Here is a 144,179-nt window from a genome sequence, read left to right on the forward strand (position 1 = left end):
TAGTATTGAATGGCCTTCCTGAAAGTTTCATGTTTATTCCATAGGTTGTGGTGTTCCTGAAACCTGCCATTCTCCTGAGAGGTGGTAAGCATTTCAGTGACTAGAGAAACCTAAGCATTCCTTGGCTATAGCGTGTGTGTGTGCCTGTGTACTTCTCAGATCAAAGTGAAGTAATTTCTGTGTCGAGAGGAAGAGAATTCATGTGATCACCTGGAGTCTCTTGGCAGCCATTATGTGCGTTTGCGTGTTCTGTTCAAGTTAGGAACACCGTAGGGTGGAAAACAGCCTCGGGTCCTCTCTCTGTGATATTTTGGGTCCCCATAAGGGAATCCCCTCCCAGATGATGGGAGATGTAGTTCTGAGAAGGAAGTTGCCTCATCCAAGGTAACGGATGTTTTCCTGGCTGATTTACCTTCAAAGGGCTTGATGGGTTGGTGTACTCACCACGTGAAAGCCTTCTTTTCCTCCAAAGTGTGGATTCCAGATTGGCAGTAGTTTGGAACATGATAGAAATGTGAAGGCAGTTGAAGCTTGAATGATCTGAGGAGGGAACATGGTGGAGAAAAGCATTGCTCAGATCAGGAGATCTTGCCAGGAAACTGTCACACAAGTGGCTGGAGACTGGAGGGAGAGGGATGTAGAGGCAGTGCTTACATGGGCTTACCAATCAGGACAGACTTGGTTGTGGTGTCACAGTGGGATCACAGACCCTGGAACATATAGATTCCTAAGGCAGCTCCTGCCTGGTCTGCTGCTATGGTAGCAGAGCCAGCCAAGCATGAAGAAGCTGGAGGTAGGTGGCCCTGTCTTGTGTGGAAGACTTCTCTTTTAACTGGGTCCTAGGGACACGGGGCACGTGTGGGAGGAGCACAAGGGTGAACTGAGCACATCAGGATCGGGTGATTCCATTCTTCACAGCTAGCGTAAGCTACCGTGCCACACAGCTCTTAGTGTCCACAGGCTTCTGTGTCATTTGCGCAGGGAGCTCACCAAGCAGAACAGGCTGCCTGATGTCGCTGTGGTGCACAGGCAGCCTTAGTTTCTGCTTCTTATCCTGACCACGTGATCTCAAGGTGTGGTTCCAGTGGACTGGCAAGGGAGGGAAAGGTTACATTGTGGCCCAGCACAGGCACTTGTTGATCTGACAAAATTTCTTCTGTGGTCTGCAGGGTTCATTCAACCTCGGGCAGTGAAGGTTTGAAGACATTCACCTCATCACCAGTGTTTGCCAGTATTCCTAAGTATGGGTTCTGCTGAAAGGTACTATTTTAGATGAAAGTCCAGAAATGCACTTACTCCAAAGTAGTTCATAGTCATGGATCCCAGCCACTCTGTGGGTGTTTTTATGTGTGGGGGCCCACGTGTGGATAAACATAATTCCTGGATCAGTGTCCGTTAGATGCTCAGTTCCTAATAATGCCAGTCAGGAATGCTACTTGAAAGGCAGTAATTTCGTTTTTTTCTCCGTGTTACTATTCCCTAGATAAACTGTAATCAATTGTCTGAGGAGAAAAGATTCAGTGTTCCTTGAATATGGCCAGTGTATGGCAGGCTATCATGATGTATGTACATGCATAGTTATCGTGCTAGAACTGTTTTCGATTCAAGTGATGGCTTCAGGCACTGAGTCTGGATTAGGTTTTAGTTGTTCCTTGGCATAATGGTGGTAGTAGGTCTTCCTTCCAAGGACATTGGTGGAACCGATGTCACTTCACGTGTTTTTCTAAGTTTGATCCTTCTCAAGGGCTGAAAGTGTCCATTCAGTGGATAATGCGAGGATTTCATCCATTGGGGATAACATTCAACATGCGTTGAATACAGGCATTGCTCCTGGGTGTCTGTGTGTGTCTGTGTGTGTGTGTGTGTGTGTGTGTGTGTGTGTGTATCTGTCTGTTTATCTTTGTGTGTATGTGTCTGTCTTTGTGTCTGTGTTTAATATTTATAGTATCTTCATGTATTAATTTCTTTGCTGTTTCTCATAAATTGCCCTACCAGCAACTATTTGACACTCGTTGAGTGTATGTGCTGCATAGGCATGCAGAAGTCTCTTGGAATCAAAATCTATCATTAACTCTGTGGAATAGATAGAATGAAGAAGGCTGTGTGATGTTCCATAACTTCTGGTCTTGCTCAAAGCTGTAGTTAACTCCATAGTATGCAAGAAATTCACATACAGTATAAGTATGAGTATATCACTTATTATGTGTGTGTGAATGTGTGTGGGAAATTTGTTGTTCAGTTTGCCATCACTGATTTATGGAAATTAGATTCCTTCTCCAAGTCACTTGAGGAACTGCCTTTTGTGTCTCTGAGTTGGTCTTCGGTTCCCTGAATGGAAGGTGTACTGTGATGTCCCTCGTAGAACCTTTGCAGATTTGAAGGTCCTGCCTGAGAGTTTCGTGCTTCTTCCATAGGTTATGGTGTTTCTGAAACCTGCCATTCTCCCGAGACTTGGTAAAAATTTCACTGACTGGAGAAACCTAGTCTATAGCGTGTGTGTGCCTATGTATTTCTCAGATCAAAGTGAAGTAATTTCTGTGTGGAGAGGAAGTGAATTCATGGGGTCACTTTGAGGCTGTTGGCAGCCAGTGTGTATGTTTGTGTGTTAGGTTCAAGGTAGGAACACAGTAGGCTGGAAAACAGCCCCAGGTTCTCACTCTGTGATATTTTGGGTCCACGTAAGGGAATCCCCTCCTAGATGGTTGGAGATGTAGTTCTGAGAAGTAAGTTGCCTCATCCAAGTCTCAGGTAGTTTTCCCGACTGATTTTCTTTCAAAGGGCTTGAGGTGTTTGTGTACTCACCACGTGAAAGTCTTCCTGTCCTCCAAAGTGTGGGGTCCGGATTAGGAGTAGTTTGGAATATGATAGAAATGTCCTGGCAGTTGACTCTTGAATGATCTGAGGAGGGAACCTGGTGGAGAAAAGCATTCCCCAGATCAGAAGATTTTCCAAGGAAACTGGCACACAAGTGGCTGCAGACTGTTGGGAGAGGGGCCGTAGAGGCAGTGCTTATGTGGTCTGACCAATCAGGACCAGACATGGCTGTGATGTCACAGTGGGAACACAGCCCCTGGAACAGGGAGAATCCTGAGGCAGCTCCTGCCTGGCCTGTTGCTATGGCAGCGCAGCCAGCCAAGCAGGAAGGAGGTGGAGGTAGGTGTCCCTGTATTGTGTGGAAGACTTCACTTTTAACTGGGCCCTAGGGATACGAGGCACGCGAGGCAGGAGCAAACGGGTGACCTGAGCACATCACAATCAGGTGATACCATTCTTCACAGCTAGTGTAAGTTACCGTGCCACACAGCTTTTAGTGTCCACAGGCCTGTGTGTCATTTGTGCAGGGAACTCACCAAGCAGAACAGGACACCTGGACGTTGTTGTGGTGCAGAGGGAGCCATGCTTTCTGCTTCTAATCCTGAATACGTGATCTTGGTGTGGTTCTAGTGGACTGCCAAGGGAGCAAAAGGTTACCTAAAGACACACCACAGGCACTTGTTGATCTAACATAATTTCTTCTCTGGTCTGAAGAGTCCATTAAAGCACGGGCGGTGAAGGTTTGAAGACGTTCACCTCATCACCAGTGTTTTCAGCTATTTGTAAGTATGGGTTCTGCTGAAAGGTACTTTTCTTAGATGAAAGTCCAGAAATTCACCTACTCCAAAATAGTTATAATTCATGGACCACAGGCACTCTGGAAGTGTGTTTATGTGTGAGGGTGTATATGTGGTTAAAAATACTTCCTGGATCAGTGTCCTTTAGATGTTCAGTTCCTAATAATGCCAGTCAAGAATGCTACTTGAAAGGCAGTAATTTCATGTTGTTCTCTACATCAACTGTAATCAATTCTCTGAGGAGGAAAGATTCCGATTTCCTAGAATATGACCATCGTATGGTGTCATGCATCGTTACCCTGCTAGAATTGATTTTGATTCAAGTGATGGCTGCAGGCACTGACTCTGGATTAGGCTTTAGTTGTTCCTTGGCATAATGGTGGTCGGATGTCTTCCTTCCAAGGAAATTGGTGGATCCGACATCATTTCACGTGTTTTTCTGGGTTTGACCCTTTCTCAAGTGCTGAAAGTGTCCACTTAGTAGGATAATGTGAGCATTTCAGCCGTTGCAGATAACATTCGACATGCTTTGAATACAGTCAGGGCTCCTGGGTGTCTGCGTGTTTGTGTGTGTGTGTGTGTGTGTGTGTTTGTCTGTCTGTCTACCTGTCTGTTTATCTTTCCGTGTGTCTGTCTTTGTGTCTCTGTTCAATACTTGTAGTGTCTTCATGTATTAATTTCTTTCCTTTTTCTCATAAATTGTCATACTAGGAAAGATTTCCCACTCGTTGAGTGTACCCGCTCTATAAGCATGCAGAAGTCTCCTTGTAAGTCTGTTGAAATAGTTGGAATGAACAAGGCTGTGCGATGTTCCATGTCTTTTGGTCTTGCTGAATGTTGTAATTAAGTCCGTAGAATGCAAGAAATTCACATACAGGATAAGTATTAGTATATCATTCATTATGTGTGTGTGAGTGTGTTTGGGATATTTGTTGTTCAGTTTGCCATCACTGATTTGTAGAAATGAGGTTCCTTCCCAAAGTCTCTTGAGGAACAGCCTTGTGAGTCTCTGACTTTAGGTCTTCATATCCATGAATGAAAGGGTTACTGTGATGTCCCTCAGAGAACCTTTGTAGTATTGAATGGCCTTCCTGAAAGTTTCATGTTTATTCCATAGGTTGTGGTGTTCCTGAAACCTGCCATTCTCCTGAGAGGTGGTAAGCATTTCAGTGACTAGAGAAACCTAAGCATTCCTTGGCTATAGCGTGTGTGTGTGCCTGTGTACTTCTCAGATCAAAGTGAAGTAATTTCTGTGTCGAGAGGAAGAGAATTCATGTGAACACCTGGAGTCTCTTGGCAGCCATTATGTGCGTTTGCTTGTTCTGTTCAAGTTAGGAACACCGTAGGGTGGAAAACAGCCTCGGGTCCTCTCTCTGTGATATTTTGGGTCCCCATAAGGGAGTCCCCTCCCAGATGATGGGAGATGTAGTTCTGAGAAGGAAGTTGCCTCATCCAAGGTAACGGATGTTTTCCTCGCTGATTTACCTTCAAAGGGCTTGATGGGTTGGTGTACTCACCACGTGAAAGCCTTCTTTTCCTCCAAAGTGTGGATTCCAGATTGGCAGTAGTTTGGAACATGATAGAAATGTGAAGGCAGTTGAAGCTTGAATGATCTGAGGAGGGAACATGGTGGAGAAAAGCATTGCTCAGATCAGGAGATCTTGCCAGGAAACTGTCACACAAGTGGCTGGAGACTGGAGGGAGAGGGATGTAGAGGCAGTGCTTACATGGGCTTACCAATCAGGACAGACTTGGTTGTGGTGTCACAGTGGGATCACAGACCCTGGAACATATAGATTCCTAAGGCAGCTCCTGCCTGGTCTGCTGCTATGGTAGCAGAGCCAGCCAAGCATGAAGAAGCTGGAGGTAGGTGGCCCTGTCTTGTGTGGAAGACTTCTCTTTTAACTGGGTCCTAGGGACACGGGGCACGTGTGGGAGGAGCACAAGGGTGAACTGAGCACATCAGGATCGGGTGATTCCATTCTTCACAGCTAGCGTAAGCTACCGTGCCACACAGCTCTTAGTGTCCACAGGCTTCTGTGTCATTTGCGCAGGGAGCTCACCCAGCAGAACAGGCTGCCTGATGTCGCTGTGGTGCACAGGCAGCCTTAGTTTCTGCTTCTTATCCTGACCACGTGATCTCAAGGTGTGGTTCCAGTGGACTGGCAAGGGAGGGAAAGGTTACATTGTGGCCCAGCACAGGCACTTGTTGATCTGACAAAATTTCTTCTGTGGTCTGCAGGGTTCATTCAACCTCGGGCAGTGAAGGTTTGAAGACATTCACCTCATCACCAGTGTTTGCCAGTATTCCTAAGTATGGGTTCTGCTGAAAGGTACTATTTTAGATGAAAGTCCAGAAATGCACTTACTCCAAAGTAGTTCATAGTCATGGATCCCAGCCACTCTGTGGGTGTGTTTATGTGTGGGGGCGCACGTGTGGATAAACATAATTCCTGGATCAGTGTCCGTTAGATGCTCAGTTCCTAATAATGCCAGTCAGGAATGCTACTTGAAAGGCAGTAATTTCGTTTTTTTCTCCGTGTTACTATTCCCTAGATAAACTGTAATCAATTGTCTGAGGAGAAAAGATTCAGTGTTCCTTGAATATGGCCAGTGTATGGCAGGCTATCATGATGTATGTACATGCATAGTTATCGTGCTAGAACTGATTTCGATTCAAGTGATGGCTTCAGGCACTGAGTCTGGATTAGGTTTTAGTTGTTCCTTGGCATAATGGTGGTAGTAGGTCTTCCTTCCAAGGACATTGGTGGAACCGATGTCACTTCACGTGTTTTTCTAAGTTTGATCCTTCTCAAGGGCTGAAAGTGTCCATTCAGTGGATAATGCGAGGATTTCATCCATTGGGGATAACATTCAACATGCTTTGAATACAGGCATTGCTCCTGGGTGTCTCTGTGTGTGTGTGTGTGTGTGTGTGTGTGTGTGTGTGTGTGTATCTGTCTGTTTATCTTTGTGTGTATGTGTCTGTCTTTGTGTCTGTGTTTAATATTTATAGTATCTTCATGTATTAATTTCTTTGCTGTTTCTCATAAATTGCCCTACCAGCAACTATTTGACACTCGTTGAGTGTATGTGCTGCATAGGCATGCAGAAGTCTCTTGGAATCAAAATCTATCATTAACTCTGTGGAATAGATAGAATGAACAAGGCTGTGTGATGTTCCATAACTTCTGGTCTTGCTCAAAGCTGTAGTTAACTCCATAGTATGCAAGAAATTCACATACAGTATAAGTATGAGTATATCACTTATTATGTGTGTGTGAATGTGTGTGGGAAATTTGTTGTTCAGTTTGCCATCACTGATTTATGGAAATTAGATTCCTTCTCCAAGTCACTTGAGGAACTGCCTTTTGTGTCTCTGAGTTGGTCTTCGGTTCCCTGAATGGAAGGTGTACTGTGATGTCCCTCGTAGAACCTTTGCAGATTTGAAGGTCCTGCCTGAGAGTTTCGTGCTTCTTCCATAGGTTATGGTGTTTCTGAAACCTGCCATTCTCCCGAGACTTGGTAAAAATTTCACTGACTAGAGAAACCTAGTCTATAGCGTGTGTGTGCCTATGTATTTCTCAGATCAAAGTGAAGTAATTTCTGTGTGGAGAGGAAGTGAATTCATGGGGTCACTTTGAGGCTGTTGGCAGCCAGTGTGTATGTTTGTGTGTTAGGTTCAAGGTAGGAACACAGTAGGCTGGAAAACAGCCCCAGGTTCTCACTCTGTGATATTTTGGGTCCACGTAAGGGAATCCCCTCCTAGATGGTTGGAGATGTAGTTCTGAGAAGTAAGTTGCCTCATCCAAGTCTCAGGTAGTTTTCCCGACTGATTTTCTTTCAAAGGGCTTGAGGTGTTTGTGTACTCACCACGTGAAAGTCTTCCTGTCCTCCAAAGTGTGGGGTCCGGATTAGGAGTAGTTTGGAATATGATAGAAATGTCCTGGCAGTTGACTCTTGAATGATCTGAGGAGGGAACCTGGTGGAGAAAAGCATTCCCCAGATCAGAAGATTTTCCAAGGAAACTGGCACACAAGTGGCTGCAGACTGTTGGGAGAGGGGCCGTAGAGGCAGTGCTTATGTGGTCTGACCAATCAGGACCAGACATGGCTGTGATGTCACAGTGGGAACACAGCCCCTGGAACAGGGAGAATCCTGAGGCAGCTCCTGCCTGGCCTGTTGCTATGGCAGCGCAGCCAGCCAAGCAGGAAGGAGGTGGAGGTAGGTGTCCCTGTATTGTGTGGAAGACTTCACTTTTAACTGGGCCCTAGGGATACGAGGCACGCGAGGCAGGAGCAAACGGGTGACCTGAGCACATCACAATCAGGTGATACCATTCTTCACAGCTAGCGTAAGTTACCGTGCCACACAGCTTTTAGTGTCCACAGGCCTGTGTGTCATTTGTGCAGGGAACTCACCAAGCAGAACAGGACACCTGGACGTTGCTGTGGTGCAGAGGGAGCCATGCTTTCTGCTTCTAATCCTGAATACGTGATCTCGGTGTGGTTCTAGTGGACTGCCAAGGGAGCAAAAGGTTACCTAAAGACACACCACAGGCACTTGTTGATCTAACATAATTTCTTCTCTGGTCTGAAGAGTCCATTAAAGCACGGGCGGTGAAGGTTTGAAGACGTTCACCTCATCACCAGTGTTTTCAGCTATTCGTAAGTATGGGTTCTGCTGAAAGGTACTTTTCTTAGATGAAAGTCCAGAAATTCACCTACTCCAAAATAGTTATAATTCATGGACCACAGGCACTCTGGGAGTGTGTTTATGTGTGAGGGTGTATATGTGGTTAAAAATACTTCCTGGATCAGTGTCCTTTAGATGTTCAGTTCCTAATAATGCCAGTCAAGAATGCTACTTGAAAGGCAGTAATTTCATGTTGTTCTCTACATCAACTGTAATCAATTCTCTGAGGAGGAAAGATTCCGATTTCCTAGAATATGACCATCGTATGGTATCATGCATCGTTACCCTGCTAGAATTGATTTCGATTCAAGTGATGGCTGCAGGCACTGACTGTGGATTAGGCTTTAGTTGTTCCTTGGCATAATGGTGGTCGGATGTCTTCCTTCCAAGGAAATTGGTGGATCCGACATCATTTCACGTGTTTTTCTGGGTTTGACCCTTTCTCAAGTGCTGAAAGTGTCCACTTAGTAGGATAATGTGATCATTTCAGCCGTTGCAGATAACATTCGACATGCTTTGAATACAGTCAGGGCTCCTGGGTGTCTGCGTGTTTGTGTGTGTGTGTGTGTGTGTATGTGTGTTTGTCTGTCTGTCTACCTGTCTGTTTATCTTTCTGTGTGTCTGTCTTTGTGTCTCTGTTCAATACTTGTAGTGTCTTCATGTATTAATTTCTTTCCTTTTTCTCATAAATTGTCATACTAGCAATGATTTCCCACTCGTTGAGTGTACCCGCTGTATAAGCATGCAGAAGTCTCCTTGTAAGTCTGTTGAAATAGTTGGAATGAACAAGGCTGTGCGATGTTCCATGTCTTTTGGTCTTGCTGAATGTTGTAATTAAGTCCGTAGAATGCAAGAAATTCACATACAGGATAAGTATTAGTATATCATTCATTATGTGTGTGTGAGTGTGTTTGGGATATTTGTTGTTCAGTTTGCCATCACTGATTTGTAGAAATGAGGTTCCTTCCCAAAGTCTCTTGAGGAACAGCCTTGTGAGGCTCTGACTTTAGGTCTTCGTATCCATGAATGAAAGGGTTACTGTGATGTCCCTCAGAGAACCTTTGTAGTATTGAATGGCCTTCCTGAAAGTTTCATGTTTATTCCATAGGTTGTGGTGTTCCTGAAACCTGCCATTCTCCTGAGAGGTGGTAAGCATTTCAGTGACTAGAGAAACCTAAGCATTCCTTGGCTATAGCGTGTGTGTGTGCCTGTGTACTTCTCAGATCAAAGTGAAGTAATTTCTGTGTCGAGAGGAAGAGAATTCATGTGATCACCTGGAGTCTCTTGGCAGCCATTATGTGCGTTTGCGTGTTCTGTTCAAGTTAGGAACACCGTAGGGTGGAAAACAGCCTCGGGTCCTCTCTCTGTGATATTTTGGGTCCCCATAAGGGAGTCCCCTCCCAGATGATGGGAGATGTAGTTCTGAGAAGGAAGTTGCCTCATCCAAGGTAACGGATGTTTTCCTGGCTGATTTACCTTCAAAGGGCTTGATGGGTTGGTGTCCTCACCACGTGAAAGCCTTCTTTTCCTCCAAAGTGTGGATTCCAGATTGGCAGTAGTTTGGAACATGATAGAAATGTGAAGGCAGTTGAAGCTTGAATGATCTGAGGAGGGAACATGGTGGAGAAAAGCATTGCTAAGATCAGGAGATCTTGCCAGGAAACTGTCACACAAGTGGCTGTAGACTGGAGGGAGAGGGATGTAGAGGCAGTGCTTACATGGGCTTACCAATCAGGACAGACTTGGTTGTGGTGTCACAGTGGGATCACAGACCCTGGAACATATAGATTCCTAAGGCAGCTCCTGCCTGGTCTGCTGCTATGGTAGCAGAGCCAGCCAAGCATGAAGAAACTGGAGGTAGGTGGCCCTGTCTTGTGTGGAAGACTTCTCTTTTAACTGGGTCCTAGGGACACGGGGCACGTGTGGGAGGAGCACAAGGGTGAACTGAGCACATCAGGATCGGGTGATTCCATTCCTCACAGCTAGCGTAAGCTACCGTGCCACACAGCTCTTAGTGTCCACAGGCTTCTGTGTCATTTGCGCAGGGAGCTCACCAAGCAGAACAGGCTGCCTGATGTCGCTGTGGTGCACAGGCAGCCTTAGTTTCTGCTTCTTATCCTGACCACGTGATCTCAAGGTGTGGTTCCAGTGGACTGGCAAGGGAGGGAAAGGTTACATTGTGGCCCAGCACAGGCACTTGTTGATCTGACAAAATTTCTTCTGTGGTCTGCAGGGTTCATTCAACCTCGGGCAGTGAAGGTTTGAAGACATTCACCTCATCACCAGTGTTTGCCAGTATTCCTAAGTATGGGTTCTGCTGAAAGGTACTATTTTAGATGAAAGTCCAGAAATGCACTTACTCCAAAGTAGTTCATAGTCATGGATCCCAGCCACTCTGTGGGTGTGTTTATGTGTGGGGGCGCACGTGTGGATAAACATAATTCCTGGATCAGTGTCCGTTAGATGCTCAGTTCCTAATAATGCCAGTCAGGAATGCTACTTGAAAGGCAGTAATTTCGTTTTTTTCTCCGTGTTACTATTCCCTAGATAAACTGTAATCAATTGTCTGAGGAGAAAAGATTCAGTGTTCCTTGAATATGGCCAGTGTATGGCAGGCTATCATGATGTATGTACATGCATAGTTATCGTGCTAGAACTGATTTCGATTCAAGTGATGGCTTCAGGCACTGAGTCTGGATTAGGTTTTAGTTGTTCCTTGGCATAATGGTGGTAGTAGGTCTTCCTTCCAAGGACATTGGTGGAACCGATGTCACTTCACGTGTTTTTCTAAGTTTGATCCTTCTCAAGGGCTGAAAGTGTCCATTCAGTGGATAATGCGAGGATTTCATCCATTGGGGATAACATTCAACATGCTTTGAATACAGGCATTGCTCCTGGGTGTCTCTGTGTGTGTGTGTGTGTGTGTGTGTGTGTGTGTGTGTATCTGTCTGTTTATCTTTGTGTGTATGTGTCTGTCTTTGTGTCTGTGTTTAATATTTATAGTATCTTCATGTATTAATTTCTTTGCTGTTTCTCATAAATTGCCCTACCAGCAACTATTTGACACTCGTTGAGTGTATGTGCTGCATAGGCATGCAGAAGTCTCTTGGAATCAAAATCTATCATTAACTCTGTGGAATAGATAGAATGAACAAGGCTGTGTGATGTTTCATAACTTCTGGTCTTGCGCAAAGCTGTAGTTAACTCCATAGTATGCAAGAAATTCACATACAGTATAAGTATGAGTATATCACTTATTATGTGTGTGTGAATGTGTGTGGGAAATTTGTTGTTCAGTTTGCCATCACTGATTTATGGAAATTAGATTCCTTCTCCAAGTCACTTGAGGAACTGCCTTTTGTGTCTCTGAGTTGGTCTTCGGTTCCCTGAATGGAAGGTGTACTGTGATGTCCCTCGTAGAACCTTTGCAGATTTGAAGGTCCTGCCTGAGAGTTTCGTGCTTCTTCCATAGGTTATGGTGTTTCTGAAACCTGCCATTCTCCCGAGACTTGGTAAAAATTTCACTGACTAGAGAAACCTAGTCTATAGCGTGTGTGTGCCTATGTATTTCTCAGATCAAAGTGAAGTAATTTCTGTGTGGAGAGGAAGTGAATTCATGGGGTCACTTTGAGGCTGTTGGCAGCCAGTGTGTATGTTTGTGTGTTAGGTTCAAGGTAGGAACACAGTAGGCTGGAAAACAGCCCCAGGTTCTCACTCTGTGATATTTTGGGTCCACGTAAGGGAATCCCCTCCTAGATGGTTGGAGATGTAGTTCTGAGAAGTAAGTTGCCTCATCCAAGTCTCAGGTAGTTTTCCCGACTGATTTTCTTTCAAAGGGCTTGAGGTGTTTGTGTACTCACCACGTGAAAGTCTTCCTGTCCTCCAAAGTGTGGGGTCCGGATTAGGAGTAGTTTGGAATATGATAGAAATGTCCTGGCAGTTGACTCTTGAATGATCTGAGGAGGGAACCTGGTGGAGAAAAGCATTCCCCAGATCAGAAGATTTTCCAAGGAAACTGGCACACAAGTGGCTGCAGACTGTTGGGAGAGGGGCCGTAGAGGCAGTGCTTATGTGGTCTGACCAATCAGGACCAGACATGGCTGTGATGTCACAGTGGGAACACAGCCCCTGGAACAGGGAGAATCCTGAGGCAGCTCCTGCCTGGCCTGTTGCTATGGCAGCGCAGCCAGCCAAGCAGGAAGGAGGTGGAGGTAGGTGTCCCTGTATTGTGTGGAAGACTTCACTTTTAACTGGGCCCTAGGGATACGAGGCACGCGAGGCAGGAGCAAACGGGTGACCTGAGCACATCACAATCAGGTGATACCATTCTTCACAGCTAGCGTAAGTTACCGTGCCACACAGCTTTTAGTGTCCACAGGCCTGTGTGTCATTTGTGCAGGGAACTCACCAAGCAGAACAGGACACCTGGACGTTGTTGTGGTGCAGAGGGAGCCATGCTTTCTGCTTCTAATCCTGAATACGTGATCTCGGTGTGGTTCTAGTGGACTGCCAAGGGAGCAAAAGGTTACCTAAAGACACACCACAGGCACTTGTTGATCTAACATAATTTCTTCTCTGGTCTGAAGAGTCCATTAAAGCACGGGCGGTGAAGGTTTGAAGACGTTCACCTCATCACCAGTGTTTTCAGCTATTTGTAAGTATGGGTTCTGCTGAAAGGTACTTTTCTTAGATGAAAGTCCAGAAATTCACCTACTCCAAAATAGTTATAATTCATGGACCACAGGCACTCTGGGAGTGTGTTTATGTGTGAGGGTGTATATGTGGTTAAAAATACTTCCTGGATCAGTGTCCTTTAGATGTTCAGTTCCTAATAATGCCAGTCAAGAATGCTACTTGAAAGGCAGTAATTTCATGTTGTTCTCTACATCAACTGTAATCAATTCTCTGAGGAGGAAAGATTCCGATTTCCTAGAATATGACCATCGTATGGTATCATGCATCGTTACCCTGCTAGAATTGATTTTGATTCAAGTGATGGCTGCAGGCACTGACTCTGGATTAGGCTTTAGTTGTTCCTTGGCATAATGGTGGTCGGATGTCTTCCTTCCAAGGAAATTGGTGGATCCGACATCATTTCACGTGTTTTTCTGGGTTTGACCCTTTCTCAAGTGGTGAAAGTGTCCACTTAGTAGGATAATGTGAGCATTTCAGCCGTTGCAGATAACATTCGACATGCTTTGAATACAGTCAGGGCTCCTGGGTGTCTGCGTGTTTGTGTGTGTGTGTGTGTGTGTGTGTTTGTCTGTCTGTCTACCTGTCTGTTTATCTTTCTGTGTGTCTGTCTTTGTGTCTCTGTTCTATACTTGTAGTGTCTTCATGTATTAATTTCTTTCCTTTTTCTCATAAATTGTCATACTAGCAATGATTTCCCACTCGTTGAGTGTACCCGCTGTATAAGCATGCAGAAGTCTCCTTGTAAGTCTGTTGAAATAGATGGAATGAACAAGGCTGTGCGATGTTCCATGTCTTTTGGTCTTGCTGAATGTTGTAATTAAGTCCGTAGAATGCAAGAAATTCACATACAGGATAAGTATTAGTATATCATTCATTATGTGTGTGTGAGTGTGTTTGGGATATTTGTTGTTCAGTTTGCCATCACTGATTTGTAGAAATGAGGTTCCTTCCCAAAGTCTCTTGAGGAACAGCCTTGTGAGGCTCTGACTTTAGGTCTTCGTATCCATGAATGAAAGGGTTACTGTGATGTCCCTCAGAGAACCTTTGTAGTATTGAATGGCCTTCCTGAAAGTTTCATGTTTATTCCATAGGTTGTGGTGTTCCTGAAACCTGCCATTCTCCTGAGAGGTGGTAAGCATTTCAGTGACTAGAGAAACCTAAGCATTCCTTGGCTATAGCGTGTGTGTGTGCCTGTGTACTTCTCAGATCAAAGTGAAGTAATTTCTGTGTCGAGAGGAAGAGAATTCATGTGATCACCTGGAGTCTCTTGGCAGCCATTATGTGCGTTTGCGTGTTCTGTTCAAGTTAGGAACACCGTAGGGTGGAAAACAGCCTCGGGTCCTCTCTCTGTGATATTTTGGGTCCCCATAAGGGAGTCCCCTCCCAGATGATGGGAGATGTAGTTCTGAGAAGGAAGTTGCCTCATCCAAGGTAACGGATGTTTTCCTGGCTGATTTACCTTCAAAGGGCTTGATGGGTTGGTGTACTCACCACGTGAAAGCCTTCTTTTCCTCCAAAGTGTGGATTCCAGATTGGCAGTAGTTTGGAACATGATAGAAATGTGAAGGCAGTTGAAGCTTGAATGATCTGAGGAGGGAACATGGTGGAGAAAAGCATTGCTCAGATCAGGAGATCTTGCCAGGAAACTGTCACACAAGTGGCTGGAGACTGGAGGGAGAGGGATGTAGAGGCAGTGCTTACATGGGCTTACCAATCAGGACAGACTTGGTTGTGGTGTCACAGTGGGATCACAGACCCTGGAACATATAGATTCCTAAGGCAGCTCCTGCCTGGTCTGCTGCTATGGTACCAGAGCCAGCCAAGCATGAAGAAGCTGGAGGTAGGTGGCCCTGTCTTGTGTGGAAGACTTCTCTTTTAACTGGGTCCTAGGGACACGGGGCACGTGTGGGAGGAGCACAAGGGTGAACTGAGCACATCAGGATCGGGTGATTCCATTCTTCACAGCTAGCGTAAGCTACCGTGCCACACAGCTCTTAGTGTCCACAGGCTTCTGTGTCATTTGCGCAGGGAGCTCACCAAGCAGAACAGGCTGCCTGATGTCGCTGTGGTGCACAGGCAGCCTTAGTTTCTGCTTCTTATCCTGACCACGTGATCTCAAGGTGTGGTTCCAGTGGACTGGCAAGGGAGGGAAAGGTTACATTGTGGCCCAGCACAGGCACTTGTTGATCTGACAAAATTTCTTCTGTGGTCTGCAGGGTTCATTCAACCTCGGGCAGTGAAGGTTTGAAGACATTCACCTCATCACCAGTGTTTGCCAGTATTCCTAAGTATGGGTTCTGCTGAAAAGTACTATTTTAGATGAAAGTCCAGAAATGCACTTACTCCAAAGTAGTTCATAGTCATGGATCACAGCCACTCTGTGGGTGTGTTTATGTGTGGGGGCGCACGTGTGGATAAACATAATTCCTGGATCAGTGTCCGTTAGATGCTCAGTTCCTAATAATGCCAGTCAGGAATGCTACTTGAAAGGCAGTAATTTCGTTTTTTTCTCCGTGTTACTATTCCCTAGATAAACTGTAATCAATTGTCTGAGGAGAAAAGATTCAGTGTTCCTTGAATATGGCCAGTGTATGGCAGGCTATCATGAAGTATGTACATGCATAGTTACCGTGCTAGAACTGATTTCGATTCAAGTGATGTCTTCGGGCACTGAGTCTGGATTAGGTTTTAGTTGTTCCTTGGCATAATGGTGGTAGTAGGTCTTCCTTCCAAGGACATTGGTGGAACCGATGTCACTTCACGTGTTTTTCTAAGTTTCATCCTTCTCAAGGGCTGAAAGTGTCCATTCAGTGGATAATGCGAGGATTTCATCCATTGGGGATAACATTCAACATGCTTTGAATACAGGCATTGCTCCTGGGTGTCTGTGTGTGTCTGTGTGTGTGTGTGTGTGTGTGTGTGTGTGTGTGTATCTGTCTGTTTATCTTTGTGTGTATGTGTCTGTCTTTGTGTCTGTGTTTAATATTTATAGTATCTTCATGTATTAATTTCTTTGCTGTTTCTCATAAATTGCCCTACCAGCAACTATTTGACACTCGTTGAGTGTATGTGCTGCATAGGCATGCAGAAGTCTCTTGGAATCAAAATCTATCATTAACTCTGTGGAATAGATAGAATGAACAAGGCTGTGTGATGTTCCATAACTTCTGGTCTTGCTCAAAGCTGTAGTTAACTCCATAGGATGCAAGAAATTCACATACAGTATAAGTATGAGTATATCACTTATTATGTGTGTGTGAATGTGTGTGGGAAATTTGTTGTTCAGTTTGCCATCACTGATTTATGGAAATTAGATTCCTTCTCCAAGTCACTTGAGGAACTGCCTTTTGTGTCTCTGAGTTGGTCTTCGGTTCCCTGAATGGAAGGTGTACTGTGATGTCCCTCGTAGAACCTTTGCAGATTTGAAGGTCCTGCCTGAGAGTTTCGTGCTTCTTCCATAGGTTATGGTGTTTCTGAAACCTGCCATTCTCCCGAGACTTGGTAAAAATTTCACTGACTAGAGAAACCTAGTCTATAGCGTGTGTGTGCCTATGTATTTCTCAGATCAAAGTGAAGTAATTTCTGTGTGGAGAGGAAGTGAATTCATGGGGTCACTTTGAGGCTGTTGGCAGCCAGTGTGTATGTTTGTGTGTTAGGTTCAAGGTAGGAACACAGTAGGCTGGAAAACAGCCCCAGGTTCTCACTCTGTGATATTTTGGGTCCACGTAAGGGAATCCCCTCCTAGATGGTTGGAGATGTAGTTCTGAGAAGTAAGTTGCCTCATCCAAGTCTCAGGTAGTTTTCCCGACTGATTTACCTTCAAAGGGCTTGAGGTGTTTGTGTACTCACCACGTGAAAGTCTTCCTGTCCTCCAAAGTGTGGGGTCCGGATTAGGAGTAGTTTGGAATATGATAGAAATGTCCTGGCAGTTGACTCTTGAATGATCTGAGGAGGGAACCTGGTGGAGAAAAGCATTCCCCAGATCAGAAGATTTTCCAAGGAAACTGGCACACAAGTGGCTGCAGACTGTTGGGAGAGGGGCCGTAGAGGCAGTGCTTATGTGGTCTGACCAATCAGGACCAGACATGGCTGTGATGTCACAGTGGGAACACAGCCCCTGGAACAGGGAGAATCCTGAGGCAGCTCCTGCCTGGCCTGTTGCTATGGCAGCGCAGCCAGCCAAGCAGGAAGGAGGTGGAGGTAGGTGTCCCTGTATTGTGTGGAAGACTTCACTTTTAACTGGGCCCTAGGGATACGAGGCACGCGTGGCAGGAGCAAACGGGTGACCTGAGCACATCACAATCAGGTGATACCATTCTTCACAGCTAGCGTAAGTTACCGTGCCACACAGCTTTTAGTGTCCACAGGCCTGTGTGTCATTTGTGCAGGGAACTCACCAAGCAGAACAGGACACCTGGACGTTGCTGTGGTGCAGAGGGAGCCATGCTTTCTGCTTCTAATCCTGAATACGTGATCTTGGTGTGGTTCTAGTGGACTGCCAAGGGAGCAAAAGGTTACCTAAAGACACACCACAGGCACTTGTTGATCTAACATAATTTCTTCTCTGGTCTGAAGAGTCCATTAAAGCACGGGCGGTGAAGGTTTGAAGACGTTCACCTCATCACCAGTGTTTTCAGCTATTCGAAAGTATGGGTTCTGCTGAAAGGTACTTTTCTTAGATGAAAGTCCAGAAATTCACCTACTCCCAAATAGTTATAATTCATGGACCACAGGCACTCTGGGAGTGTGTTTATGTGTGAGGGTGTATATGTGGTTAAAAATACTTCCTGGATCAGTGTCCTTTAGATGTTCAGTTCCTAATAATGCCAGTCAAGAATGCTACTTGAAAGGCAGTAATTTCATGTTGTTCTCTACATCAACTGTAATCAATTCTCTGAGGAGGAAAGATTCCGATTTCCTAGAATATGACCATCGTATGGTATCATGCATCGTTACCCTGCTAGAATTGATTTCGATTCAAGTGATGGCTGCAGGCACTGACTCTGGATTAGGCTTTAGTTGTTCCTTGGCATAATGGTGGTCGGATGTCTTCCTTCCAAGGAAATTGGTGGATCCGACATCATTTCACGTGTTTTTCTGGGTTTGACCCTTTCTCAAGTGCTGAAAGTGTCCACTTAGTAGGATAATGTGATCATTTCAGCTGTTGCAGATAACATTCGACATGCTTTGAATACAGTCAGGGCTCCTGGGTGTCTGCGTGTTTGTGTGTGTGTGTGTGTATGTGTGTTTGTCTGTCTACCTGTCTGTTTATCTTTCTGTGTGTCTGTCTTTGTGTCTCTGTTCAATACTTGTAGTGTCTTCATGTATTAATTTCTTTCCTTTTTCTCATAAATTGTCATACTAGCAATGATTTCCCACTCGTTGAGTGTACCCGCTGTATAAGCATGCAGAAGTCTCCTTGTAAGTCTGTTGAAATAGATGGAATGAACAAGGCTGTGCGATGTTCCATGTCTTTTGGTCTTGCTGAATGTTGTAATTAAGTCCGTAGAATGCAAGAAATTCACATACAGGATAAGTATTAGTATATCATTCATTATGTGTGTGTGAGTGTGTTTGGGATATTTGTTGTTCAGTTTGCCATCACTGATTTGTAGAAATGAGGTTCCTTCCCAAAGTCTCTTGAGGAACAGCCTTGTGAGGCTCTGACTTTAGGTCTTCGTATCCATGAATGAAAGGGTTACTGTGATGTCCCTCAGAGAACCTTTGTAGTATTGAATGGCCTTCCTGAAAGTTTCATGTTTATTCCATAGGTTGTGGTGTTCCTGAAACCTGCCATTCTCCTGAGAGGTGGTAAGCATTTCAGTGACTAGAGAAACCTAAGCATTCCTTGGCTATAGCGTGTGTGTGTGCCTGTGTACTTCTCAGATCAAAGTGAAGTAATTTCTGTGTCGAGAGGAAGAGAATTCATGTGATCACCTGGAGTCTCTTGGCAGCCATTATGTGCGTTTGTGTGTTCTGTTCAAGTTAGGAACACCGTAGGGTGGAAAACAGCCTCGGGTCCTCTCTCTGTGATATTTTGGGTCCCCATAAGGGAGTCCCCTCCCAGATGATGGGAGATGTAGTTCTGAGAAGGAAGTTGCCTCATCCAAGGTAACGGATGTTTTCCTGGCTGATTTACCTTCAAAGGGCTTGATGGGTTGGTGTACTCACCACGTGAAAGCCTTCTTTTCCTCCAAAGTGTGGATTCCAGATTGGCAGTAGTTTGGAACATGATAGAAATGTGAAGGCAGTTGAAGCTTGAATGATCTGAGGAGGGAACATGGTGGAGAAAAGCATTGCTCAGATCAGGAGATCTTGCCAGGAAACTGTCACACAAGTGGCTGGAGACTGGAGGGAGAGGGATGTAGAGGCAGTGCTTACATGGGCTTACCAATCAGGACAGACTTGGTTGTGGTGTCACAGTGGGATCACAGACCCTGGAACATACAGATTCCTAAGGGAGCTCCTGCCTGGTCTGCTGCTATGGTAGCAGAGCCAGCCAAGCATGAAGAAGCTGGAGGTAGGTGGCCCTGTCTTGTGTCGAAGACTTCTCTTTTAACTGGGTCCTAGGGACACGGGGCACGTGTGGGAGGAGCACAAGGGTGAACTGAGCACATCAGGATCGGGTGATTCCATTCTTCACAGCTAGCGTAAGCTACCGTGCCACACAGCTCTTAGTGTCCACAGGCTTCTGTGTCATTTGCGCAGGGAGCTAACCAAGCAGAACAGGCTGCCTGATGTCGCTGTGGTGCACAGGCAGCCTTAGTTTCTGCTTCTTATCCTGACCACGTGATCTCAAGGTGTGGTTCCAGTGGACTGGCAAGGGAGGGAAAGGTTACATTGTGGCCCAGCACAGGCACTTGTTGATCTGACAAAATTTCTTCTGTGGTCTGCAGGGTTCATTCAACCTCGGGCAGTGAAGGTTTGAAGACATTCACCTCATCACCAGTGTTTGCCAGTATTCCTAAGTATGGGTTCTGCTGAAAGGTACTATTTTAGATGAAAGTCCAGAAATGCACTTACTCCAAAGTAGTTCATAGTCATGGATCCCAGCCACTCTGTGGGTGTGTTTATGTGTGGGGGCGCACGTGTGGATAAACATAATTCCTGGATCAGTGTCCGTTAGATGCTCAGTTCCTAATTATGCCAGTCAGGAATGCTACTTGAAAGGCAGTAATTTCGTTTTTTTCTCCGTGTTACTATTCCCTAGATAAACTGTAATCAATTGTCTGAGGAGAAAAGACTCAGTGTTCCTTGAATATGGCCAGTGTATGGCAGGCTATCATGATGTATGTACATGCATAGTTATCATGCTAGAACTGATTTCGATTCAAGTGATGGCTTCAGGCACTGAGTCTGGATTAGGTTTTAGTTGTTCCTTGGCATAATGGTGGTAGTAGGTCTTCCTTCCAAGGACATTGGTGGAACCGATGTCACTTCACGTGTTTTTCTAAGTTTGATCCTTCTCAAGGGCTGAAAGTGTCCATTCAGTGGATAACGCGAGGATTTCATCCATTGGGGATAACATTCAACATGCTTTGAATACAGGCATTGCTCCTGGGTGTCTGTGTGTGTCTGTGTGTGTGTGTGTGTGTGTGTGTGTGTGTGTATCTGTCTGTTTATCTTTGTGTGTATGTGTCTGTCTTTGTGTCTGTGTTTAATATTTATAGTATCTTCATGTATTAATTTCTTTGCTGTTTCTCATAAATTGCCCTACCAGCAACTATTTGACACTCGTTGAGTGTATGTGCTGCATAGGCATGCAGAAGTCTCTTGGAATCAAAATCTATCATTAACTCTGTGGAATAGATAGAATGAACAAGGCTGTGTGATGTTCCATAACTTCTGGTCTTGCTCAAAGCTGTAGTTAACTCCATAGTATGCAAGAAATTCACATACAGTATAAGTATGAGTATATCACTTATTATGTGTGTGTGAATGTGTGTGGGAAATTTGTTGTTCATTTTGCCATCACTGATTTATGGAAATTAGATTCCTTCTCCAAGTCACTTGAGGAACTGCCTTTTGTGTCTCTGAGTTGGTCTTCGGTTCCCTGAATGGAAGGTGTACTGTGATGTCCCTCGTAGAACCTTTGCAGATTTGAAGGTCCTGCCTGAGAGTTTCGTGCTTCTTCCATAGGTTATGGTGTTTCTGAAACCTGCCATTCTCCCGAGACTTGGTAAAAATTTCACTGACTAGAGAAACCTAGTCTATAGCGTGTGTGTGCCTATGTATTTCTCAGATCAAAGTGAAGTAATTTCTGTGTGGAGAGGAAGTGAATTCATGGGGTCACTCTGAGGCTGTTGGCAGCCAGTGTGTATGTTTGTGTGTTAGGTTCAAGGTAGGAACACAGTAGGCTGGAAAACAGCCCCAGGTTCTCACTCTGTGATATTTTGTGTCCTCGTAAGGGAATCCCCTCCTAGATGGTTGGAGATGTAGTTCTGAGAAGTAAGTTGCCTCATCCAAGTCTCAGGTAGTTTTCCCGACTGATTTACTTTCAAAGGGCTTCAGGTGTTTGTGTACTCACCACGTGAAAGTCTTCCTGTCCTCCAAAGTGTGGGGTCCGGATTAGGAGTAGTTTGGAATATGATAGAAATGTCCTGGCAGTTGACTCTTGAATGATCTGAGGAGGGAACCTGGTGGAGAAAAGCATTCCCCAGATCAGAAGATTTTCCAAGGAAACTGGCACACAAGTGGCTGCAGACTGTTGGGAGAGGGGCCGTAGAGGCAGTGCTTATGTGGTCTGACCAATCAGGACCAGACATGGCTGTGATGTCACAGTGGGAACACAGCCCCTGGAACAGGGAGAATCCTGAGGCAGCTCCTGCCTGGCCTGTTGCTATGGCAGCGCAGCCAGCCAAGCAGGAAGGAGGTGGAGGTAGGTGTCCCTGTATTGTGTGGAAGACTTCACTTTTAACTGGGCCCTAGGGATACGAGGCACGCGTGGCAGGAGCAAACGGGTGACCTGAGCACATCACAATCAGGTGATACCATTCTTCACAGCTAGCGTAAGTTACCGTGCCACACAGCTTTTAGTGTCCACAGGCCTGTGTGTCATTTGTGCAGGGAACTCACCAAGCAGAACAGGACACCTGGACGTTGCTGTGGTGCAGAGGGAGCCATGCTTTCTGCTTCTAATCCTGAATACGTGATCTTGGTGTGGTTCTAGTGGACTGCCAAGGGAGCAAAAGGTTACCTAAAGACACACCACAGGCACTTGTTGATCTAACATAATTTCTTCTCTGGTCTGAAGAGTCCATTAAAGCACGGGCGGTGAAGGTTTGAAGACGTTCACCTCATCACCAGTGTTTTCAGCTATTTGTAAGTATGGGTTCTGCTGAAAGGTACTTTTCTTAGATGAAAGTCCAGAAATTCACCTACTCCAAAATAGTTATAATTCATGGACCACAGGCACTCTGGGAGTGTGTTTATGTGTGAGGGTGTATATGTGGTTAAAAATACTTCCTGGATCAGTGTCCTTTAGATGTTCAGTTCCTAATAATGCCAGTCAAGAATGCTACTTGAAAGGCAGTAATTTCATGTTGTTCTCTACATCAACTGTAATCAATTCTCTGAGGAGGAAAGATTCCGATTTCCTAGAATATGACCATCGTATGGTATCATGCATCGTTACCCTGCTAGAATTGATTTTGATTCAAGTGATGGCTGCAGGCACTGACTGTGGATTAGGCTTTAGTTGTTCCTTGGCATAATGGTGGTCGGATGTCTTCCTTCCAAGGAAATTGGTGGATCCGACATCATTTCACGTGTTTTTCTGGGTTTGACCCTTTCTCAAGTGCTGAAAGTGTCCACTTAGTAGGATAATGTGAGCATTTCAGCCGTTGCAGATAACATTCGACATGCTTTGAATACAGTCAGGGCTCCTGGGTGTCTGCGTGTTTGTGTGTGTGTGTGTGTATGTGTGTTTGTCTGTCTGTCTACCTGTCTATCTTTCTGTGTGTCTGTCTTTGTGTCTCTGTTCAATACTTGTAGTGTCTTCATGTATTAATTTCTTTCCTTTTTCTCATAAATTGTCATACTAGCAATGATTTCCCACTCGTTGAGTGTACCCGCTGTATAAGCATGCAGAAGTCTCCTTGTAAGTCTGTTGAAATAGATGGAATGAACAAGGCTGTGCGATGTTCCATGTCTTTTGGTCTTGCTGAATGTTGTAATTAAGTCTGTAGAATGCAAGAAATTCACATACAGGATAAGTATTAGTATATCATTCATTATGTGTGTGTGAGTGTGTTTGGGATATTTGTTGTTCAGTTTGCCATCACTGATTTGTAGAAATGAGGTTCCTTCCCAAAGTCTCTTGAGGAACAGCCTTGTGAGGCTCTGACTTTAGGTCTTCGTATCCATGAATGAAAGGGTTACTGTGATGTCCCTCAGAGAACCTTTGTAGTATTGAATGGCCTTCCTGAAAGTTTCATGTTTATTCCATAGGTTGTGGTGTTCCTGAAACCTGCCATTCTCCTGAGAGGTGGTAAGCATTTCAGTGACTAGAGAAACCTAAGCATTCCTTGGCTATAGCGTGTGTGTGTGCCTGTGTACTTCTCAGATCAAAGTGAAGTAATTTCTGTGTCGAGAGGAAGAGAATTCATGTGATCACCTGGAGTCTCTTGGCAGCCATTATGTGCGTTTGCGTGTTCTGTTCAAGTTAGGAACACCGTAGGGTGGAAAACAGCCTCGGGTCCTCTCTCTGTGATATTTTGGGTCCCCATAAGGGAGTCCCCTCCCAGATGATGGGAGATGTAGTTCTGAGAAGGAAGTTGCCTCATCCAAGGTAACGGATGTTTTCCTGGCTGATTTACCTTCAAAGGGCTTGATGGGTTGGTGTACTCACCACGTGAAAGCCTTCTTTTCCTCCAAAGTGTGGATTCCAGATTGGCAGTAGTTTGGAACATGATAGAAATGTGAAGGCAGTTGAAGCTTGAATGATCTGAGGAGGGAACATGGTGGAGAAAAGCATTGCTCAGATCAGGAGATCTTGCCAGGAAACTGTCACACAAGTGGCTGGAGACTGGAGGGAGAGGGATGTAGAGGCAGTGCTTACATGGGCTTACCAATCAGGACAGACTTGGTTGTGGTGTCACAGTGGGATCACAGACCCTGGAACATATAGATTCCTAAGGCAGCTCCTGCCTGGTCTGCTGCTATGGTAGCAGAGCCAGCCAAGCATGAAGAAGCTGGAGGTAGGTGGCCCTGTCTTGTGTGGAAGACTTCTCTTTTAACTGGGTCCTAGGGACACGGGGCACGTGTGGGAGGAGCACAAGGGTGAACTGAGCACATCAGGATCGGGTGATTCCATTCTTCACAGCTAGCGTAAGCTACCGTGCCACACAGCTCTTAGTGTCCACAGGCTTCTGTGTCATTTGCGCAGGGAGCTCACCAAGCAGAACAGGCTGCCTGATGTCGCTGTGGTGCACAGGCAGCCTTAGTTTCTGCTTCTTATCCTGACCACGTGATCTCAAGGTGTGGTTCCAGTGGACTGGCAAGGGAGGGAAAGGTTACATTGTGGCCCAGCACAGGCACTTGTTGATCTGACAAAATTTCTTCTGTGGTCTGCAGGGTTCATTCAACCTCGGGCAGTGAAGGTTTGAAGACATTCACCTCATCACCAGTGTTTGCCAGTATTCCTAAGTATGGGTTCTGCTGAAAGGTACTATTTTAGATGAAAGTCCAGAAATGCACTTACTCCAAAGTAGTTCATAGTCATGGATCCCAGCCACTCTGTGGGTGTGTTTATGTGTGGGGGCGCACGTGTGGATAAACATAATTCCTGGATCAGTGTCCGTTAGATGCTCAGTTCCTAATAATGCCAGTCAGGAATGCTACTTGAAAGGCAGTAATTTCGTTTTTTTCTCCGTGTTACTATTCCCTAGATAAACTGTAATCAATTGTCTGAGGAGAAAAGATTCAGTGTTCCTTGAATATGGCCAGTGTATGGCAGGCTATCATGATGTATGTACATGCATAGTTACCGTGCTAGAACTGATTTCGATTCAAGTGATGTCTTCGGGCACTGAGTCTGGATTAGGTTTTAGTTCTTCCTTGGCATAATGGTGGTAGTAGGTCTTCCTTCCAAGGACATTGGTGGAACCGATGTCACTTCACGTGTTTTTCTAAGTTTCATCCTTCTCAAGGGCTGAAAGTGTCCATTCAGTGGATAATGCGAGGATTTCATCCATTGGGGTAACATTCAACATGCTTTGAATACAGGCATTGCTCCTGGGTGTCTGTGTGTGTCTGTGTGTGTGTGTGTGTGTGTGTGTGTGTGTGTGTGTGTGTGTGTATCTGTCTGTTTATCTTTCTGTGTATGTGTCTGTCTTTGTGTCTGTGTTTAATATTTATAGTATCTTCATGTATTAATTTCTTTGCTGTTTCTCATAAATTGCCCTACCAGCAACTATTTGACACTCGTTGAGTGTATGTGCTGCATAGGCATGCAGAAGTCTCTTGGAATCAAAATCTATCATTAACTCTGTGGAATAGATAGAATGAACAAGGCTGTGTGATGTTCCATAACTTCTGGTCTTGCTCAAAGCTGTTGTTAACTCCATAGTATGCAAGAAATTCACATACAGTATAAGTATGAGTATATCACTTATTATGTGTGTGTGAATGTGTGTGGGAAATTTGTTGTTCAGTTTGCCATCACTGATTTATGGAAATTAGATTCCTTCTCCAAGTCACTTGAGGAACTGCCTTTTGTGTCTCTGAGTTGGTCTTCGGTTCCCTGAATGGAAGGTGTACTGTGATGTCCCTCGTAGAACCTTTGCAGATTTGAAGGTCCTGCCTGAGAGTTTCGTGCTTCTTCCATAGGTTATGGTGTTTCTGAAACCTGCCATTCTCCCGAGACTTGGTAAAAATTTCACTGACTAGAGAAACCTAGTCTATAGCGTGTGTGTGCCTATGTATTTCTCAGATCAAAGTGAAGTAATTTCTGTGTGGAGAGGAAGTGAATTCATGGGGTCACTTTGAGGCTGTTGGCAGCCAGTGTGTATGTTTGTGTGTTAGGTTCAAGGTAGGAACACAGTAGGCTGGAAAACAGCCCCAGGTTCTCACTCTGTGATATTTTGGGTCCACGTAAGGGAATCCCCTCCTAGATGGTTGGAGATGTAGTTCTGAGAAGTAAGTTGCCTCATCCAAGTCTCAGGTAGTTTTCCCGACTGATTTACCTTCAAAGGGCTTGAGGTGTTTGTGTACTCACCACGTGAAAGTCTTCCTGTCCTCCAAAGTGTGGGGTCCGGATTAGGAGTAGTTTGGAATATGATAGAAATGTCCTGGCAGTTGACTCTTGAATGATCTGAGGAGGGAACCTGGTGGAGAAAAGCATTCCCCAGATCAGAAGATTTTCCAAGGAAACTGGCACACAAGTGGCTGCAGACTGTTGGGAGAGGGGCCGTAGAGGCAGTGCTTATGTGGTCTGACCAATCAGGACCAGACATGGCTGTGATGTCACAGTGGGAACACAGCCCCTGGAACAGGGAGAATCCTGAGGCAGCTCCTGCCTGGCCTGTTGCTATGGCAGCGCAGCCAGCCAAGCAGGAAGGAGGTGGAGGTAGGTGTCCCTGTATTGTGTGGAAGACTTCACTTTTAACTGGGCCCTAGGGATACGAGGCACGCGTGGCAGGAGCAAACGGGTGACCTGAGCACATCACAATCAGGTGATACCATTCTTCACAGCTAGCGTAAGTTACCGTGCCACACAGCTTTTAGTGTCCACAGGCCTGTGTGTCATTTGTGCAGGGAACTCACCAAGCAGAACAGGACACCTGGACGTTGCTGTGGTGCAGAGGGAGCCATGCTTTCTGCTTCTAATCCTGAATACGTGATCTCGGTGTGGTTCTAGTGGACTGCCAAGGGAGCAAAAGGTTACCTAAAGACACACCACAGGCACTTGTTGATCTAACATAATTTCTTCTCTGGTCTGAAGAGTCCATTAAAGCACGGGCGGTGAAGGTTTGAAGACGTTCACCTCATCACCAGTGTTTTCAGCTATTCGTAAGTATGGGTTCTGCTGAAAGGTACTTTTCTTAGATGAAAGTCCAGAAATTCACCTACTCCAAAATAGTTATAATTCATGGACCACAGGCACTCTGGGAGTGTGTTTATGTGTGAGGGTGTATATGTGGTTAAAAATACTTCCTGGATCAGTGTCCTTTAGATGTTCAGTTCCTAATAATGCCAGTCAAGAATGCTACTTGAAAGGCAGTAATTTCATGTTGTTCTCTACATCAACTGTAATCAATTCTCTGAGGAGGAAAGATTCCGATTTCCTAGAATATGACCATCGTATGGTATCATGCATCGTTACCCTGCTAGAATTGATTTCGATTCAAGTGATGGCTGCAGGCACTGACTCTGGATTAGGCTTTAGTTGTTCCTTGGCATAATGGTGGTCGGATGTCTTCCTTCCAAGGAAATTGGTGGATCCGACATCATTTCACGTGTTTTTCTGGGTTTGACCCTTTCTCAAGTGCTGAAAGTGTCCACTTAGTAGGATAATGTGAGCATTTCAGCCGTTGCAGATAACATTCGACATGCTTTGAATACAGTCAGGGATCCTGGGTGTCTGCGTGTTTGTGTGTGTGTGTGTGTATGTGTGTTTGTCTGTCTGTCTACCTGTCTGTTTATCTTTCTGTGTGTCTGTCTTTGTGTCTCTGTTCAATACTTGTAGTGTCTTCATGTATTAATTTCTTTCATTTATCTCATAAATTGTCATACTAGGAAAGATTTCCCACTCGTTGAGTGTACCCGCTGTATAAGCATGCAGAAGTCTCCTTGTAAGTCTGTTGAAATAGATGGAATGAACAAGGCTGTGCGATGTTCCATGTCTTTTGGTCTTGCTGAATGTTGTAATTAAGTCCGTAGAATGCAAGAAATTCACATACAGGATAAGTATTAGTATATCATTAATCATTATGTGTGTGTGAGTGTGTTTGGGATATTTGTTGTTCAGTTTGCCATCACTGATTTGTAGAAATGAGGTTCCTTCCCAAAGTCTCTTGAGGAACAGCCTTGTGAGGCTCTGACTTTAGGTCTTCGTATCCATGAATGAAAGGGTTACTGTGATGTCCCTCAGAGAACCTTTGTAGTATTGAATGGCCTTCCTGAAAGTTTCATGTTTATTCCATAGGTTGTGGTGTTCCTGAAACCTGCCATTCTCCTGAGAGGTGGTAAGCATTTCAGTGACTAGAGAAACCTAAGCATTCCTTGGCTATAGCGTGTGTGTGTGCCTGTGTACTTCTCAGATCAAAGTGAAGTAATTTCTGTGTCGAGAGGAAGAGAATTCATGTGATCACCTGGAGTCTCTTGGCAGCCATTATGTGCGTTTGCGTGTTCTGTTCAAGTTAGGAACACCGTAGGGTGGAAAACAGCCTCGGGTCCTCTCTCTGTGATATTTTGGGTCCCCATAAGGGAGTCCCCTCCCAGATGATGGGAGATGTAGTTCTGAGAAGGAAGTTGCCTCATCCAAGGTAACGGATGTTTTCCTGGCTGATTTACCTTCAAAGGGCTTGATGGGTTGGTGTACTCACCACGTGAAAGCCTTCTTTTCCTCCAAAGTGTGGATTCCAGATTGGCAGTAGTTTGGAACATGATAGAAATGTGAAGGCAGTTGAAGCTTGAATGATCTGAGGAGGGAACATGGTGGAGAAAAGCATTGCTCAGATCAGGAGATCTTGCCAGGAAACTGTCACACAAGTGGCTGGAGACTGGAGGGAGAGGGATGTAGAGGCAGTGCTTACATGGGCTTACCAATCAGGACAGACTTGGTTGTGGTGTCACAGTGGGATCACAGACCCTGGAACATATAGATTCCTAAGGCAGCTCCTGCCTGGTCTGCTGCTATGGTAGCAGAGCCAGCCAAGCATGAAGAAGCTGGAGGTAGGTGGCCCTGTCTTGTGTGGAAGACTTCTCTTTTAACTGGGTCCTAGGGACACGGGGCACGTGTGGGAGGAGCACAAGGGTGAACTGAGCACATCAGGATCGGGTGATTCCATTCTTCACAGCTAGCGTAAGCTACCGTGCCACACAGCTCTTAGTGTCCACAGGCTTCTGTGTCATTTGCGCAGGGAGCTCACCAAGCAGAACAGGCTGCCTGATGTCGCTGTGGTGCACAGGCAGCCTTAGTTTCTGCTTCTTATCCTGACCACGTGATCTCAAGGTGTGGTTCCAGTGGACTGGCAAGGGAGGGAAAGGTTACATTGTGGCCCAGCACAGGCACTTGTTGATCTGACAAAATTTCTTCTGTGGTCTGCAGGGTTCATTCAACCTCGGGCAGTGAAGGTTTGAAGACATTCACCTCATCACCAGTGTTTGCCAGTATTCCTAAGTATGGGTTCTGCTGAAAGGTACTATTTTAGATGAAAGTCCAGAAATGCACTTACTCCAAAGTAGTTCATAGTCATGGATCCCAGCCACTCTGTGGGTGTGTTTATGTGTGGGGGCGCACGTGTGGATAAACATAATTCCTGGATCAGTGTCCGTTAGATGCTCAGTTCCTAATAATGCCAGTCAGGAATGCTACTTGAAAGGCAGTAATTTCGTTTTTTTCTCCGTGTTACTATTCCCTAGATAAACTGTAATCAATTGTCTGAGGAGAAAAGATTCAGTGTTCCTTGAATATGGCCAGTGTATGGCAGGCTATCATGATGTATGTACATGCATAGTTACCGTGCTAGAACTGATTTCGATTCAAGTGATGTCTTCGGGCACTGAGTCTGGATTAGGTTTTAGTTCTTCCTTGGCATAATGGTGGTAGTAGGTCTTCCTTCCAAGGACATTGGTGGAACCGATGTCACTTCACGTGTTTTTCTAAGTTTCATCCTTCTCAAGGGCTGAAAGTGTCCATTCAGTGGATAATGCGAGGATTTCATCCATTGGGGATAACATTCAACATGCTTTGAATACAGGCATTGCTCCTGGGTGTCTGTGTGTGTCTGTGTGTGTGTGTGTGTGTGTGTGTGTGTGTGTGTGTGTGTGTGTATCTGTCTGTTTATCTTTGTGTGTATGTGTCTGTCTTTGTGTCTGTGTTTAATATTTATAGTATCTTCATGTATTAATTTCTTTGCTGTTTCTCATAAATTGCCCTACCAGCAACTATTTGACACTCGTTGAGTGTATGTGCTGCATAGGCATGCAGAAGTCTCTTGGAATCAAAATCTATCATTAACTCTGTGGAATAGATAGAATGAACAAGGCTGTGTGATGTTCCATAACTTCTGGTCTTGCTCAAAGCTGTAGTTAACTCCATAGTATGCAAGAAATTCACATACAGTATAAGTATGAGTATATCACTTATTATGTGTGTGTGAATGTGTGTGGGAAATTTGTTGTTCAGTTTGCCATCACTGATTTATGGAAATTAGATTCCTTCTCCAAGTCACTTGAGGAACTGCCTTTTGTGTCTCTGAGTTGGTCTTCGGTTCCCTGAATGGAAGGTGTACTGTGATGTCCCTCGTAGAACCTTTGCAGATTTGAAGGTCCTGCCTGAGAGTTTCGTGCTTCTTCCATAGGTTATGGTGTTTCTGAAACCTGCCATTCTCCCGAGACTTGGTAAAAATTTCACTGACTAGAGAAACCTAGTCTATAGCGTGTGTGTGCCTATGTATTTCTCAGATCAAAGTGAAGTAATTTCTGTGTGGAGAGGAAGTGAATTCATGGGGTCACTTTGAGGCTGTTGGCAGCCAGTGTGTATGTTTGTGTGTTAGGTTCAAGGTAGGAACACAGTAGGCTGGAAAACAGCCCCAGGTTCTCACTCTGTGATATTTTGGGTCCACGTAAGGGAATCCCCTCCTAGATGGTTGGAGATGTAGTTCTGAGAGTAAGTTGCCTCATCCAAGTCTCAGGTAGTTTTCCCGACTGATTTACCTTCAAAGGGCTTGAGGTGTTTGTGTACTCACCACGTGAAAGTCTTCCTGTCCTCCAAAGTGTGGGGTCCGGATTAGGAGTAGTTTGGAATATGATAGAAATGTCCTGGCAGTTGACTCTTGAATGATCTGAGGAGGGAACCTGGTGGAGAAAAGCATTCCCCAGATCAGAAGATTTTCCAAGGAAACTGGCACACAAGTGGCTGCAGACTGTTGGTAGAGGGGCCGTAGAGGCAGTGCTTATGTGGTCTGACCAATCAGGACCAGACATGGCTGTGATGTCACAGTGGGAACACAGCCCCTGGAACAGGGAGAATCCTGAGGCAGCTCCTGCCTGGCCTGTTGCTATGGCAGCGCAGCCAGCCAAGCAGGAAGGAGGTGGAGGTAGGTGTCCCTGTATTGTGTGGAAGACTTCACTTTTAACTGGGCCCTAGGGATACGAGGCACGCGTGGCAGGAGCAAACGGGTGACCTGAGCACATCACAATCAGGTGATACCATTCTTCACAGCTAGCGTAAGTTACCGTGCCACACAGCTTTTAGTGTCCACAGGCCTGTGTGTCATTTGTGCAGGGAACTCACCAAGCAGAACAGGACACCTGGACGTTGCTGTGGTGCAGAGGGAGCCATGCTTTCTGCTTCTAATCCTGAATACGTGATCTTGGTGTGGTTCTAGTGGACTGCCAAGGGAGCAAAAGGTTACCTAAAGACACACCACAGGCACTTGTTGATCTAACATAATTTCTTCTCTGGTCTGAAGAGTCCATTAAAGCACGGGCGGTGAAGGTTTGAAGACGTTCACCTCATCACCAGTGTTTTCAGCTATTTGTAAGTATGGGTTCTGCTGAAAGGTACTTTTCTTAGATGAAAGTCCAGAAATTCACCTACTCCAAAATAGTTATAATTCATGGACCACAGGCACTCTGGGAGTGTGTTTATGTGTGAGGGTGTATATGTGGTTAAAAATACTTCCTGGATCAGTGTCCTTTAGATGTTCAGTTCCTAATAATGCCAGTCAAGAATGCTACTTGAAAGGCAGTAATTTCATGTTGTTCTCTACATCAACTGTAATCAATTCTCTGAGGAGGAAAGATTCCGATTTCCTAGAATATGACCATCGTATGGTATCATGCATCGTTACCCTGCTAGAATTGATTTCGATTCAAGTGATGGCTGCAGGCACTGACTCTGGATTAGGCTTTAGTTGTTCCTTGGCATAATGGTGGTCGGATGTCTTCCTTCCAAGGAAATTGGTGGATCCGACATCATTTCACGTGTTTTTCTGGGTTTGACCCTTTCTCAAGTGCTGAAAGTGTCCACTTAGTAGGATAATGTGAGCATTTCAGCCGTTGCAGATAACATTCGACATGCTTTGAATACAGTCAGGGCTCCTGGGTGTCTGCGTGTTTGTGTGTGTGTGTGTGTGTGTGTGTGTTTGTCTGTCTGTCTACCTGTCTGTTTATCTTTCTGTGTGTCTGTCTTTGTGTCTCTGTTCAATACTTGTAGTGTCTTCATGTATTAATTTCTTTCCTTTTTCTCATAAATTGTCATACTAGCAATGATTTCCCACTCGTTGAGTGTACCCGCTGTATAAGCATGCAGAAGTCTCCTTGTAAGTCTGTTGAAATAGATGGAATGAACAAGGCTGTGCGATGTTCCATGTCTTTTGGTCTTGCTGAATGTTGTAATTAAGTCTGTAGAATGCAAGAAATTCACATACAGGATAAGTATTAGTATATCATTCATTATGTGTGTGTGAGTGTGTTTGGGATATTTGTTGTTCAGTTTGCCATCACTGATTTGTAGAAATGAGGTTCCTTCCCAAAGTCTCTTGAGGAACAGCCTTGTGAGGCTCTGACTTTAGGTCTTCGTATCCATGAATGAAAGGGTTACTGTGATGTCCCTCAGAGAACCTTTGTAGTATTGAATGGCCTTCCTGAAAGTTTCATGTTTATTCCATAGGTTGTGGTGTTCCTGAAACCTGCCATTCTCCTGAGAGGTGGTAAGCATTTCAGTGACTAGAGAAACCTAAGCATTCCTTGGCTATAGCGTGTGTGTGTGCCTGTGTACTTCTCAGATCAAAGTGAAGTAATTTCTGTGTCGAGAGGAAGAGAATTCATGTGATCACCTGGAGTCTCTTGGCAGCCATTATGTGCGTTTGCGTGTTCTGTTCAAGTTAGGAACACCGTAGGGTGGAAAACAGCCTCGGGTCCTCTCTCTGTGATATTTTGGGTCCCCATAAGGGAGTCCCCTCCCAGATGATGGGAGATGTAGTTCTGAGAAGGAAGTTGCCTCATCCAAGGTAACAGATGTTTTCCTGGCTGATTTACCTTCAAAGGGCTTGATGGGTTAGTGTACTCACCACGTGAAAGCCTTCTTTTCCTCCAAAGTGTGGATTCCAGATTGGCAGTAGTTTGGAACATGATAGAAATGTGAAGGCAGTTGAAGCTTGAATGATCTGAGGAGGGAACATGGTGGAGAAAAGCATTGCTAAGATCAGGAGATCTTGCCAGGAAACTGTCACACAAGTGGCTGGAGACTGGAGGGAGAGGGATGTAGAGGCAGTTCTTACATGGGCTTACCAATCAGGACAGACTTGGTTGTGGTGTCACAGTGGGATCACAGACCCTGGAACATATAGATTCCTAAGGCAGCTCCTGCCTGGTCTGCTGCTATGGTAGCAGAGCCAGCCAAGCATGAAGAAGCTGGAGGTAGGTGGCCCTGTCTTGTGTGGAAGACTTCTCTTTTAACTGGGTCCTAGGGACACGGGGCACGTGTGGGAGGAGCACAAGGGTGAACTGAGCACATCAGGATCGGGTGATTGCATTCTTCACAGCTAGTGTAAGCTACCGTGCCACACAGCTTTTAGTGTCCACAGGCTTCTGTGTCATTTGCACAGGGAACTCACCAAGCAGAACAGGCTGCCTGATGTCGCTGTGGTGCACAGGCAGCCTTAGTTTCTGCTTCTTATCCTGACCACGTGATCTCAAGGTGTGGTTCCAGTGGACTGGCAAGGGAGGGAAAGGTTACATTGTGGCCCAGCACAGGCACTTGTTGATCTGACAAAATTTCTTCTGTGGTCTGCAGGGTTCATTAAACATCGGGCAGTGAAGGTTTGAAGACATTCACCTCATCACCAGTGTTTGCCAGTATTCCTAAGTATGGGTTCTGCTGAAAGGTACTATTTTAGATGAAAGTCGAGAAATGCACTTACTCCAAAGTAGTTCATAGTCATGGATCACAGCCACTCTGTGCGTGTGTTTATGTGTGGGGGCGCACGTGTGGATAAACATAATCCCTGGATCAGTGTCCGTTAGATGCTCAGTTCCTAATAATGCCAGTCAGGAATGCTACTTGAAAGGCAGTAATTTCGTTTTTTTCTCCGTGTTACTATTCCCTAGATAAAGTGTAATCAATTGTCTGAGGAGAAAAGATTCAGTGTTCCTTGAATATGGCCAGTGTATGGCAGGCTATCATGATGTATGTACATGCATAGTTACCGTGCTAGAACTGATTTCGATTCAAGTGATGGCTTCAGGCACTGAGTCTGGATTAGGTTTTAGTTGTTCCTTGGCATAATGGTGGTAGTAGGTCTTCCTTCCAAGGACATTGGTGGAACCGATGTCACTTCACGTGTTTTTCTAAGTTTGATCCTTCTCAAGGGCTGAAAGTGTCCATTCAGTGGATAACGCGAGGGTTTCATCCATTGGGGATAACATTCAACATACTTTGAATACAGGCATTGCTCCTGGGTGTCTGTGTGTGTGTGTGTGTGTGTGTGTGTGTGTGTGTGTGTGTGTATCTGTCTGTTTATCTTTGTGTGTATGTGTCTGTCTTTGTGTCTGTGTTTAATATTTATAGTATCTTCATGTATTAATTTCTTTGCTGTTTCTCATAAATTGTCCTACCAGCAACTATTTGACACTCGTTGAGTGTATGTGCTGCATAGGCATGCAGAAGTCTCTTGGAATCAAAATCTATCATTAACTCTGTGGAATAGATGTAATGAACAAGGCTGTGTGATGTTCCATAACTTCTGCTCTTGCTCAAAGCTGAAGTTAACTCCATAGTATGCAAGAAATTCACATACAGTATAAGTATGAGTATATCACTTATTATGTGTGTGTGAATGTGTGTGGGAAATTTGTTGTTCAGTTTGCCATCACTGATTTATGGAAATTAGATTCCTTCTCCAAGTCACTTGAGGAACTGCCTTTTGTGTCTCTGAGTTGGTCTTCGGTTCCCTCAATGGAAGGTGTACTGTGATGTCCCTCGTAGAACCTTTGCAGATTTGAAGGTCCTGCCTGAGAGTTTCGTGCTTCTTCCATAGGTTATGGTGTTTCTGAAACCTGCCATTCTCCCGAGACTTGGTAAAAATTTCACTGACTAGAGAAACCTAGTCTATAGCGTGTGTGTGCCTATGTATTTCTCAGATCAAAGTGAAGTAATTTCTGTGTGGAGAGGAAGTGAATTCATGGGGTCACCTTGAGGCTGTTGGCAGCCAATGTGTATGTTTGTGTGTTAGGTTCAAGGTAGGAACACAGTAGGCTGGAAAACAGCCCCAGGTTCTCACTCTGTGATATTTTGGGTCCACGTAAGGGAATCCCCTCCTAGATGGTTGGAGATGTAGTTCTGAGAGTAAGTTGCCTCATCCAAGTCTCAGGTAGTTTTCCCGACTGATTTACCTTCAAAGGGCTTGAGGTGTTTGTGTACTCACCACGTGAAAGTCTTCCTGTCCTCCAAAGTGTGGGGTCCGGATTAGGAGTAGTTTGGAATATGATAGAAATGTCCTGGCAGTTGACTCTTGAATGATCTGAGGAGGGAACCTGGTGGAGAAAAGCATTCCCCAGATCAGAAGATTTTCCAAGGAAACTGGCACACAAGTGGCTGCAGACTGTTGGGAGAGGGGCTGTAGAGGCAGTGCTTATGTGGTCTGACCAATCAGGACCAGACATGGCTGTGATGTCACAGTGGGAACACAGCCCCTGGAACAGGGAGAATCCTGAGGCAGCTCCTGCCTGGCCTGTTGCTATGGCAGCGCAGCCAGCCAAGCAGGAAGGAGGTGGAGGTAGGTGTCCCTGTATTGTGTGGAAGACTTCACTTTTAACTGGGCCCTAGGGATACGAGGCACGCGTGGCAGGAGCAAACGGGTGACCTGAGCACATCACAATCAGGTGATACCATTCTTCACAGCTAGCGTAAGTTACCGTGCCACACAGCTTTTAGTGTCCACAGGCCTGTGTGTCATTTGTGCAGGGAACTCACCAAGCAGAACAGGACACCTGGACGTTGCTGTGGTGCAGAGGGAGCCATGCTTTCTGCTTCTAATCCTGAATACGTGATCTTGGTGTGGTTCTAGTGGACTGCCAAGGGAGCAAAAGGTTACCTAAAGACACACCACAGGCACTTGTTGATCTAACATAATTTCTTCTCTGGTCTGAAGAGTCCATTAAAGCACGGGCGGTGAAGGTTTGAAGACGTTCACCTCATCACCAGTGTTTTCAGCTATTTGTAAGTATGGGTTCTGCTGAAAGGTACTTTTCTTAGATGAAAGTCCAGAAATTCACCTACTCCAAAATAGTTATAATTCATGGACCACAGGCACTCTGGGAGTGTGTTTATGTGTGAGGGTGTATATGTGGTTAAAAATACTTCCTGGATCAGTGTCCTTTAGATGTTCAGTTCCTAATAATGCCAGTCAAGAATGCTACTTGAAAGGCAGTAATTTCATGTTGTTCTCTACATCAACTGTAATCAATTCTCTGAGGAGGAAAGATTCCGATTTCCTAGAATATGACCATCGTATGGTATCATGCATCGTTACCCTGCTAGAATTGATTTCGATTCAAGTGATGGCTGCAGGCACTGACTCTGGATTAGGCTTTAGTTGTTCCTTGGCATAATGGTGGTCGGATGTCTTCCTTCCAAGGAAATTGGTGGATCCGACATCATTTCACGTGTTTTTCTGGGTTTGACCCTTCCTCAAGTGCTGAAAGTGTCCACTTAGTAGGATAATGTGAGCATTTCAGCCGTTGCAGATAACATTCGACATGCTTTGAATACAGTCAGGGCTCCTGGGTGTCTGCGTGTTTGTGTGTGTGTGTGTGTGTGTGTGTGTGTTTGTCTGTCTGTCTACCTGTCTGTTTATCTTTCTGTGTGTCTGTCTTTGTGTCTCTGTTCAATACTTGTAGTGTCTTCATGTATTAATTTCTTTCCTTTTTCTCATAAATTGTCATACTAGCAATGATTTCCCACTCGTTGAGTGTACCCGCTGTATAAGCATGCAGAAGTCTCCTTGTAAGTCTGTTGAAATAGATGGAATGAACAAGGCTGTGCGATGTTCCATGTCTTTTGGTCTTGCTGAATGTTGTAATTAAGTCTGTAGAATGCAAGAAATTCACATACAGGATAAGTATTAGTATATCATTCATTATGTGTGTGTGAGTGTGTTTGGGATATTTGTTGTTCAGTTTGCCATCACTGATTTGTAGAAATGAGGTTCCTTCCCAAAGTCTCTTGAGGAACAGCCTTGTGAGGCTCTGACTTTAGGTCTTCGTATCCATGAATGAAAGGGTTACTGTGATGTCCCTCAGAGAACCTTTGTAGTATTGAATGGCCTTCCTGAAAGTTTCATGTTTATTCCATAGGTTGTGGTGTTCCTGAAACCTGCCATTCTCCTGAGAGGTGGTAAGCATTTCAGTGACTAGAGAAACCTAAGCATTCCTTGGCTATAGCGTGTGTGTGTGCCTGTGTACTTCTCAGATCAAAGTGAAGTAATTTCTGTGTCGAGAGGAAGAGAATTCATGTGATCACCTGGAGTCTCTTGGCAGCCATTATGTGCGTTTGCGTGTTCTGTTCAAGTTAGGAACACCGTAGGGTGGAAAACAGCCTCGGGTCCTCTCTCTGTGATATTTTGGGTCCCCATAAGGGAGTCCCCTCCCAGATGATGGGAGATGTAGTTCTGAGAAGGAAGTTGCCTCATCCAAGGTAACGGATGTTTTCCTGGCTGATTTACCTTCAAAGGGCTTGATGGGTTGGTGTACTCACCACGTGAAAGCCTTCTTTTCCTCCAAAGTGTGGATTCCAGATTGGCAGTAGTTTGGAACATGATAGAAATGTGAAGGCAGTTGAAGCTTGAATGATCTGAGGAGGGAACATGGTGGAGAAAAGCATTGCTCAGATCAGGAGATCTTGCCAGGAAACTGTCACACAAGTGGCTGGAGACTGGAGGGAGAGGGATGTAGAGGCAGTGCTTACATGGGCTTACCAATCAGGACAGACTTGGTTGTGGTGTCACAGTGGGATCACAGACCCTGGAACATATAGATTCCTAAGGCAGCTCCTGCCTGGTCTGCTGCTATGGTAGCAGAGCCAGCCAAGCATGAAGAAGCTGGAGGTAGGTGGCCCTGTCTTGTGTGGAAGACTTCTCTTTTAACTGGGTCCTAGGGACACGGGGCACGTGTGGGAGGAGCACAAGGGTGAACTGAGCACATCAGGATCGGGTGATTCCATTCTTCACAGCTAGCGTAAGCTACCGTGCCACACAGCTCTTAGTGTCCACAGGCTTCTGTGTCATTTGCGCAGGGAGCTCACCAAGCAGAACAGGCTGCCTGATGTCGCTGTGGTGCACAGGCAGCCTTAGTTTCTGCTTCTTATCCTGACCACGTGATCTCAAGGTGTGGTTCCAGTGGACTGGCAAGGGAGGGAAAGGTTACATTGTGGCCCAGCACAGGCACTTGTTGATCTGACAAAATTTCTTCTGTGGTCTGCAGGGTTCATTCAACCTCGGGCAGTGAAGGTTTGAAGACATTCACCTCATCACCAGTGTTTGCCAGTATTCCTAAGTATGGGTTCTGCTGAAAGGTACTATTTTAGATGAAAGTCCAGAAATGCACTTACTCCAAAGTAGTTCATAGTCATGGATCCCAGCCACTCTGTGGGTGTGTTTATGTGTGGGGGCGCACGTGTGGATAAACATAATTCCTGGATCAGTGTCCGTTAGATGCTCAGTTCCTAATAATGCCAGTCAGGAATGCTACTTGAAAGGCAGTAATTTCGTTTTTTTCTCCGTGTTACTATTCCCTAGATAAACTGTAATCAATTGTCTGAGGAGAAAAGATTCAGTGTTCCTTGAATATGGCCAGTGTATGGCAGGCTATCATGATGTATGTACATGCATAGTTACCGTGCTAGAACTGATTTCGATTCAAGTGATGTCTTCGGGCACTGAGTCTGGATTAGGTTTTAGTTCTTCCTTGGCATAATGGTGGTAGTAGGTCTTCCTTCCAAGGACATTGGTGGAACCGATGTCACTTCACGTGTTTTTCTAAGTTTCATCCTTCTCAAGGGCTGAAAGTGTCCATTCAGTGGATAATGCGAGGATTTCATCCATTGGGGTAACATTCAACATGCTTTGAATACAGGCATTGCTCCTGGGTGTCTGTGTGTGTCTGTGTGTGTGTGTGTGTGTGTGTGTGTGTGTGTGTGTGTGTGTGTATCTGTCTGTTTATCTTTCTGTGTATGTGTCTGTCTTTGTGTCTGTGTTTAATATTTATAGTATCTTCATGTATTAATTTCTTTGCTGTTTCTCATAAATTGCCCTACCAGCAACTATTTGACACTCGTTGAGTGTATGTGCTGCATAGGCATGCAGAAGTCTCTTGGAATCAAAATCTATCATTAACTCTGTGGAATAGATAGAATGAACAAGGCTGTGTGATGTTCCATAACTTCTGGTCTTGCTCAAAGCTGTTGTTAACTCCATAGTATGCAAGAAATTCACATACAGTATAAGTATGAGTATATCACTTATTATGTGTGTGTGAATGTGTGTGGGAAATTTGTTGTTCAGTTTGCCATCACTGATTTATGGAAATTAGATTCCTTCTCCAAGTCACTTGAGGAACTGCCTTTTGTGTCTCTGAGTTGGTCTTCGGTTCCCTGAATGGAAGGTGTACTGTGATGTCCCTCGTAGAACCTTTGCAGATTTGAAGGTCCTGCCTGAGAGTTTCGTGCTTCTTCCATAGGTTATGGTGTTTCTGAAACCTGCCATTCTCCCGAGACTTGGTAAAAATTTCACTGACTAGAGAAACCTAGTCTATAGCGTGTGTGTGCCTATGTATTTCTCAGATCAAAGTGAAGTAATTTCTGTGTGGAGAGGAAGTGAATTCATGGGGTCACTTTGAGGCTGTTGGCAGCCAGTGTGTATGTTTGTGTGTTAGGTTCAAGGTAGGAACACAGTAGGCTGGAAAACAGCCCCAGGTTCTCACTCTGTGATATTTTGGGTCCACGTAAGGGAATCCCCTCCTAGATGGTTGGAGATGTAGTTCTGAGAAGTAAGTTGCCTCATCCAAGTCTCAGGTAGTTTTCCCGACTGATTTACCTTCAAAGGGCTTGAGGTGTTTGTGTACTCACCACGTGAAAGTCTTCCTGTCCTCCAAAGTGTGGGGTCCGGATTAGGAGTAGTTTGGAATATGATAGAAATGTCCTGGCAGTTGACTCTTGAATGATCTGAGGAGGGAACCTGGTGGAGAAAAGCATTCCCCAGATCAGAAGATTTTCCAAGGAAACTGGCACACAAGTGGCTGCAGACTGTTGGGAGAGGGGCCGTAGAGGCAGTGCTTATGTGGTCTGACCAATCAGGACCAGACATGGCTGTGATGTCACAGTGGGAACACAGCCCCTGGAACAGGGAGAATCCTGAGGCAGCTCCTGCCTGGCCTGTTGCTATGGCAGCGCAGCCAGCCAAGCAGGAAGGAGGTGGAGGTAGGTGTCCCTGTATTGTGTGGAAGACTTCACTTTTAACTGGGCCCTAGGGATACGAGGCACGCGTGGCAGGAGCAAACGGGTGACCTGAGCACATCACAATCAGGTGATACCATTCTTCACAGCTAGCGTAAGTTACCGTGCCACACAGCTTTTAGTGTCCACAGGCCTGTGTGTCATTTGTGCAGGGAACTCACCAAGCAGAACAGGACACCTGGACGTTGCTGTGGTGCAGAGGGAGCCATGCTTTCTGCTTCTAATCCTGAATACGTGATCTCGGTGTGGTTCTAGTGGACTGCCAAGGGAGCAAAAGGTTACCTAAAGACACACCACAGGCACTTGTTGATCTAACATAATTTCTTCTCTGGTCTGAAGAGTCCATTAAAGCACGGGCGGTGAAGGTTTGAAGACGTTCACCTCATCACCAGTGTTTTCAGCTATTCGTAAGTATGGGTTCTGCTGAAAGGTACTTTTCTTAGATGAAAGTCCAGAAATTCACCTACTCCAAAATAGTTATAATTCATGGACCACAGGCACTCTGGGAGTGTGTTTATGTGTGAGGGTGTATATGTGGTTAAAAATACTTCCTGGATCAGTGTCCTTTAGATGTTCAGTTCCTAATAATGCCAGTCAAGAATGCTACTTGAAAGGCAGTAATTTCATGTTGTTCTCTACATCAACTGTAATCAATTCTCTGAGGAGGAAAGATTCCGATTTCCTAGAATATGACCATCGTATGGTATCATGCATCGTTACCCTGCTAGAATTGATTTCGATTCAAGTGATGGCTGCAGGCACTGACTCTGGATTAGGCTTTAGTTGTTCCTTGGCATAATGGTGGTCGGATGTCTTCCTTCCAAGGAAATTGGTGGATCCGACATCATTTCACGTGTTTTTCTGGGTTTGACCCTTTCTCAAGTGCTGAAAGTGTCCACTTAGTAGGATAATGTGAGCATTTCAGCCGTTGCAGATAACATTCGACATGCTTTGAATACAGTCAGGGATCCTGGGTGTCTGCGTGTTTGTGTGTGTGTGTGTGTATGTGTGTTTGTCTGTCTGTCTACCTGTCTGTTTATCTTTCTGTGTGTCTGTCTTTGTGTCTCTGTTCAATACTTGTAGTGTCTTCATGTATTAATTTCTTTCATTTATCTCATAAATTGTCATACTAGGAAAGATTTCCCACTCGTTGAGTGTACCCGCTGTATAAGCATGCAGAAGTCTCCTTGTAAGTCTGTTGAAATAGATGGAATGAACAAGGCTGTGCGATGTTCCATGTCTTTTGGTCTTGCTGAATGTTGTAATTAAGTCCGTAGAATGCAAGAAATTCACATACAGGATAAGTATTAGTATATCATTAATCATTATGTGTGTGTGAGTGTGTTTGGGATATTTGTTGTTCAGTTTGCCATCACTGATTTGTAGAAATGAGGTTCCTTCCCAAAGTCTCTTGAGGAACAGCCTTGTGAGGCTCTGACTTTAGGTCTTCGTATCCATGAATGAAAGGGTTACTGTGATGTCCCTCAGAGAACCTTTGTAGTATTGAATGGCCTTCCTGAAAGTTTCATGTTTATTCCATAGGTTGTGGTGTTCCTGAAACCTGCCATTCTCCTGAGAGGTGGTAAGCATTTCAGTGACTAGAGAAACCTAAGCATTCCTTGGCTATAGCGTGTGTGTGTGCCTGTGTACTTCTCAGATCAAAGTGAAGTAATTTCTGTGTCGAGAGGAAGAGAATTCATGTGATCACCTGGAGTCTCTTGGCAGCCATTATGTGCGTTTGCGTGTTCTGTTCAAGTTAGGAACACCGTAGGGTGGAAAACAGCCTCGGGTCCTCTCTCTGTGATATTTTGGGTCCCCATAAGGGAGTCCCCTCCCAGATGATGGGAGATGTAGTTCTGAGAAGGAAGTTGCCTCATCCAAGGTAACGGATGTTTTCCTGGCTGATTTACCTTCAAAGGGCTTGATGGGTTGGTGTACTCACCACGTGAAAGCCTTCTTTTCCTCCAAAGTGTGGATTCCAGATTGGCAGTAGTTTGGAACATGATAGAAATGTGAAGGCAGTTGAAGCTTGAATGATCTGAGGAGGGAACATGGTGGAGAAAAGCATTGCTCAGATCAGGAGATCTTGCCAGGAAACTGTCACACAAGTGGCTGGAGACTGGAGGGAGAGGGATGTAGAGGCAGTGCTTACATGGGCTTACCAATCAGGACAGACTTGGTTGTGGTGTCACAGTGGGATCACAGACCCTGGAACATATAGATTCCTAAGGCAGCTCCTGCCTGGTCTGCTGCTATGGTAGCAGAGCCAGCCAAGCATGAAGAAGCTGGAGGTAGGTGGCCCTGTCTTGTGTGGAAGACTTCTCTTTTAACTGGGTCCTAGGGACACGGGGCACGTGTGGGAGGAGCACAAGGGTGAACTGAGCACATCAGGATCGGGTGATTCCATTCTTCACAGCTAGCGTAAGCTACCGTGCCACACAGCTCTTAGTGTCCACAGGCTTCTGTGTCATTTGCGCAGGGAGCTCACCAAGCAGAACAGGCTGCCTGATGTCGCTGTGGTGCACAGGCAGCCTTAGTTTCTGCTTCTTATCCTGACCACGTGATCTCAAGGTGTGGTTCCAGTGGACTGGCAAGGGAGGGAAAGGTTACATTGTGGCCCAGCACAGGCACTTGTTGATCTGACAAAATTTCTTCTGTGGTCTGCAGGGTTCATTCAACCTCGGGCAGTGAAGGTTTGAAGACATTCACCTCATCACCAGTGTTTGCCAGTATTCCTAAGTATGGGTTCTGCTGAAAGGTACTATTTTAGATGAAAGTCCAGAAATGCACTTACTCCAAAGTAGTTCATAGTCATGGATCCCAGCCACTCTGTGGGTGTGTTTATGTGTGGGGGCGCACGTGTGGATAAACATAATTCCTGGATCAGTGTCCGTTAGATGCTCAGTTCCTAATAATGCCAGTCAGGAATGCTACTTGAAAGGCAGTAATTTCGTTTTTTTCTCCGTGTTACTATTCCCTAGATAAACTGTAATCAATTGTCTGAGGAGAAAAGATTCAGTGTTCCTTGAATATGGCCAGTGTATGGCAGGCTATCATGATGTATGTACATGCATAGTTACCGTGCTAGAACTGATTTCGATTCAAGTGATGTCTTCGGGCACTGAGTCTGGATTAGGTTTTAGTTCTTCCTTGGCATAATGGTGGTAGTAGGTCTTCCTTCCAAGGACATTGGTGGAACCGATGTCACTTCACGTGTTTTTCTAAGTTTCATCCTTCTCAAGGGCTGAAAGTGTCCATTCAGTGGATAATGCGAGGATTTCATCCATTGGGGATAACATTCAACATGCTTTGAATACAGGCATTGCTCCTGGGTGTCTGTGTGTGTGTGTGTGTGTGTGTGTGTGTGTGTGTGTGTGTGTATCTGTCTGTTTATCTTTGTGTGTATGTGTCTGTCTTTGTGTCTGTGTTTAATATTTATAGTATCTTCATGTATTAATTTCTTTGCTGTTTCTCATAAATTGCCCTACCAGCAACTATTTGACACTCGTTGAGTGTATGTGCTGCATAGGCATGCAGAAGTCTCTTGGAATCAAAATCTATCATTAACTCTGTGGAATAGATAGAATGAACAAGGCTGTGTGATGTTCCATAACTTCTGGTCTTGCTCAAAGCTGTAGTTAACTCCATAGTATGCAAGAAATTCACATACAGTATAAGTATGAGTATATCACTTATTATGTGTGTGTGAATGTGTGTGGGAAATTTGTTGTTCAGTTTGCCATCACTGATTTATGGAAATTAGATTCCTTCTCCAAGTCACTTGAGGAACTGCCTTTTGTGTCTCTGAGTTGGTCTTCGGTTCCCTGAATGGAAGGTGTACTGTGATGTCCCTCGTAGAACCTTTGCAGATTTGAAGGTCCTGCCTGAGAGTTTCGTGCTTCTTCCATAGGTTATGGTGTTTCTGAAACCTGCCATTCTCCCGAGACTTGGTAAAAATTTCACTGACTAGAGAAACCTAGTCTATAGCGTGTGTGTGCCTATGTATTTCTCAGATCAAAGTGAAGTAATTTCTGTGTGGAGAGGAAGTGAATTCATGGGGTCACTTTGAGGCTGTTGGCAGCCAGTGTGTATGTTTGTGTGTTAGGTTCAAGGTAGGAACACAGTAGGCTGGAAAACAGCCCCAGGTTCTCACTCTGTGATATTTTGGGTCCACGTAAGGGAATCCCCTCCTAGATGGTTGGAGATGTAGTTCTGAGAGTAAGTTGCCTCATCCAAGTCTCAGGTAGTTTTCCCGACTGATTTACCTTCAAAGGGCTTGAGGTGTTTGTGTACTCACCACGTGAAAGTCTTCCTGTCCTCCAAAGTGTGGGGTCCGGATTAGGAGTAGTTTGGAATATGATAGAAATGTCCTGGCAGTTGACTCTTGAATGATCTGAGGAGGGAACCTGGTGGAGAAAAGCATTCCCCAGATCAGAAGATTTTCCAAGGAAACTGGCACACAAGTGGCTGCAGACTGTTGGTAGAGGGGCCGTAGAGGCAGTGCTTATGTGGTCTGACCAATCAGGACCAGACATGGCTGTGATGTCACAGTGGGAACACAGCCCCTGGAACAGGGAGAATCCTGAGGCAGCTCCTGCCTGGCCTGTTGCTATGGCAGCGCAGCCAGCCAAGCAGGAAGGAGGTGGAGGTAGGTGTCCCTGTATTGTGTGGAAGACTTCACTTTTAACTGGGCCCTAGGGATACGAGGCACGCGTGGCAGGAGCAAACGGGTGACCTGAGCACATCACAATCAGGTGATACCATTCTTCACAGCTAGCGTAAGTTACCGTGCCACACAGCTTTTAGTGTCCACAGGCCTGTGTGTCATTTGTGCAGGGAACTCACCAAGCAGAACAGGACACCTGGACGTTGCTGTGGTGCAGAGGGAGCCATGCTTTCTGCTTCTAATCCTGAATACGTGATCTTGGTGTGGTTCTAGTGGACTGCCAAGGGAGCAAAAGGTTACCTAAAGACACACCACAGGCACTTGTTGATCTAACATAATTTCTTCTCTGGTCTGAAGAGTCCATTAAAGCACGGGCGGTGAAGGTTTGAAGACGTTCACCTCATCACCAGTGTTTTCAGCTATTTGTAAGTATGGGTTCTGCTGAAAGGTACTTTTCTTAGATGAAAGTCCAGAAATTCACCTACTCCAAAATAGTTATAATTCATGGACCACAGGCACTCTGGGAGTGTGTTTATGTGTGAGGGTGTATATGTGGTTAAAAATACTTCCTGGATCAGTGTCCTTTAGATGTTCAGTTCCTAATAATGCCAGTCAAGAATGCTACTTGAAAGGCAGTAATTTCATGTTGTTCTCTACATCAACTGTAATCAATTCTCTGAGGAGGAAAGATTCCGATTTCCTAGAATATGACCATCGTATGGTATCATGCATCGTTACCCTGCTAGAATTGATTTCGATTCAAGTGATGGCTGCAGGCACTGACTCTGGATTAGGCTTTAGTTGTTCCTTGGCATAATGGTGGTCGGATGTCTTCCTTCCAAGGAAATTGGTGGATCCGACATCATTTCACGTGTTTTTCTGGGTTTGACCCTTCCTCAAGTGCTGAAAGTGTCCACTTAGTAGGATAATGTGAGCATTTCAGCCGTTGCAGATAACATTCGACATGCTTTGAATACAGTCAGGGCTCCTGGGTGTCTGCGTGTTTGTGTGTGTGTGTGTGTGTGTGTGTGTTTGTCTGTCTGTCTACCTGTCTGTTTATCTTTCTGTGTGTCTGTCTTTGTGTCTCTGTTCAATACTTGTAGTGTCTTCATGTATTAATTTCTTTACTTTTTCTCATAAATTGTCATACTAGCAATGATTTCCCACTCGTTGAGTGTACCCGCTGTATAAGCATGCAGAAGTCTCCTTGTAAGTCTGTTGAAATAGATGGAATGAACAAGGCTGTGCGATGTTCCATGTCTTTTGGTCTTGCTGAATGTTGTAATTAAGTCTGTAGAATGCAAGAAATTCACATACAGGATAAGTATTAGTATATCATTCATTATGTGTGTGTGAGTGTGTTTGGGATATTTGTTGTTCAGTTTGCCATCACTGATTTGTAGAAATGAGGTTCCTTCCCAAAGTCTCTTGAGGAACAGCCTTGTGAGGCTCTGACTTTAGGTCTTCGTATCCATGAATGAAAGGGTTACTGTGATGTCCCTCAGAGAACCTTTGTAGTATTGAATGGCCTTCCTGAAAGTTTCATGTTTATTCCATAGGTTGTGGTGTTCCTGAAACCTGCCATTCTCCTGAGAGGTGGTAAGCATTTCAGTGACTAGAGAAACCTAAGCATTCCTTGGCTATAGCGTGTGTGTGTGCCTGTGTACTTCTCAGATCAAAGTGAAGTAATTTCTGTGTCGAGAGGAAGAGAATTCATGTGATCACCTGGAGTCTCTTGGCAGCCATTATGTGCGTTTGCGTGTTCTGTTCAAGTTAGGAACACCGTAGGGTGGAAAACAGCCTCGGGTCCTCTCTCTGTGATATTTTGGGTCCCCATAAGGGAGTCCCCTCCCAGATGATGGGAGATGTAGTTCTGAGAAGGAAGTTGCCTCATCCAAGGTAACGGATGTTTTCCTGGCTGATTTACCTTCAAAGGGCTTGATGGGTTGGTGTACTCACCACGTGAAAGCCTTCTTTTCCTCCAAAGTGTGGATTCCAGATTGGCAGTAGTTTGGAACATGATAGAAATGTGAAGGCAGTTGAAGCTTGAATGATCTGAGGAGGGAACATGGTGGAGAAAAGCATTGCTCAGATCAGGAGATCTTGCCAGGAAACTGTCACACAAGTGGCTGGAGACTGGAGGGAGAGGGATGTAGAGGCAGTTCTTACATGGGCTTACCAATCAGGACAGACTTGGTTGTGGTGTCACAGTGGGATCACAGACCCTGGAACATATAGATTCCTAAGGCAGCTCCTGCCTGGTCTGCTGCTATGGTAGCAGAGCCAGCCAAGCATGAAGAAGCTGGAGGTAGGTGGCCCTGTCTTGTGTGGAAGACTTCTCTTTTAACTGGGTCCTAGGGACACGGGGCACGTGTGGGAGGAGCACAAGGGTGAACTGAGCACATCAGGATCGGGTGATTCCATTCTTCACAGCTAGCGTAAGCTACCGTGCCACACAGCTTTTAGTGTCCACAGGCTTCTGTGTCATTTGCACAGGGAACTCACCAAGCAGAACAGGCTGCCTGATGTCGCTGTGGTGCACAGGCAGCCTTAGTTTCTGCTTCTTATCCTGACCACGTGATCTCAAGGTGTGGTTCCAGTGGACTGGCAAGGGAGGGAAAGGTTACATTGTGGCCCAGCACAGGCACTTGTTGATCTGACAAAATTTCTTCTGTGGTCTGCAGGGTTCATTAAACATCGGGCAGTGAAGGTTTGAAGACATTCACCTCATCACCAGTGTTTGCCAGTATTCCTAAGTATGGGTTCTGCTGAAAGGTACTATTTTAGATGAAAGTCGAGAAATGCACTTACTCCAAAGTAGTTCATAGTCATGGATCACAGCCACTCTGTGCGTGTGTTTATGTGTGGGGGCGCACGTGAGGATAAACATAATTCCTGGATCAGTGTCCGTTAGATGCTCAGTTCCTAATAATGCCAGTCAGGAATGCTACTTGAAAGGCAGTAATTTCGTTTTTTTCTCCGTGTTACTATTCCCTAGATAAAGTGTAATCAATTGTCTGAGGAGAAAAGATTCAGTGTTCCTTGAATATGGCCAGTGTATGGCAGGCTATCATGATGTATGTACATGCATAGTTACCGTGCTAGAACTGATTTCGATTCAAGTGATGGCTTCGGGCACTGAGTCTGGATTAGGTTTTAGTTCTTCCTTGGCATAATGGTGGTAGTAGGTCTTCCTTCCAAGGACATTGGTGGAACCGATGTCACTTCACGTGTTTTTCTAAGTTTCATCCTTCTCAAGGGCTGAAAGTGTCCATTCAGTGGATAATGCGAGGATTTCATCCATTGGGGATAACATTCAACATGCTTTGAATACAGGCATTGCTCCTGGGTGTCTGTGTGTGTGTGTGTGTGTGTGTGTGTGTGTGTGTATCTGTCTGTTTATCTTTGTGTGTATGTGTCTGTCTTTGTGTCTGTGTTTAATATTTATAGTATCTTCATGTATTAATTTCTTTGCTGTTTCTCATAAATTGCCCTACCAGCAACTATTTGACACTCGTTGAGTGTATGTGCTGCATAGGCATGCAGAAGTCTCTTGGAATCAAAATCTATCATTAACTCTGTGGAATAGATAGAATGAACAAGGCTGTGTGATGTTCCATAACTTCTGGTCTTGCTCAAAGCTGTAGTTAACTCCATAGTATGCAAGAAATTCACATACAGTATAAGTATGAGTATATCACTTATTATGTGTGTGTGAATGTGTGTGGGAAATTTGTTGTTCAGTTTGCCATCACTGATTTATGGAAATTAGATTCCTTCTCCAAGTCACTTGAGGAACTGCCTTTTGTGTCTCTGAGTTGGTCTTCGGTTCCCTGAATGGAAGGTGTACTGTGATGTCCCTCGTAGAACCTTTGCAGATTTGAAGGTCCTGCCTGAGAGTTTCGTGCTTCTTCCATAGGTTATGGTGTTTCTGAAACCTGCCATTCTCCCGAGACTTGGTAAAAATTTCACTGACTAGAGAAACCTAGTCTATAGCGTGTGTGTGCCTATGTATTTCTCAGATCAAAGTGAAGTAATTTCTGTGTGGAGAGGAAGTGAATTCATGGGGTCACTTTGAGGCTGTTGGCAGCCAGTGTGTATGTTTGTGTGTTAGGTTCAAGGTAGGAACACAGTAGGCTGGAAAACAGCCCCAGGTTCTCACTCTGTGATATTTTGGGTCCACGTAAGGGAATCCCCTCCTAGATGGTTGGAGATGTAGTTCTGAGAGTAAGTTGCCTCATCCAAGTCTCAGGTAGTTTTCCCGACTGATTTACCTTCAAAGGGCTTGAGGTGTTTGTGTACTCACCACGTGAAAGTCTTCCTGTCCTCCAAAGTGTGGGGTCCGGATTAGGAGTAGTTTGGAATATGATAGAAATGTCCTGGCAGTTGACTCTTGAATGATCTGAGGAGGGAACCTGGTGGAGAAAAGCATTCCCCAGATCAGAAGATTTTCCAAGGAAACTGGCACACAAGTGGCTGCAGACTGTTGGGAGAGGGGCCGTAGAGGCAGTGCTTATGTGGTCTGACCAATCAGGACCAGACATGGCTGTGATGTCACAGTGGGAACACAGCCCCTGGAACAGGGAGAATCCTGAGGCAGCTCCTGCCTGGCCTGTTGCTATGGCAGCGCAGCCAGCCAAGCAGGAAGGAGGTGGAGGTAGGTGTCCCTGTATTGTGTGGAAGACTTCACTTTTAACTGGGCCCTAGGGATACGAGGCACGCGTGGCAGGAGCAAACGGGTGACCTGAGCACATCACAATCAGGTGATACCATTCTTCACAGCTAGCGTAAGTTACCGTGCCACACAGCTTTTAGTGTCCACAGGCCTGTGTGTCATTTGTGCAGGGAACTCACCAAGCAGAACAGGACACCTGGACGTTGCTGTGGTGCAGAGGGAGCCATGCTTTCTGCTTCTAATCCTGAATACGTGATCTTGGTGTGGTTCTAGTGGACTGCCAAGGGAGCAAAAGGTTACCTAAAGACACACCACAGGCACTTGTTGATCTAACATAATTTCTTCTCTGGTCTGAAGAGTCCATTAAAGCACGGGCGGTGAAGGTTTGAAGACATTCACCTCATCACCAGTGTTTTCAGCTATTTGTAAGTATGGGTTCTGCTGAAAGGTACTTTTCTTAGATGAAAGTCCAGAAATTCACCTACTCCAAAATAGTTATAATTCATGGACCACAGGCACTCTGGGAGTGTGTTTATGTGTGAGGGTGTATATGTGGTTAAAAATACTTCCTGGATCAGTGTCCTTTAGATGTTCAGTTCCTAATAATGCCAGTCAAGAATGCTACTTGAAAGGCAGTAATTTCATGTTGTTCTCTACATCAACTGTAATCAATTCTCTGAGGAGGAAAGATTCCGATTTCCTAGAATATGACCATCGTATGGTATCATGCATCGTTACCCTGCTAGAATTGATTTCGATTCAAGTGATGGCTGCAGGCACTGACTCTGGATTAGGCTTTAGTTGTTCCTTGGCATAATGGTGGTCGGATGTCTTCCTTCCAAGGAAATTGGTGGATCCGACATCATTTCACGTGTTTTTCTGGGTTTGACCCTTCCTCAAGTGCTGAAAGTGTCCACTTAGTAGGATAATGTGAGCATTTCAGCCGTTGCAGATAACATTCGACATGCTTTGAATACAGTCAGGGCTCCTGGGTGTCTGCGTGTTTGTGTGTGTGTGTGTGTGTGTGTGTGTTTGTCTGTCTGTCTACCTGTCTGTTTATCTTTCTGTGTGTCTGTCTTTGTGTCTCTGTTCAATACTTGTAGTGTCTTCATGTATTAATTTCTTTACTTTTTCTCATAAATTGTCATACTAGCAATGATTTCCCACTCGTTGAGTGTACCCGCTGTATAAGCATGCAGAAGTCTCCTTGTAAGTCTGTTGAAATAGATGGAATGAACAAGGCTGTGCGATGTTCCATGTCTTTTGGTCTTGCTGAATGTTGTAATTAAGTCTGTAGAATGCAAGAAATTCACATACAGGATAAGTATTAGTATATCATTCATTATGTGTGTGTGAGTGTGTTTGGGATATTTGTTGTTCAGTTTGCCATCACTGATTTGTAGAAATGAGGTTCCTTCCCAAAGTCTCTTGAGGAACAGCCTTGTGAGGCTCTGACTTTAGGTCTTCGTATCCATGAATGAAAGGGTTACTGTGATGTCCCTCAGAGAACCTTTGTAGTATTGAATGGCCTTCCTGAAAGTTTCATGTTTATTCCATAGGTTGTGGTGTTCCTGAAACCTGCCATTCTCCTGAGAGGTGGTAAGCATTTCAGTGACTAGAGAAACCTAAGCATTCCTTGGCTATAGCGTGTGTGTGTGCCTGTGTACTTCTCAGATCAAAGTGAAGTAATTTCTGTGTCGAGAGGAAGAGAATTCATGTGATCACCTGGAGTCTCTTGGCAGCCATTATGTGCGTTTGCGTGTTCTGTTCAAGTTAGGAACACCGTAGGGTGGAAAACAGCCTCGGGTCCTCTCTCTGTGATATTTTGGGTCCCCATAAGGGAGTCCCCTCCCAGATGATGGGAGATGTAGTTCTGAGAAGGAAGTTGCCTCATCCAAGGTAACGGATGTTTTCCTGGCTGATTTACCTTCAAAGGGCTTGATGGGTTGGTGTACTCACCACGTGAAAGCCTTCTTTTCCTCCAAAGTGTGGATTCCAGATTGGCAGTAGTTTGGAACATGATAGAAATGTGAAGGCAGTTGAAGCTTGAATGATCTGAGGAGGGAACATGGTGGAGAAAAGCATTGCTCAGATCAGGAGATCTTGCCAGGAAACTGTCACACAAGTGGCTGGAGACTGGAGGGAGAGGGATGTAGAGGCAGTTCTTACATGGGCTTACCAATCAGGACAGACTTGGTTGTGGTGTCACAGTGGGATCACAGACCCTGGAACATATAGATTCCTAAGGCAGCTCCTGCCTGGTCTGCTGCTATGGTAGCAGAGCCAGCCAAGCATGAAGAAGCTGGAGGTAGGTGGCCCTGTCTTGTGTGGAAGACTTCTCTTTTAACTGGGTCCTAGGGACACGGGGCACGTGTGGGAGGAGCACAAGGGTGAACTGAGCACATCAGGATCGGGTGATTCCATTCTTCACAGCTAGCGTAAGCTACCGTGCCACACAGCTTTTAGTGTCCACAGGCTTCTGTGTCATTTGCACAGGGAACTCACCAAGCAGAACAGGCTGCCTGATGTCGCTGTGGTGCACAGGCAGCCTTAGTTTCTGCTTCTTATCCTGACCACGTGATCTCAAGGTGTGGTTCCAGTGGACTGGCAAGGGAGGGAAAGGTTACATTGTGGCCCAGCACAGGCACTTGTTGATCTGACAAAATTTCTTCTGTGGTCTGCAGGGTTCATTAAACATCGGGCAGTGAAGGTTTGAAGACATTCACCTCATCACCAGTGTTTGCCAGTATTCCTAAGTATGGGTTCTGCTGAAAGGTACTATTTTAGATGAAAGTCGAGAAATGCACTTACTCCAAAGTAGTTCATAGTCATGGATCACAGCCACTCTGTGCGTGTGTTTATGTGTGGGGGCGCACGTGAGGATAAACATAATTCCTGGATCAGTGTCCGTTAGATGCTCAGTTCCTAATAATGCCAGTCAGGAATGCTACTTGAAAGGCAGTAATTTCGTTTTTTTCTCCGTGTTACTATTCCCTAGATAAAGTGTAATCAATTGTCTGAGGAGAAAAGATTCAGTGTTCCTTGAATATGGCCAGTGTATGGCAGGCTATCATGATGTATGTACATGCATAGTTACCGTGCTAGAACTGATTTCGATTCAAGTGATGGCTTCAGGCACTGAGTCTGGATTAGGTTTTAGTTGTTCCTTGGCATAATGGTGGTAGTAGGTCTTCCTTCCAAGGACATTGGTGGAACCGATGTCACTTCACGTGTTTTTCTAAGTTTGATCCTTCTCAAGGGCTGAAAGTGTCCATTCAGTGGATAACGCGAGGGTTTCATCCATTGGGGATAACATTCAACATACTTTGAATACAGGCATTGCTCCTGGGTGTCTGTGTGTGTGTGTGTGTGTGTGTGTGTGTGTGTGTGTGTGTGTATCTGTCTGTTTATCTTTGTGTGTATGTGTCTGTCTTTGTGTCTGTGTTTAATATTTATAGTATCTTCATGTATTAATTTCTTTGCTGTTTCTCATAAATTGTCCTACCAGCAACTATTTGACACTCGTTGAGTGTATGTGCTGCATAGGCATGCAGAAGTCTCTTGGAATCAAAATCTATCATTAACTCTGTGGAATAGATGTAATGAACAAGGCTGTGTGATGTTCCATAACTTCTGGTCTTGCTCAAAGCTGAAGTTAACTCCATAGTATGCAAGAAATTCACATACAGTATAAGTATGAGTATATCACTTATTATGTGTGTGTGAATGTGTGTGGGAAATTTGTTGTTCAGTTTGCCATCACTGATTTATGGAAATTAGATTCCTTCTCCAAGTCACTTGAGGAACTGCCTTTTGTGTCTCTGAGTTGGTCTTCGGTTCCCTGAATGGAAGGTGTACTGTGATGTCCCTCGTAGAACCTTTGCAGATTTGAAGGTCCTGCCTGAGAGTTTCGTGCTTCTTCCATAGGATATGGTGTTTCTGAAACCTGCCATTCTCCCGAGACTTGGTAAAAATTTCACTGACTAGAGAAACCTAGTCTATAGCGTGTGTGTGCCTATGTATTTCTCAGATCAAAGTGAAGTAATTTCTGTGTGGAGAGGAAGTGAATTCATGGGGTCACCTTGAGGCTGTTGGCAGCCAATGTGTATGTTTGTGTGTTAGGTTCAAGGTAGGAACACAGTAGGCTGGAAAACAGCCCCAGGTTCTCACTCTGTGATATTTTGGGTCCACGTAAGGGAATCCCCTCCTAGATGGTTGGAGATGTAGTTCTGAGAGTAAGTTGCCTCATCCAAGTCTCAGGTAGTTTTCCCGACTGATTTACCTTCAAAGGGCTTGAGGTGTTTGTGTACTCACCACGTGAAAGTCTTCCTGTCCTCCAAAGTGTGGGGTCCGGATTAGGAGTAGTTTGGAATATGATAGAAATGTCCTGGCAGTTGACTCTTGAATGATCTGAGGAGGGAACCTGGTGGAGAAAAGCATTCCCCAGATCAGAAGATTTTCCAAGGAAACTGGCACACAAGTGGCTGCAGACTGTTGGGAGAGGGGCCGTAGAGGCAGTGCTTATGTGGTCTGACCAATCAGGACCAGACATGGCTGTGATGTCACAGTGGGAACACAGCCCCTGGAACAGGGAGAATCCTGAGGCAGCTCCTGCCTGGCCTGTTGCTATGGCAGCGCAGCCAGCCAAGCAGGAAGGAGGTGGAGGTAGGTGTCCCTGTATTGTGTGGAAGACTTCACTTTTAACTGGGCCCTAGGGATACGAGGCACGCGTGGCAGGAGCAAACGGGTGACCTGAGCACATCACAATCAGGTGATACCATTCTTCACAGCTAGCGTAAGTTACCGTGCCACACAGCTTTTAGTGTCCACAGGCCTGTGTGTCATTTGTGCAGGGAACTCACCAAGCAGAACAGGACACCTGGACGTTGCTGTGGTGCAGAGGGAGCCATGCTTTCTGCTTCTAATCCTGAATACGTGATCTTGGTGTGGTTCTAGTGGACTGCCAAGGGAGCAAAAGGTTACCTAAAGACACACCACAGGCACTTGTTGATCTAACATAATTTCTTCTCTGGTCTGAAGAGTCCATTAAAGCACGGGCGGTGAAGGTTTGAAGACGTTCACCTCATCACCAGTGTTTTCAGCTATTTGTAAGTATGGGTTCTGCTGAAAGGTACTTTTCTTAGATGAAAGTCCAGAAATTCACCTACTCCAAAATAGTTATAATTCATGGACCACAGGCACTCTGGGAGTGTGTTTATGTGTGAGGGTGTATATGTGGTTAAAAATACTTCCTGGATCAGTGTCCTTTAGATGTTCAGTTCCTAATAATGCCAGTCAAGAATGCTACTTGAAAGGCAGTAATTTCATGTTGTTCTCTACATCAACTGTAATCAATTCTCTGAGGAGGAAAGATTCCGATTTCCTAGAATATGACCATCGTATGGTATCATGCATCGTTACCCTGCTAGAATTGATTTCGATTCAAGTGATGGCTGCAGGCACTGACTCTGGATTAGGCTTTAGTTGTTCCTTGGCATAATGGTGGTCGGATGTCTTCCTTCCAAGGAAATTGGTGGATCCGACATCATTTCACGTGTTTTTCTGGGTTTGACCCTTTCTCAAGTGCTGAAAGTGTCCACTTAGTAGGATAATGTGAGCATTTCAGCCGTTGCAGATAACATTCGACATGCTTTGAATACAGTCAGGGCTCCTGGGTGTCTGCGTGTTTGTGTGTGTGTGTGTGTGTGTGTGTTTGTCTGTCTGTCTACCTGTCTGTTTATCTTTCTGTGTGTCTGTCTTTGTGTCTCTGTTCAATACTTGTAGTGTCTTCATGTATTAATTTCTTTCCTTTTTCTCATAAATTGTCATACTAGCAATGATTTCCCACTCGTTGAGTGTACCCGCTGTATAAGCATGCAGAAGTCTCCTTGTAAGTCTGTTGAAATAGATGGAATGAACAAGGCTGTGCGATGTTCCATGTCTTTTGGTCTTGCTGAATGTTGTAATTAAGTCTGTAGAATGCAAGAAATTCACATACAGGATAAGTATTAGTATATCATTCATTATGTGTGTGTGAGTGTGTTTGGGATATTTGTTGTTCAGTTTGCCATCACTGATTTGTAGAAATGAGGTTCCTTCCCAAAGTCTCTTGAGGAACAGCCTTGTGAGGCTCTGACTTTAGGTCTTCGTATCCATGAATGAAAGGGTTACTGTGATGTCCCTCAGAGAACCTTTGTAGTATTGAATGGCCTTCCTGAAAGTTTCATGTTTATTCCATAGGTTGTGGTGTTCCTGAAACCTGCCATTCTCCTGAGAGGTGGTAAGCATTTCAGTGACTAGAGAAACCTAAGCATTCCTTGGCTATAGCGTGTGTGTGTGAATGTGTACTTCTCAGATCAAAGTGAAGTAATTTCTGTGTCGAGAGGAAGAGAATTCATGTGATCACCTGGAGTCTCTTGGCAGCCATTATGTGCGTTTGCGTGTTCTGTTCAAGTTAGGAACACCGTAGGGTGGAAAACAGCCTCGGGTCCTCTCTCTGTGATATTTTGGGTCCCCATAAGGGAGTCCCCTCCCAGATGATGGGAGATGTAGTTCTGAGAAGGAAGTTGCCTCATCCAAGGTAACGGATGTTTTCCTGGCTGATTTACCTTCAAAGGGCTTGATGGGTTGGTGTACTCACCACGTGAAAGCCTTCTTTTCCTCCAAAGTGTGGATTCCAGATTGGCAGTAGTTTGGAACATGATAGAAATGTGAAGGCAGTTGAAGCTTGAATGATCTGAGGAGGGAACATGGTGGAGAAAAGCATTGCTCAGATCAGGAGATCTTGCCAGGAAACTGTCACACAAGTGGCTGGAGACTGGAGGGAGAGGGATGTAGAGGCAGTGCTTACATGGGCTTACCAATCAGGACAGACTTGGTTGTGGTGTCACAGTGGGATCACAGACCCTGGAACATATAGATTCCTAAGGCAGCTCCTGCCTGGTCTGCTGCTATGGTAGCAGAGCCAGCCAAGCATGAAGAAGCTGGAGGTAGGTGGCCCTGTCTTGTGTGGAAGACTTCTCTTTTAACTGGGTCCTAGGGACACGGGGCACGTGTGGGAGGAGCACAAGGGTGAACTGAGCACATCAGGATCGGGTGATTCCATTCTTCACAGCTAGCGTAAGCTACCGTGCCACACAGCTTTTAGTGTCCACAGGCTTCTGTGTCATTTGCGCAGGGAGCTCACCAAGCAGAACAGGCTGCCTGATATCGCTGTGGTGCACAGGCAGCCTTAGTTTCTGCTTCTTATCCTGACCACGTGATCTCAAGGTGTGGTTCCAGTGGACTGGCAAGGGAGGGAAAGGTTACATTGTGGCCCAGCACAGGCACTTGTTGATCTGACAAAATTTCTTCTGTGGTCTGCAGGGTTCATTAAACATCGGGCAGTGAAGGTTTGAAGACATTCACCTCATCACCAGTGTTTGCCAGTATTCCTAAGTATGGGTTCTGCTGAAAGGTACTATTTTAGATGAAAGTCGAGAAATGCACTTACTCCAAAGTAGTTCATAGTCATGGATCACAGCCACTCTGTGCGTGTGTTTATGTGTGGGGGCGCACGTGTGGATAAACATAATTCCTGGATCAGTGTCCGTTAGATGCTCAGTTCCTAATAATGCCAGTCAGGAATGCTACTTGAAAGGCAGTAATTTCGTTTTTTTCTCCGTGTTACTATTCCCTAGATAAAGTGTAATCAATTGTCTGAGGAGAAAAGATTCAGTGTTCCTTGAATATGGCCAGTGTATGGCAGGCTATCATGATGTATGTACATGCATAGTTACCGTGCTAGAACTGATTTCGATTCAAGTGATGGCTTCAGGCACTGAGTCTGGATTAGGTTTTAGTTGTTCCTTGGCATAATGGTGGTAGTAGGTCTTCCTTCCAAGGACATTGGTGGAACCGATGTCACTTCAGGTGTTTTTCTAAGTTTGATCCTTCTCAAGGGCTGAAAGTGTCCATTCAGTGGATAACGAGAGGGTTTCATCCATTGGGGATAACATTCAACATGCTTTGAATACAGGCATTGCTCCTGGGTGTCTATGTGTGTGTGTGTGTGTGTGTGTGTGTGTGTGTATCTGTCTGTTTATCTTTGTGTGTATGTGTCTGTCTTTGTGTCTGTGTTTAATATTTATAGTATCTTCATGTATTAATTTCTTTGCTGTTTCTCATAAATTGCCCTACCAGCAACTATTTGACACTCGTTGAGTGTATGTGCTGCATAGGCATGCAGAAGTCTCTTGGAATCAAAATCTATCATTAACTCTGTGGAATAGATAGAATGAACAAGGCTGTGTGATGTTCCATAACTTCTGGTCTTGCTCAAAGCTGTAGTTAACTCCATAGTATGCAAGAAATTCACATACAGTATAAGTATGAGTATATCACTTATTATGTGTGTGTGAATGTGTGTGGGAAATTTGTTGTTCAGTTTGCCATCACTGATTTATGGAAATTAGATTCCTTCTCCAAGTCACTTGAGGAACTGCCTTTTGTGTCTCTGAGTTGGTCTTCGGTTCCCTGAATGGAAGGTGTACTGTGATGTCCTCGTAGAACCTTTGCAGATTTGAAGGTCCTGCCTGAGAGTTTCGTGCTTCTTCCATAGGTTATGGTGTTTCTGAAACCTGCCATTCTCCCGAGACTTGGTAAAAATTTCACTGACTAGAGAAACCTAGTCTATAGCGTGTGTGTGCCTATGTATTTCTCAGATCAAAGTGAAGTAATTTCTGTGTGGAGAGGAAGTGAATTCATGGGGTCACCTTGAGGCTGTTGGCAGCCAATGTGTATGTTTGTGTGTTAGGTTCAAGGTAGGAACACAGTAGGCTGGAAAACAGCCCCAGGTTCTCACTCTGTGATATTTTGGGTCCACGTAAGGGAATCCCCTCCTAGATGGTTGGAGATGTAGTTCTGAGAGTAAGTTGCCTCATCCAAGTCTCAGGTAGTTTTCCCGACTGATTTACCTTCAAAGGGCTTGAGGTGTTTGTGTACTCACCACGTGAAAGTCTTCCTGTCCTCCAAAGTGTGGGGTCCGGATTAGGAGTAGTTTGGAATATGATAGAAATGTCCTGGCAGTTGACTCTTGAATGATCTGAGGAGGGAACCTGGTGGAGAAAAGCATTCCCCAGATCAGAAGATTTTCCAAGGAAACTGGCACACAAGTGGCTGCAGACTGTTGGGAGAGGGGCCGTAGAGGCAGTGCTTATGTGGTCTGACCAATCAGGACCAGACATGGCTGTGATGTCACAGTGGGAACACAGCCCCTGGAACAGGGAGAATCGTGAGGCAGCTCCTGCCTGGCCTGTTGCTATGGCAGCGCAGCCAGCCAAGCAGGAAGGAGGTGGAGGTAGGTGTCCCTGTATTGTGTGGAAGACTTCACTTTTAACTGGGCCCTAGGGATACGAGGCACGCGTGGCAGGAGCAAACGGGTGACCTGAGCACATCACAATCAGGTGATACCATTCTTCACAGCTAGCGTAAGTTACCGTGCCACACAGCTTTTAGTGTCCACAGGCCTGTGTGTCATTTGTGCAGGGAACTCACCAAGCAGAACAGGACACCTGGACGTTGCTGTGGTGCAGAGGGAGCCATGCTTTCTGCTTCTAATCCTGAATACGTGATCTTGGTGTGGTTCTAGTGGACTGCCAAGGGAGCAAAAGGTTACCTAAAGACACACCACAGGCACTTGTTGATCTAACATAATTTCTTCTCTGGTCTGAAGAGTCCATTAAAGCACGGGCGGTGAAGGTTTGAAGACGTTCACCTCATCACCAGTGTTTTCAGCTATTTGTAAGTATGGGTTCTGCTGAAAGGTACTTTTCTTAGATGAAAGTCCAGAAATTCACCTACTCCAAAATAGTTATAATTCATGGACCACAGGCACTCTGGGAGTGTGTTTATGTGTGAGGGTGTATATGTGGTTAAAAATACTTCCTGGATCAGTGTCCTTTAGATGTTCAGTTCCTAATAATGCCAGTCAAGAATGCTACTTGAAAGGCAGTAATTTCATGTTGTTCTCTACATCAACTGTAATCAATTCTCTGAGGAGGAAAGATTCCGATTTCCTAGAATATGACCATCGTATGGTATCATGCATCGTTACCCTGCTAGAATTGATTTCGATTCAAGTGATGGCTGCAGGCACTGACTGTGGATTAGGCTTTAGTTGTTCCTTGGCATAATGGTGGTCGGATGTCTTCCTTCCAAGGAAATTGGTGGATCCGACATCATTTCACGTGTTTTTCTGGGTTTGACCCTTTCTCAAGTGCTGAAAGTGTCCACTTAGTAGGATAATGTGAGCATTTCAGCCGTTGCAGATAACATTCGACATGCTTTGAATACAGTCAGGGCTCCTGGGTGTCTGCGTGTTTGTGTGTGTGTGTGTGTGTGTGTGTTTGTCTGTCTGTCTACCTGTCTGTTTATCTTTCTGTGTGTCTGTCTTTGTGTCTCTGTTCAATACTTGTAGTGTCTTCATGTATTAATTTCTTTCCTTTTTCTCATAAATTGTCATACTAGCAATGATTTCCCACTCGTTGAGTGTACCCGCTGTATAAGCATGCAGAAGTCTCCTTGTAAGTCTGTTGAAATAGATGGAATGAACAAGGCTGTGCGATGTTCCATGTCTTTTGGTCTTGCTGAATGTTGTAATTAAGTCTGTAGAATGCAAGAAATTCACATACAGGATAAGTATTAGTATATCATTCATTATGTGTGTGTGAGTGTGTTTGGGATATTTGTTGTTCAGTTTGCCATCACTGATTTGTAGAAATGAGGTTCCTTCCCAAAGTCTCTTGAGGAACAGCCTTGTGAGGCTCTGACTTTAGGTCTTCGTATCCATGAATGAAAGGGTTACTGTGATGTCCCTCAGAGAACCTTTGTAGTATTGAATGGCCTTCCTGAAAGTTTCATGTTTATTCCATAGGTTGTGGTGTTCCTGAAACCTGCCATTCTCCTGAGAGGTGGTAAGCATTTCAGTGACTAGAGAAACCTAAGCATTCCTTGGCTATAGCGTGTGTGTGTGCCTGTGTACTTCTCAGATCAAAGTGAAGTAATTTCTGTGTCGAGAGGAAGAGAATTCATGTGATCACCTGGAGTCTCTTGGCAGCCATTATGTGCGTTTGCGTGTTCTGTTCAAGTTAGGAACACCGTAGGGTGGAAAACAGCCTCGGGTCCTCTCTCTGTGATATTTTGGGTCCCCATAAGGGAGTCCCCTCCCAGATGATGGGAGATGTAGTTCTGAGAAGGAAGTTGCCTCATCCAAGGTAACGGATGTTTTCCTGGCTGATTTACCTTCAAAGGGCTTGATGGGTTGGTGTACTCACCACGTGAAAGCCTTCTTTTCCTCCAAAGTGTGGATTCCAGATTGGCAGTAGTTTGGAACATGATAGAAATGTGAAGGCAGTTGAAGCTTGAATGATCTGAGGAGGGAACATGGTGGAGAAAAGCATTGCTCAGATCAGGAGATCTTGCCAGGAAACTGTCACACAAGTGGCTGGAGACTGGAGGGAGAGGGATGTAGAGGCAGTGCTTACATGGGCTTACCAATCAGGACAGACTTGGTTGTGGTGTCACATTGGGATCACAGACCCTGGAACATATAGATTCCTAAGGCAGCTCCTGCCTGGTCTGCTGCTATGGTAGCAGAGCCAGCCAAGCATGAAGAAGCTGGAGGTAGGTGGCCCTGTCTTGTGTGGAAGACTTCTCTTTTAACTGGGTCCTAGGGACACGGGGCACGTGTGGGAGGAGCACAAGGGTGAACTGAGCACATCAGGATCGGGTGATTCCATTCTTCACAGCTAGCGTAAGCTACCGTGCCACACAGCTTTTAGTGTCCACAGGCTTCTGTGTCATTTGCACAGGGAACTCACCAAGCAGAACAGGCTGCCTGATGTCGCTGTGGTGCACAGGCAGCCTTAGTTTCTGCTTCTTATCCTGACCACGTGATCTCAAGGTGTGGTTCCAGTGGACTGGCAAGGGAGGGAAAGGTTACATTGTGGCCCAGCACAGGCACTTGTTGATCTGACAAAATTTCTTCTGTGGTCTGCAGGGTTCATTAAACATCGGGCAGTGAAGGTTTGAAGACATTCACCTCATCACCAGTGTTTGCCAGTATTCCTAAGTATGGGTTCTGCTGAAAGGTACTATTTTAGATGAAAGTCGAGAAATGCACTTACTCCAAAGTAGTTCATAGTCATGGATCACAGCCACTCTGTGCGTGTGTTTATGTGTGGGGGCGCACGTGTGGATAAACATAATTCCTGGATCAGTGTCCGTTAGATGCTCAGTTCCTAATAATGCCAGTCAGGAATGCTAATTGAAAGGCAGTAATTTCGTTTTTTTCTCCGTGTTACTATTCCCTAGATAAACTGTAATCAATTGTCTGAGGAGAAAAGATTCAGTGTTCCTTGAATATGGCCAGTGTATGGCAGGCTATCATGATGTATGTACCTGCATAGTTACCGTGCTAGAACTGATTTCGATTCAAGTGATGGCTTCAGGCACTGAGTCTGGATTAGGTTTTAGTTGTTCCTTGGCATAATGGTGGTAGTAGGTCTTCCTTCCAAGGACATTGGTGGAACCGATGTCACTTCACGTGTTTTTCTAAGTTTGATCCTTCTCAAGGGCTGAAAGTGTCCATTCAGTGGATAACGAGAGGGTTTCATCCATTGGGGATAACATTCAACATGCTTTGAATACAGGCATTGCTCCTGGGTGTCTATGTGTGTGTGTGTGTGTGTGTGTGTGTGTGTGTATCTGTCTGTTTATCTTTGTGTGTATGTGTCTGTCTTTGTGTCTGTGTTTAATATTTATAGTATCTTCATGTATTAATTTCTTTGCTGTTTCTCATAAATTGCCCTACCAGCAACTATTTGACACTCGTTGAGTGTATGTGCTGCATAGGCATGCAGAAGTCTCTTGGAATCAAAATCTATCATTAACTCTGTGGAATAGATAGAATGAACAAGGCTGTGTGATGTTCCATAACTTCTGGTCTTGCTCAAAGCTGTAGTTAACTCCATAGTATGCAAGAAATTCACATACAGTATAAGTATGAGTATATCACTTATTATGTGTGTGTGAATGTGTGTGGGAAATTTGTTGTTCAGTTTGCCATCACTGATTTATGGAAATTAGATTCCTTCTCCAAGTCACTTGAGGAACTGCCTTTTGTGTCTCTGAGTTGGTCTTCGGTTCCCTGAATGGAAGGTGTACTGTGATGTCCTCGTAGAACCTTTGCAGATTTGAAGGTCCTGCCTGAGAGTTTCGTGCTTCTTCCATAGGTTATGGTGTTTCTGAAACCTGCCATTCTCCCGAGACTTGGTAAAAATTTCACTGACTAGAGAAACCTAGTCTATAGCGTGTGTGTGCCTATGTATTTCTCAGATCAAAGTGAAGTAATTTCTGTGTGGAGAGGAAGTGAATTCATGGGGTCACCTTGAGGCTGTTGGCAGCCAATGTGTATGTTTGTGTGTTAGGTTCAAGGTAGGAACACAGTAGGCTGGAAAACAGCCCCAGGTTCTCACTCTGTGATATTTTGGGTCCACGTAAGGGAATCCCCTCCTAGATGGTTGGAGATGTAGTTCTGAGAGTAAGTTGCCTCATCCAAGTCTCAGGTAGTTTTCCCGACTGATTTACCTTCAAAGGGCTTGAGGTGTTTGTGTACTCACCACGTGAAAGTCTTCCTGTCCTCCAAAGTGTGGGGTCCGGATTAGGAGTAGTTTGGAATATGATAGAAATGTCTTGGCAGTTGACTCTTGAATGATCTGAGGAGGGAACCTGGTGGAGAAAAGCATTCCCCAGATCAGAAGATTTTCCAAGGAAACTGGCACACAAGTGGCTGCAGACTGTTGGGAGAGGGGCCGTAGAGGCAGTGCTTATGTGGTCTGACCAATCAGGACCAGACATGGCTGTGATGTCACAGTGGGAACACAGCCCCTGGAACAGGGAGAATCGTGAGGCAGCTCCTGCCTGGCCTGTTGCTATGGCAGCGCAGCCAGCCAAGCAGGAAGGAGGTGGAGGTAGGTGTCCCTGTATTGTGTGGAAGACTTCACTTTTAACTGGGCCCTAGGGATACGAGGCACGCGTGGCAGGAGCAAACGGGTGACCTGAGCACATCACAATCAGGTGATACCATTCTTCACAGCTAGCGTAAGTTACCGTGCCACACAGCTTTTAGTGTCCACAGGCCTGTGTGTCATTTGTGCAGGGAACTCACCAAGCAGAACAGGACACCTGGACGTTGCTGTGGTGCAGAGGGAGCCATGCTTTCTGCTTCTAATCCTGAATACGTGATCTTGGTGTGGTTCTAGTGGACTGCCAAGGGAGCAAAAGGTTACCTAAAGACACACCACAGGCACTTGTTGATCTAACATAATTTCTTCTCTGGTCTGAAGAGTCCATTAAAGCACGGGCGGTGAAGGTTTGAAGACGTTCACCTCATCACCAGTGTTTTCAGCTATTTGTAAGTATGGGTTCTGCTGAAAGGTACTTTTCTTAGATGAAAGTCCAGAAATTCACCTACTCCAAAATAGTTATAATTCATGGACCACAGGCACTCTGGGAGTGTGTTTATGTGTGAGGGTGTATATGTGGTTAAAAATACTTCCTGGATCAGTGTCCTTTAGATGTTCAGTTCCTAATAATGCCAGTCAAGAATGCTACTTGAAAGGCAGTAATTTCATGTTGTTCTCTACATCAACTGTAATCAATTCTCTGAGGAGGAAAGATTCCGATTTCCTAGAATATGACCATCGTATGGTATCATGCATCGTTACCCTGCTAGAATTGATTTCGATTCAAGTGATGGCTGCAGGCACTGACTGTGGATTAGGCTTTAGTTGTTCCTTGGCATAATGGTGGTCGGATGTCTTCCTTCCAAGGAAATTGGTGGATCCGACATCATTTCACGTGTTTTTCTGGGTTTGACCCTTTCTCAAGTGCTGAAAGTGTCCACTTAGTAGGATAATGTGAGCATTTCAGCCGTTGCAGATAACATTCGACATGCTTTGAATACAGTCAGGGCTCCTGGGTGTCTGCGTGTTTGTGTGTGTGTGTGTGTGTGTGTGTTTGTCTGTCTGTCTACCTGTCTGTTTATCTTTCTGTGTGTCTGTCTTTGTGTCTCTGTTCAATACTTGTAGTGTCTTCATGTATTAATTTCTTTCCTTTTTCTCATAAATTGTCATACTAGCAATGATTTCCCACTCGTTGAGTGTACCCGCTGTATAAGCATGCAGAAGTCTCCTTGTAAGTCTGTTGAAATAGATGGAATGAACAAGGCTGTGCGATGTTCCATGTCTTTTGGTCTTGCTGAATGTTGTAATTAAGTCTGTAGAATGCAAGAAATTCACATACAGGATAAGTATTAGTATATCATTCATTATGTGTGTGTGAGTGTGTTTGGGATATTTGTTGTTCAGTTTGCCATCACTGATTTGTAGAAATGAGGTTCCTTCCCAAAGTCTCTTGAGGAACAGCCTTGTGAGGCTCTGACTTTAGGTCTTCGTATCCATGAATGAAAGGGTTACTGTGATGTCCCTCAGAGAACCTTTGTAGTATTGAATGGCCTTCCTGAAAGTTTCATGTTTATTCCATAGGTTGTGGTGTTCCTGAAACCTGCCATTCTCCTGAGAGGTGGTAAGCATTTCAGTGACTAGAGAAACCTAAGCATTCCTTGGCTATAGCGTGTGTGTGTGCCTGTGTACTTCTCAGATCAAAGTGAAGTAATTTCTGTGTCGAGAGGAAGAGAATTCATGTGATCACCTGGAGTCTCTTGGCAGCCATTATGTGCGTTTGCGTGTTCTGTTCAAGTTAGGAACACCGTAGGGTGGAAAACAGCCTCGGGTCCTCTCTCTGTGATATTTTGGGTCCCCATAAGGGAGTCCCCTCCCAGATGATGGGAGATGTAGTTCTGAGAAGGAAGTTGCCTCATCCAAGGTAACGGATGTTTTCCTGGCTGATTTACCTTCAAAGGGCTTGATGGGTTGGTGTACTCACCACGTGAAAGCCTTCTTTTCCTCCAAAGTGTGGATTCCAGATTGGCAGTAGTTTGGAACATGATAGAAATGTGAAGGCAGTTGAAGCTTGAATGATCTGAGGAGGGAACATGGTGGAGAAAAGCATTGCTCAGATCAGGAGATCTTGCCAGGAAACTGTCACACAAGTGGCTGGAGACTGGAGGGAGAGGGATGTAGAGGCAGTGCTTACATGGGCTTACCAATCAGGACAGACTTGGTTGTGGTGTCACATTGGGATCACAGACCCTGGAACATATAGATTCCTAAGGCAGCTCCTGCCTGGTCTGCTGCTATGGTAGCAGAGCCAGCCAAGCATGAAGAAGCTGGAGGTAGGTGGCCCTGTCTTGTGTGGAAGACTTCTCTTTTAACTGGGTCCTAGGGACACGGGGCACGTGTGGGAGGAGCACAAGGGTGAACTGAGCACATCAGGATCGGGTGATTCCATTCTTCACAGCTAGCGTAAGCTACCGTGCCACACAGCTTTTAGTGTCCACAGGCTTCTGTGTCATTTGCACAGGGAACTCACCAAGCAGAACAGGCTGCCTGATGTCGCTGTGGTGCACAGGCAGCCTTAGTTTCTGCTTCTTATCCTGACCACGTGATCTCAAGGTGTGGTTCCAGTGGACTGGCAAGGGAGGGAAAGGTTACATTGTGGCCCAGCACAGGCACTTGTTGATCTGACAAAATTTCTTCTGTGGTCTGCAGGGTTCATTAAACATCGGGCAGTGAAGGTTTGAAGACATTCACCTCATCACCAGTGTTTGCCAGTATTCCTAAGTATGGGTTCTGCTGAAAGGTACTATTTTAGATGAAAGTCGAGAAATGCACTTACTCCAAAGTAGTTCATAGTCATGGATCACAGCCACTCTGTGCGTGTGTTTATGTGTGGGGGCGCACGTGTGGATAAACATAATTCCTGGATCAGTGTCCGTTAGATGCTCAGTTCCTAATAATGCCAGTCAGGAATGCTAATTGAAAGGCAGTAATTTCGTTTTTTTCTCCGTGTTACTATTCCCTAGATAAACTGTAATCAATTGTCTGAGGAGAAAAGATTCAGTGTTCCTTGAATATGGCCAGTGTATGGCAGGCTATCATGATGTATGTACCTGCATAGTTACCGTGCTAGAACTGATTTCGATTCAAGTGATGGCTTCAGGCACTGAGTCTGGATTAGGTTTTAGTTGTTCCTTGGCATAATGGTGGTAGTAGGTCTTCCTTCCAAGGACATTGGTGGAACCGATGTCACTTCACGTGTTTTTCTAAGTTTGATCCTTCTCAAGGGCTGAAAGTGTCCATTCAGTGGATAACGAGAGGGTTTCATCCATTGGGGATAACATTCAACATGCTTTGAATACAGGCATTGCTCCTGGGTGTCTATGTGTGTGTGTGTGTGTGTGTGTGTGTGTGTGTGTATCTGTCTGTTTATCTTTGTGTGTATGTGTCTGTCTTTGTGTCTGTGTTTAATATTTATAGTATCTTCATGTATTAATTTCTTTGCTGTTTCTCATAAATTGCCCTACCAGCAACTATTTGACACTCGTTGAGTGTATGTGCTGCATAGGCATGCAGAAGTCTCTTGGAATCAAAATCTATCATTAACTCTGTGGAATAGATAGAATGAACAAGGCTGTGTGATGTTCCATAACTTCTGGTCTTGCTCAAAGCTGTAGTTAACTCCATAGTATGCAAGAAATTCACATACAGTATAAGTATGAGTATATCACTTATTATGTGTGTGTGAATGTGTGTGGGAAATTTGTTGTTCAGTTTGCCATCACTGATTTATGGAAATTAGATTCCTTCTCCAAGTCACTTGAGGAACTGCCTTTTGTGTCTCTGAGTTGGTCTTCGGTTCCCTGAATGGAAGGTGTACTGTGATGTCCTCGTAGAACCTTTGCAGATTTGAAGGTCCTGCCTGAGAGTTTCGTGCTTCTTCCATAGGTTATGGTGTTTCTGAAACCTGCCATTCTCCCGAGACTTGGTAAAAATTTCACTGACTAGAGAAACCTAGTCTATAGCGTGTGTGTGCCTATGTATTTCTCAGATCAAAGTGAAGTAATTTCTGTGTGGAGAGGAAGTGAATTCATGGGGTCACCTTGAGGCTGTTGGCAGCCAATGTGTATGTTTGTGTGTTAGGTTCAAGGTAGGAACACAGTAGGCTGGAAAACAGCCCCAGGTTCTCACTCTGTGATATTTTGGGTCCACGTAAGGGAATCCCCTCCTAGATGGTTGGAGATGTAGTTCTGAGAGTAAGTTGCCTCATCCAAGTCTCAGGTAGTTTTCCCGACTGATTTACCTTCAAAGGGCTTGAGGTGTTTGTGTACTCACCACGTGAAAGTCTTCCTGTCCTCCAAAGTGTGGGGTCCGGATTAGGAGTAGTTTGGAATATGATAGAAATGTCTTGGCAGTTGACTCTTGAATGATCTGAGGAGGGAACCTGGTGGAGAAAAGCATTCCCCAGATCAGAAGATTTTCCAAGGAAACTGGCACACAAGTGGCTGCAGACTGTTGGGAGAGGGGCCGTAGAGGCAGTGCTTATGTGGTCTGACCAATCAGGACCAGACATGGCTGTGATGTCACAGTGGGAACACAGCCCCTGGAACAGGGAGAATCGTGAGGCAGCTCCTGCCTGGCCTGTTGCTATGGCAGCGCAGCCAGCCAAGCAGGAAGGAGGTGGAGGTAGGTGTCCCTGTATTGTGTGGAAGACTTCACTTTTAACTGGGCCCTAGGGATACGAGGCACGCGTGGCAGGAGCAAACGGGTGACCTGAGCACATCACAATCAGGTGATACCATTCTTCACAGCTAGCGTAAGTTACCGTGCCACACAGCTTTTAGTGTCCACAGGCCTGTGTGTCATTTGTGCAGGGAACTCACCAAGCAGAACAGGACACCTGGACGTTGCTGTGGTGCAGAGGGAGCCATGCTTTCTGCTTCTAATCCTGAATACGTGATCTTGGTGTGGTTCTAGTGGACTGCCAAGGGAGCAAAAGGTTACCTAAAGACACACCACAGGCACTTGTTGATCTAACATAATTTCTTCTCTGGTCTGAAGAGTCCATTAAAGCACGGGCGGTGAAGGTTTGAAGACGTTCACCTCATCACCAGTGTTTTCAGCTATTTGTAAGTATGGGTTCTGCTGAAAGGTACTTTTCTTAGATGAAAGTCCAGAAATTCACCTACTCCAAAATAGTTATAATTCATGGACCACAGGCACTCTGGGAGTGTGTTTATGTGTGAGGGTGTATATGTGGTTAAAAATACTTCCTGGATCAGTGTCCTTTAGATGTTCAGTTCCTAATAATGCCAGTCAAGAATGCTACTTGAAAGGCAGTAATTTCATGTTGTTCTCTACATCAACTGTAATCAATTCTCTGAGGAGGAAAGATTCCGATTTCCTAGAATATGACCATCGTATGGTATCATGCATCGTTACCCTGCTAGAATTGATTTCGATTCAAGTGATGGCTGCAGGCACTGACTGTGGATTAGGCTTTAGTTGTTCCTTGGCATAATGGTGGTCGGATGTCTTCCTTCCAAGGAAATTGGTGGATCCGACATCATTTCACGTGTTTTTCTGGGTTTGACCCTTTCTCAAGTGCTGAAAGTGTCCACTTAGTAGGATAATGTGAGCATTTCAGCCGTTGCAGATAACATTCGACATGCTTTGAATACAGTCAGGGCTCCTGGGTGTCTGCGTGTTTGTGTGTGTGTGTGTGTGTGTGTGTTTGTCTGTCTGTCTACCTGTCTGTTTATCTTTCTGTGTGTCTGTCTTTGTGTCTCTGTTCAATACTTGTAGTGTCTTCATGTATTAATTTCTTTCCTTTTTCTCATAAATTGTCATACTAGCAATGATTTCCCACTCGTTGAGTGTACCCGCTGTATAAGCATGCAGAAGTCTCCTTGTAAGTCTGTTGAAATAGATGGAATGAACAAGGCTGTGCGATGTTCCATGTCTTTTGGTCTTGCTGAATGTTGTAATTAAGTCTGTAGAATGCAAGAAATTCACATACAGGATAAGTATTAGTATATCATTCATTATGTGTGTGTGAGTGTGTTTGGGATATTTGTTGTTCAGTTTGCCATCACTGATTTGTAGAAATGAGGTTCCTTCCCAAAGTCTCTTGAGGAACAGCCTTGTGAGGCTCTGACTTTAGGTCTTCGTATCCATGAATGAAAGGGTTACTGTGATGTCCCTCAGAGAACCTTTGTAGTATTGAATGGCCTTCCTGAAAGTTTCATGTTTATTCCATAGGTTGTGGTGTTCCTGAAACCTGCCATTCTCCTGAGAGGTGGTAAGCATTTCAGTGACTAGAGAAACCTAAGCATTCCTTGGCTATAGCGTGTGTGTGTGCCTGTGTACTTCTCAGATCAAAGTGAAGTAATTTCTGTGTCGAGAGGAAGAGAATTCATGTGATCACCTGGAGTCTCTTGGCAGCCATTATGTGCGTTTGCGTGTTCTGTTCAAGTTAGGAACACCGTAGGGTGGAAAACAGCCTCGGGTCCTCTCTCTGTGATATTTTGGGTCCCCATAAGGGAGTCCCCTCCCAGATGATGGGAGATGTAGTTCTGAGAAGGAAGTTGCCTCATCCAAGGTAACGGATGTTTTCCTGGCTGATTTACCTTCAAAGGGCTTGATGGGTTGGTGTACTCACCACGTGAAAGCCTTCTTTTCCTCCAAAGTGTGGATTCCAGATTGGCAGTAGTTTGGAACATGATAGAAATGTGAAGGCAGTTGAAGCTTGAATGATCTGAGGAGGGAACATGGTGGAGAAAAGCATTGCTCAGATCAGGAGATCTTGCCAGGAAACTGTCACACAAGTGGCTGGAGACTGGAGGGAGAGGGATGTAGAGGCAGTGCTTACATGGGCTTACCAATCAGGACAGACTTGGTTGTGGTGTCACATTGGGATCACAGACCCTGGAACATATAGATTCCTAAGGCAGCTCCTGCCTGGTCTGCTGCTATGGTAGCAGAGCCAGCCAAGCATGAAGAAGCTGGAGGTAGGTGGCCCTGTCTTGTGTGGAAGACTTCTCTTTTAACTGGGTCCTAGGGACACGGGGCACGTGTGGGAGGAGCACAAGGGTGAACTGAGCACATCAGGATCGGGTGATTCCATTCTTCACAGCTAGCGTAAGCTACCGTGCCACACAGCTTTTAGTGTCCACAGGCTTCTGTGTCATTTGCACAGGGAACTCACCAAGCAGAACAGGCTGCCTGATGTCGCTGTGGTGCACAGGCAGCCTTAGTTTCTGCTTCTTATCCTGACCACGTGATCTCAAGGTGTGGTTCCAGTGGACTGGCAAGGGAGGGAAAGGTTACATTGTGGCCCAGCACAGGCACTTGTTGATCTGACAAAATTTCTTCTGTGGTCTGCAGGGTTCATTAAACATCGGGCAGTGAAGGTTTGAAGACATTCACCTCATCACCAGTGTTTGCCAGTATTCCTAAGTATGGGTTCTGCTGAAAGGTACTATTTTAGATGAAAGTCGAGAAATGCACTTACTCCAAAGTAGTTCATAGTCATGGATCACAGCCACTCTGTGCGTGTGTTTATGTGTGGGGGCGCACGTGTGGATAAACATAATTCCTGGATCAGTGTCCGTTAGATGCTCAGTTCCTAATAATGCCAGTCAGGAATGCTAATTGAAAGGCAGTAATTTCGTTTTTTTCTCCGTGTTACTATTCCCTAGATAAACTGTAATCAATTGTCTGAGGAGAAAAGATTCAGTGTTCCTTGAATATGGCCAGTGTATGGCAGGCTATCATGATGTATGTACCTGCATAGTTACCGTGCTAGAACTGATTTCGATTCAAGTGATGGCTTCAGGCACTGAGTCTGGATTAGGTTTTAGTTGTTCCTTGGCATAATGGTGGTAGTAGGTCTTCCTTCCAAGGACATTGGTGGAACCGATGTCACTTCACGTGTTTTTCTAAGTTTGATCCTTCTCAAGGGCTGAAAGTGTCCATTCAGTGGATAACGAGAGGGTTTCATCCATTGGGGATAACATTCAACATGCTTTGAATACAGGCATTGCTCCTGGGTGTCTATGTGTGTGTGTGTGTGTGTGTGTGTGTGTGTGTATCTGTCTGTTTATCTTTGTGTGTATGTGTCTGTCTTTGTGTCTGTGTTTAATATTTATAGTATCTTCATGTATTAATTTCTTTGCTGTTTCTCATAAATTGTCCTACCAGCAACTATTTGACACTCGTTGAGTGTATGTGCTGCATAGGCATGCAGAAGTCTCTTGGAATCAAAATCTATCATTAACTCTGTGGAATAGATGTAATGAACAAGGCTGTGTGATGTTCCATAACTTCTGGTCTTGCTCAAAGCTGAAGTTAACTCCATAGTATGCAAGAAATTCACATACAGTATAAGTATGAGTATATCACTTATTATGTGTGTGTGAATGTGTGTGGGAAATTTGTTGTTCAGTTTGCCATCACTGATTTATGGAAATTAGATTCCTTCTCCAAGTCACTTGAGGAACTGCCTTTTGTGTCTCTGAGTTGGTCTTCGGTTCCCTGAATGGAAGGTGTACTGTGATGTCCCTCGTAGAACCTTTGCAGATTTGAAGGTCCTGCCTGAGAGTTTCGTGCTTCTTCCATAGGTTATGGTGTTTCTGAAACCTGCCATTCTCCCGAGACTTGGTAAAAATTTCACTGACTAGAGAAACCTAGTCTATAGCGTGTGTGTGCCTATGTATTTCTCAGATCAAAGTGAAGTAATTTCTGTGTGGAGAGGAAGTGAATTCATGGGGTCACCTTGAGGCTGTTGGCAGCCAATGTGTATGTTTGTGTGTTAGGTTCAAGGTAGGAACACAGTAGGCTGGAAAACAGCCCCAGGTTCTCACTCTGTGATATTTTGGGTCCACGTAAGGGAATCCCCTCCTAGATGGTTGGAGATGTAGTTCTGAGAGTAAGTTGCCTCATCCAAGTCTCAGGTAGTTTTCCCGACTGATTTACCTTCAAAGGGCTTGAGGTGTTTGTGTACTCACCACGTGAAAGTCTTCCTGTCCTCCAAAGTGTGGGGTCCGGATTAGGAGTAGTTTGGAATATGATAGAAATGTCCTGGCAGTTGACTCTTGAATGATCTGAGGAGGGAACCTGGTGGAGAAAAGCATTCCCCAGATCAGAAGATTTTCCAAGGAAACTGGCACACAAGTGGCTGCAGACTGTTGGGAGAGGGGCTGTAGAGCCAGTGCTTATGTGGTCTGACCAATCAGGACCAGACATGGCTGTGATGTCACAGTGGGAACACAGCCCCTGGAACAGGGAGAATCGTGAGGCAGCTCCTGCCTGGCCTGTTGCTATGGCAGCGCAGCCAGCCAAGCAGGAAGGAGGTGGAGGTAGGTGTCCCTGTATTGTGTGGAAGACTTCACTTTTAACTGGGCCCTAGGGATACGAGGCACGCGTGGCAGGAGCAAACGGGTGACCTGAGCACATCACAATCAGGTGATACCATTCTTCACAGCTAGCGTAAGTTACCGTGCCACACAGCTTTTAGTGTCCACAGGCCTGTGTGTCATTTGTGCAGGGAACTCACCAAGCAGAACAGGACACCTGGACGTTGCTGTGGTGCAGAGGGAGCCATGCTTTCTGCTTCTAATCCTGAATACGTGATCTTGGTGTGGTTCTAGTGGACTGCCAAGGGAGCAAAAGGTTACCTAAAGACACACCACAGGCACTTGTTGATCTAACATAATTTCTTCTCTGGTCTGAAGAGTCCATTAAAGCACGGGCGGTGAAGGTTTGAAGACGTTCACCTCATCACCAGTGTTTTCAGCTATTTGTAAGTATGGGTTCTGCTGAAAGGTACTTTTCTTAGATGAAAGTCCAGAAATTCACCTACTCCAAAATAGTTATAATTCATGGACCACAGGCACTCTGGGAGTGTGTTTATGTGTGAGGGTGTATATGTGGTTAAAAATACTTCCTGGATCAGTGTCCTTTAGATGTTCAGTTCCTAATAATGCCAGTCAAGAATGCTACTTGAAAGGCAGTAATTTCATGTTGTTCTCTACATCAACTGTAATCAATTCTCTGAGGAGGAAAGATTCCGATTTCCTAGAATATGACCATCGTATGGTATCATGCATCGTTACCCTGCTAGAATTGATTTCGATTCAAGTGATGGCTGCAGGCACTGACTCTGGATTAGGCTTTAGTTGTTCCTTGGCATAATGGTGGTCGGATGTCTTCCTTCCAAGGAAATTGGTGGATCCGACATCATTTCACGTGTTTTTCTGGGTTTGACCCTTTCTCAAGTGCTGAAAGTGTCCACTTAGTAGGATAATGTGAGCATTTCAGCCGTTGCAGATAACATTCGACATGCTTTGAATACAGTCAGGGCTCCTGGGTGTCTGCGTGTTTGTGTGTGTGTGTGTGTGTGTGTGTTTGTCTGTCTGTCTACCTGTCTGTTTATCTTTCTGTGTGTCTGTCTTTGTGTCTCTGTTCAATACTTGTAGTGTCTTCATGTATTAATTTCTTTCCTTTTTCTCATAAATTGTCATACTAGCAATGATTTCCCACTCGTTGAGTGTACCCGCTGTATAAGCATGCAGAAGTCTCCTTGTAAGTCTGTTGAAATAGATGGAATGAACAAGGCTGTGCGATGTTCCATGTCTTTTGGTCTTGCTGAATGTTGTAATTAAGTCTGTAGAATGCAAGAAATTCACATACAGGATAAGTATTAGTATATCATTCATTATGTGTGTGTGAGTGTGTTTGGGATATTTGTTGTTCAGTTTGCCATCACTGATTTGTAGAAATGAGGTTCCTTCCCAAAGTCTCTTGAGGAACAGCCTTGTGAGGCTCTGACTTTAGGTCTTCGTATCCATGAATGAAAGGGTTACTGTGATGTCCCTCAGAGAACCTTTGTAGTATTGAATGGCCTTCCTGAAAGTTTCATGTTTATTCCATAGGTTGTGGTGTTCCTGAAACCTGCCATTCTCCTGAGAGGTGGTAAGCATTTCAGTGACTAGAGAAACCTAAGCATTCCTTGGCTATAGCGTGTGTGTGTGCCTGTGTACTTCTCAGATCAAAGTGAAGTAATTTCTGTGTCGAGAGGAAGAGAATTCATGTGATCACCTGGAGTCTCTTGGCAGCCATTATGTGCGTTTGCGTGTTCTGTTCAAGTTAGGAACACCGTAGGGTGGAAAACAGCCTCGGGTCCTCTCTCTGTGATATTTTGGGTCCCCATAAGGGAGTCCCCTCCCAGATGATGGGAGATGTAGTTCTGAGAAGGAAGTTGCCTCATCCAAGGTAACGGATGTTTTCCTGGCTGATTTACCTTCAAAGGGCTTGATGGGTTGGTGTACTCACCACGTGAAAGCCTTCTTTTCCTCCAAAGTGTGGATTCCAGATTGGCAGTAGTTTGGAACATGATAGAAATGTGAAGGCAGTTGAAGCTTGAATGATCTGAGGAGGGAACATGGTGGAGAAAAGCATTGCTCAGATCAGGAGATCTTGCCAGGAAACTGTCACACAAGTGGCTGGAGACTGGAGGGAGAGGGATGTAGAGGCAGTGCTTACATGGGCTTACCAATCAGGACAGACTTGGTTGTGGTGTCACATTGGGATCACAGACCCTGGAACATATAGATTCCTAAGGCAGCTCCTGCCTGGTCTGCTGCTATGGTAGCAGAGCCAGCCAAGCATGAAGAAGCTGGAGGTAGGTGGCCCTGTCTTGTGTGGAAGACTTCTCTTTTAACTGGGTCCTAGGGACACGGGGCACGTGTGGGAGGAGCACAAGGGTGAACTGAGCACATCAGGATCGGGTGATTCCATTCTTCACAGCTAGCGTAAGCTACCGTGCCACACAGCTTTTAGTGTCCACAGGCTTCTGTGTCATTTGCACAGGGAACTCACCAAGCAGAACAGGCTGCCTGATGTCGCTGTGGTGCACAGGCAGCCTTAGTTTCTGCTTCTTATCCTGACCACGTGATCTCAAGGTGTGGTTCCAGTGGACTGGCAAGGGAGGGAAAGGTTACATTGTGGCCCAGCACAGGCACTTGTTGATCTGACAAAATTTCTTCTGTGGTCTGCAGGGTTCATTAAACATCGGGCAGTGAAGGTTTGAAGACATTCACCTCATCACCAGTGTTTGCCAGTATTCCTAAGTATGGGTTCTGCTGAAAGGTACTATTTTAGATGAAAGTCGAGAAATGCACTTACTCCAAAGTAGTTCATAGTCATGGATCACAGCCACTCTGTGCGTGTGTTTATGTGTGGGGGCGCACGTGTGGATAAACATAATTCCTGGATCAGTGTCCGTTAGATGCTCAGTTCCTAATAATGCCAGTCAGGAATGCTAATTGAAAGGCAGTAATTTCGTTTTTTTCTCCGTGTTACTATTCCCTAGATAAACTGTAATCAATTGTCTGAGGAGAAAAGATTCAGTGTTCCTTGAATATGGCCAGTGTATGGCAGGCTATCATGATGTATGTACATGCATAGTTACCGTGCTAGAACTGATTTCGATTCAAGTGATGGCTTCAGGCACTGAGTCTGGATTAGGTTTTAGTTGTTCCTTGGCATAATGGTGGTAGTAGGTCTTCCTTCCAAGGACATTGGTGGAACCGATGTCACTTCACGTGTTTTTCTAAGTTTGATCCTTCTCAAGGGCTGAAAGTGTCCATTCAGTGGATAACGAGAGGGTTTCATCCATTGGGGATAACATTCAACATGCTTTGAATACAGGCATTGCTCCTGGGTGTGTGTGTGTGTGTTTGTGTGTGTGTGTGTGTGTGTGTGTGTGTGTGTGTGTGTATCTGTCTGTTTATCTTTGTGTGTATGTGTCTGTCTTTGTGTCTGTGTTTAATATTTATAGTATCTTCATGTATTAATTTCTTTGCTGTTTCTCATAAATTGCCCTACCAGCAACTATTTGACACTCGTTGAGTGTATGTGCTGCATAGGCATGCAGAAGTCTCTTGGAATCAAAATCTATCATTAACTCTGTGGAATAGATAGAATGAACAAGGCTGTGTGATGTTCCATAACTTCTGGTCTTGCTCAAAGCTGTAGTTAACTCCATAGTATGCAAGAAATTCACATACAGTATAAGTATGAGTATATCACTTATTATGTGTGTGTGAATGTGTGTGGGAAATTTGTTGTTCAGTTTGCCATCACTGATTTATGGAAATTAGATTCCTTCTCCAAGTCACTTGAGGAACTGCCTTTTGTGTCTCTGAGTTGGTCTTCGGTTCCCTGAATGGAAGGTGTGCTGTGATGTCCCTCGTAGAACCTTTGCAGATTTGAAGGTCCTGCCTGAGAGTTTCGTGCTTCTTCCATAGGTTATGGTGTTTCTGAAACCTGCCATTCTCCCGAGACTTGGTAAAAATTTCACTGACTAGAGAAACCTAGTCTATAGCGTGTGTGTGCCTATGTATTTCTCAGATCAAAGTGAAGTAATTTCTGTGTGGAGAGGAAGTGAATTCATGGGGTCACTTTGAGGCTGTTGGCAGCCAGTGTGTATGTTTGTGTGTTAGGTTCAAGGTAGGAACACAGTAGGCTGGAAAACAGCCCCAGGTTCTCACTCTGTGATATTTTGGGTCCACGTAAGGGAATCCCCTCCTAGATGGTTGGAGATGTAGTTCTGAGAGTAAGTTGCCTCATCCAAGTCTCAGGTAGTTTTCCCGACTGATTTACCTTCAAAGGGCTTGAGGTGTTTGTGTACTCACCACGTGAAAGTCTTCCTGTCCTCCAAAGTGTGGGGTCCGGATTAGGAGTAGTTTGGAATATGATAGAAATGTCTTGGCAGTTGACTCTTGAATGATCTGAGGAGGGAACCTGGTGGAGAAAAGCATTCCCCAGATCAGAAGATTTTCCAAGGAAACTGGCACACAAGTGGCTGCAGACTGTTGGGAGAGGGGCCGTAGAGGCAGTGCTTATGTGGTCTGACCAATCAGGACCAGACATGGCTGTGATGTCACAGTGGGAACACAGCCCCTGGAACAGGGAGAATCGTGAGGCAGCTCCTGCCTGGCCTGTTGCTATGGCAGCGCAGCCAGCCAAGCAGGAAGGAGGTGGAGGTAGGTGTCCCTGTATTGTGTGGAAGACTTCACTTTTAACTGGGCCCTAGGGATACGAGGCACGCGTGGCAGGAGCAAACGGGTGACCTGAGCACATCACAATCAGGTGATACCATTCTTCACAGCTAGCGTAAGTTACCGTGCCACACAGCTTTTAGTGTCCACAGGCCTGTGTGTCATTTGTGCAGGGAACTCACCAAGCAGAACAGGACACCTGGACGTTGCTGTGGTGCAGAGGGAGCCATGCTTTCTGCTTCTAATCCTGAATACGTGATCTTGGTGTGGTTCTAGTGGACTGCCAAGGGAGCAAAAGGTTACCTAAAGACACACCACAGGCACTTGTTGATCTAACATAATTTCTTCTCTGGTCTGAAGAGTCCATTAAAGCACGGGCGGTGAAGGTTTGAAGACGTTCACCTCATCACCAGTGTTTTCAGCTATTTGTAAGTATGGGTTCTGCTGAAAGGTACTTTCCTTAGATGAAAGTCCAGAAATTCACCTACTCCAAAATAGTTATAATTCATGGACCACAGGCACTCTGGGAGTGTGTTTATGTGTGAGGGTGTATATGTGGTTAAAAATACTTCCTGGATCAGTGTCCTTTAGATGTTCAGTTCCTAATAATGCCAGTCAAGAATGCTACTTGAAAGGCAGTAATTTCATGTTGTTCTCTACATCAACTGTAATCAATTCTCTGAGGAGGAAAGATTCCGATTTCCTAGAATATGACCATCGTATGGTATCATGCATCGTTACCCTGCTAGAATTGATTTTGATTCAAGTGATGGCTGCAGGCACTGACTCTGGATTAGGCTTTAGTTGTTCCTTGGCATAATGGTGGTCGGATGTCTTCCTTCCAAGGAAATTGGTGGATCCGACATCATTTCACGTGTTTTTCTGGGTTTGACCCTTTCTCAAGTGCTGAAAGTGTCCACTTAGTAGGATAATGTGAGCATTTCAGCCGTTGCAGATAACATTCGACATGCTTTGAATACAGTCAGGGCTCCTGGGTGTCTGCGTGTTTGTGTGTGTGTGTGTGTGTGTATGTGTGTTTGTCTGTCTGTCTACCTGTCTGTTTATCTTTCTGTGTGTCTGTCTTTGTGTCTCTGTTCAATACTTGTAGTGTCTTCATGTATTAATTTCTTTCCTTTTTCTCATAAATTGTCATACTAGCAATGATTTCCCACTCGTTGAGTGTACCCGCTGTATAAGCATGCAGAAGTCTCCTTGTAAGTCTGTTGAAATAGATGGAATGAACAAGGCTGTGCGATGTTCCATGTCTTTTGGTCTTGCTGAATGTTGTAATTAAGTCTGTAGAATGCAAGAAATTCACATACAGGATAAGTATTAGTATATCATTCATTATGTGTGTGTGAGTGTGTTTGGGATATTTGTTGTTCAGTTTGCCATCACTGATTTGTAGAAATGAGGTTCCTTCCCAAAGTCTCTTGAGGAACAGCCTTGTGAGGCTCTGACTTCAGGTCTTCGTATCCATGAATGAAAGGGTTACTGTGATGTCCCTCAGAGAACCTTTGTAGTATTGAATGGCCTTCCTGAAAGTTTCATGTTTATTCCATAGGTTGTGGTGTTCCTGAAACCTGCCATTCTCCTGAGAGGTGGTAAGCATTTCAGTGACTAGAGAAACCTAAGCATTCCTTGGCTATAGCGTGTGTGTGTGCCTGTGTACTTCTCAGATCAAAGTGAAGTAATTTCTGTGTCGAGAGGAAGAGAATTCATGTGATCACCTGGAGTCTCTTGGCAGCCATTATGTGCGTTTGCGTGTTCTGTTCAAGTTAGGAACACCGTAGGGTGGAAAACAGCCTCGGGTCCTCTCTCTGTGATATTTTGGGTCCCCATAAGGGAGTCCCCTCCCAGATGATGGGAGATGTAGTTCTGAGAAGGAAGTTGCCTCATCCAAGGTAACGGATGTTTTCCTGGCTGATTTACCTTCAAAGGGCTTGATGGGTTGGTGTACTCACCACGTGAAAGCCTTCTTTTCCTCCAAAGTGTGGATTCCAGATTGGCAGTAGTTTGGAACATGATAGAAATGTGAAGGCAGTTGAAGCTTGAATGATCTGAGGAGGGAACATGGTGGAGAAAAGCATTGCTCAGATCAGGAGATCTTGCCAGGAAACTGTCACACAAGTGGCTGGAGACTGGAGGGAGAGGGATGTAGAGGCAGTGCTTACATGGGCTTACCAATCAGGACAGACTTGGTTGTGGTGTCACATTGGGATCACAGACCCTGGAACATATAGATTCCTAAGGCAGCTCCTGCCTGGTCTGCTGCTATGGTAGCAGAGCCAGCCAAGCATGAAGAAGCTGGAGGTAGGTGGCCCTGTCTTGTGTGGAAGACTTCTCTTTTAACTGGGTCCTAGGGACACGGGGCACGTGTGGGAGGAGCACAAGGGTGAACTGAGCACATCAGGATCGGGTGATTCCATTCTTCACAGCTAGCGTAAGCTACCGTGCCACACAGCTTTTAGTGTCCACAGGCTTCTGTGTCATTTGCACAGGGAACTCACCAAGCAGAACAGGCTGCCTGATGTCGCTGTGGTGCACAGGCAGCCTTAGTTTCTGCTTCTTATCCTGACCACGTGATCTCAAGGTGTGGTTCCAGTGGACTGGCAAGGGAGGGAAAGGTTACATTGTGGCCCAGCACAGGCACTTGTTGATCTGACAAAATTTCTTCTGTGGTCTGCAGGGTTCATTAAACATCGGGCAGTGAAGGTTTGAAGACATTCACCTCATCACCAGTGTTTGCCAGTATTCCTAAGTATGGGTTCTGCTGAAAGGTACTATTTTAGATGAAAGTCGAGAAATGCACTTACTCCAAAGTAGTTCATAGTCATGGATCACAGCCACTCTGTGCGTGTGTTTATGTGTGGGGGCGCACGTGTGGATAAACATAATTCCTGGATCAGTGTCCGTTAGATGCTCAGTTCCTAATAATGCCAGTCAGGAATGCTAATTGAAAGGCAGTAATTTCGTTTTTTTCTCCGTGTTACTATTCCCTAGATAAACTGTAATCAATTGTCTGAGGAGAAAAGATTCAGTGTTCCTTGAATATGGCCAGTGTATGGCAGGCTATCATGATGTATGTACCTGCATAGTTACCGTGCTAGAACTGATTTCGATTCAAGTGATGGCTTCAGGCACTGAGTCTGGATTAGGTTTTAGTTGTTCCTTGGCATAATGGTGGTAGTAGGTCTTCCTTCCAAGGACATTGGTGGAACCGATGTCACTTCACGTGTTTTTCTAAGTTTGATCCTTCTCAAGGGCTGAAAGTGTCCATTCAGTGGATAACGAGAGGGTTTCATCCATTGGGGATAACATTCAACATGCTTTGAATACAGGCATTGCTCCTGGGTGTCTATGTGTGTGTGTGTGTGTGTGTGTGTGTGTGTGTATCTGTCTGTTTATCTTTGTGTGTATGTGTCTGTCTTTGTGTCTGTGTTTAATATTTATAGTATCTTCATGTATTAATTTCTTTGCTGTTTCTCATAAATTGTCCTACCAGCAACTATTTGACACTCGTTGAGTGTATGTGCTGCATAGGCATGCAGAAGTCTCTTGGAATCAAAATCTATCATTAACTCTGTGGAATAGATGTAATGAACAAGGCTGTGTGATGTTCCATAACTTCTGGTCTTGCTCAAAGCTGAAGTTAACTCCATAGTATGCAAGAAATTCACATACAGTATAAGTATGAGTATATCACTTATTATGTGTGTGTGAATGTGTGTGGGAAATTTGTTGTTCAGTTTGCCATCACTGATTTATGGAAATTAGATTCCTTCTCCAAGTCACTTGAGGAACTGCCTTTTGTGTCTCTGAGTTGGTCTTCGGTTCCCTGAATGGAAGGTGTACTGTGATGTCCCTCGTAGAACCTTTGCAGATTTGAAGGTCCTGCCTGAGAGTTTCGTGCTTCTTCCATAGGTTATGGTGTTTCTGAAACCTGCCATTCTCCCGAGACTTGGTAAAAATTTCACTGACTAGAGAAACCTAGTCTATAGCGTGTGTGTGCCTATGTATTTCTCAGATCAAAGTGAAGTAATTTCTGTGTGGAGAGGAAGTGAATTCATGGGGTCACCTTGAGGCTGTTGGCAGCCAATGTGTATGTTTGTGTGTTAGGTTCAAGGTAGGAACACAGTAGGCTGGAAAACAGCCCCAGGTTCTCACTCTGTGATATTTTGGGTCCACGTAAGGGAATCCCCTCCTAGATGGTTGGAGATGTAGTTCTGAGAGTAAGTTGCCTCATCCAAGTCTCAGGTAGTTTTCCCGACTGATTTACCTTCAAAGGGCTTGAGGTGTTTGTGTACTCACCACGTGAAAGTCTTCCTGTCCTCCAAAGTGTGGGGTCCGGATTAGGAGTAGTTTGGAATATGATAGAAATGTCCTGGCAGTTGACTCTTGAATGATCTGAGGAGGGAACCTGGTGGAGAAAAGCATTCCCCAGATCAGAAGATTTTCCAAGGAAACTGGCACACAAGTGGCTGCAGACTGTTGGGAGAGGGGCTGTAGAGCCAGTGCTTATGTGGTCTGACCAATCAGGACCAGACATGGCTGTGATGTCACAGTGGGAACACAGCCCCTGGAACAGGGAGAATCGTGAGGCAGCTCCTGCCTGGCCTGTTGCTATGGCAGCGCAGCCAGCCAAGCAGGAAGGAGGTGGAGGTAGGTGTCCCTGTATTGTGTGGAAGACTTCACTTTTAACTGGGCCCTAGGGATACGAGGCACGCGTGGCAGGAGCAAACGGGTGACCTGAGCACATCACAATCAGGTGATACCATTCTTCACAGCTAGCGTAAGTTACCGTGCCACACAGCTTTTAGTGTCCACAGGCCTGTGTGTCATTTGTGCAGGGAACTCACCAAGCAGAACAGGACACCTGGACGTTGCTGTGGTGCAGAGGGAGCCATGCTTTCTGCTTCTAATCCTGAATACGTGATCTTGGTGTGGTTCTAGTGGACTGCCAAGGGAGCAAAAGGTTACCTAAAGACACACCACAGGCACTTGTTGATCTAACATAATTTCTTCTCTGGTCTGAAGAGTCCATTAAAGCACGGGCGGTGAAGGTTTGAAGACGTTCACCTCATCACCAGTGTTTTCAGCTATTTGTAAGTATGGGTTCTGCTGAAAGGTACTTTTCTTAGATGAAAGTCCAGAAATTCACCTACTCCAAAATAGTTATAATTCATGGACCACAGGCACTCTGGGAGTGTGTTTATGTGTGAGGGTGTATATGTGGTTAAAAATACTTCCTGGATCAGTGTCCTTTAGATGTTCAGTTCCTAATAATGCCAGTCAAGAATGCTACTTGAAAGGCAGTAATTTCATGTTGTTCTCTACATCAACTGTAATCAATTCTCTGAGGAGGAAAGATTCCGATTTCCTAGAATATGACCATCGTATGGTATCATGCATCGTTACCCTGCTAGAATTGATTTTGATTCAAGTGATGGCTGCAGGCACTGACTCTGGATTAGGCTTTAGTTGTTCCTTGGCATAATGGTGGTCGGATGTCTTCCTTCCAAGGAAATTGGTGGATCCGACATCATTTCACGTGTTTTTCTGGGTTTGACCCTTTCTCAAGTGCTGAAAGTGTCCACTTAGTAGGATAATGTGAGCATTTCAGCCGTTGCAGATAACATTCGACATGCTTTGAATACAGTCAGGGCTCCTGGGTGTCTGCGTGTTTGTGTGTGTGTGTGTGTGTGTGTGTTTGTCTGTCTGTCTACCTGTCTGTTTATCTTTCTGTGTGTCTGTCTTTGTGTCTCTGTTCAATACTTGTAGTGTCTTCATGTATTAATTTCTTTCCTTTTTCTCATAAATTGTCATACTAGCAATGATTTCCCACTCGTTGAGTGTACCCGCTGTATAAGCATGCAGAAGTCTCCTTGTAAGTCTGTTGAAATAGATGGAATGAACAAGGCTGTGCGATGTTCCATGTCTTTTGGTCTTGCTGAATGTTGTAATTAAGTCTGTAGAATGCAAGAAATTCACATACAGGATAAGTATTAGTATATCATTCATTATGTGTGTGTGAGTGTGTTTGGGATATTTGTTGTTCAGTTTGCCATCACTGATTTGTAGAAATGAGGTTCCTTCCCAAAGTCTCTTGAGGAACAGCCTTGTGAGGCTCTGACTTTAGGTCTTCGTATCCATGAATGAAAGGGTTACTGTGATGTCCCTCAGAGAACCTTTGTAGTATTGAATGGCCTTCCTGAAAGTTTCATGTTTATTCCATAGGTTGTGGTGTTCCTGAAACCTGCCATTCTCCTGAGAGGTGGTAAGCATTTCAGTGACTAGAGAAACCTAAGCATTCCTTGGCTATAGCGTGTGTGTGTGCCTGTGTACTTCTCAGATCAAAGTGAAGTAATTTCTGTGTCGAGAGGAAGAGAATTCATGTGATCACCTGGAGTCTCTTGGCAGCCATTATGTGCGTTTGCGTGTTCTGTTCAAGTTAGGAACACCGTAGGGTGGAAAACAGCCTCGGGTCCTCTCTCTGTGATATTTTGGGTCCCCATAAGGGAGTCCCCTCCCAGATGATGGGAGATGTAGTTCTGAGAAGGAAGTTGCCTCATCCAAGGTAACGGATGTTTTCCTGGCTGATTTACCTTCAAAGGGCTTGATGGGTTGGTGTACTCACCACGTGAAAGCCTTCTTTTCCTCCAAAGTGTGGATTCCAGATTGGCAGTAGTTTGGAACATGATAGAAATGTGAAGGCAGTTGAAGCTTGAATGATCTGAGGAGGGAACATGGTGGAGAAAAGCATTGCTCAGATCAGGAGATCTTGCCAGGAAACTGTCACACAAGTGGCTGGAGACTGGAGGGAGAGGGATGTAGAGGCAGTGCTTACATGGGCTTACCAATCAGGACAGACTTGGTTGTGGTGTCACATTGGGATCACAGACCCTGGAACATATAGATTCCTAAGGCAGCTCCTGCCTGGTCTGCTGCTATGGTAGCAGAGCCAGCCAAGCATGAAGAAGCTGGAGGTAGGTGGCCCTGTCTTGTGTGGAAGACTTCTCTTTTAACTGGGTCCTAGGGACACGGGGCACGTGTGGGAGGAGCACAAGGGTGAACTGAGCACATCAGGATCGGGTGATTCCATTCTTCACAGCTAGCGTAAGCTACCGTGCCACACAGCTTTTAGTGTCCACAGGCTTCTGTGTCATTTGCACAGGGAACTCACCAAGCAGAACAGGCTGCCTGATGTCGCTGTGGTGCACAGGCAGCCTTAGTTTCTGCTTCTTATCCTGACCACGTGATCTCAAGGTGTGGTTCCAGTGGACTGGCAAGGGAGGGAAAGGTTACATTGTGGCCCAGCACAGGCACTTGTTGATCTGACAAAATTTCTTCTGTGGTCTGCAGGGTTCATTAAACATCGGGCAGTGAAGGTTTGAAGACATTCACCTCATCACCAGTGTTTGCCAGTATTCCTAAGTATGGGTTCTGCTGAAAGGTACTATTTTAGATGAAAGTCGAGAAATGCACTTACTCCAAAGTAGTTCATAGTCATGGATCACAGCCACTCTGTGCGTGTGTTTATGTGTGGGGGCGCACGTGTGGATAAACATAATTCCTGGATCAGTGTCCGTTAGATGCTCAGTTCCTAATAATGCCAGTCAGGAATGCTAATTGAAAGGCAGTAATTTCGTTTTTTTCTCCATGTTACTATTCCCTAGATAAACTGTAATCAATTGTCTGAGGAGAAAAGATTCAGTGTTCCTTGAATATGGCCAGTGTATGGCAGGCTATCATGATGTATGTACATGCATAGTTACCGTGCTAGAACTGATTTCGATTCAAGTGATGGCTTCAGGCACTGAGTCTGGATTAGGTTTTAGTTGTTCCTTGGCATAATGGTGGTAGTAGGTCTTCCTTCCAAGGACATTGGTGGAACCGATGTCACTTCACGTGTTTTTCTAAGTTTGATCCTTCTCAAGGGCTGAAAGTGTCCATTCAGTGGATAACGAGAGGGTTTCATCCATTGGGGATAACATTCAACATGCTTTGAATACAGGCATTGCTCCTGGGTGTCTATGTGTGTGTGTGTGTGTGTGTGTGTGTGTGTGTGTATCTGTCTGTTTATCTTTGTGTGTATGTGTCTGTCTTTGTGTCTGTGTTTAATATTTATAGTATCTTCATGTATTAATTTCTTTGCTGTTTCTCATAAATTGTCCTACCAGCAACTATTTGACACTCGTTGAGTGTATGTGCTGCATAGGCATGCAGAAGTCTCTTGGAATCAAAATCTATCATTAACTCTGTGGAATAGATGTAATGAACAAGGCTGTGTGATGTTCCATAACTTCTGGTCTTGCTCAAAGCTGAAGTTAACTCCATAGTATGCAAGAAATTCACATACAGTATAAGTATGAGTATATCACTTATTATGTGTGTGTGAATGTGTGTGGGAAATTTGTTGTTCAGTTTGCCATCACTGATTTATGGAAATTAGATTCCTTCTCCAAGTCACTTGAGGAACTGCCTTTTGTGTCTCTGAGTTGGTCTTCGGTTCCCTGAATGGAAGGTGTACTGTGATGTCCCTCGTAGAACCTTTGCAGATTTGAAGGTCCTGCCTGAGAGTTTCGTGCTTCTTCCATAGGTTATGGTGTTTCTGAAACCTGCCATTCTCCCGAGACTTGGTAAAAATTTCACTGACTAGAGAAACCTAGTCTATAGCGTGTGTGTGCCTATGTATTTCTCAGATCAAAGTGAAGTAATTTCTGTGTGGAGAGGAAGTGAATTCATGGGGTCACCTTGAGGCTGTTGGCAGCCAATGTGTATGTTTGTGTGTTAGGTTCAAGGTAGGAACACAGTAGGCTGGAAAACAGCCCCAGGTTCTCACTCTGTGATATTTTGGGTCCACGTAAGGGAATCCCCTCCTAGATGGTTGGAGATGTAGTTCTGAGAGTAAGTTGCCTCATCCAAGTCTCAGGTAGTTTTCCCGACTGATTTACCTTCAAAGGGCTTGAGGTGTTTGTGTACTCACCACGTGAAAGTCTTCCTGTCCTCCAAAGTGTGGGGTCCGGATTAGGAGTAGTTTGGAATATGATAGAAATGTCCTGGCAGTTGACTCTTGAATGATCTGAGGAGGGAACCTGGTGGAGAAAAGCATTCCCCAGATCAGAAGATTTTCCAAGGAAACTGGCACACAAGTGGCTGCAGACTGTTGGGAGAGGGGCTGTAGAGCCAGTGCTTATGTGGTCTGACCAATCAGGACCAGACATGGCTGTGATGTCACAGTGGGAACACAGCCCCTGGAACAGGGAGAATCGTGAGGCAGCTCCTGCCTGGCCTGTTGCTATGGCAGCGCAGCCAGCCAAGCAGGAAGGAGGTGGAGGTAGGTGTCCCTGTATTGTGTGGAAGACTTCACTTTTAACTGGGCCCTAGGGATACGAGGCACGCGTGGCAGGAGCAAACGGGTGACCTGAGCACATCACAATCAGGTGATACCATTCTTCACAGCTAGCGTAAGTTACCGTGCCACACAGCTTTTAGTGTCCACAGGCCTGTGTGTCATTTGTGCAGGGAACTCACCAAGCAGAACAGGACACCTGGACGTTGCTGTGGTGCAGAGGGAGCCATGCTTTCTGCTTCTAATCCTGAATACGTGATCTTGGTGTGGTTCTAGTGGACTGCCAAGGGAGCAAAAGGTTACCTAAAGACACACCACAGGCACTTGTTGATCTAACATAATTTCTTCTCTGGTCTGAAGAGTCCATTAAAGCACGGGCGGTGAAGGTTTGAAGACGTTCACCTCATCACCAGTGTTTTCAGCTATTTGTAAGTATGGGTTCTGCTGAAAGGTACTTTTCTTAGATGAAAGTCCAGAAATTCACCTACTCCAAAATAGTTATAATTCATGGACCACAGGCACTCTGGGAGTGTGTTTATGTGTGAGGGTGTATATGTGGTTAAAAATACTTCCTGGATCAGTGTCCTTTAGATGTTCAGTTCCTAATAATGCCAGTCAAGAATGCTACTTGAAAGGCAGTAATTTCATGTTGTTCTCTACATCAACTGTAATCAATTCTCTGAGGAGGAAAGATTCCGATTTCCTAGAATATGACCATCGTATGGTATCATGCATCGTTACCCTGCTAGAATTGATTTTGATTCAAGTGATGGCTGCAGGCACTGACTCTGGATTAGGCTTTAGTTGTTCCTTGGCATAATGGTGGTCGGATGTCTTCCTTCCAAGGAAATTGGTGGATCCGACATCATTTCACGTGTTTTTCTGGGTTTGACCCTTTCTCAAGTGCTGAAAGTGTCCACTTAGTAGGATAATGTGAGCATTTCAGCCGTTGCAGATAACATTCGACATGCTTTGAATACAGTCAGGGCTCCTGGGTGTCTGCGTGTTTGTGTGTGTGTGTGTGTGTGTGTGTTTGTCTGTCTGTCTACCTGTCTGTTTATCTTTCTGTGTGTCTGTCTTTGTGTCTCTGTTCAATACTTGTAGTGTCTTCATGTATTAATTTCTTTCCTTTTTCTCATAAATTGTCATACTAGCAATGATTTCCCACTCGTTGAGTGTACCCGCTGTATAAGCATGCAGAAGTCTCCTTGTAAGTCTGTTGAAATAGATGGAATGAACAAGGCTGTGCGATGTTCCATGTCTTTTGGTCTTGCTGAATGTTGTAATTAAGTCTGTAGAATGCAAGAAATTCACATACAGGATAAGTATTAGTATATCATTCATTATGTGTGTGTGAGTGTGTTTGGGATATTTGTTGTTCAGTTTGCCATCACTGATTTGTAGAAATGAGGTTCCTTCCCAAAGTCTCTTGAGGAACAGCCTTGTGAGGCTCTGACTTTAGGTCTTCGTATCCATGAATGAAAGGGTTACTGTGATGTCCCTCAGAGAACCTTTGTAGTATTGAATGGCCTTCCTGAAAGTTTCATGTTTATTCCATAGGTTGTGGTGTTCCTGAAACCTGCCATTCTCCTGAGAGGTGGTAAGCATTTCAGTGACTAGAGAAACCTAAGCATTCCTTGGCTATAGCGTGTGTGTGTGCCTGTGTACTTCTCAGATCAAAGTGAAGTAATTTCTGTGTCGAGAGGAAGAGAATTCATGTGATCACCTGGAGTCTCTTGGCAGCCATTATGTGCGTTTGCGTGTTCTGTTCAAGTTAGGAACACCGTAGGGTGGAAAACAGCCTCGGGTCCTCTCTCTGTGATATTTTGGGTCCCCATAAGGGAGTCCCCTCCCAGATGATGGGAGATGTAGTTCTGAGAAGGAAGTTGCCTCATCCAAGGTAACGGATGTTTTCCTGGCTGATTTACCTTCAAAGGGCTTGATGGGTTGGTGTACTCACCACGTGAAAGCCTTCTTTTCCTCCAAAGTGTGGATTCCAGATTGGCAGTAGTTTGGAACATGATAGAAATGTGAAGGCAGTTGAAGCTTGAATGATCTGAGGAGGGAACATGGTGGAGAAAAGCATTGCTCAGATCAGGAGATCTTGCCAGGAAACTGTCACACAAGTGGCTGGAGACTGGAGGGAGAGGGATGTAGAGGCAGTGCTTACATGGGCTTACCAATCAGGACAGACTTGGTTGTGGTGTCACATTGGGATCACAGACCCTGGAACATATAGATTCCTAAGGCAGCTCCTGCCTGGTCTGCTGCTATGGTAGCAGAGCCAGCCAAGCATGAAGAAGCTGGAGGTAGGTGGCCCTGTCTTGTGTGGAAGACTTCTCTTTTAACTGGGTCCTAGGGACACGGGGCACGTGTGGGAGGAGCACAAGGGTGAACTGAGCACATCAGGATCGGGTGATTCCATTCTTCACAGCTAGCGTAAGCTACCGTGCCACACAGCTTTTAGTGTCCACAGGCTTCTGTGTCATTTGCACAGGGAACTCACCAAGCAGAACAGGCTGCCTGATGTCGCTGTGGTGCACAGGCAGCCTTAGTTTCTGCTTCTTATCCTGACCACGTGATCTCAAGGTGTGGTTCCAGTGGACTGGCAAGGGAGGGAAAGGTTACATTGTGGCCCAGCACAGGCACTTGTTGATCTGACAAAATTTCTTCTGTGGTCTGCAGGGTTCATTAAACATCGGGCAGTGAAGGTTTGAAGACATTCACCTCATCACCAGTGTTTGCCAGTATTCCTAAGTATGGGTTCTGCTGAAAGGTACTATTTTAGATGAAAGTCGAGAAATGCACTTACTCCAAAGTAGTTCATAGTCATGGATCACAGCCACTCTGTGCGTGTGTTTATGTGTGGGGGCGCACGTGTGGATAAACATAATTCCTGGATCAGTGTCCGTTAGATGCTCAGTTCCTAATAATGCCAGTCAGGAATGCTAATTGAAAGGCAGTAATTTCGTTTTTTTCTCCGTGTTACTATTCCCTAGATAAACTGTAATCAATTGTCTGAGGAGAAAAGATTCAGTGTTCCTTGAATATGGCCAGTGTATGGCAGGCTATCATGATGTATGTACATGCATAGTTACCGTGCTAGAACTGATTTCGATTCAAGTGATGGCTTCAGGCACTGAGTCTGGATTAGGTTTTAGTTGTTCCTTGGCATAATGGTGGTAGTAGGTCTTCCTTCCAAGGACATTGGTGGAACCGATGTCACTTCACGTGTTTTTCTAAGTTTGATCCTTCTCAAGGGCTGAAAGTGTCCATTCAGTGGATAACGAGAGGGTTTCATCCATTGGGGATAACATTCAACATGCTTTGAATACAGGCATTGCTCCTGGGTGTGTGTGTGTGTGTTTGTGTGTGTGTGTGTGTGTGTGTGTGTGTGTGTGTATCTGTCTGTTTATCTTTGTGTGTATGTGTCTGTCTTTGTGTCTGTGTTTAATATTTATAGTATCTTCATGTATTAATTTCTTTGCTGTTTCTCATAAATTGCCCTACCAGCAACTATTTGACACTCGTTGAGTGTATGTGCTGCATAGGCATGCAGAAGTCTCTTGGAATCAAAATCTATCATTAACTCTGTGGAATAGATAGAATGAACAAGGCTGTGTGATGTTCCATAACTTCTGGTCTTGCTCAAAGCTGTAGTTAACTCCATAGTATGCAAGAAATTCACATACAGTATAAGTATGAGTATATCAATTATTATGTGTGTGTGAATGTGTGTGGGAAATTTGTTGTTCAGTTTGCCATCACTGATTTATGGAAATTAGATTCCTTCTCCAAGTCACTTGAGGAACTGCCTTTTGTGTCTCTGAGTTGGTCTTCGGTTCCCTGAATGGAAGGTGTGCTGTGATGTCCCTCGTAGAACCTTTGCAGATTTGAAGGTCCTGCCTGAGAGTTTCGTGCTTCTTCCATAGGTTATGGTGTTTCTGAAACCTGCCATTCTCCCGAGACTTGGTAAAAATTTCACTGACTAGAGAAACCTAGTCTATAGCGTGTGTGTGCCTATGTATTTCTCAGATCAAAGTGAAGTAATTTCTGTGTGGAGAGGAAGTGAATTCATGGGGTCACTTTGAGGCTGTTGGCAGCCAGTGTGTATGTTTGTGTGTTAGGTTCAAGGTAGGAACACAGTAGGCTGGAAAACAGCCCCAGGTTCTCACTCTGTGATATTTTGGGTCCACGTAAGGGAATCCCCTCCTAGATGGTTGGAGATGTAGTTCTGAGAGTAAGTTGCCTCATCCAAGTCTCAGGTAGTTTTCCCGACTGATTTACCTTCAAAGGGCTTGAGGTGTTTGTGTACTCACCACGTGAAAGTCTTCCTGTCCTCCAAAGTGTGGGGTCCGGATTAGGAGTAGTTTGGAATATGATAGAAATGTCTTGGCAGTTGACTCTTGAATGATCTGAGGAGGGAACCTGGTGGAGAAAAGCATTCCCCAGATCAGAAGATTTTCCAAGGAAACTGGCACACAAGTGGCTGCAGACTGTTGGGAGAGGGGCCGTAGAGGCAGTGCTTATGTGGTCTGACCAATCAGGACCAGACATGGCTGTGATGTCACAGTGGGAACACAGCCCCTGGAACAGGGAGAATCGTGAGGCAGCTCCTGCCTGGCCTGTTGCTATGGCAGCGCAGCCAGCCAAGCAGGAAGGAGGTGGAGGTAGGTGTCCCTGTATTGTGTGGAAGACTTCACTTTTAACTGGGCCCTAGGGATACGAGGCACGCGTGGCAGGAGCAAACGGGTGACCTGAGCACATCACAATCAGGTGATACCATTCTTCACAGCTAGCGTAAGTTACCGTGCCACACAGCTTTTAGTGTCCACAGGCCTGTGTGTCATTTGTGCAGGGAACTCACCAAGCAGAACAGGACACCTGGACGTTGCTGTGGTGCAGAGGGAGCCATGCTTTCTGCTTCTAATCCTGAATACGTGATCTTGGTGTGGTTCTAGTGGACTGCCAAGGGAGCAAAAGGTTACCTAAAGACACACCACAGGCACTTGTTGATCTAACATAATTTCTTCTCTGGTCTGAAGAGTCCATTAAAGCACGGGCGGTGAAGGTTTGAAGACGTTCACCTCATCACCAGTGTTTTCAGCTATTTGTAAGTATGGGTTCTGCTGAAAGGTACTTTTCTTAGATGAAAGTCCAGAAATTCACCTACTCCAAAATAGTTATAATTCATGGACCACAGGCACTCTGGGAGTGTGTTTATGTGTGAGGGTGTATATGTGGTTAAAAATACTTCCTGGATCAGTGTCCTTTAGATGTTCAGTTCCTAATAATGCCAGTCAAGAATGCTACTTGAAAGGCAGTAATTTCATGTTGTTCTCTACATCAACTGTAATCAATTCTCTGAGGAGGAAAGATTCCGATTTCCTAGAATATGACCATCGTATGGTATCATGCATCGTTACCCTGCTAGAATTGATTTTGATTCAAGTGATGGCTGCAGGCACTGACTCTGGATTAGGCTTTAGTTGTTCCTTGGCATAATGGTGGTCGGATGTCTTCCTTCCAAGGAAATTGGTGGATCCGACATCATTTCACGTGTTTTTCTGGGTTTGACCCTTTCTCAAGTGCTGAAAGTGTCCACTTAGTAGGATAATGTGAGCATTTCAGCCGTTGCAGATAACATTCGACATGCTTTGAATACAGTCAGGGCTCCTGGGTGTCTGCGTGTTTGTGTGTGTGTGTGTGTGTGTGTGTTTGTCTGTCTGTCTACCTGTCTGTTTATCTTTCTGTGTGTCTGTCTTTGTGTCTCTGTTCAATACTTGTAGTGTCTTCATGTATTAATTTCTTTCCTTTTTCTCATAAATTGTCATACTAGCAATGATTTCCCACTCGTTGAGTGTACCCGCTGTATAAGCATGCAGAAGTCTCCTTGTAAGTCTGTTGAAATAGATGGAATGAACAAGGCTGTGCGATGTTCCATGTCTTTTGGTCTTGCTGAATGTTGTAATTAAGTCTGTAGAATGCAAGAAATTCACATACAGGATAAGTATTAGTATATCATTCATTATGTGTGTGTGAGTGTGTTTGGGATATTTGTTGTTCAGTTTGCCATCACTGATTTGTAGAAATGAGGTTCCTTCCCAAAGTCTCTTGAGGAACAGCCTTGTGAGGCTCTGACTTTAGGTCTTCGTATCCATGAATGAAAGGGTTACTGTGATGTCCCTCAGAGAACCTTTGTAGTATTGAATGGCCTTCCTGAAAGTTTCATGTTTATTCCATAGGTTGTGGTGTTCCTGAAACCTGCCATTCTCCTGAGAGGTGGTAAGCATTTCAGTGACTAGAGAAACCTAAGCATTCCTTGGCTATAGCGTGTGTGTGTGCCTGTGTACTTCTCAGATCAAAGTGAAGTAATTTCTGTGTCGAGAGGAAGAGAATTCATGTGATCACCTGGAGTCTCTTGGCAGCCATTATGTGCGTTTGCGTGTTCTGTTCAAGTTAGGAACACCGTAGGGTGGAAAACAGCCTCGGGTCCTCTCTCTGTGATATTTTGGGTCCCCATAAGGGAGTCCCCTCCCAGATGATGGGAGATGTAGTTCTGAGAAGGAAGTTGCCTCATCCAAGGTAACGGATGTTTTCCTGGCTGATTTACCTTCAAAGGGCTTGATGGGTTGGTGTACTCACCACGTGAAAGCCTTCTTTTCCTCCAAAGTGTGGATTCCAGATTGGCAGTAGTTTGGAACATGATAGAAATGTGAAGGCAGTTGAAGCTTGAATGATCTGAGGAGGGAACATGGTGGAGAAAAGCATTGCTCAGATCAGGAGATCTTGCCAGGAAACTGTCACACAAGTGGCTGGAGACTGGAGGGAGAGGGATGTAGAGGCAGTGCTTACATGGGCTTACCAATCAGGACAGACTTGGTTGTGGTGTCACATTGGGATCACAGACCCTGGAACATATAGATTCCTAAGGCAGCTCCTGCCTGGTCTGCTGCTATGGTAGCAGAGCCAGCCAAGCATGAAGAAGCTGGAGGTAGGTGGCCCTGTCTTGTGTGGAAGACTTCTCTTTTAACTGGGTCCTAGGGACACGGGGCACGTGTGGGAGGAGCACAAGGGTGAACTGAGCACATCAGGATCGGGTGATTCCATTCTTCACAGCTAGCGTAAGCTACCGTGCCACACAGCTTTTAGTGTCCACAGGCTTCTGTGTCATTTGCACAGGGAACTCACCAAGCAGAACAGGCTGCCTGATGTCGCTGTGGTGCACAGGCAGCCTTAGTTTCTGCTTCTTATCCTGACCACGTGATCTCAAGGTGTGGTTCCAGTGGACTGGCAAGGGAGGGAAAGGTTACATTGTGGCCCAGCACAGGCACTTGTTGATCTGACAAAATTTCTTCTGTGGTCTGCAGGGTTCATTAAACATCGGGCAGTGAAGGTTTGAAGACATTCACCTCATCACCAGTGTTTGCCAGTATTCCTAAGTATGGGTTCTGCTGAAAGGTACTATTTTAGATGAAAGTCGAGAAATGCACTTACTCCAAAGTAGTTCATAGTCATGGATCACAGCCACTCTGTGCGTGTGTTTATGTGTGGGGGCGCACGTGTGGATAAACATAATTCCTGGATCAGTGTCCGTTAGATGCTCAGTTCCTAATAATGCCAGTCAGGAATGCTAATTGAAAGGCAGTAATTTCGTTTTTTTCTCCGTGTTACTATTCCCTAGATAAACTGTAATCAATTGTCTGAGGAGAAAAGATTCAGTGTTCCTTGAATATGGCCAGTGTATGGCAGGCTATCATGATGTATGTACATGCATAGTTACCGTGCTAGAACTGATTTCGATTCAAGTGATGGCTTCAGGCACTGAGTCTGGATTAGGTTTTAGTTGTTCCTTGGCATAATGGTGGTAGTAGGTCTTCCTTCCAAGGACATTGGTGGAACCGATGTCACTTCACGTGTTTTTCTAAGTTTGATCCTTCTCAAGGGCTGAAAGTGTCCATTCAGTGGATAACGAGAGGGTTTCATCCATTGGGGATAACATTCAACATGCTTTGAATACAGGCATTGCTCCTGGGTGTGTGTGTGTGTGTTTGTGTGTGTGTGTGTGTGTGTGTGTGTGTGTGTGTATCTGTCTGTTTATCTTTGTGTGTATGTGTCTGTCTTTGTGTCTGTGTTTAATATTTATAGTATCTTCATGTATTAATTTCTTTGCTGTTTCTCATAAATTGCCCTACCAGCAACTATTTGACACTCGTTGAGTGTATGTGCTGCATAGGCATGCAGAAGTCTCTTGGAATCAAAATCTATCATTAACTCTGTGGAATAGATAGAATGAACAAGGCTGTGTGATGTTCCATAACTTCTGGTCTTGCTCAAAGCTGTAGTTAACTCCATAGTATGCAAGAAATTCACATACAGTATAAGTATGAGTATATCAATTATTATGTGTGTGTGAATGTGTGTGGGAAATTTGTTGTTCAGTTTGCCATCACTGATTTATGGAAATTAGATTCCTTCTCCAAGTCACTTGAGGAACTGCCTTTTGTGTCTCTGAGTTGGTCTTCGGTTCCCTGAATGGAAGGTGTGCTGTGATGTCCCTCGTAGAACCTTTGCAGATTTGAAGGTCCTGCCTGAGAGTTTCGTGCTTCTTCCATAGGTTATGGTGTTTCTGAAACCTGCCATTCTCCCGAGACTTGGTAAAAATTTCACTGACTAGAGAAACCTAGTCTATAGCGTGTGTGTGCCTATGTATTTCTCAGATCAAAGTGAAGTAATTTCTGTGTGGAGAGGAAGTGAATTCATGGGGTCACTTTGAGGCTGTTGGCAGCCAGTGTGTATGTTTGTGTGTTAGGTTCAAGGTAGGAACACAGTAGGCTGGAAAACAGCCCCAGGTTCTCACTCTGTGATATTTTGGGTCCACGTAAGGGAATCCCCTCCTAGATGGTTGGAGATGTAGTTCTGAGAGTAAGTTGCCTCATCCAAGTCTCAGGTAGTTTTCCCGACTGATTTACCTTCAAAGGGCTTGAGGTGTTTGTGTACTCACCACGTGAAAGTCTTCCTGTCCTCCAAAGTGTGGGGTCCGGATTAGGAGTAGTTTGGAATATGATAGAAATGTCTTGGCAGTTGACTCTTGAATGATCTGAGGAGGGAACCTGGTGGAGAAAAGCATTCCCCAGATCAGAAGATTTTCCAAGGAAACTGGCACACAAGTGGCTGCAGACTGTTGGGAGAGGGGCCGTAGAGGCAGTGCTTATGTGGTCTGACCAATCAGGACCAGACATGGCTGTGATGTCACAGTGGGAACACAGCCCCTGGAACAGGGAGAATCGTGAGGCAGCTCCTGCCTGGCCTGTTGCTATGGCAGCGCAGCCAGCCAAGCAGGAAGGAGGTGGAGGTAGGTGTCCCTGTATTGTGTGGAAGACTTCACTTTTAACTGGGCCCTAGGGATACGAGGCACGCGTGGCAGGAGCAAACGGGTGACCTGAGCACATCACAATCAGGTGATACCATTCTTCACAGCTAGCGTAAGTTACCGTGCCACACAGCTTTTAGTGTCCACAGGCCTGTGTGTCATTTGTGCAGGGAACTCACCAAGCAGAACAGGACACCTGGACGTTGCTGTGGTGCAGAGGGAGCCATGCTTTCTGCTTCTAATCCTGAATACGTGATCTTGGTGTGGTTCTAGTGGACTGCCAAGGGAGCAAAAGGTTACCTAAAGACACACCACAGGCACTTGTTGATCTAACATAATTTCTTCTCTGGTCTGAAGAGTCCATTAAAGCACGGGCGGTGAAGGTTTGAAGACGTTCACCTCATCACCAGTGTTTTCAGCTATTTGTAAGTATGGGTTCTGCTGAAAGGTACTTTTCTTAGATGAAAGTCCAGAAATTCACCTACTCCAAAATAGTTATAATTCATGGACCACAGGCACTCTGGGAGTGTGTTTATGTGTGAGGGTGTATATGTGGTTAAAAATACTTCCTGGATCAGTGTCCTTTAGATGTTCAGTTCCTAATAATGCCAGTCAAGAATGCTACTTGAAAGGCAGTAATTTCATGTTGTTCTCTACATCAACTGTAATCAATTCTCTGAGGAGGAAAGATTCCGATTTCCTAGAATATGACCATCGTATGGTATCATGCATCGTTACCCTGCTAGAATTGATTTTGATTCAAGTGATGGCTGCAGGCACTGACTCTGGATTAGGCTTTAGTTGTTCCTTGGCATAATGGTGGTCGGATGTCTTCCTTCCAAGGAAATTGGTGGATCCGACATCATTTCACGTGTTTTTCTGGGTTTGACCCTTTCTCAAGTGCTGAAAGTGTCCACTTAGTAGGATAATGTGAGCATTTCAGCCGTTGCAGATAACATTCGACATGCTTTGAATACAGTCAGGGCTCCTGGGTGTCTGCGTGTTTGTGTGTGTGTGTGTGTGTGTATGTGTGTTTGTCTGTCTGTCTACCTGTCTGTTTATCTTTCTGTGTGTCTGTCTTTGTGTCTCTGTTCAATACTTGTAGTGTCTTCATGTATTAATTTCTTTCCTTTTTCTCATAAATTGTCATACTAGCAATGATTTCCCACTCGTTGAGTGTACCCGCTGTATAAGCATGCAGAAGTCTCCTTGTAAGTCTGTTGAAATAGATGGAATGAACAAGGCTGTGCGATGTTCCATGTCTTTTGGTCTTGCTGAATGTTGTAATTAAGTCTGTAGAATGCAAGAAATTCACATACAGGATAAGTATTAGTATATCATTCATTATGTGTGTGTGAGTGTGTTTGGGATATTTGTTGTTCAGTTTGCCATCACTGATTTGTAGAAATGAGGTTCCTTCCCAAAGTCTCTTGAGGAACAGCCTTGTGAGGCTCTGACTTCAGGTCTTCGTATCCATGAATGAAAGGGTTACTGTGATGTCCCTCAGAGAACCTTTGTAGTATTGAATGGCCTTCCTGAAAGTTTCATGTTTATTCCATAGGTTGTGGTGTTCCTGAAACCTGCCATTCTCCTGAGAGGTGGTAAGCATTTCAGTGACTAGAGAAACCTAAGCATTCCTTGGCTATAGCGTGTGTGTGTGCCTGTGTACTTCTCAGATCAAAGTGAAGTAATTTCTGTGTCGAGAGGAAGAGAATTCATGTGATCACCTGGAGTCTCTTGGCAGCCATTATGTGCGTTTGCGTGTTCTGTTCAAGTTAGGAACACCGTAGGGTGGAAAACAGCCTCGGGTCCTCTCTCTGTGATATTTTGGGTCCCCATAAGGGAGTCCCCTCCCAGATGATGGGAGATGTAGTTCTGAGAAGGAAGTTGCCTCATCCAAGGTAACGGATGTTTTCCTGGCTGATTTACCTTCAAAGGGCTTGATGGGTTGGTGTACTCACCACGTGAAAGCCTTCTTTTCCTCCAAAGTGTGGATTCCAGATTGGCAGTAGTTTGGAACATGATAGAAATGTGAAGGCAGTTGAAGCTTGAATGATCTGAGGAGGGAACATGGTGGAGAAAAGCATTGCTCAGATCAGGAGATCTTGCCAGGAAACTGTCACACAAGTGGCTGGAGACTGGAGGGAGAGGGATGTAGAGGCAGTGCTTACATGGGCTTACCAATCAGGACAGACTTGGTTGTGGTGTCACAGTGGGATCACAGACCCTGGAACATATAGATTCCTAAGGCAGCTCCTGCCTTGTCTGCTGCTATGGTAGCAGAGCCAGCCAGGCATGAAGAAGCTGGAGGTAGGTGGCCCTGTCTTGTGTGGAAGACTTCACTTTTAACTGGGTCCTAGGGACACGGGGCACATGTGGGAGGAGCACAAGGGTGAACTGAGCACATCAGGATCGGGTGATTCCATTCTTCACAGCTAGTGTAAGCTACCGTGCCACACAGCTCTTAGTGTCCACAGGCTTCTGTGTCATTTGCGCAGGGAGCTCACCAAGCAGAACAAGCTGCCTGATGTCGCTGTGGTGCACAGGCAGCCTTAGTTTCTGCTTCTTATCCTGACCACGTGATCTCAAGGTGTGGTTCCAGTGGACTGGCAAGGGAGGGAAAGGTTACATTGTGGCCCAGCACAGGCACTTGTTGATCTGACAAAATTTCTTCTGTGGTCTGCAGGGTTCATTCAAACTCGGGCAGTGAAGGTTTGAAGACATTCACCTCATCACCAGTGTTTGCCAGTATTCCTAAGTATGTGTTCTGCTGAAAGGTACTATTTTAGATGAAAGTCCAGAAATGCACTTACTCCAAAGTAGTTCATAGTCATGGATCCCAGCCACTCTGTGGGTGTGTTTATGTGTGGGGGCGCACGTGTGGATAAACATAATTCCTGGATCAGTGTCCGTTAGATGCTCAGTTCCTAATAATGCCAGTCAGGAATGCTACTTGAAAGGCAGTAATTTCGTTTTTTTCTCCGTGTTACTATTCCCTAGATAAAGTGTAATCAATTGTCTGAGGAGAAAAGATTCAGTGTTCCTTGAATATGGCCAGTGTATGGCAGGCTATCATGATGTATGTACATGCATAGTTATCGTGCTAGAACTGATTTCGATTCAAGTAATGGCTTCAGGCACTGAGTCTGGATTAGGTTTTAGTTGTTCCTTGGCATAATGGTGGTAGTAGGTCTTCCTTCCAAGGACATTGGTGGAACCGATGTCACTTCACGTGTTTTTCTAAGTTTGATCCTTCTCAAGGGCTGAAAGTGTCCATTCAGTGGATAATGCGAGGATTTCATCCATTGGGGATAACATTCAACATGCTTTGAATACAGGCATTGCTCCTGGGTGTCTATGTGTGTGTGTGTGTGTGTGTGTGTGTGTGTATCTGTCTGTTTATCTTTGTGTGTATGTGTCTGTCTTTGTGTCTGTGTTTAATATTTATAGTATCTTCATGTATTAATTTCTTTGCTGTTTCTCATAAATTGCCCTACCAGCAACTATTTGACACTCGTTGAGTGTATGTGCTGCATAGGCATGCAGAAGTCTCTTGGAATCAAAATCTATCATTAACTCTGTGGAATAGATAGAATGAACAAGGCTGTGTGATGTTCCATAACTTCTGGTCTTGCTCAAAGCTGTAGTTAACTCCATAGTATGCAAGAAATTCACATACAGTATAAGTATGAGTATATCACTTATTATGTGTGTGTGAATGTGTGTGGGAAATTTGTTGTTCAGTTTGCCATCACTGATTTATGGAAATTAGATTCCTTCTCCAAGTCACTTGAGGAACTGCCTTTTGTGTCTCTGAGTTGGTCTTCGGTTCCCTGAATGGAAGGTGTACTGTGATGTCCCTCGTAGAACCTTTGCAGATTTGAAGGTCCTGCCTGAGAGTTTCGTGCTTCTTCCATAGGTTATGGTGTTTCTGAAACCTGCCATTCTCCCGAGACTTGGTAAAAATTTCACTGACTAGAGAAACCTAGTCTATAGCGTGTGTGTGCCTATGTATTTCTCAGATCAAAGTGAAGTAATTTCTGTGTGGAGAGGAAGTGAATTCATGGGGTCACTTTGAGGCTGTTGGCAGCCAGTGTGTATGTTTGTGTGTTAGGTTCAAGGTAGGAACACAGTAGGCTGGAAAACAGCCCCAGGTTCTCACTCTGTGATATTTTGGGTCCACGTAAGGGAATCCCCTCCTAGATGGTTGGAGATGTAGTTCTGAGAGTAAGTTGCCTCATCCAAGTCTCAGGTAGTTTTCCCGACTGATTTACCTTCAAAGGGCTTGAGGTGTTTGTGTACTCACCACGTGAAAGTCTTCCTGTCCTCCAAAGTGTGGGGTCCGGATTAGGAGTAGTTTGGAATATGATAGAAATGTCCTGGCAGTTGACTCTTGAATGATCTGAGGAGGGAACCTGGTGGAGAAAAGCATTCCCCAGATCAGAAGATTTTCCAAGGAAACTGGCACACAAGTGGCTGCAGACTGTTGGGAGAGGGGCCGTAGAGGCAGTGCTTATGTGGTCTGACCAATCAGGACCAGACATGGCTGTGATGTCACAGTGGGAACACAGCCCCTGGAACAGGGAGAATCCTGAGGCAGCTCCTGCCTGGCCTGTTGCTATGGCAGCGCAGCCAGCCAAGCAGGAAGGAGGTGGAGGTAGGTGTCCCTGTATTGTGTGGAAGACTTCACTTTTAACTGGGCCCTAGGGATACGAGGCACGCGTGGCAGGAGCAAACGGGTGACCTGAGCACATCACAATCAGGTGATACCATTCTTCACAGCTAGCGTAAGTTACCGTGCCACACAGCTTTTAGTGTCCACAGGCCTGTGTGTCATTTGTGCAGGGAACTCACCAAGCAGAACAGGACACCTGGACGTTGCTGTGGTGCAGAGGGAGCCATGCTTTCTGCTTCTAATCCTGAATACGTGATCTTGGTGTGGTTCTAGTGGACTGCCAAGGGAGCAAAAGGTTACCTAAAGACACACCACAGGCACTTGTTGATCTAACATAATTTCTTCTCTGGTCTGAAGAGTCCATTAAAGCACGGGCGGTGAAGGTTTGAAGACGTTCACCTCATCACCAGTGTTTTCAGCTATTTGTAAGTATGGGTTCTGCTGAAAGGTACTTTTCTTAGATGAAAGTCCAGAAATTCACCTACTCCAAAATAGTTATTATTCATGGACCACAGGCACTCTGGGAGTGTGTTTATGTGTGAGGGTGTATATGTGGTTAAAAATACTTCCTGGATCAGTGTCCTTTAGATGTTCAGTTCCTAATAATGCCAGTCAAGAATGCTACTTGAAAGGCAGTAATTTCATGTTGTTCTCTACATCAACTGTAATCAATTCTCTGAGGAGGAAAGATTCCGATTTCCTAGAATATGACCATCGTATGGTATCATGCATCGTTACCCTGATAGAATTGATTTCGATTCAAGTGATGGCTGCAGGCACTGACTCTGGATTAGGCTTTAGTTGTTCCTTGGCATAATGGTGGTCGGATGTCTTCCTTCCAAGGAAATTGGTGGATCCGACATCATTTCACGTGTTTTTCTGGGTTTGACCCTTTCTCAAGTGCTGAAAGTGTCCACTTAGTAGGATAATGTGATCATTTCAGCCGTTGCAGATAACATTCGACATGCTTTGAATACAGTCAGGGCTCCTGGGTGTCTGCGTGTTTGTGTGTGTGTGTGTGTGTGTATGTGTGTTTGTCTGTCTGTCTACCTGTCTGTTTATCTTTCTGTGTGTCTGTCTTTGTGTCTCTGTTCAATACTTGTAGTGTCTTCATGTATTAATTTCTTTCCTTTTTCTCATAAATTGTCATACTAGCAATGATTTCCCACTCGTTGAGTGTACCCGCTGTATAAGCATGCAGAAGTCTCCTTGTAAGTCTGTTGAAATAGATGGAATGAACAAGGCTGTGCGATGTTCCATGTCTTTTGGTCTTGCTGAATGTTGTAATTAAGTCTGTAGAATGCAAGAAATTCACATACAGGATAAGTATTAGTATATCATTCATTATGTGTGTGTGAGTGTGTTTGGGATATTTGTTGTTCAGTTTGCCATCACTGATTTGTAGAAATGAGGTTCCTTCCCAAAGTCTCTTGAGGAACAGCCTTGTGAGGCTCTGACTTCAGGTCTTCGTATCCATGAATGAAAGGGTTACTGTGATGTCCCTCAGAGAACCTTTGTAGTATTGAATGGCCTTCCTGAAAGTTTCATGTTTATTCCATAGGTTGTGGTGTTCCTGAAACCTGCCATTCTCCTGAGAGGTGGTAAGCATTTCAGTGACTAGAGAAACCTAAGCATTCCTTGGCTATAGCGTGTGTGTGTGCCTGTGTACTTCTCAGATCAAAGTGAAGTAATTTCTGTGTCGAGAGGAAGAGAATTCATGTGATCACCTGGAGTCTCTTGGCAGCCATTATGTGCGTTTGCGTGTTCTGTTCAAGTTAGGAACACCGTAGGGTGGAAAACAGCCTCGGGTCCTCTCTCTGTGATATTTTGGGTCCCCATAAGGGAATCCCCTCCCAGATGATGGGAGATGTAGTTCTGAGAAGGAAGTTGCCTCATCCAAGGTAACGGATGTTTTCCTGGCTGATTTACCTTCAAAGGGCTTGATGGGTTGGTGTACTCACCACGTGAAAGCCTTCTTTTCCTCCAAAGTGTGGATTCCAGATTGGCAGTAGTTTGGAACATGATAGAAATGTGAAGGCAGTTGAAGCTTGAATGATCTGAGGAGGGAACATGGTGGAGAAAAGCATTGCTCAGATCAGGAGATCTTGCCAGGAAACTGTCACACAAGTGGCTGGAGACTGGAGGGAGAGGGATGTAGAGGCAGTGCTTACAAGGGCTTACCAATCAGGACAGACTTGGTTGTGGTGTCACAGTGGGATCACAGACCCTGGAACATATAGATTCCTAAGGCAGCTCCTGCCTGGTCTGCTGCTATGGTAGCAGAGCCAGCCAGGCATGAAGAAGCTGGAGGTAGGTGGCCCTGTCTTGTGTGGAAGACTTCACTTTTAACTGGGTCCTAGGGACACGGGGCACATGTGGGAGGAGCACAAGGGTGAACTGAGCACATCAGGATCGGGTGATTCCATTCTTCACAGCTAGTGTAAGCTACCGTGCCACACAGCTCTTAGTGTCCACAGGCTTCTGTGTCATTTGCGCAGGGAGCTCACCAAGCAGAACAGGCTGCCTGATGTCGCTGTGGTGCACAGGCAGCCTTAGTTTCTGCTTCTTATCCTGACCACGTGATCTCAAGGTGTGGTTCCAGTGGACTGGCAAGGGAGGGAAAGGTTACATTGTGTCCCAGCACAGGCACTTGTTGATCTGACAAAATTTCTTCTGTGGTCTGCAGGGTTCATTCAAACTCGGGCAGTGAAGGTTTGAAGACATTCACCTCATCACCAGTGTTTGCCAGTATTCCTAAGTATGTGTTCTGCTGAAAGGTACTATTTTAGATGAAAGTCCAGAAATGCACTTACTCCAAAGTAGTTCATAGTCATGGATCCCAGCCACTCTGTGGGTGTGTTTATGTGTGGGGGCGCACGTGTGGATAAACATAATTCCTGGATCAGTGTCCGTTAGATGCTCAGTTCCTAATAATGCCAGTCAGGAATGCTACTTGAAAGGCAGTAATTTCGTTTTTTTCTCCGTGTTACTATTCCCTAGATAAAGTGTAATCAATTGTCTGAGGAGAAAAGATTCAGTGTTCCTTGAATATGGCCAGTGTATGGCAGGCTATCATGATGTATGTACATGCATAGTTATCGTGCTAGAACTGATTTCGATTCAAGTAATGGCTTCAGGCACTGAGTCTGGATTAGGTCTTAGTTGTTCCTTGGCATAATGGTGGTAGTAGGTCTTCCTTCCAAGGACATTGGTGGAACCGATGTCACTTCACGTGTTTTTCTAAGTTTGATCCTTCTCAAGGGCTGAAAGTGTCCATTCAGTGGATAATGCGAGGATTTCATCCATTGGGGATAACATTCAACATGCTTTGAATACAGGCATTGCTCCTGGGTGTCTATGTGTGTGTGTGTGTGTGTGTGTGTGTGTGTATCTGTCTGTTTATCTTTGTGTGTATGTGTCTGTCTTTGTGTCTGTGTTTAATATTTATAGTATCTTCATGTATTAATTTCTTTGCTGTTTCTCATAAATTGTCCTACCAGCAACTATTTGACACTCGTTGAGTGTATGTGCTGCATAGGCATGCAGAAGTCTCTTGGAATCAAAATCTATCATTAACTCTGTGGAATAGATGTAATGAACAAGGCTGTGTGATGTTCCATAACTTCTGGTCTTGCTCAAAGCTGAAGTTAACTCCATAGTATGCAAGAAATTCACATACAGTATAAGTATGAGTATATCACTTATTATGTGTGTGTGAATGTGTGTGGGAAATTTGTTGTTCATTTTGCCATCACTGATTTATGGAAATTAGATTCCTTCTCCAAGTCACTTGAGGAACTGCCTTTTGTGTCTCTGAGTTGGTCTTCGGTTCCCTGAATGGAAGGTGTACTGTGATGTCCCTCGTAGAACCTTTGCAGATTTGAAGGTCCTGCCTGAGAGTTTCGTGCTTCTTCCATAGGTTATGGTGTTTCTGAAACCTGCCATTCTCCCGAGACTTGGTAAAAATTTCACTGACTAGAGAAACCTAGTCTATAGCGTGTGTGTGCCTATGTATTTCTCAGATCAAAGTGAAGTAATTTCTGTGTGGAGAGGAAGTGAATTCATGGGGTCACCTTGAGGCTGTTGGCAGCCAATGTGTATGTTTGTGTGTTAGGTTCAAGGTAGGAACACAGTAGGCTGGAAAACAGCCCCAGGTTCTCACTCTGTGATATTTTGGGTCCACGTAAGGGAATCCCCTCCTAGATGGTTGGAGATGTAGTTCTGAGAGTAAGTTGCCTCATCCAAGTCTCAGGTAGTTTTCCCGACTGATTTACCTTCAAAGGGCTTGAGGTGTTTGTGTACTCACCACGTGAAGGTCTTCCTGTCCTCCAAAGTGTGGGGTCCGGATTAGGAGTAGTTTGGAATATGATAGAAATGTCCTGGCAGTTGACTCTTGAATGATCTGAGGAGGGAACCTGGTGGAGAAAAGCATTCCCCAGATCAGAAGATTTTCCAAGGAAACTGGCACACAAGTGGCTGCAGACTGTTGGGAGAGGGGCCGTAGAGGCAGTGCTTATGTGGTCTGACCAATCAGGACCAGACATGGCTGTGATGTCACAGTGGGAACACAGCCCCTGGAACAGGGAGAATCCTGAGGCAGCTCCTGCCTGGCCTGTTGCTATGGCAGCGCAGCCAGCCAAGCAGGAAGGAGGTGGAGGTAGGTGTCCCTGTATTGTGTGGAAGACTTCACTTTTAACTGGGCCCTAGGGATACGAGGCACGCGTGGCAGGAGCAAACGGGTGACCTGAGCACATCACAATCAGGTGATACCATTCTTCACAGCTAGCGTAAGTTACCGTGCCACACAGCTTTTAGTGTCCACAGGCCTGTGTGTCATTTGTGCAGGGAACTCACCAAGCAGAACAGGACACCTGGACGTTGCTGTGGTGCAGAGGGAGCCATGCTTTCTGCTTCTAATCCTGAATACGTGATCTTGGTGTGGTTCTAGTGGACTGCCAAGGGAGCAAAAGGTTACCTAAAGACACACCACAGGCACTTGTTGATCTAACATAATTTCTTCTCTGGTCTGAAGAGTCCATTAAAGCACGGGCGGTGAAGGTTTGAAGACGTTCACCTCATCACCAGTGTTTTCAGCTATTTGTAAGTATGGGTTCTGCTGAAAGGTACTTTTCTTAGATGAAAGTCCAGAAATTCACCTACTCCAAAATAGTTATAATTCATGGACCACAGGCACTCTGGGAGTGTGTTTATGTGTGAGGGTGTATATGTGGTTAAAAATACTTCCTGGATCAGTGTCCTTTAGATGTTCAGTTCCTAATAATGCCAGTCAAGAATGCTACTTGAAAGGCAGTAATTTCATGTTGTTCTCTACATCAACTGTAATCAATTCTCTGAGGAGGAAAGATTCCGATTTCCTAGAATATGACCATCGTATGGTATCATGCATCGTTACCCTGCTAGAATTGATTTCGATTCAAGTGATGGCTGCAGGCACTGACTCTGGATTAGGCTTTAGTTGTTCCTTGGCATAATGGTGGTCGGATGTCTTCCTTCCAAGGAAATTGGTGGATCCGACATCATTTCACGTGTTTTTCTGGGTTTGACCCTTTCTCAAGTGCTGAAAGTGTCCACTTAGTAGGATAATGTGAGCATTTCAGCCGTTGCAGATAACATTCGACATGCTTTGAATACAGTCAGGGCTCCTGGGTGTCTGCGTGTTTGTGTGTGTGTGTGTGTGTGTGTGTTTGTCTGTCTGTCTACCTGTCTGTTTATCTTTCTGTGTGTCTGTCTTTGTGTCTCTGTTCAATACTTGTAGTGTCTTCATGTATTAATTTCTTTCCTTTTTCTCATAAATTGTCATACTAGCAATGATTTCCCACTCGTTGAGTGTACCCGCTGTATAAGCATGCAGAAGTCTCCTTGTAAGTCTGTTGAAATAGATGGAATGAACAAGGCTGTGCGATGTTCCATGTCTTTTGGTCTTGCTGAATGTTGTAATTAAGTCTGTAGAATGCAAGAAATTCACATACAGGATAAGTATTAGTATATCATTCATTATGTGTGTGTGAGTGTGTTTGGGATATTTGTTGTTCAGTTTGCCATCACTGATTTGTAGAAATGAGGTTCCTTCCCAAAGTCTCTTGAGGAACAGCCTTGTGAGGCTCTGACTTTAGGTCTTCGTATCCATGAATGAAAGGGTTACTGTGATGTCCCTCAGAGAACCTTTGTAGTATTGAATGGCCTTCCTGAAAGTTTCATGTTTATTCCATAGGTTGTGGTGTTCCTGAAACCTGCCATTCTCCTGAGAGGTGGTAAGCATTTCAGTGACTAGAGAAACCTAAGCATTCCTTGGCTATAGCGTGTGTGTGTGCCTGTGTACTTCTCAGATCAAAGTGAAGTAATTTCTGTGTCGAGAGGAAGAGAATTCATGTGATCACCTGGAGTCTCTTGGCAGCCATTATGTGCGTTTGCGTGTTCTGTTCAAGTTAGGAACACCGTAGGGTGGAAAACAGCCTCGGGTCCTCTCTCTGTGATATTTTGGGTCCCCATAAGGGAGTCCCCTCCCAGATGATGGGAGATGTAGTTCTGAGAAGGAAGTTGCCTCATCCAAGGTAACGGATGTTTTCCTGGCTGATTTACCTTCAAAGGGCTTGATGGGTTGGTGTACTCACCACGTGAAAGCCTTCTTTTCCTCCAAAGTGTGGATTCCAGATTGGCAGTAGTTTGTAACATGATAGAAATGTGAAGGCAGTTGAAGCTTGAATGATCTGAGGAGGGAACATGGTGGAGAAAAGCATTGCTCAGATCAGGAGATCTTGCCAGGAAACTGTCACACAAGTGGCTGGAGACTGGAGGGAGAGGGATGTAGAGGCAGTGCTTACATGGGCTTACCAATCAGGACAGACTTGGTTGTGGTGTCACATTGGGATCACAGACCCTGGAACATATAGATTCCTAAGGCAGCTCCTGCCTGGTCTGCTGCTATGGTAGCAGAGCCAGCCAAGCATGAAGAAGCTGGAGGTAGGTGGCCCTGTCTTGTGTGGAAGACTTCTCTTTTAACTGGGTCCTAGGGACACGGGGCACGTGTGGGAGGAGCACAAGGGTGAACTGAGCACATCAGGATCGGGTGATTCCATTCTTCACAGCTAGCGTAAGCTACCGTGCCACACAGCTTTTAGTGTCCACAGGCTTCTGTGTCATTTGCACAGGGAACTCACCAAGCAGAACAGGCTGCCTGATGTCGCTGTGGTGCACAGGCAGCCTTAGTTTCTGCTTCTTATCCTGACCACGTGATCTCAAGGTGTGGTTCCAGTGGACTGGCAAGGGAGGGAAAGGTTACATTGTGGCCCAGCACAGGCACTTGTTGATCTGACAAAATTTCTTCTGTGGTCTGCAGGGTTCATTAAACATCGGGCAGTGAAGGTTTGAAGACATTCACCTCATCACCAGTGTTTGCCAGTATTCCTAAGTATGGGTTCTGCTGAAAGGTACTATTTTAGATGAAAGTCGAGAAATGCACTTACTCCAAAGTAGTTCATAGTCATGGATCACAGCCACTCTGTGCGTGTGTTTATGTGTGGGGGTGCACGTGTGGATAAACATAATTCCTGGATCAGTGTCCGTTAGATGCTCAGTTCCTAATAATGCCAGTCAGGAATGCTACTTGAAAGGCAGTAATTTCGTTTTTTTCTCCTTGTTACTATTCCCTAGATAAAGTGTAATCAATTGTCTGAGGAGAAAAGATTCAGTGTTCCTTGAATATGGCCAGTGTATGGCAGGCTATCATGATGTATGTACATGCATAGTTACCGTGCTAGAACTGATTTGGATTCAAGTGATGGCTTCAGGCACTGAGTCTGGATTAGGTTTTAGTTGTTCCTTGGCATAATGGTGGTAGTAGGTCTTCCTTCCAAGGACATTGGTGGAACCGATGTCACTTCACGTGTTTTTCTAAGTTTGATCCTTCTCAAGGGCTGAAAGTGTCCATTCAGTGGATAACGCGAGGGTTTCATCCATTGGGGATAACATTCAACATACTTTGAATACAGGCATTGCTCCTGGGTGTCTGTGTGTGTGTGTGTGTGTGTGTGTGTGTGTGTGTGTGTGTGTGTATCTGTCTGTTTATCTTTGTGTGTATGTGTCTGTCTTTGTGTCTGTGTTTAATATTTATAGTATCTTCATGTATTAATTTCTTTGCTGTTTCTCATAAATTGTCCTACCAGCAACTATTTGACACTCGTTGAGTGTATGTGCTGCATAGGCATGCAGAAGTCTCTTGGAATCAAAATCTATCATTAACTCTGTGGAATAGATGTAATGAACAAGGCTGTGTGATGTTCCATAACTTCTGGTCTTGCTCAAAGCTGAAGTTAACTCCATAGTATGCAAGAAATTCACATACAGTATAAGTATGAGTATATCACTTATTATGTGTGTGTGAATGTGTGTGGGAAATTTGTTGTTCATTTTGCCATCACTGATTTATGGAAATTAGATTCCTTCTCCAAGTCACTTGAGGAACTGCCTTTTGTGTCTCTGAGTTGGTCTTCGGTTCCCTGAATGGAAGGTGTACTGTGATGTCCCTCGTAGAACCTTTGCAGATTTGAAGGTCCTGCCTGAGAGTTTCGTGCTTCTTCCATAGGTTATGGTGTTTCTGAAACCTGCCATTCTCCCGAGACTTGGTAAAAATTTCACTGACTAGAGAAACCTAGTCTATAGCGTGTGTGTGCCTATGTATTTCTCAGATCAAAGTGAAGTAATTTCTGTGTGGAGAGGAAGTGAATTCATGGGGTCACCTTGAGGCTGTTGGCAGCCAATGTGTATGTTTGTGTGTTAGGTTCAAGGTAGGAACACAGTAGGCTGGAAAACAGCCCCAGGTTCTCACTCTGTGATATTTTGGGTCCACGTAAGGGAATCCCCTCCTAGATGGTTGGAGATGTAGTTCTGAGAGTAAGTTGCCTCATCCAAGTCTCAGGTAGTTTTCCCGACTGATTTACCTTCAAAGGGCTTGAGGTGTTTGTGTACTCACCACGTGAAAGTCTTCCTGTCCTCCAAAGTGTGGGGTCCGGATTAGGAGTAGTTTGGAATATGATAGAAATGTCCTGGCAGTTGACTCTTGAATGATCTGAGGAGGGAACCTGGTGGAGAAAAGCATTCCCCAGATCAGAAGATTTTCCAAGGAAACTGGCACACAAGTGGCTGCAGACTGTTGGGAGAGGGGCCGTAGAGGCAGTGCTTATGTGGTCTGACCAATCAGGACCAGACATGGCTGTGATGTCACAGTGGGAACACAGCCCCTGGAACAGGGAGAATCCTGAGGCAGCTCCTGCCTGGCCTGTTGCTATGGCAGCGCAGCCAGCCAAGCAGGAAGGAGGTGGAGGTAGGTGTCCCTGTATTGTGTGGAAGACTTCACTTTTAACTGGGCCCTAGGGATACGAGGCACGCGTGGCAGGAGCAAACGGGTGACCTGAGCACATCACAATCAGGTGATACCATTCTTCACAGCTAGCGTAAGTTACCGTGCCACACAGCTTTTAGTGTCCACAGGCCTGTGTGTCATTTGTGCAGGGAACTCACCAAGCAGAACAGGACACCTGGACGTTGCTGTGGTGCAGAGGGAGCCATGCTTTCTGCTTCTAATCCTGAATACGTGATCTTGGTGTGGTTCTAGTGGACTGCCAAGGGAGCAAAAGGTTACCTAAAGACACACCACAGGCACTTGTTGATCTAACATAATTTCTTCTCTGGTCTGAAGAGTCCATTAAAGCACGGGCGGTGAAGGTTTGAAGACGTTCACCTCATCACCAGTGTTTTCAGCTATTTGTAAGTATGGGTTCTGCTGAAAGGTACTTTTCTTAGATGAAAGTCCAGAAATTCACCTACTCCAAAATAGTTATTATTCATGGACCACAGGCACTCTGGGAGTGTGTTTATGTGTGAGGGTGTATATGTGGTTAAAAATACTTCCTGGATCAGTGTCCTTTAGATGTTCAGTTCCTAATAATGCCAGTCAAGAATGCTACTTGAAAGGCAGTAATTTCATGTTGTTCTCTACATCAACTGTAATCAATTCTCTGAGGAGGAAAGATTCCGATTTCCTAGAATATGACCATCGTATGGAATCATGCATCGTTACCCTGATAGAATTGATTTCGATTCAAGTGATGGCTGCAGGCACTGACTCTGGATTAGGCTTTAGTTGTTCCTTGGCATAATGGTGGTCGGATGTCTTCCTTCCAAGGAAATTGGTGGATCCGACATCATTTCACGTGTTTTTCTGGGTTTGACCCTTTCTCAAGTGCTGAAAGTGTCCACTTAGTAGGATAATGTGATCATTTCAGCCGTTGCAGATAACATTCGACATGCTTTGAATACAGTCAGGGCTCCTGGGTGTCTGCGTGTTTGTGTGTGTGTGTGTGTGTGTATGTGTGTTTGTCTGTCTGTCTACCTGTCTGTTTATCTTTCTGTGTGTCTGTCTTTGTGTCTCTGTTCAATACTTGTAGTGTCTTCATGTATTAATTTCTTTCCTTTTTCTCATAAATTGTCATACTAGCAATGATTTCCCACTCGTTGAGTGTACCCGCTGTATAAGCATGCAGAAGTCTCCTTGTAAGTCTGTTGAAATAGATGGAATGAACAAGGCTGTGCGATGTTCCATGTCTTTTGGTCTTGCTGAATGTTGTAATTAAGTCTGTAGAATGCAAGAAATTCACATACAGGATAAGTATTAGTATATCATTCATTATGTGTGTGTGAGTGTGTTTGGGATATTTGTTGTTCAGTTTGCCATCACTGATTTGTAGAAATGAGGTTCCTTCCCAAAGTCTCTTGAGGAACAGCCTTGTGAGGCTCTGACTTCAGGTCTTCGTATCCATGAATGAAAGGGTTACTGTGATGTCCCTCAGAGAACCTTTGTAGTATTGAATGGCCTTCCTGAAAGTTTCATGTTTATTCCATAGGTTGTGGTGTTCCTGAAACCTGCCATTCTCCTGAGAGGTGGTAAGCATTTCAGTGACTAGAGAAACCTAAGCATTCCTTGGCTATAGCGTGTGTGTGTGCCTGTGTACTTCTCAGATCAAAGTGAAGTAATTTCTGTGTCGAGAGGAAGAGAATTCATGTGATCACCTGGAGTCTCTTGGCAGCCATTATGTGCGTTTGCGTGTTCTGTTCAAGTTAGGAACACCGTAGGGTGGAAAACAGCCTCGGGTCCTCTCTCTGTGATATTTTGGGTCCCCATAAGGGAATCCCCTCCCAGATGATGGGAGATGTAGTTCTGAGAAGGAAGTTGCCTCATCCAAGGTAACGGATGTTTTCCTGGCTGATTTACCTTCAAAGGGCTTGATGGGTTGGTGTACTCACCACGTGAAAGCCTTCTTTTCCTCCAAAGTGTGGATTCCAGATTGGCAGTAGTTTGGAACATGATAGAAATGTGAAGGCAGTTGAAGCTTGAATGATCTGAGGAGGGAACATGGTGGAGAAAAGCATTGCTCAGATCAGGAGATCTTGCCAGGAAACTGTCACACAAGTGGCTGGAGACTGGAGGGAGAGGGATGTAGAGGCAGTGCTTACAAGGGCTTACCAATCAGGACAGACTTGGTTGTGGTGTCACAGTGGGATCACAGACCCTGGAACATATAGATTCCTAAGGCAGCTCCTGCCTGGTCTGCTGCTATGGTAGCAGAGCCAGCCAGGCATGAAGAAGCTGGAGGTAGGTGGCCCTGTCTTGTGTGGAAGACTTCACTTTTAACTGGGTCCTAGGGACACGGGGCACATGTGGGAGGAGCACAAGGGTGAACTGAGCACATCAGGATCGGGTGATTCCATTCTTCACAGCTAGTGTAAGCTACCGTGCCACACAGCTCTTAGTGTCCACAGGCTTCTGTGTCATTTGCGCAGGGAGCTCACCAAGCAGAACAGGCTGCCTGATGTCGCTGTGGTGCACAGGCAGCCTTAGTTTCTGCTTCTTATCCTGACCACGTGATCTCAAGGTGTGGTTCCAGTGGACTGGCAAGGGAGGGAAAGGTTACATTGTGTCCCAGCACAGGCACTTGTTGATCTGACAAAATTTCTTCTGTGGTCTGCAGGGTTCATTCAAACTCGGGCAGTGAAGGTTTGAAGACATTCACCTCATCACCAGTGTTTGCCAGTATTCCTAAGTATGTGTTCTGCTGAAAGGTACTATTTTAGATGAAAGTCCAGAAATGCACTTACTCCAAAGTAGTTCATAGTCATGGATCCCAGCCACTCTGTGGGTGTGTTTATGTGTGGGGGCGCACGTGTGGATAAACATAATTCCTGGATCAGTGTCCGTTAGATGCTCAGTTCCTAATAATGCCAGTCAGGAATGCTACTTGAAAGGCAGTAATTTCGTTTTTTTCTCCGTGTTACTATTCCCTAGATAAAGTGTAATCAATTGTCTGAGGAGAAAAGATTCAGTGTTCCTTGAATATGGCCAGTGTATGGCAGGCTATCATGATGTATGTACATGCATAGTTATCGTGCTAGAACTGATTTCGATTCAAGTAATGGCTTCAGGCACTGAGTCTGGATTAGGTCTTAGTTGTTCCTTGGCATAATGGTGGTAGTAGGTCTTCCTTCCAAGGACATTGGTGGAACCGATGTCACTTCACGTGTTTTTCTAAGTTTGATCCTTCTCAAGGGCTGAAAGTGTCCATTCAGTGGATAATGCGAGGATTTCATCCATTGGGGATAACATTCAACATGCTTTGAATACAGGCATTGCTCCTGGGTGTCTATGTGTGTGTGTGTGTGTGTGTGTGTGTGTGTATCTGTCTGTTTATCTTTGTGTGTATGTGTCTGTCTTTGTGTCTGTGTTTAATATTTATAGTATCTTCATGTATTAATTTCTTTGCTGTTTCTCATAAATTGTCCTACCAGCAACTATTTGACACTCGTTGAGTGTATGTGCTGCATAGGCATGCAGAAGTCTCTTGGAATCAAAATCTATCATTAACTCTGTGGAATAGATGTAATGAACAAGGCTGTGTGATGTTCCATAACTTCTGGTCTTGCTCAAAGCTGAAGTTAACTCCATAGTATGCAAGAAATTCACATACAGTATAAGTATGAGTATATCACTTATTATGTGTGTGTGAATGTGTGTGGGAAATTTGTTGTTCATTTTGCCATCACTGATTTATGGAAATTAGATTCCTTCTCCAAGTCACTTGAGGAACTGCCTTTTGTGTCTCTGAGTTGGTCTTCGGTTCCCTGAATGGAAGGTGTACTGTGATGTCCCTCGTAGAACCTTTGCAGATTTGAAGGTCCTGCCTGAGAGTTTCGTGCTTCTTCCATAGGTTATGGTGTTTCTGAAACCTGCCATTCTCCCGAGACTTGGTAAAAATTTCACTGACTAGAGAAACCTAGTCTATAGCGTGTGTGTGCCTATGTATTTCTCAGATCAAAGTGAAGTAATTTCTGTGTGGAGAGGAAGTGAATTCATGGGGTCACCTTGAGGCTGTTGGCAGCCAATGTGTATGTTTGTGTGTTAGGTTCAAGGTAGGAACACAGTAGGCTGGAAAACAGCCCCAGGTTCTCACTCTGTGATATTTTGGGTCCACGTAAGGGAATCCCCTCCTAGATGGTTGGAGATGTAGTTCTGAGAGTAAGTTGCCTCATCCAAGTCTCAGGTAGTTTTCCCGACTGATTTACCTTCAAAGGGCTTGAGGTGTTTGTGTACTCACCACGTGAAGGTCTTCCTGTCCTCCAAAGTGTGGGGTCCGGATTAGGAGTAGTTTGGAATATGATAGAAATGTCCTGGCAGTTGACTCTTGAATGATCTGAGGAGGGAACCTGGTGGAGAAAAGCATTCCCCAGATCAGAAGATTTTCCAAGGAAACTGGCACACAAGTGGCTGCAGACTGTTGGGAGAGGGGCCGTAGAGGCAGTGCTTATGTGGTCTGACCAATCAGGACCAGACATGGCTGTGATGTCACAGTGGGAACACAGCCCCTGGAACAGGGAGAATCCTGAGGCAGCTCCTGCCTGGCCTGTTGCTATGGCAGCGCAGCCAGCCAAGCAGGAAGGAGGTGGAGGTAGGTGTCCCTGTATTGTGTGGAAGACTTCACTTTTAACTGGGCCCTAGGGATACGAGGCACGCGTGGCAGGAGCAAACGGGTGACCTGAGCACATCACAATCAGGTGATACCATTCTTCACAGCTAGCGTAAGTTACCGTGCCACACAGCTTTTAGTGTCCACAGGCCTGTGTGTCATTTGTGCAGGGAACTCACCAAGCAGAACAGGACACCTGGACGTTGCTGTGGTGCAGAGGGAGCCATGCTTTCTGCTTCTAATCCTGAATACGTGATCTTGGTGTGGTTCTAGTGGACTGCCAAGGGAGCAAAAGGTTACCTAAAGACACACCACAGGCACTTGTTGATCTAACATAATTTCTTCTCTGGTCTGAAGAGTCCATTAAAGCACGGGCGGTGAAGGTTTGAAGACGTTCACCTCATCACCAGTGTTTTCAGCTATTTGTAAGTATGGGTTCTGCTGAAAGGTACTTTTCTTAGATGAAAGTCCAGAAATTCACCTACTCCAAAATAGTTATAATTCATGGACCACAGGCACTCTGGGAGTGTGTTTATGTGTGAGGGTGTATATGTGGTTAAAAATACTTCCTGGATCAGTGTCCTTTAGATGTTCAGTTCCTAATAATGCCAGTCAAGAATGCTACTTGAAAGGCAGTAATTTCATGTTGTTCTCTACATCAACTGTAATCAATTCTCTGAGGAGGAAAGATTCCGATTTCCTAGAATATGACCATCGTATGGTATCATGCATCGTTACCCTGCTAGAATTGATTTCGATTCAAGTGATGGCTGCAGGCACTGACTCTGGATTAGGCTTTAGTTGTTCCTTGGCATAATGGTGGTCGGATGTCTTCCTTCCAAGGAAATTGGTGGATCCGACATCATTTCACGTGTTTTTCTGGGTTTGACCCTTTCTCAAGTGCTGAAAGTGTCCACTTAGTAGGATAATGTGAGCATTTCAGCCGTTGCAGATAACATTCGACATGCTTTGAATACAGTCAGGGCTCCTGGGTGTCTGCGTGTTTGTGTGTGTGTGTGTGTGTGTGTGTTTGTCTGTCTGTCTACCTGTCTGTTTATCTTTCTGTGTGTCTGTCTTTGTGTCTCTGTTCAATACTTGTAGTGTCTTCATGTATTAATTTCTTTCCTTTTTCTCATAAATTGTCATACTAGCATTGATTTCCCACTCGTTGAGTGTACCCGCTGTATAAGCATGCAGAAGTCTCCTTGTAAGTCTGTTGAAATAGATGGAATGAACAAGGCTGTGCGATGTTCCATGTCTTTTGGTCTTGCTGAATGTTGTAATTAAGTCTGTAGAATGCAAGAAATTCACATACAGGATAAGTATTAGTATATCATTCATTATGTGTGTGTGAGTGTGTTTGGGATATTTGTTGTTCAGTTTGCCATCACTGATTTGTAGAAATGAGGTTCCTTCCCAAAGTCTCTTGAGGAACAGCCTTGTGAGGCTCTGACTTTAGGTCTTCGTATCCATGAATGAAAGGGTTACTGTGATGTCCCTCAGAGAACCTTTGTAGTATTGAATGGCCTTCCTGAAAGTTTCATGTTTATTCCATAGGTTGTGGTGTTCCTGAAACCTGCCATTCTCCTGAGAGGTGGTAAGCATTTCAGTGACTAGAGAAACCTAAGCATTCCTTGGCTATAGCGTGTGTGTGTGCCTGTGTACTTCTCAGATCAAAGTGAAGTAATTTCTGTGTCGAGAGGAAGAGAATTCATGTGATCACCTGGAGTCTCTTGGCAGCCATTATGTGCGTTTGCGTGTTCTGTTCAAGTTAGGAACACCGTAGGGTGGAAAACAGCCTCGGGTCCTCTCTCTGTGATATTTTGGGTCCCCATAAGGGAGTCCCCTCCCAGATGATGGGAGATGTAGTTCTGAGAAGGAAGTTGCCTCATCCAAGGTAACGGATGTTTTCCTGGCTGATTTACCTTCAAAGGGCTTGATGGGTTGGTGTACTCACCACGTGAAAGCCTTCTTTTCCTCCAAAGTGTGGATTCCAGATTGGCAGTAGTTTGTAACATGATAGAAATGTGAAGGCAGTTGAAGCTTGAATGATCTGAGGAGGGAACATGGTGGAGAAAAGCATTGCTCAGATCAGGAGATCTTGCCAGGAAACTGTCACACAAGTGGCTGGAGACTGGAGGGAGAGGGATGTAGAGGCAGTGCTTACATGGGCTTACCAATCAGGACAGACTTGGTTGTGGTGTCACAGTGGGATCACAGACCCTGGAACATATAGATTCCTAAGGCAGCTCCTGCCTGGTCTGCTGCTATGGTAGCAGAGCCAGCCAAGCATGAAGAAGCTGGAGATAGGTGGCCCTGTCTTGTGTGGAAGACTTCTCTTTTAACTGGGTCCTAGGGACACGGGGCACGTGTGGGAGGAGCACAAGGGTGAACTGAGCACATCAGGATCGGGTGATTCCATTCTTCACACCTAGCGTAAGCTACCGTGCCACACAGCTTTTAGTGTCCACAGGCTTCTGTGTCATTTGCGCAGGGAGCTCACCAAGCAGAACAGGCTGCCTGATATCGCTGTGGTGCACAGGCAGCCTTAGTTTCTGCTTCTTATCCTGACCACGTGATCTCAAGGTGTGGTTCCAGTGGACTGGCAAGGGAGGGAAAGGTTACATTGTGGCCCAGCACAGGCACTTGTTGATCTGACAAAATTTCTTCTGTGGTCTGCAGGGTTCATTAAACATCGGGCAGTGAAGGTTTGAAGACATTCACCTCATCACCAGTGTTTGCCAGTATTCCTAAGTATGGGTTCTGCTGAAAGGTACTATTTTAGATGAAAGTCGAGAAATGCACTTACTCCAAAGTAGTTCATAGTCATGGATCACAGCCACTCTGTGGGTGTGTTTATGTGTGGGGGCGCACGTGTGGATAAACATAATTCCTGGATCAGTGTCCGTTAGATGCTCAGTTCCTAATAATGCCAGTCAGGAATGCTACTTGAAAGGCAGTAATTTCGTTTTTTTCTCCGTGTTACTATTCCCTAGATAAAGTGTAATCAATTGTCTGAGGAGAAAAGATTCAGTGTTCCTTGAATATGGCCAGTGTATGGCAGGCTATCATGATGTATGTACATGCATAGTTACCGTGCTAGAACTGATTTCGATTCAAGTGATGGCTTCAGGCACTGAGTCTGGATTAGGTTTTAGTTGTTCCTTGGCATAATGGTGGTAGTAGGTCTTCCTTCCAAGGACATTGGTGGAACCGATGTCACTTCACGTGTTTTTCTAAGTTTGATCCTTCTCAAGGGCTGAAAGTGTCCATTCAGTGGATAACGCGAGGATTTCATCCATTGGGGATAACATTCAACATGCTTTGAATACAGGCATTGCTCCTGGGTGTCTGTGTGTGTCTGTGTGTGTGTGTGTGTGTGTGTGTGTGTGTGTGTGTGTGTGTGTATCTGTCTGTTTATCTTTGTGTGTATGTGTCTGTCTTTGTGTCTGTGTTTAATATTTATAGTATCTTCATGTATTAATTTCTTTGCTGTTTCTCATAAATTGCCCTACCAGCAACTATTTGACACTCGTTGAGTGTATGTGCTGCATAGGCATGCAGAAGTCTCTTGGAATCAAAATCTATCATTAACTCTGTGGAATAGATAGAATGAACAAGGCTGTGTGATGTTCCATAACTTCTGGTCTTGCTCAAAGCTGTAGTTAACTCCATAGTATGCAAGAAATTCACATACAGTATAAGTATGAGTATATCACTTATTATGTGTGTGTGAATGTGTGTGGGAAATTTGTTGTTCAGTTTGCCATCACTGATTTATGGAAATTAGATTCCTTCTCCAAGTCACTTGAGGAACTGCCTTTTGTGTCTCTGAGTTGGTCTTCGGTTCCCTGAATGGAAGGTGTACTGTGATGTCCCTCGTAGAACCTTTGCAGATTTGAAGGTCCTGCCTGAGAGTTTCGTGCTTCTTCCATAGGTTATGGTGTTTCTGAAACCTGCCATTCTCCCGAGACTTGGTAAAAATTTCACTGACTAGAGAAACCTAGTCTATAGCGTGTGTGAGCCTATGTATTTCTCAGATCAAAGTGAAGTAATTTCTGTGTGGAGAGGAAGTGAATTCATGGGGTCACTTTGAGGCTGTTGGCAGCCAGTGTGTATGTTTGTGTGTTAGGTTCAAGGTAGGAACACAGTAGGCTGGAAAACAGCCCCAGGTTCTCACTCTGTGATATTTTGGGTCCACGTAAGGGAATCCCCTCCTAGATGGTTGGAGATGTAGTTCTGAGAGTAAGTTGCCTCATCCAAGTCTCAGGTAGTTTTCCCGACTGATTTACCTTCAAAGGGCTTGAGGTGTTTGTGTACTCACCACGTGAAAGTCTTCCTGTCCTCCAAAGTGTGGGGTCCGGATTAGGAGTAGTTTGGAATATGATAGAAATGTCCTGGCAGTTGACTCTTGAATGATCTGAGGAGGGAACCTGGTGGAGAAAAGCATTCCCCAGATCAGAAGATTTTCCAAGGAAACTGGCACACAAGTGGCTGCAGACTGTTGGGAGAGGGGCCGTAGAGGCAGTGCTTATGTGGTCTGACCAATCAGGACCAGACATGGCTGTGATGTCACAGTGGGAACACAGCCCCTGGAACAGGGAGAATCGTGAGGCAGCTCCTGCCTGGCCTGTTGCTATGGCAGCGCAGCCAGCCAAGCAGGAAGGAGGTGGAGGTAGGTGTCCCTGTATTGTGTGGAAGACTTCACTTTTAACTGGGCCCTAAGGATACGAGGCACGCGTGGCAGGAGCAAACGGGTGACCTGAGCACATCACAATCAGGTGATACCATTCTTCACAGCTAGCGTAAGTTACCGTGCCACACAGCTTTTAGTGTCCACAGGCCTGTGTGTCATTTGTGCAGGGAACTCACCAAGCAGAACAGGACACCTGGACGTTGCTGTGGTGCAGAGGGAGCCATGCTTTCTGCTTCTAATCCTGAATACGTGATCTTGGTGTGGTTCTAGTGGACTGCCAAGGGAGCAAAAGGTTACCTAAAGACACACCACAGGCACTTGTTGATCTAACATAATTTCTTCTCTGGTCTGAAGAGTCCATTAAAGCACGGGCGGTGAAGGTTTGAAGACGTTCACCTCATCACCAGTGTTTTCAGCTATTTGTAAGTATGGGTTCTGCTGAAAGGTACTTTTCTTAGATGAAAGTCCAGAAATTCACCTACTCCAAAATAGTTATAATTCATGGACCACAGGCACTCTGGGAGTGTGTTTATGTGTGAGGGTGTATATGTGGTTAAAAATACTTCCTGGATCAGTGTCCTTTAGATGTTCAGTTCCTAATAATGCCAGTCAAGAATGCTACTTGAAAGGCAGTAATTTCATGTTGTTCTCTACATCAACTGTAATCAATTCTCTGAGGAGGAAAGATTCCGATTTCCTAGAATATGACCATCGTATGGTATCATGCATCGTTACCCTGCTAGAATTGATTTCGATTCAAGTGATGGCTGCAGGCACTGACTCTGGATTAGGCTTTAGTTGTTCCTTGGCATAATGGTGGTCGGATGTCTTCCTTCCAAGGAAATTGGTGGATCCGACATCATTTCACGTGTTTTTCTGGGTTTGACCCTTTCTCAAGTGCTGAAAGTGTCCACTTAGTAGGATAATGTGAGCATTTCAGCCGTTGCAGATAACATTCGACATGCTTTGAATACAGTCAGGGCTCCTGGGTGTCTGCGTGTTTGTGTGTGTGTGTGTGTGTGTGTGTTTTTCTGTCTGTCTACCTGTCTGTTTATCTTTCTGTGTGTCTGTCTTTGTGTCTCTGTTCAATACTTGTAGTGTCTTCATGTATTAATTTCTTTCCTTTTTCTCATAAATTGTCATACTAGCAATGATTTCCCACTCGTTGAGTGTACCCGCTGTATAAGCATGCAGAAGTCTCCTTGTAAGTCTGTTGAAATAGATGGAATGAACAAGGCTGTGCGATGTTCCATGTCTTTTGGTTTTGCTGAATGTTGTAATTAAGTCTGTAGAATGCAAGAAATTCACATACAGGATAAGTATTAGTATATCATTCATTATGTGTGTGTGAGTGTGTTTGGGATATTTGTTGTTCAGTTTGCCATCACTGATTTGTAGAAATGAGGTTCCTTCCCAAAGTCTCTTGAGGAACAGCCTTGTGAGGCTCTGACTTTAGGTCTTCGTATCCATGAATGAAAGGGTTACTGTGATGTCCCTCAGAGAACCTTTGTAGTATTGAATGGCCTTCCTGAAAGTTTCATGTTTATTCCATAGGTTGTGGTGTTCCTGAAACCTGCCATTCTCCTGAGAGGTGGTAAGCATTTCAGTGACTAGAGAAACCTAAGCATTCCTTGGCTATAGCGTGTGTGTGTGCCTGTGTACTTCTCAGATCAAAGTGAAGTAATTTCTGTGTCGAGAGGAAGAGAATTCATGTGATCACCTGGAGTCTCTTGGCAGCCATTATGTGCGTTTGCGTGTTCTGTTCAAGTTAGGAACACCGTAGGGTGGAAAACAGCCTCGGGTCCTCTCTCTGTGATATTTTGGGTCCCCATAAGGGAGTCCCCTCCCAGATGATGGGAGATGTAGTTCTGAGAAGGAAGTTGCCTCATCCAAGGTAACGGATGTTTTCCTGGCTGATTTACCTTCAAAGGGCTTGATGGGTTGGTGTACTCACCACGTGAAAGCCTTCTTTTCCTCCAAAGTGTGGATTCCAGATTGGCAGTAGTTTGGAACATGATAGAAATGTGAAGGCAGTTGAAGCTTGAATGATCTGAGGAGGGAACATGGTGGAGAAAAGCATTGCTCAGATCAGGAGATCTTGCCAGGAAACTGTCACACAAGTGGCTGGAGACTGGAGGGAGAGGGATGTAGAGGCAGTGCTTACATGGGCTTACCAATCAGGACAGACTTGGTTGTGGTGTCACATTGGGATCACAGACCCTGGAACATATAGATTCCTAAGGCAGCTCCTGCCTGGTCTGCTGCTATGGTAGCAGAGCCAGCCAAGCATGAAGAAGCTGGAGGTAGGTGGCCCTGTCTTGTGTGGAAGACTTCTCTTTTAACTGGGTCCTAGGGACACGGGGCACGTGTGGGAGGAGCACAAGGGTGAACTGAGCACATCAGGATCGGGTGATTCCATTCTTCACACCTAGCGTAAGCTACCGTGCCACACAGCTTTTAGTGTCCACAGGCTTCTGTGTCATTTGCACAGGGAACTCACCAAGCAGAACAGGCTGCCTGATGTCGCTGTGGTGCACAGGCAGCCTTAGTTTCTGCTTCTTATCCTGACCACGTGATCTCAAGGTGTGGTTCCAGTGGACTGGCAAGGGAGGGAAAGGTTACATTGTGGCCCAGCACAGGCACTTGTTGATCTGACAAAATTTCTTCTGTGGTCTGCAGGGTACATTAAACATCAGGCAGTGAAGGTTTGAAGACATTCACCTCATCACCAGTGTTTGCCAGTATTCCTAAGTATGGGTTCTGCTGAAAGGTACTATTTTAGATGAAAGTCGAGAAATGCACTTACTCCAAAGTAGTTCATAGTCATGGATCACAGCCACTCTGTGCGTGTGTTTATGTGTGGGGGCGCACGTGTGGATAAACATAATTCCTGGATCAGTGTCCGTTAGATGCTCAGTTCCTAATAATGCCAGTCAGGAATGCTACTTGAAAGGCAGTAATTTCGTTTTTTTCTCCGTGTTACTATTCCCTAGATAAACTGTAATCAATTGTCTGAGGAGAAAAGATTCAGTGTTCCTTGAATATGGCCAGTGTATGGCAGGCTATCATGATGTATGTACATGCATAGTTACCGTGCTAGAACTGATTTCGATTCAAGTGATGGCTTCAGGCACTGAGTCTGGATTAGGTTTTAGTTGTTCCTTGGCATAATGGTGGTAGTAGGTCTTCCTTCCAAGGACATTGGTGGAACCGATGTCACTTCACGTGTTTTTCTAAGTTTGATCCTTCTCAAGGGCTGAAAGTGTCCATTCAGTGGATAACGCGAGGGTTTCATCCATTGGGGATAACATTCAACATACTTTGAATACAGGCATTGCTCCTGGGTGTCTGTGTGTGTGTGTGTGTGTGTGTGTGTGTGTGTGTGTATCTGTCTGTTTATCTTTGTGTGTATGTGTCTGTCTTTGTGTCTGTGTTTAATATTTATAGTATCTTCATGTATTAATTTCTTTGCTGTTTCTCATAAATTGTCCTACCAGCAACTATTTGACACTCGTTGAGTGTATGTGCTGCATAGGCATGCAGAAGTCTCTTGGAATCAAAATCTATCATTAACTCTGTGGAATAGATGTAATGAACAAGGCTGTGTGATGTTCCATAACTTCTGGTCTTGCTCAAAGCTGAAGTTAACTCCATAGTATGCAAGAAATTCACATACAGTATAAGTATGAGTATATCACTTATTATGTGTGTGTGAATGTGTGTGGGAAATTTGTTGTTCAGTTTGCCATCACTGATTTATGGAAATTAGATTCCTTCTCCAAGTCACTTGAGGAACTGCCTTTTGTGTCTCTGAGTTGGTCTTCGGTTCCCTGAATGGAAGGTGTACTGTGATGTCCCTCGTAGAACCTTTGCAGATTTGAAGGTCCTGCCTGAGAGTTTCGTGCTTCTTCCATAGGTTATGGTGTTTCTGAAACCTGCCATTCTCCCGAGACTTGGTAAAAATTTCACTGACTAGAGAAACCTAGTCTATAGCGTGTGTGTGCCTATGTATTTCTCAGATCAAAGTGAAGTAATTTCTGTGTGGAGAGGAAGTGAATTCATGGGGTCACCTTGAGGCTGTTGGCAGCCAATGTGTATGTTTGTGTGTTAGGTTCAAGGTAGGAACACAGTAGGCTGGAAAACAGCCCCAGGTTCTCACTCTGTGATATTTTGGGTCCACGTAAGGGAATCCCCTCCTAGATGGTTGGAGATGTAGTTCTGAGAGTAAGTTGCCTCATCCAAGTCTCAGGTAGTTTTCCCGACTGATTTACCTTCAAAGGGCTTGAGGTGTTTGTGTACTCACCACGTGAAAGTCTTCCTGTCCTCCAAAGTGTGGGGTCCGGATTAGGAGTAGTTTGGAATATGATAGAAATGTCCTGGCAGTTGACTCTTGAATGATCTGAGGAGGGAACCTGGTGGAGAAAAGCATTCCCCAGATCAGAAGATTTTCCAAGGAAACTGGCACACAAGTGGCTGCAGACTGTTGGGAGAGGGGCTGTAGAGCCAGTGCTTATGTGGTCTGACCAATCAGGACCAGACATGGCTGTGATGTCACAGTGGGAACACAGCCCCTGGAACAGGGAGAATCGTGAGGCAGCTCCTGCCTGGCCTGTTGCTATGGCAGCGCAGCCAGCCAAGCAGGAAGGAGGTGGAGGTAGGTGTCCCTGTATTGTGTGGAAGACTTCACTTTTAACTGGGCCCTAGGGATACGAGGCACGCGTGGCAGGAGCAAACGGGTGACCTGAGCACATCACAATCAGGTGATACCATTCTTCACAGCTAGCGTAAGTTACCGTGCCACACAGCTTTTAGTGTCCACAGGCCTGTGTGTCATTTGTGCAGGGAACTCACCAAGCAGAACAGGACACCTGGACGTTGCTGTGGTGCAGAGGGAGCCATGCTTTCTGCTTCTAATCCTGAATACGTGATCTTGGTGTGGTTCTAGTGGACTGCCAAGGGAGCAAAAGGTTACCTAAAGACACACCACAGGCACTTGTTGATCTAACATAATTTCTTCTCTGGTCTGAAGAGTCCATTAAAGCACGGGCGGTGAAGGTTTGAAGACGTTCACCTCATCACCAGTGTTTTCAGCTATTTGTAAGTATGGGTTCTGCTGAAAGGTACTTTTCTTAGATGAAAGTCCAGAAATTCACCTACTCCAAAATAGTTATAATTCATGGACCACAGGCACTCTGGGAGTGTGTTTATGTGTGAGGGTGTATATGTGGTTAAAAATACTTCCTGGATCAGTGTCCTTTAGATGTTCAGTTCCTAATAATGCCAGTCAAGAATGCTACTTGAAAGGCAGTAATTTCATGTTGTTCTCTACATCAACTGTAATCAATTCTCTGAGGAGGAAAGATTCCGATTTCCTAGAATATGACCATCGTATGGTATCATGCATCGTTACCCTGCTAGAATTGATTTCGATTCAAGTGATGGCTGCAGGCACTGACTCTGGATTAGGCTTTAGTTGTTCCTTGGCATAATGGTGGTCGGATGTCTTCCTTCCAAGGAAATTGGTGGATCCGACATCATTTCACGTGTTTTTCTGGGTTTGACCCTTTCTCAAGTGCTGAAAGTGTCCACTTAGTAGGATAATGTGAGCATTTCAGCCGTTGCAGATAACATTCGACATGCTTTGAATACAGTCAGGGCTCCTGGGTGTCTGCGTGTTTGTGTGTGTGTGTGTGTGTGTGTGTTTGTCTGTCTGTCTACCTGTCTGTTTATCTTTCTGTGTGTCTGTCTTTGTGTCTCTGTTCAATACTTGTAGTGTCTTCATGTATTAATTTCTTTCCTTTTTCTCATAAATTGTCATACTAGCAATGATTTCCCACTCGTTGAGTGTACCCGCTGTATAAGCATGCAGAAGTCTCCTTGTAAGTCTGTTGAAATAGATGGAATGAACAAGGCTGTGCGATGTTCCATGTCTTTTGGTCTTGCTGAATGTTGTAATTAAGTCTGTAGAATGCAAGAAATTCACATACAGGATAAGTATTAGTATATCATTCATTATGTGTGTGTGAGTGTGTTTGGGATATTTGTTGTTCAGTTTGCCATCACTGATTTGTAGAAATGAGGTTCCTTCCCAAAGTCTCTTGAGGAACAGCCTTGTGAGGCTCTGACTTTAGGTCTTCGTATCCATGAATGAAAGGGTTACTGTGATGTCCCTCAGAGAACCTTTGTAGTATTGAATGGCCTTCCTGAAAGTTTCATGTTTATTCCATAGGTTGTGGTGTTCCTGAAACCTGCCATTCTCCTGAGAGGTGGTAAGCATTTCAGTGACTAGAGAAACCTAAGCATTCCTTGGCTATAGCGTGTGTGTGTGCCTGTGTACTTCTCAGATCAAAGTGAAGTAATTTCTGTGTCGAGAGGAAGAGAATTCATGTGATCACCTGGAGTCTCTTGGCAGCCATTATGTGCGTTTGCGTGTTCTGTTCAAGTTAGGAACACCGTAGGGTGGAAAACAGCCTCGGGTCCTCTCTCTGTGATATTTTGGGTCCCCATAAGGGAGTCCCCTCCCAGATGATGGGAGATGTAGTTCTGAGAAGGAAGTTGCCTCATCCAAGGTAACGGATGTTTTCCTGGCTGATTTACCTTCAAAGGGCTTGATGGGTTGGTGTACTCACCACGTGAAAGCCTTCTTTTCCTCCAAAGTGTGGATTCCAGATTGGCAGTAGTTTGGAACATGATAGAAATGTGAAGGCAGTTGAAGCTTGAATGATCTGAGGAGGGAACATGGTGGAGAAAAGCATTGCTCAGATCAGGAGATCTTGCCAGGAAACTGTCACACAAGTGGCTGGAGACTGGAGGGAGAGGGATGTAGAGGCAGTGCTTACATGGGCTTACCAATCAGGACAGACTTGGTTGTGGTGTCACATTGGGATCACAGACCCTGGAACATATAGATTCCTAAGGCAGCTCCTGCCTGGTCTGCTGCTATGGTAGCAGAGCCAGCCAAGCATGAAGAAGCTGGAGGTAGGTGGCCCTGTCTTGTGTGGAAGACTTCTCTTTTAACTGGGTCCTAGGGACACGGGGCACGTGTGGGAGGAGCACAAGGGTGAACTGAGCACATCAGGATCGGGTGATTCCATTCTTGACAGCTAGCGTAAGCTACCGTGCCACACAGCTTTTAGTGTCCACAGGCTTCTGTGTCATTTGCACAGGGAACTCACCAAGCAGAACAGGCTGCCTGATGTCGCTGTGGTGCACAGGCAGCCTTAGTTTCTGCTTCTTATCCTGACCACGTGATCTCAAGGTGTGGTTCCAGTGGACTGGCAAGGGAGGGAAAGGTTACATTGTGGCCCAGCACAGGCACTTGTTGATCTGACAAAATTTCTTCTGTGGTCTGCAGGGTTCATTAAACATCGGGCAGTGAAGGTTTGAAGACATTCACCTCATCACCAGTGTTTGCCAGTATTCCTAAGTATGGGTTCTGCTGAAAGGTACTATTTTAGATGAAAGTCGAGAAATGCACTTACTCCAAAGTAGTTCATAGTCATGGATCACAGCCACTCTGTGCGTGTGTTTATGTGTGGGGGCGCACGTGTGGATAAACATAATTCCTGGATCAGTGTCCGTTAGATGCTCAGTTCCTAATAATGCCAGTCAGGAATGCTACTTGAAAGGCAGTAATTTCGTTTTTTTCTCCGTGTTACTATTCCCTAGATAAACTGTAATCAATTGTCTGAGGAGAAAAGATTCAGTGTTCCTTGAATATGGCCAGTGTATGGCAGGCTATCATGATGTATGTACATGCATAGTTATCGTGCTAGAACTGATTTCGATTCAAGTAATGGCTTCAGGCACTGAGTCTGGATTAGGTTTCAGTTGTTCCTTGGCATAATGGTGGTAGTAGGTCTTCCTTCCAAGGACATTGGTGGAACCGATGTCACTTCACGTGTTTTTCTAAGTTTGATCCTTCTCAAGGGCTGAAAGTGTCCATTCAGTGGATAATGCGAGGATTTCATCCATTGGGGATAACATTCAACATGCTTTGAATACAGGCATTGCTCCTGGGTGTCTATGTGTGTGTGTGTGTGTGTGTGTGTGTGTGTATCTGTCTGTTTATCTTTGTGTGTATGTGTCTGTCTTTGTGTCTGTGTTTAATATTTATAGTATCTTCATGTATTAATTTCTTTGCTGTTTCTCATAAATTGCCCTACCAGCAACTATTTGACACTCGTTGAGTGTATGTGCTGCATAGGCATGCAGAAGTCTCTTGGAATCAAAATCTATCATTAACTCTGTGGAATAGATAGAATGAACAAGGCTGTGTGATGTTCCATAACTTCTGGTCTTGCTCAAAGCTGTAGTTAACTCCATAGTATGCAAGAAATTCACATACAGTATAAGTATGAGTATATCACTTATTATGTGTGTGTGAATGTGTGTGGGAAATTTGTTGTTCAGTTTGCCATCACTGATTTATGGAAATTAGATTCCTTCTCCAAGTCACTTGAGGAACTGCCTTTTGTGTCTCTGAGTTGGTCTTCGGTTCCCTGAATGGAAGGTGTGCTGTGATGTCCCTCGTAGAACCTTTGCAGATTTGAAGGTCCTGCCTGAGAGTTTCGTGCTTCTTCCATAGGTTATGGTGTTTCTGAAACCTGCCATTCTCCCGAGACTTGGTAAAAATTTCACTGACTAGAGAAACCTAGTCTATAGCGTGTGTGTGCCTATGTATTTCTCAGATCAAAGTGAAGTAATTTCTGTGTGGAGAGGAAGTGAATTCATGGGGTCACTTTGAGGCTGTTGGCAGCCAGTGTGTATGTTTGTGTGTTAGGTTCAAGGTAGGAACACAGTAGGCTGGAAAACAGCCCCAGGTTCTCACTCTGTGATATTTTGGGTCCACGTAAGGGAATCCCCTCCTAGATGGTTGGAGATGTAGTTCTGAGAGTAAGTTGCCTCATCCAAGTCTCAGGTAGTTTTCCCGACTGATTTACCTTCAAAGGGCTTGAGGTGTTTGTGTACTCACCACGTGAAAGTCTTCCTGTCCTCCAAAGTGTGGGGTCCGGATTAGGAGTAGTTTGGAATATGATAGAAATGTCCTGGCAGTTGACTCTTGAATGATCTGAGGAGGGAACCTGGTGGAGAAAAGCATTCCCCAGATCAGAAGATTTTCCAAGGAAACTGGCACACAAGTGGCTGCAGACTGTTGGGAGAGGGGCCGTAGAGGCAGTGCTTATGTGGTCTGACCAATCAGGACCAGACATGGCTGTGATGTCACAGTGGGAACACAGCCCCTGGAACAGGGAGAATCCTGAGGCAGCTCCTGCCTGGCCTGTTGCTATGGCAGCGCAGCCAGCCAAGCAGGAAGGAGGTGGAGGTAGGTGTCCCTGTATTGTGTGGAAGACTTCACTTTTAACTGGGCCCTAGGGATACGAGGCACGCGTGGCAGGAGCAAACGGGTGACCTGAGCACATCACAATCAGGTGATACCATTCTTCACAGCTAGCGTAAGTTACCGTGCCACACAGCTTTTAGTGTCCACAGGCCTGTGTGTCATTTGTGCAGGGAACTCACCAAGCAGAACAGGACACCTGGACGTTGCTGTGGTGCAGAGGGAGCCATGCTTTCTGCTTCTAATCCTGAATACGTGATCTTGGTGTGGTTCTAGTGGACTGCCAAGGGAGCAAAAGGTTACCTAAAGACACACCACAGGCACTTGTTGATCTAACATAATTTCTTCTCTGGTCTGAAGAGTCCATTAAAGCACGGGCGGTGAAGGTTTGAAGACGTTCACCTCATCACCAGTGTTTTCAGCTATTTGTAAGTATGGGTTCTGCTGAAAGGTACTTTTCTTAGATGAAAGTCCAGAAATTCACCTACTCCAAAATAGTTATAATTCATGGACCACAGGCACTCTGGGAGTGTGTTTATGTGTGAGGGTGTATATGTGGTTAAAAATACTTCCTGGATCAGTGTCCTTTAGATGTTCAGTTCCTAATAATGCCAGTCAAGAATGCTACTTGAAAGGCAGTAATTTCATGTTGTTCTCTACATCAACTGTAATCAATTCTCTGAGGAGGAAAGATTCCGATTTCCTAGAATATGACCATCGTATGGTATCATGCATCGTTACCCTGCTAGAATTGATTTCGATTCAAGTGATGGCTGCAGGCACTGACTCTGGATTAGGCTTTAGTTGTTCCTTGGCATAATGGTGGTCGGATGTCTTCCTTCCAAGGAAATTGGTGGATCCGACATCATTTCACGTGTTTTTCTGGGTTTGACCCTTTCTCAAGTGCTGAAAGTGTCCACTTAGTAGGATAATGTGAGCATTTCAGCCGTTGCAGATAACATTCGACATGCTTTGAATACAGTCAGGGCTCCTGGGTGTCTGCGTGTTTGTGTGTGTGTGTGTGTGTGTGTGTTTGTCTGTCTGTCTACCTGTCTGTTTATCTTTCTGTGTGTCTGTCTTTGTGTCTCTGTTCAATACTTGTAGTGTCTTCATGTATTAATTTCTTTCCTTTTTCTCATAAATTGTCATACTAGCAATGATTTCCCACTCGTTGAGTGTACCCGCTGTATAAGCATGCAGAAGTCTCCTTGTAAGTCTGTTGAAATAGATGGAATGAACAAGGCTGTGCGATGTTCCATGTCTTTTGGTCTTGCTGAATGTTGTAATTAAGTCTGTAGAATGCAAGAAATTCACATACAGGATAAGTATTAGTATATCATTCATTATGTGTGTGTGAGTGTGTTTGGGATATTTGTTGTTCAGTTTGCCATCACTGATTTGTAGAAATGAGGTTCCTTCCCAAAGTCTCTTGAGGAACAGCCTTGTGAGGCTCTGACTTTAGGTCTTCGTATCCATGAATGAAAGGGTTACTGTGATGTCCCTCAGAGAACCTTTGTAGTATTGAATGGCCTTCCTGAAAGTTTCATGTTTATTCCATAGGTTGTGGTGTTCCTGAAACCTGCCATTCTCCTGAGAGGTGGTAAGCATTTCAGTGACTAGAGAAACCTAAGCATTCCTTGGCTATAGCGTGTGTGTGTGCCTGTGTACTTCTCAGATCAAAGTGAAGTAATTTCTGTGTCGAGAGGAAGAGAATTCATGTGATCACCTGGAGTCTCTTGGCAGCCATTATGTGCGTTTGCGTGTTCTGTTCAAGTTAGGAACACCGTAGGGTGGAAAACAGCCTCGGGTCCTCTCTCTGTGATATTTTGGGTCCCCATAAGGGAGTCCCCTCCCAGATGATGGGAGATGTAGTTCTGAGAAGGAAGTTGCCTCATCCAAGGTAACGGATGTTTTCCTGGCTGATTTACCTTCAAAGGGCTTGATGGGTTGGTGTACTCACCACGTGAAAGCCTTCTTTTCCTCCAAAGTGTGGATTCCAGATTGGCAGTAGTTTGGAACATGATAGAAATGTGAAGGCAGTTGAAGCTTGAATGATCTGAGGAGGGAACATGGTGGAGAAAAGCATTGCTCAGATCAGGAGATCTTGCCAGGAAACTGTCACACAAGTGGCTGGAGACTGGAGGGAGAGGGATGTAGAGGCAGTGCTTACATGGGCTTACCAATCAGGACAGACTTGGTTGTGGTGTCACATTGGGATCACAGACCCTGGAACATATAGATTCCTAAGGCAGCTCCTGCCTGGTCTGCTGCTATGGTAGCAGAGCCAGCCAAGCATGAAGAAGCTGGAGGTAGGTGGCCCTGTCTTGTGTGGAAGACTTCTCTTTTAACTGGGTCCTAGGGACACGGGGCACGTGTGGGAGGAGCACAAGGGTGAACTGAGCACATCAGGATCGGGTGATTCCATTCTTGACAGCTAGCGTAAGCTACCGTGCCACACAGCTTTTAGTGTCCACAGGCTTCTGTGTCATTTGCACAGGGAACTCACCAAGCAGAACAGGCTGCCTGATGTCGCTGTGGTGCACAGGCAGCCTTAGTTTCTGCTTCTTCTCCTGACCACGTGATCTCAAGGTGTGGTTCCAGTGGACTGGCAAGGGAGGGAAAGGTTACATTGTGGCCCAGCACAGGCACTTGTTGATCTGACAAAATTTCTTCTGTGGTCTGCAGGGTTCATTAAACATCGGGCAGTGAAGGTTTGAAGACATTCACCTCATCACCAGTGTTTGCCAGTATTCCTAAGTATGGGTTCTGCTGAAAGGTACTATTTTAGATGAAAGTCGAGAAATGCACTTACTCCAAAGTAGTTCATAGTCATGGATCACAGCCACTCTGTGCGTGTGTTTATGTGTGGGGGCGCACGTGTGGATAAACATAATTCCTGGATCAGTGTCCGTTAGATGCTCAGTTCCTAATAATGCCAGTCAGGAATGCTAATTGAAAGGCAGTAATTTCGTTTTTTTCTCCGTGTTACTATTCCCTAGATAAACTGTAATCAATTGTCTGAGGAGAAAAGATTCAGTGTTCCTTGAATATGGCCAGTGTATGGCAGGCTATCATGATGTATGTACATGCATAGTTATCGTGCTAGAACTGATTTCGATTCAAGTAATGGCTTCAGGCACTGAGTCTGGATTAGGTTTCAGTTGTTCCTTGGCATAATGGTGGTAGTAGGTCTTCCTTCCAAGGACATTGGTGGAACCGATGTCACTTCACGTGTTTTTCTAAGTTTGATCCTTCTCAAGGGCTGAAAGTGTCCATTCAGTGGATAATGCGAGGATTTCATCCATTGGGGATAACATTCAACATGCTTTGAATACAGGCATTGCTCCTGGGTGTCTATGTGTGTGTGTGTGTGTGTGTGTGTGTGTGTGTATCTGTCTGTTTATCTTTGTGTGTATGTGTCTGTCTTTGTGTCTGTGTTTAATATTTATAGTATCTTCATGTATTAATTTCTTTGCTGTTTCTCATAAATTGCCCTACCAGCAACTATTTGACACTCGTTGAGTGTATGTGCTGCATAGGCATGCAGAAGTCTCTTGGAATCAAAATCTATCATTAACTCTGTGGAATAGATAGAATGAACAAGGCTGTGTGATGTTCCATAACTTCTGGTCTTGCTCAAAGCTGTAGTTAACTCCATAGTATGCAAGAAATTCACATACAGTATAAGTATGAGTATATCACTTATTATGTGTGTGTGAATGTGTGTGGGAAATTTGTTGTTCAGTTTGCCATCACTGATTTATGGAAATTAGATTCCTTCTCCAAGTCACTTGAGGAACTGCCTTTTGTGTCTCTGAGTTGGTCTTCGGTTCCCTGAATGGAAGGTGTGCTGTGATGTCCCTCGTAGAACCTTTGCAGATTTGAAGGTCCTGCCTGAGAGTTTCGTGCTTCTTCCATAGGTTATGGTGTTTCTGAAACCTGCCATTCTCCCGAGACTTGGTAAAAATTTCACTGACTAGAGAAACCTAGTCTATAGCGTGTGTGTGCCTATGTATTTCTCAGATCAAAGTGAAGTAATTTCTGTGTGGAGAGGAAGTGAATTCATGGGGTCACTTTGAGGCTGTTGGCAGCCAGTGTGTATGTTTGTGTGTTAGGTTCAAGGTAGGAACACAGTAGGCTGGAAAACAGCCCCAGGTTCTCACTCTGTGATATTTTGGGTCCACGTAAGGGAATCCCCTCCTAGATGGTTGGAGATGTAGTTCTGAGAGTAAGTTGCCTCATCCAAGTCTCAGGTAGTTTTCCCGACTGATTTACCTTCAAAGGGCTTGAGGTGTTTGTGTACTCACCACGTGAAAGTCTTCCTGTCCTCCAAAGTGTGGGGTCCGGATTAGGAGTAGTTTGGAATATGATAGAAATGTCCTGGCAGTTGACTCTTGAATGATCTGAGGAGGGAACCTGGTGGAGAAAAGCATTCCCCAGATCAGAAGATTTTCCAAGGAAACTGGCACACAAGTGGCTGCAGACTGTTGGGAGAGGGGCCGTAGAGGCAGTGCTTATGTGGTCTGACCAATCAGGACCAGACATGGCTGTGATGTCACAGTGGGAACACAGCCCCTGGAACAGGGAGAATCCTGAGGCAGCTCCTGCCTGGCCTGTTGCTATGGCAGCGCAGCCAGCCAAGCAGGAAGGAGGTGGAGGTAGGTGTCCCTGTATTGTGTGGAAGACTTCACTTTTAACTGGGCCCTAGGGATACGAGGCACGCGTGGCAGGAGCAAACGGGTGACCTGAGCACATCACAATCAGGTGATACCATTCTTCACAGCTAGCGTAAGTTACCGTGCCACACAGCTTTTAGTGTCCACAGGCCTGTGTGTCATTTGTGCAGGGAACTCACCAAGCAGAACAGGACACCTGGACGTTGCTGTGGTGCAGAGGGAGCCATGCTTTCTGCTTCTAATCCTGAATACGTGATCTTGGTGTGGTTCTAGTGGACTGCCAAGGGAGCAAAAGGTTACCTAAAGACACACCACAGGCACTTGTTGATCTAACATAATTTCTTCTCTGGTCTGAAGAGTCCATTAAAGCACGGGCGGTGAAGGTTTGAAGACGTTCACCTCATCACCAGTGTTTTCAGCTATTTGTAAGTATGGGTTCTGCTGAAAGGTACTTTTCTTAGATGAAAGTCCAGAAATTCACCTACTCCAAAATAGTTATAATTCATGGACCACAGGCACTCTGGGAGTGTGTTTATGTGTGAGGGTGTATATGTGGTTAAAAATACTTCCTGGATCAGTGTCCTTTAGATGTTCAGTTCCTAATAATGCCAGTCAAGAATGCTACTTGAAAGGCAGTAATTTCATGTTGTTCTCTACATCAACTGTAATCAATTCTCTGAGGAGGAAAGATTCCGATTTCCTAGAATATGACCATCGTATGGTATCATGCATCGTTACCCTGCTAGAATTGATTTCGATTCAAGTGATGGCTGCAGGCACTGACTCTGGATTAGGCTTTAGTTGTTCCTTGGCATAATGGTGGTCGGATGTCTTCCTTCCAAGGAAATTGGTGGATCCGACATCATTTCACGTGTTTTTCTGGGTTTGACCCTTTCTCAAGTGCTGAAAGTGTCCACTTAGTAGGATAATGTGAGCATTTCAGCCGTTGCAGATAACATTCGACATGCTTTGAATACAGTCAGGGCTCCTGGGTGTCTGCGTGTTTGTGTGTGTGTGTGTGTGTGTATGTGTGTTTGTCTGTCTGTCTACCTGTCTGTTTATCTTTCTGTGTGTCTGTCTTTGTGTCTCTGTTCAATACTTGTAGTGTCTTCATGTATTAATTTCTTTCCTTTTTCTCATAAATTGTCATACTAGCAATGATTTCCCACTCGTTGAGTGTACCCGCTGTATAAGCATGCAGAAGTCTCCTTGTAAGTCTGTTGAAATAGATGGAATGAACAAGGCTGTGCGATGTTCCATGTCTTTTGGTCTTGCTGAATGTTGTAATTAAGTCTGTAGAATGCAAGAAATTCACATACAGGATAAGTATTAGTATATCATTCATTATGTGTGTGTGAGTGTGTTTGGGATATTTGTTGTTCAGTTTGCCATCACTGATTTGTAGAAATGAGGTTCCTTCCCAAAGTCTCTTGAGGAACAGCCTTGTGAGGCTCTGACTTTAGGTCTTCGTATCCATGAATGAAAGGGTTACTGTGATGTCCCTCAGAGAACCTTTGTAGTATTGAATGGCCTTCCTGAAAGTTTCATGTTTATTCCATAGGTTGTGGTGTTCCTGAAACCTGCCATTCTCCTGAGAGGTGGTAAGCATTTCAGTGACTAGAGAAACCTAAGCATTCCTTGGCTATAGCGTGTGTGTGTGCCTGTGTACTTCTCAGATCAAAGTGAAGTAATTTCTGTGTCGAGAGGAAGAGAATTCATGTGATCACCTGGAGTCTCTTGGCAGCCATTATGTGCGTTTGCGTGTTCTGTTCAAGTTAGGAACACCGTAGGGTGGAAAACAGCCTCGGGTCCTCTCTCTGTGATATTTTGGGTCCCCATAAGGGAGTCCCCTCCCAGATGATGGGAGATGTAGTTCTGAGAAGGAAGTTGCCTCATCCAAGGTAACGGATGTTTTCCTGGCTGATTTACCTTCAAAGGGCTTGATGGGTTGGTGTACTCACCACGTGAAAGCCTTCTTTTCCTCCAAAGTGTGGATTCCAGATTGGCAGTAGTTTGGAACATGATAGAAATGTGAAGGCAGTTGAAGCTTGAATGATCTGAGGAGGGAACATGGTGGAGAAAAGCATTGCTCAGATCAGGAGATCTTGCCAGGAAACTGTCACACAAGTGGCTGGAGACTGGAGGGAGAGGGATGTAGAGGCAGTGCTTACATGGGCTTACCAATCAGGACAGACTTGGTTGTGGTGTCACAGTGGGATCACAGACCCTGGAACATATAGATTCCTAAGGCAGCTCCTGCCTGGTCTGCTGCTATGGTAGCAGAGCCAGCCAGGCATGAAGAAGCTGGAGGTAGGTGGCCCTGTCTTGTGTGGAAGACTTCACTTTTAACTGGGTCCTAGGGACACGGGGCACGTGTGGGAGGAGCACAAGGGTGAACTGAGCACATCAGGATCGGGTGATTCCATTCTTCACAGCTAGTGTAAGCTACCGTGCCACAAAGCTCTTAGTGTCCACAGGCTTCTGTGTCATTTGCGCAGGGAGCTCACCAAGCAGAACAGGCTGCCTGATGTCGCTGTGGTGCACAGGCAGCCTTAGTTTCTGCTTCTTATCCTGACCACGTGATCTCAAGGTGTGGTTCCAGTGGACTGGCAAGGGAGGGAAAGGTTACATTGTGGCCCAGCACAGGCACTTGTTGATCTGACAAAATTTCTTCTGTGGTCTGCAGGGTTCATTCAAACTCGGGCAGTGAAGGTTTGAAGACATTCACCTCATCACCAGTGTTTGCCAGTATTCCTAAGTATGTGTTCTGCTGAAAGGTACTATTTTAGATGAAAGTCCAGAAATGCACTTACTCCAAAGTAGTTCATAGTCATGGATCCCAGCCACTCTGTGGGTGTGTTTATGTGTGGGGGCGCACGTGTGGATAAACATAATTCCTGGATCAGTGTCCGTTAGATGCTCAGTTCCTAATAATGCCAGTCAGGAATGCTACTTGAAAGGCAGTAATTTCGTTTTTTTCTCCGTGTTACTATTCCCTAGATAAAGTGTAATCAATTGTCTGAGGAGAAAAGATTCAGTGTTCCTTGAATATGGCCAGTGTATGGCAGGCTATCATGATGTATGTACATGCATAGTTATCGTGCTAGAACTGATTTCGATTCAAGTAATGGCTTCAGGCACTGAGTCTGGATTAGGTTTTAGTTGTTCCTTGGCATAATGGTGGTAGTAGGTCTTCCTTCCAAGGACATTGGTGGGACCGATGTCACTTCACGTGTTTTTCTAAGTTTGATCCTTCTCAAGGGCTGAAAGTGTCCATTCAGTGGATAATGCGAGGATTTCATCCATTGGGGATAACATTCAACATGCTTTGAATACAGGCATTGCTCCTGGGTGTCTCTGTGTGTGTGTGTGTGTGTGTGTGTGTGTGTATCTGTCTGTTTATCTTTGTGTGTATGTGTCTGTCTTTGTGTCTGTGTTTAATATTTATAGTATCTTCATGTATTAATTTCTTTGCTGTTTCTCATAAATTGCCCTACCAGCAACTATTGGACACTCGTTGAGTGTATGTGCTGCATAGGCATGCAGAAGTCTCTTGGAATCAAAATCTATCATTAACTCTGTGGAATAGATAGAATGAACAAGGCTGTGTGATGTTCCATAACTTCTGGTCTTGCTCAAAGCTGTAGTTAACTCCATAGTATGCAAGAAATTCACATACAGTATAAGTATGAGTATATCACTTATTATGTGTGTGTGAATGTGTGTGGGAAATTTGTTGTTCAGTTTGCCATCACTGATTTATGGAAATTAGATTCCTTCTGCAAGTCACTTGAGGAACTGCCTTTTGTGTCTCTGAGTTGGTCTTCGGTTCCCTGAATGGAAGGTGTACTGTGATGTCCCTCGTAGAACCTTTGCAGATTTGAAGGTCCTGCCTGAGAGTTTCGTGCTTCTTCCATAGGTTATGGTGTTTCTGAAACCTGCCATTCTCCCGAGACTTGGTAAAAATTTCACTGACTAGAGAAACCTAGTCTATAGCGTGTGTGTGCCTATGTATTTCTCAGATCAAAGTGAAGTAATTTCTGTGTGGAGAGGAAGTGAATTCATGGGGTCACTTTGAGGCTGTTGGCAGCCAGTGTGTATGTTTGTGTGTTAGGTTCAAGGTAGGAACACAGTAGGCTGGAAAACAGCCCCAGGTTCTCACTCTGTGATATTTTGGGTCCACGTAAGGGAATCCCCTCCTAGATGGTTGGAGATGTAGTTCTGAGAGTAAGTTGCCTCATCCAAGTCTCAGGTAGTTTTCCCGACTGATTTACCTTCAAAGGGCTTGAGGTGTTTGTGTACTCACCACGTGAAAGTCTTCCTGTCCTCCAAAGTGTGGGGTCCGGATTAGGAGTAGTTTGGAATATGATAGAAATGTCCTGGCAGTTGACTCTTGAATGATCTGAGGAGGGAACCTGGTGGAGAAAAGCATTCCCCAGATCAGAAGATTTTCCAAGGAAACTGGCACACAAGTGGCTGCAGACTGTTGGGAGAGGGGCCGTAGAGGCAGTGCTTATGTGGTCTGACCAATCAGGACCAGACATGGCTGTGATGTCACAGTGGGAACACAGCCCCTGGAACAGGGAGAATCCTGAGGCAGCTCCTGCCTGGCCTGTTGCTATGGCAGCGCAGCCAGCCAAGCAGGAAGGAGGTGGAGGTAGGTGTCCCTGTATTGTGTGGAAGACTTCACTTTTAACTGGGCCCTAGGGATACGAGGCACGCATGGCAGGAGCAAACGGGTGACCTGAGCACATCACAATCAGGTGATACCATTCTTCACAGCTAGCGTAAGTTACCGTGCCACACAGCTTTTAGTGTCCACAGGCCTGTGTGTCATTTGTGCAGGGAACTCACCAAGCAGAACAGGACACCTGGACGTTGCTGTGGTGCAGAGGGAGCCATGCTTTCTGCTTCTAATCCTGAATACGTGATCTTGGTGTGGTTCTAGTGGACTGCCAAGGGAGCAAAAGGTTACCTAAAGACACACCACAGGCACTTGTTGATCTAACATAATTTCTTCTCTGGTCTGAAGAGTCCATTAAAGCACGGGCGGTGAAGGTTTGAAGATGTTCACCTCATCACCAGTGTTTTCAGCTATTTGTAAGTATGGGTTCTGCTGAAAGGTACTTTTCTTAGATGAAAGTCCAGAAATTCACCTACTCCAAAATAGTTATAATTCATGGACCACAGGCACTCTGGGAGTGTGTTTATGTGTGAGGGTGTATATGTGGTTAAAAATACTTCCTGGATCAGTGTCCTTTAGATGTTCAGTTCCTAATAATGCCAGTCAAGAATGCTACTTGAAAGGCAGTAATTTCATGTTGTTCTCTACATCAACTGTAATCAATTCTCTGAGGAGGAAAGATTCCGATTTCCTAGAATATGACCATCGTATGGTATCATGCATCGTTACCCTGCTAGAATTGATTTCGATTCAAGTGATGGCTGCAGGCACTGACTCTGGATTAGGCTTTAGTTGTTCCTTGGCATAATGGTGGTCGGATGTCTTCCTTCCAAGGAAATTGGTGGATCCGACATCATTTCACGTGTTTTTCTGGGTTTGACCCTTTCTCAAGTGCTGAAAGTGTCCACTTAGTAGGATAATGTGAGCATTTCAGCCGTTGCAGATAACATTCGACATGCTTTGAATACAGTCAGGGCTCCTGGGTGTCTGCGTGTTTGTGTGTGTGTGTGTGTGTGTGTGTTTGTCTGTCTGTCTACCTGTCTGTTTATCTTTCTGTGTGTCTGTCTTTGTGTCTCTGTTCAATACTTGTAGTGTCTTCATGTATTAATTTCTTTCCTTTTTCTCATAAATTGTCATACTAGCAATGATTTCCCACTCGTTGAGTGTACCCGCTGTATAAGCATGCAGAAGTCTCCTTGTAAGTCTGTTGAAATAGATGGAATGAACAAGGCTGTGCGATGTTCCATGTCTTTTGGTCTTGCTGAATGTTGTAATTAAGTCTGTAGAATGCAAGAAATTCACATACAGGATAAGTATTAGTATATCATTCATTATGTGTGTGTGAGTGTGTTTGGGATATTTGTTGTTCAGTTTGCCATCACTGATTTGTAGAAATGAGGTTCCTTCCCAAAGTCTCTTGAGGAACAGCCTTGTGAGGCTCTGACTTTAGGTCTTCGTATCCATGAATGAAAGGGTTACTGTGATGTCCCTCAGAGAACCTTTGTAGTATTGAATGGCCTTCCTGAAAGTTTCATGTTTATTCCATAGGTTGTGGTGTTCCTGAAACCTGCCATTCTCCTGAGAGGTGGTAAGCATTTCAGTGACTAGAGAAACCTAAGCATTCCTTGGCTATAGCGTGTGTGTGTGCCTGTGTACTTCTCAGATCAAAGTGAAGTAATTTCTGTGTCGAGAGGAAGAGAATTCATGTGATCACCTGGAGTCTCTTGGCAGCCATTATGTGCGTTTGCGTGTTCTGTTCAAGTTAGGAACACCGTAGGGTGGAAAACAGCCTCGGGTCCTCTCTCTGTGATATTTTGGGTCCCCATAAGGGAGTCCCCTCCCAGATGATGGGAGATGTAGTTCTGAGAAGGAAGTTGCCTCATCCAAGGTAACGGATGTTTTCCTGGCTGATTTACCTTCAAAGGGCTTGATGGGTTGGTGTACTCACCACGTGAAAGCCTTCTTTTCCTCCAAAGTGTGGATTCCAGATTGGCAGTAGTTTGGAACATGATAGAAATGTGAAGGCAGTTGAAGCTTGAATGATCTGAGGAGGGAACATGGTGGAGAAAAGCATTGCTCAGATCAGGAGATCTTGCCAGGAAACTGTCACACAAGTGGCTGGAGACTGGAGGGAGAGGGATGTAGAGGCAGTGCTTACATGGGCTTACCAATCAGGACAGACTTGGTTGTGGTGTCACATTGGGATCACAGACCCTGGAACATATAGATTCCTAAGGCAGCTCCTGCCTGGTCTGCTGCTATGGTAGCAGAGCCAGCCAAGCATGAAGAAGCTGGAGGTAGGTGGCCCTGTCTTGTGTGGAAGACTTCTCTTTTAACTGGGTCCTAGGGACACGGGGCACGTGTGGGAGGAGCACAAGGGTGAACTGAGCACATCAGGATCGGGTGATTCCATTCTTCACAGCTAGCGTAAGCTACCGTGCCACACAGCTTTTAGTGTCCACAGGCTTCTGTGTCATTTGCACAGGGAACTCACCAAGCAGAACAGGCTGCCTGATGTCGCTGTGGTGCACAGGCAGCCTTAGTTTCTGCTTCTTATCCTGACCACGTGATCTCAAGGTGTGGTTCCAGTGGACTGGCAAGGGAGGGAAAGGTTACATTGTGGCCCAGCACAGGCACTTGTTGATCTGACAAAATTTCTTCTGTGGTCTGCAGGGTTCATTAAACATCGGGCAGTGAAGGTTTGAAGACATTCACCTCATCACCAGTGTTTGCCAGTATTCCTAAGTATGGGTTCTGCTGAAAGGTACTATTTTAGATGAAAGTCGAGAAATGCACTTACTCCAAAGTAGTTCATAGTCATGGATCACAGCCACTCTGTGCGTGTGTTTATGTGTGGGGGCGCACGTGTGGATAAACATAATTCCTGGATCAGTGTCCGTTAGATGCTCAGTTCCTAATAATGCCAGTCAGGAATGCTACTTGAAAGGCAGTAATTTCGTTTTTTTCTCCGTGTTACTATTCCCTAGATAAAGTGTAATCAATTGTCTGAGGAGAAAAGATTCAGTGTTCCTTGAATATGGCCAGTGTATGGCAGGCTATCATGATGTATGTACATGCATAGTTACCGTGCTAGAACTGATTTCGATTCAAGTGATGGCTTCAGGCACTGAGTCTGGATTAGGTTTTAGTTGTTCCTTGGCATAATGGTGGTAGTAGGTCTTCCTTCCAAGGACATTGGTGGAACCGATGTCACTTCACGTGTTTTTCTAAGTTTGATCCTTCTCAAGGGCTGAAAGTGTCCATTCAGTGGATAACGCGAGGGTTTCATCCATTGGGGATAACATTCAACATACTTTGAATACAGGCATTGCTCCTGGGTGTCTGTGTGTGTGTGTGTGTGTGTGTGTGTGTGTGTGTGTGTATCTGTCTGTTTATCTTTGTGTGTATGTGTCTGTCTTTGTGTCTGTGTTTAATATTTATAGTATCTTCATGTATTAATTTCTTTGCTGTTTCTCATAAATTGTCCTACCAGCAACTATTTGACACTCGTTGAGTGTATGTGCTGCATAGGCATGCAGAAGTCTCTTGGAATCAAAATCTATCATTAACTCTGTGGAATAGATGTAATGAACAAGGCTGTGTGATGTTCCATAACTTCTGGTCTTGCTCAAAGCTGAAGTTAACTCCATAGTATGCAAGAAATTCACATACAGTATAAGTATGAGTATATCACTTATTATGTGTGTGTGAATGTGTGTGGGAAATTTGTTGTTCAGTTTGCCATCACTGATTTATGGAAATTAGATTCCTTCTCCAAGTCACTTGAGGAACTGCCTTTTGTGTCTCTGAGTTGGTCTTCGGTTCCCTGAATGGAAGGTGTACTGTGATGTCCCTCGTAGAACCTTTGCAGATTTGAAGGTCCTGCCTGAGAGTTTCGTGCTTCTTCCATAGGTTATGGTGTTTCTGAAACCTGCCATTCTCCCGAGACTTGGTAAAAATTTCACTGACTAGAGAAACCTAGTCTATAGCGTGTGTGTGCCTATGTATTTCTCAGATCAAAGTGAAGTAATTTCTGTGTGGAGAGGAAGTGAATTCATGGGGTCACCTTGAGGCTGTTGGCAGCCAATGTGTATGTTTGTGTGTTAGGTTCAAGGTAGGAACACAGTAGGCTGGAAAACAGCCCCAGGTTCTCACTCTGTGATATTTTGGGTCCACGTAAGGGAATCCCCTCCTAGATGGTTGGAGATGTAGTTCTGAGAGTAAGTTGCCTCATCCAAGTCTCAGGTAGTTTTCCCGACTGATTTACCTTCAAAGGGCTTGAGGTGTTTGTGTACTCACCACGTGAAAGTCTTCCTGTCCTCCAAAGTGTGGGGTCCGGATTAGGAGTAGTTTGGAATATGATAGAAATGTCCTGGCAGTTGACTCTTGAATGATCTGAGGAGGGAACCTGGTGGAGAAAAGCATTCCCCAGATCAGAAGATTTTCCAAGGAAACTGGCACACAAGTGGCTGCAGACTGTTGGGAGAGGGGCTGTAGAGGCAGTGCTTATGTGGTCTGACCAATCAGGACCAGACATGGCTGTGATGTCACAGTGGGAACACAGCCCCTGGAACAGGGAGAATCCTGAGGCAGCTCCTGCCTGGCCTGTTGCTATGGCAGCGCAGCCAGCCAAGCAGGAAGGAGGTGGAGGTAGGTGTCCCTGTATTGTGTGGAAGACTTCACTTTTAACTGGGCCCTAGGGATACGAGGCACGCGTGGCAGGAGCAAACGGGTGACCTGAGCACATCACAATCAGGTGATACCATTCTTCACAGCTAGCGTAAGTTACCGTGCCACACAGCTTTTAGTGTCCACAGGCCTGTGTGTCATTTGTGCAGGGAACTCACCAAGCAGAACAGGACACCTGGACGTTGCTGTGGTGCAGAGGGAGCCATGCTTTCTGCTTCTAATCCTGAATACGTGATCTCGGTGTGGTTCTAGTGGACTGCCAAGGGAGCAAAAGGTTACCTAAAGACACACCACAGGCACTTGTTGATCTAACATAATTTCTTCTCTGGTCTGAAGAGTCCATTAAAGCACGGGCGGTGAAGGTTTGAAGACGTTCACCTCATCACCAGTGTTTTCAGCTATTTGTAAGTATGGGTTCTGCTGAAAGGTACTTTTCTTAGATGAAAGTCCAGAAATTCACCTACTCCAAAATAGTTATAATTCATGGACCACAGGCACTCTGGGAGTGTGTTTATGTGTGAGGGTGTATATGTGGTTAAAAATACTTCCTGGATCAGTGTCCTTTAGATGTTCAGTTCCT

Source organism: Castor canadensis, chromosome 8, assembly GCF_047511655.1.
Source record: "Castor canadensis chromosome 8, mCasCan1.hap1v2, whole genome shotgun sequence".
NCBI classification, from domain to species: Eukaryota; Metazoa; Chordata; class Mammalia; order Rodentia; family Castoridae; genus Castor; species Castor canadensis.